Source organism: Aptenodytes patagonicus, chromosome 4, assembly GCF_965638725.1.
Source record: "Aptenodytes patagonicus chromosome 4, bAptPat1.pri.cur, whole genome shotgun sequence".
Lineage (NCBI taxonomy): Eukaryota > Metazoa > Chordata > Aves > Sphenisciformes > Spheniscidae > Aptenodytes > Aptenodytes patagonicus.
This window is the reverse complement of record NC_134952.1, coordinates 59,611,554-59,755,732: the sequence shown is the minus strand read 5'-3', so window position 1 is coordinate 59,755,732 and position 144,179 is coordinate 59,611,554. Positions and strand designations below refer to the sequence as shown.

At 45.3% G+C, this 144,179-nt stretch overlaps 1 protein-coding gene across 4 annotated transcripts; it reads left to right on the top strand.

Annotated features, from left to right (window-relative positions):
- Positions 1-68,270: 68,270 nt before the first annotated feature.
- LEF1 (lymphoid enhancer binding factor 1) lies at positions 68,271-140,112 on the top strand. Of its 4 annotated transcripts, XM_076336876.1 has the most exons (12): positions 68,271-68,488; positions 69,380-69,443; positions 70,938-71,071; positions 110,544-110,676; positions 114,739-114,829; positions 117,081-117,164; positions 119,031-119,153; positions 119,881-120,043; positions 122,618-122,725; positions 126,506-126,554; positions 127,210-127,250; positions 138,991-139,057. In XM_076336876.1, the coding sequence occupies exons 1-11, from the start codon at positions 68,279-68,281 to the stop codon at positions 127,242-127,244; spliced, it is 1,194 nt and encodes a 397-aa protein (XP_076192991.1). In that variant the 5' UTR covers positions 68,271-68,278; the 3' UTR covers positions 127,245-127,250; positions 138,991-139,057. The 4 variants fall into 4 exon arrangements, with proteins under 4 accessions (XP_076192991.1, XP_076192990.1, XP_076192993.1 ...); XM_076336875.1 differs by lacking the exon at positions 127,210-127,250 and having other exon boundaries at positions 138,991-140,112; XM_076336878.1 differs by lacking the exon at positions 117,081-117,164.
- The last annotated feature ends 4,067 nt before the right edge of the window (positions 140,113-144,179 follow it).

Genomic DNA, 144,179 nt, shown 5'->3' with positions numbered 1-144,179 from the left:
ATCAGTACCATTACAAACACACAAGAAAATTTGCCTTTTTATGGCCTGTTTCATAGTCCTCCAGCTCTTCTAGGATTAGAGAGAATCTGGACAGCCTTGAAAAAAATCTGTGTCCTTTCCCAAAAACAAAGGAGGGTTTCTGAAAGAAGACTGCTATTTTTCTCACTGTCCTTGGGTAGCCATAACTAAAAGGACTTATCAGCACTTGAACACAACAATTGGCCATAGTTTACAACCCCTAAAAAGAAAGAACTCGAGCTTGCTGAAAATGGAACTTTCATTCAAAACTCTTTTGTATGTTAAATGATGAAAAGAGGAGAAACATTAAAACGTTTCCTGTCCTTTCACGAAAGTGGGAGCTCCAGGCCGGGACCCAATGCCCCCAGAGGCAGGCTGGTGGGAATCTGGGATGCCAGACTGGCAGGAGTGCCAGCAAGCCTTCCTCCCCATCTGTCAATGAACTCAATGGGTTCCTGAAAAACTGTTTGATTTCACCCAGCCAGCCCCTCCTCACAGCAAAGCGTTAAGCTTGAACATTTGGGCTGAATTTTTGAACGACCCTTCCTTCCCAAGTACCCAGTTCTGCATTCCTTTCATACCCCAGCTTCTCATGGGCCGTGTACAGGACATTATATGGGGCTGGTGAATGCAATTCTGCATGTTACCAGTACCTTTTAATACCACAGAACAGTATAGATGTGGTTCAAGGGGATGCAAGGTAGTTTATCCACAGCCTATTTTGGTGGCAGAAAAAATTAGAAATGTTATTGCACATCTAGTCACTGAAATACATCTCTCCTGGAAAGAATTATCTTTTATTTATCTAGAGACCTCAGTCAGTATCTGGTTCAGGCTGTGCTTAGCACAAGGGGTACATGTTTGTGTGCATGCAGATACAGACTTGTTTATGTGTAAACAGAGCTGCAGCCTCTGCCCTGAAGAGCCTACATTCTTTTAAAGCTTTTAACATCCTTCATCACACCTATCACATAACTCTCCCTCTTAGCATCCTGCTGACCTCTGCTATGGACCTCAGAAAATGCACTGGTGAGCTTGTGGTGTTACCAGAGACACCTTTGAAACCTGCAGACAGGTCTGTCGAGCCACTTTTTTCCAACCATAGCTCACTGTAGCCTATGGTTATTCACCATTTAGGCCCATTCAGCAGCATAACTAAAACACAGAGGCAGTAAATCCCACTGCAATCTTCTCCATATACGACACACTTTATTATAACAGAATAAGGGGTTCAGCTCTGCTGGACCAAATCAAGTTGGCCTGTGTTAAGTATCACATTTTAGATTCAAATCCCTGCTAAACCCTCTGCTTACGCTCCTGGTTAACATTATTTTTATATCTGTCTTCAGCAATGAAAGACAGCAGCAGCTCACACATAGCAGCAACAGCATCAGCAGCTTTTAAAGGCCAACTCCATAGATTAAAGGGTGATACACTGAGCACCGAAATCCCACCACCCCAGTGTCTACTGATTAGGTTGGGAGAAAAGCTGAGTGACAAACATGTTTCCAATCTGCCTAGCCCATGCAGCGAAATGGAGCAATCTGGCCTGAAAAGGGATTTAGACTTTTGTTGTGCACAAGGGGAGAAAAAGCTGATTTAAATCCATCAACAATGCTCTCCCTCTTGGTGATCTCAGAGATAAGGAACAGAGTCTGGACACAGTTCATATCCTACCTCTCACCAGGCCCCACACTTCCACTCAAAGACAAAAGCTGGCAGATGAGGGCAAACGATGCTGCCTTGCTATTGAGCTGCCTGCTCACATGAAAACATGTTGTACAGTGCATGGAGCCTGCCTGGAGCATTTGATCTAGCAATTTTTAAAGAGAGAGTGAATCCCCAGCCCATAGGAAGAGAAATATATGGCCTTTTAGTTCATCAAGACCATTGCTATTAATTAATATGTGTATAGCACTGCATGTGTAAAAAGGATCTTTATAGACAGAAGGGTCTTGCTCCAACCAGTTTACAGCCTAAACCAGACAGGCATTTACACCAGAGAACAACAATAGTCTACAGCCGGTACAAGTGGGGCCAGCAAAGAAGAGACATGCCAAACACTCCCCCCCCCAAACAAACAAACAAACAAGCCAAAGGAAAAGGAAATAAGGTTTCTAAGAGAGAACTATTAGATCCCCTTACAAGGAAAGCAGATCACATGGTTTCCTTTATCCTGGTTATTTAATATATGCCATCCCCGTGCATTTCACTGTGAATGCCATAAGGGGTGAGCCATTACATTCTCTCTTTATCTCTTGTCATAAGGACTGAGAATGAGGTGATAACCCATTTTTCTGAAACCTCTCTCAGATCCTTGGAAAAAAAAAGATTTTGCCTTGTTTTATCCAAAAGAGATGAAAAGGTTAAAAAAAATACAATTCTGGTTGCCTATAAGCAAATCTGCTCTTTGCCCATCTTTAATTGTACTCATTTTTTTAAATAAAAGTAAAATGAAACAGCCATGCAGGGACACATGTGGGGAAAGTCAATCCGTGCAAAAAGCAGAGGTTTGTTTTCCTGTGGCAGAAATGCAGACGATGCCCTACGACAGTGGTGAAGAACACCAACAAAATGGTTGCTGGAAAACAGCAACAGCAGCAGCCGTCACCTCCATTACTCTACGGATGCCCCTCACGATAGGCGTTAGTGCAGAGCTTTCTCATTCACAGTGATTAAAACAGACTTCAGCAAGCCCTTATTGCTACCATCTTTGGAGAGCAGTATTCAGATGCAGATTGCCTTAAATCCCATCAACCCATTCAAGCATTTGTACGCAAGTGTGTCTGCCTCTGCGTGTGTGTATGTGTGCATGTGTTTAGATGCATTTATACACATACACAATTCTCACTATGCACACACCTTCTCTCCACCCTCTCATTCAGAGAGAAAGAGCTAAAATTGTCAAAGACGAGAATGTGTATTTTCCAGGCTACTTTGTTAGATGTTCGTGTGTGCGTCTTATAAATATTTCATACCAAATATTTAACATTATTCCTTCCCCAATCGGATCAGCTTTGAAATGCTCCTCAAAGTAAATTCTCCTCTAACAATGGCTTGACGCAAAAGCCTTTTTTCTCTCTTAAGAAGAGGAGGCTGCACATGGTCTGCTACCATAGCAGCATGAATAGTTCTTATTTAATGGAAAATAAAAGATACTTTACATTAATTCAGTGGGGGAGGGAAAGCTGGGCACATGCGCACCTTGTGCTTCAAACATGGAGGAGCATCATACCTTGACCTCCCCTCTCCTGGTCCCATGATTATTACCCAGCTTGCATTAGAACCGTAATGGGAAGTGACAAGTTTATGTAAATGATCTACACAAGGATTTTGCTCTTGTAAAACAGAGCAGTTACTCTGGGCTTTCTAATTATTTCATGCCTTGTGGTTCTGTGATGGGGCAGAGATGACTATTACTTGAAAAGTATATTGTGATTGACAAGCCACTGTCCCCCTGGAACTCATTAAGGCCTGTGCTTTGCAAGGAGGGGGTAGAAAACCCTACCAGGCACACCACGCACGCACACCCACCCGCACACACACATCCTCGCCCCAGTGCTAGTTGTTCTTTCAGATCATTTGTTGGGATTTTTGCACTGGTAGAGAAAAGCATAATCTGCATGTTATCTCAAACAAGTACCACCTCCCGGCTACAAATTGACCAATTATCCTCCGCTTTCCCATTTTTATTTTAAAAAATGTAAGATTAACAGCAACACACCTGTCAAACATGCAGCAGTCTTTGGATTTTAGCGTACTGGATGGAAAAGTCAGCTGTTTCACAGCGCACTATTCAACAGAACGGGGAGCAGAGAGGGGCTGGGACAGGGGACGAGGGCACCATAAAAGCTGCCATCAGTGCATTGCTGCTGCTATGCAATCTGTGCCAAGTGCCTTCTAGTGTGTACGGAGGGCCATTCTGCTGCCACTGCATGACCTGTTTGCCTTTCTTAACTGATTTTTCTGGCCTTCAAACTTGCAAATAAAATGACAATTTGTTTGGGGAAAGTAGAGCCCCTGTCTTTTGAGACATACGCCGCACTCCAACCACAGAGAGGGGAAAAATCTTATTCAGACAGCTGCATTAATGTTTCCCATTGTAGAAGTGGTTTTGAATTCTACTGCTGGTTTGGGATGCAACACAGTTTAGCATAAAATCAATTCATTGTTAACTCCATTGTGGTTGGATCTTATGGGCATGCAGCATTTCTTACTTTTAGCTACGTTTGATTTGTGATTGAAGTAAATCCTCTGGAGATACTTACAAAAGGCACATGGCCCACTTCAATTTTTCCATTAGAAAACATTGGCACTTTGGTTACTTCAAGCTGCCACAATCTTTGCAAACAATTAAAAAAACAAAACACCAATCAACTTTTTGGTTTCTCAGTTTCAATTTTATCAGGAGTTGGGTGCTTAATTCACAACCTTTCTAGCAACCCACTTGACTATGTCTGCAAGAATTCAGCAGGGGAAATTTATGATTTTACTATTACATTCCATAATAGCATTGCATTGAAATAACAGCAACCCATCATCTCTGTCTAATACTTTTGTTGTGTCTAATTTATCAAGTAGATTTCCCCAAAAAACATCTGGGTCATGGATATCCAAAAAACAAACCAAATCCTCAGGATCCAACTCATCAAGCTTAGGCCAAAAGCTGTATATCATTGATAATCAATCAGCATAGAGATAGAAATACAGGAAGAGAGAAGAATAATACAAACAGCGAAAAAAGGGAGGAAAGACATAGAAGCATCTCTGTGTCAGCTACATTTTGGAGCAGTGGAAAGTGAATACACCAGGGACTAAGGAGGATTTTCAAGCACACTGAGCATTGGCTTAATTTGTCTCCATTGAGGTGGCTCCTACATTATGAGTCTCATAAGCACAGACATAGGCTAGTGCAAGGATTGTCAAACTCCGCCTTTTGAGTATGTGCAGTTTGCAAGCAGCTCAAGTGCACTCTCAGGCTGAGGATGAATCATATGGCCAGGAACGAAGCTCAGCAAACATGTAACTCCTGTGCCAGTCCAAAATTGCAGCTGTAGAAGGAAATGAGTTAGCAGGGAGAGCAGAGGCCAGTATTGCTAAGTTTCTCTGGCATGTGGTTTTATGCCCTCCGTCCCTGCTTTTGCAGTGGGAGGCCACAATCATCTCCTGCTGGTGAACTGCACCCACTGCTTCCCCTTCCTTGGCTCTCCAAGATACAAGTCTGATGGCTCTCAGCCACTTGAGAAATTTGGCATGCGGCTCATTGGGAGAGGAAAGTTGCTTACCCTTGTTCAGTGTGCTCACCTGGTGCATATCTCCATTGAGGCAGACTTCTTGGGAGTGACAGAAGGAGCCTCATTTTGACACCTCATCTGATTTGGAGGCCAGCAGCTAGAAAATAAATACTTTTACATGTAAGCTGAGCAAGTACAAACTGAGGGACTCATTTTGTGTAAAGCAGAACTGTCCACTAATCATTTAGCACCAGCACAGTACTTTTCTACTAAGCAAATTTTATCTTATCTCTGCTCAACCCATTCAAGTTAACACTCCAGCAATAGCTCACTCTCTCCTTGAGTGTCCTTCAGAGGCAGCAGTGGAGAGCTACTGGTTTTTTATTGGAACATTTGTATAGCAGCTGAGAATCTACTGCTTATGCATCTTCAATAGCAGAAAATACACAGGCTGCAGGTAAACCTTCTGCTATGATTCCCATCCGCAATTGGATTACAGGGCAGTTCTTAAATACCTATTCTGAGACCCAAACTGAAAACAGAGGACTCCTTGGAACTGAATCTTTTGGGAGTTTGGACTCTCCTGGCTCCAGGGGATAAGCAGACATGTTTTCAGTTTTATTGAGAACCTTTTGTCACTGCTGTAACCATTAGCCTCTGACCACAGAGATGCAGAAAGAGGAGTGATAAGTACTTATGACAGAAAATATTTTAATAGACAAGAGCACCGCAGTCACTTCTACACAGACTGTCAAAAACTTAACGGGTAGAAAAAGAGCTTAACAGCAATTTGAAGAAAGCAAGCTCAACTAAATTCACCAAGCGACTTAGAAGAACAGGTCATTTACACTGGAAGGGCATTGAAAGGGACTGGCCAAAATCTATCAGTTATGGTCATATTCAGTGTGCCTTTATTCTAACAGCCCAATTGCTCTAATGAGGTTTCATTATCATTTTGAAGAGTACAAGTTGTGATCACATACATAAAGACTGAGCTCTGGGAACTCTTGGTCATGAACACATAGCATCAGCCGCAGCCACTAACTCTGTGGGAAATGGAACAGAGAAGAAACTAACAGTTTATTCAGAAAACATCTTGGAGAGTTTGGTTGTAAAGAGAGATTCAAAGAGACTGAACCATTTGCTTCAGTGCTGGTGGTAATCGGGCCTGTTATGTTACGCAGGAGAACTGCTGTCAGTGAAAGGCATGGCATAAGTGCCTACAGCCTATACTTCACCGAGTCTATACGATTATCTATGGAAAAAGTTAAGATGGCTCAGTTCATGTAAGTACACTAGTACAAATATTTATGTAAACTGTGCCTTTAAAATCACCTCAGTTAAAATTCAAGCTAGCATATTTCTGGCATGTTTATCTAGTCTCAGTGGAAGTGTCTGACCTTTATGTTGCTTTATGTGGCTAACAAACTGCTGTTAATGACTTATTTTAAGCTAAATTCTGCTCATTTTGGAACGGAGCAAGTCATATTGTGGAAGTCACATATGATAACTTCTCAGACTGGTCAAGTCCAAAATCCTGCTTTTTACTAGAAAAAAGTGCACTATTTTACTAAGTACATAGGTATATATGCATGTTTAGATTTATAACTATTTTTATATATTAAACTGTATATGTATAACTATATAGTATACAGGTGTTTAAGGTCTTTAGACCTGCCTACTTCAAGTTATGCAAGTTTGATGATCTTCCACAGGTTGTGGAGCTTGGGGGTTTGACTTCCTTTTTCGATATTTAAGCAAACCAAAGGACTCATCGCACAGGGAAAACCTCATTCTCTCCATTCCACAAAACGGGGTTGAAAGCCTCCCCGAGCCATTTCTACTTGTATTTTTTCTCATGTACGTTTTCTGGTTTCTGAAGTCCAGAAACAAGAATCACAGCACGTACAAAAAAACCTGAAGGGAGCAGAACAAAATTTTATTTCAGCTTGGGAAGGCTGCCCCCTCCAAAAACCACAGAGAACATGGCAGGGCTGTGAGGCTGAGGTGGTCAAAGCCTCTGCCTCTTGGAGGGAAAAGCTAAACTACTTCAGAGAGCTCAAACCATCCACACAGCACCACCAGGGGACACAGCCAGAGGAAGAGTTTTAAACTTGAACTATCCATTTAGTTTAAACACATTATTAACAGCAGAGGCCACAGCTAAATGCATCGATAATCTAAATCCTACCTAGACATAACAAGACAGATTGTCAGCTTCATTTGCTGAAGATTAGACGAGTTCAGTGTGAAATATAACTGCATCCTGAAGATCTCAGTAAAGAACATTCACAAAATACCAGTCTTAGGCACTTGGGAGCAAACAGAGACCATTCCCATTTCATCACAGAATGAAAATCATGCAAAATCTCAAGCCTAGCTACAACTAAATCATTCAGAACTAAAATCTATAGCTGGCCTTCCCATATACATCTCTGCTCTTTACCTTGCCCCCATCCTGCTGTGAAATGTGCAATAATTGCACAGCAGATGACTTTTGTTTTCTAAGAACATGACATGGCCATTATTAATGTGGCCTGGTATTAGTCTGTTTTCCTTTTCATCTTTATCAGACATCTATATCTCTCTCAGAGGTCTTGTTTACATAAAACAGTGCACTTGGATACATGGTGCTTAATGAGTTTCTGTATAACCAGAACAGAGTGAGTAAAGTACACTATTCTTTCTAATTACGAATCATTTGACTGTGTTAAGAGAAAGGCAACTTCAGCAAATGCTGCCAGAAAGCTTCTTTCCAATTTTTTTTATTGCTATAAAGAACAGCCATAAATTATGATTTAGGACAATGTTGCTTTGGCTCCAAGCAGAAGCAGTAGGAAGAGAAAAACCCCCGGCTGTGCTCGTATTTCATGCTTCAGGATCAGCGAGTGGTTCCTTCCTACGTCTACAGGGCTCTGCCGAGGATGGTATAATGAAGTCGGTCAAACTCTGGTCTCAGTGGGTCTGACTACACTGGGGATCCTGAGAGCATTTCCCAGCTTCAGATTCACATTTTCCTTTGGATGCTCATGAGCCTTGGGTGCACACAGCTCTGCTTTCATGACACCTCCTGCTTTCTGTCGAAAGAAAACCCAGGTGACAGGGGCAGCAATAGAGTTGTGGTGTGCCAGTGCTCTGGCCTGCAACCCACCGCAGAGCTCGCCGGCCTCACAGACAGAGGCACCAAGGCAATCCATGACATTTCGATGGCCCTGGGCATTTTACTGCACACTCCAAAAACTGAGGGTTTTGTATGAGAGCGAGATGTGTTCACTCTATCATCCACACACCTACCAGTGTAGGGAGAGATGCAGCATGGCTAGCTGGCTCTATGCCCTCAGCAAACAGCACAGTTTCCACAAAAACCTACATCAGAGTACATGATTTAGGCCCTTTCTCTAAATTTTGCCAATCTAGTTATAAATGACTGAGTTCTTCCCATAAGTAAGGCAAACAATCACAATGTTTGTTACTGCTGATTCCCTCGGGTGAGCACTGCATAGTACAACCACAGGCTGTCTTGTGCAAGCTCCCATGAAGCCTCAGCACAAAAGCATACCAGAGGTTGGAGGGGCAGAAACAAGGACCCATAGCACACACTCTTCAGAACTACTCTGGGCCATCTCACCAGGACACAAAGCATCATGTTTCCCACAAGAGCTGCAGGAAAACAGAGGGCATGAAGTTGCTTCAAGGACACCTTTGTCTCCCTCCACCCTCCTTTCCCTTCCCCTACCCTGGGCTGCATCCCTCAGGAGAGCTTGGCTCTGCGGGATCTCTGATGGAGTCCAGCACTACTAGGGTGGCCAGGGGCATACTTTTTTTGTGTATTTTGCAATACAGTAAAATGAATGTGTCAGATTAGCCAAAATTGGCACCCTCAGCCCAGAAACCCAAATTGGATTTAACAGTGAATAAGAATAGCGATAACATCCAGTAAATAATGGAAAGCCAACTTGCCTGAACCAGAAAATTATTTGAGTATTATGCTGATACTTACTTTGGGGTAATGGAAAACTCCCATTGCAAGTCAGCAATAAACTTTGCTTTTGTCATCAAAATAAAGTAGGAACATTCTCACATTTTTAATTTTTACATGACTGTTAGGTAATATATTCCTTCTTCCAGCAGAATTTCCTGTTAAAATCGAAGCCTTAGCTAGATGCGAGAACAAGGTAGATAAGCTATCATGACTTCCTATTTAACTTGTGGAGCATTATGCCCTTGTTAGGAGGTCAGACTGTTGGGAATATCATAGGTCATGCTGCATGTAAGCACTCTGGGGTAAGAGACGTATGATGTCAGGACAAATAAGGGTCAATAGCAGAGAAAGAGTTAACCCAGTCATCTCTTAGAGAAATAAAATGCTCAGTGCTTTAGGAAATCTCTTTGGATCTGCTTATAGGTGTAATTTGGCCAGGATGTTGTCAATCCCAGGCTGGAGAGACATCTTGCCAGGTCCTGCACTTCGGCCACAACAACCCCATGCAACGCTACAAGCTTGGGGAAGAGTGGCTGGAAAGCTGCCTGTCGGAAAAAGACCTGGGGGTGCTGGTTGACAGCCAGCTGAACGTGAGCCGGGCAGTATGCCCAGGTGGCCAAGAAGGCCAATGGCATCCTGGCCTGTATCAGAAATAGTGTGGCCAGCAGGACTAGGGAAGCGATCGTGCCCCTGTACTCGGCACTGGTGAGGCCGCACATCGAATACTGTGTTCAGTTTTGGGCCCCTCACTACAAGAAGGACATTGAGGTGCTGGAGCGTGTCCAGAGAAGGGCAACGAGGCTGGTGAGGGGTCTGGAGCACAAGTCTTATGAGAAGTGGCTGAGGGAACTGGGGTTTGTTTAACCTGGAGAAGAGGAGGCTGAGGGGAGACCTTATTGCACTCTACAACTACCTGAAAGGAGGTTGTAGGGAGTCGGTCTCTTCTCCCAAGTAACAAGCGATAGGACGAGAGGAAACGGCCTCAAGTTGCGCCAGGGGAGGTTTAGATTGGACGTGAGGAAAAATTTCTTTACTGAAAGAGTGGTGAAACATTGGAACAGGCTGCCCAGGGAAGCGGTTGAGTCCCCATCCCTGGAAGTATTTAAAAGATGTGTAGATGCAGCGCTTAGGGACATGGTTTAGTGGGCATGGTGGTGTTGGGTTGACGGTTGGACTCGATCTTAGAGGTCTCTTCCAACCTTAATGATTCTATGATCCTTTAATGCTAATTATTTTGGTTTATTTCTACATGCATCATCTTTTTCAGATTAAAGAGATCATTTAATTTAAAAAATGATATCCAAGTTATTTTCTTGGCCGAAGACTGATACTTTGCAAGCGTGCAGGACTACGAGGCATGATACATGCTTGATAAAATAGAAACATGTACATAAAAAGAATTCCAGATAGTCACAAAACATTAAAACTGAACTCTGTGTGCATTTAAAAGACTGATCTTGCCTTGTAACTAAGAGTGTCAGCACAGTGCAGATAATTCTTGGTATTCTAACTGAGTGAGGAACAAAGCTGGCAGTTTCCTCAAGAAATACCATTTAGAGGGCTTGGAGCTCTCAAGGACATTAGTCCAAAAGCATGGGAGAACAGAAGGCTGTGATTGCTACAGCAAGTCTGAGCTGATGTAAGGAATATGGTAAAAAGAAGCAAAGCAGCAAAGGGTTCAGGAAAAAAAAAAAGTCTTTCAAAAGTCAGGTGATTTTCAGAAGCCCAAAGTAGAAAAGGAAACAGTAAATAATAGTAAACAATAAAAATGGCCATTTTTTTTTTTTAACCTACAGAAAGACTTATTTTGAGTATGAGCTGACGCTTATGAAGCAGGAGGAGGCAGGGTCCTTTTTTTACTTAGGTTGAATTCAAAAGCAACTAGAAGAGGAAACCCAAGTGTGTTGGGTGCTTCACATGTTCATCTTAGATTCAAATGCTCCTGAGCAGTGCACTGCTCCATTTCAGTGCAGCAAAAAAAAATCCCAGGCTTTCTAGTCAAATAGGATATTTATTTCTGCAGCACACAGTCTGATTATTATGGATCTGCTCCCACAGGCTTCATGCAGCCCCTTCCTTAAGACTATTTCCTGTAGCTCCATAATCCACAACGCTGTTCCACATAATAACAGGCTAATCACTGCCCTACTTTTAAAAATGCAAAAAGTTTTTGACATGCTGCATAATGGTACTTCCCAAACAGCCCATAAACCTGTCCAGCAGATTCCTTCTCCATTTCCTTGCTTGATGTTGTCTCCCTCAGCATCTTTTCTTGTAGAGTTCAATTTAGATTGTACTTTTTGGGCCAGAGGCCATGTAAATCACCTATGGCTCCACATAAATATTGAGCAACAGCAGAATCTGACTTTGGAGCCATAAAATGCTTTCCAGACTTTAAGTCCTAGAAGAAGTCTCAAACTTCTAGGCATTCCTAGATGGATAACTGAAAGGCAGTACTCCACAGGCTGTCAAATAAGTGAGAATAAAAGGTGAGGGAAAAGGGAATTTTTTCAGAGCCTTCCTGAGCATTTTTGCTACATTGCACAATTAAGTCTTCAAGCTATAAATTTAGGTTCCTGATCACATGGGTATATATCACTCTGTTCCCAACTTCTTTTTGAAACTAAAACTTTAAATCCTGGCTCTGTTGAATTCGAAGATAATTTTGTACTGTCAGACTAGGGAGGTTTTGTGTCTAAGTGATGTAGGACTCCCACAAAGGGTTGCCACCATGAACTCTGCCATCAAAACTACTAACGTTCATGCACTGAACTTGGCACCCCTTTCACAGTTGCCTTCCTTTACATCATTAGGCTCTATAGGGGGTCCACATTTATCTGATAAAATTATACATTACAAGAAGTGCTAAAAGTCCAAATTTTACCAGTGTCTTCAAAAAGCTGTGGCAGGGAAAAAGCAGCCTGAAACAAGGAATGTGTAATCTAAGTATACAATAAAAGTGTTGAGATCCTAAGGAGGAAGGAAATACTTACACTCCCGCATCACCATGTGATACCCCAGTGCCCAATCACATGAAATAAGGTACAGGTAAACAGGAAGAGAAAGAGGAGGTCATTCCATCTTGAGTGAAATATTTGACTGGGGAAAAAATACATTCTGGGGCATCCAGGCACCTCTTATCCACAAGGCAAACAAAAACTATGCTCTGGGCATAAAAGCAATAAAAGAAATTACAGAAGTTAGTTTTCAGATAGACTCATGGAGTGTATGCGATAACTTTTCCCTTTGATCTGCTTTATCCAAAAAATTTCCCTGGCATGAAAAAAAGGTGGTATTCAGGGACGTGCCTCACTGGTCCAGGTCAGTATGCAATGGCTGCCTGCAGTTGTGGCATGAACCAAAGCCCACTGATCCTGTTGTATCAGCTTCACTGAGCTTCTGATCAGGATTTTGCTATCTGTGAATGAAATGTAGGATGAGGTTAGGAGTCCTGCCCCTGGCTTTTTTTTTTTTCCCTCTTTAGTCACAGTAATAGAGTCAGCAACCCACACCCCAAGTATGAGTCACAGTACACGTACAACCATTGTTTTAAGCTGTCCTAGGGACTTGAATTGCAATGTCCAGATTTGGCTCTGAAGTTTTTCCACCAAAATCAGAGCTGTTCAGATGTGGAGTTTAATCTGGTTTAGAAGCCTGTGTAAGAGAAGTCAGTCCTGGTACACCACAAAGGCCTTGTGTCTCCTTGGGGAGGAATCCCACCCTTCAGACTGTAATATGTGGGAAATGAAGGGAAGAGAATGGAGACAAGTGAGGCCAAATCCCCCATATTTTGCCTTGGGGGATCGTACATGCGCAAACTGTTCAGTCCTTGCTGTATGCTGCACCACGTCAGGATGGGAGCCCGGTTTCCCATGACTTTACTGGCATGCTGGACAAGCACCAAAGGCTGACGCAGTGAAATGAGAACATGGATCAGGTAATTTACATCCTTCTGCTAGAGCACAAGCAACTTTATTAACAATGTGTCTTCTAGGCTCAGCCCTTTGTCTAGGGCAGTTCTGCTTTACACAGTCTGATCCCACATAAAACACTTTTCATCAAAATGCACATGCTGTATAGACACAAATCAAATAGTCTCTGTGTAACAGGGTTCCCAACTCCTAAATTCCTTGCTGTGAGATGGAAGTTACCTATTCACCCCAAACACATTCAAGTATTCCAACATAAAAAGTGCTGTTATTACTAATGAAATATGCAATAGTACCTCAGTAACGTTATATTCTTGGGCTCTCCAGTTTGAGATAACTGACAAATATAGATGCATATGTTATTTTTCTTCTTAGCATTTTGAAGTTGCCATGGATATCTGGTTCATATAACAATGCCCCTTAAAGACAAACAGTGGCCACAGAATATATCTCAGATACCGGGCACCTAGAAAGGGGTGCATGTGAATGGTGCTCCAAGAGGTGAGCTCTGACATTCAGCCCCACAACTCCTGCAAGTCACTGCAATTTTGATCTGCTCTGAAGAGCTGATACAGTGCCTGGCTGTCTCTTTGTTGTAAGAGTCTGGGAATTTCCTGCAAAGCATGTAATATGCTTGAGGCATCAAGGGTTTTTTACATTTATTTGCCAAAAAAAGGGTGTAGTATTTGGCATTTTTCCATGGTGACTTAATTCAAGGGCTATGAACAAAATGGAAATGGAAAACACCTTTCAGTTACAAAAAGCCACTCACATGCACTCTGAATGTTGATAGTTTAAACCACAATAAGCATTGTAAGAACCAAGATAAAACCCTAAAGAGATTCATAGCAGTTAACTGTAAGCATCATTAAGCTAAGCACAGCAGAGCCGTTTAGTTCAGTGGCCAATGCAATGGGGTCAGAATGAGAAATAGTGGGGTTTGTCCTCATACTGTGGTCCTGGGAGGAATAACATCACTGCATCTTGTCTCAGCTTCCCCATCACAGGCAGATGAAATGTACCTATCCTGTGGTCAAAGATGAGGCAGAATATAATACATAGTACTGCAAACTTATTTTATCTCAGGTCCTGTGTTTAAAGTTTCTTATTGCCTTTTCTGGAGTTACAGGATTTTGTAAAAGTCCTCCTTTGCTTAAAAAAGGTTTCAGTCTTCCTTCATTATAAAGTGCGGTGCCACGAGCCTTGAGTTTTCAGGAAGGCAACAGAGAAGTGGCCATATTATCTATGAACTAATCTGATTTAAGAGCTTGCCTCACTTTGAACATAGAGATTGCAATACCACATACAGGAAAAGTAGTTTTGAGAACCCTAAATGAAACTCTAGAACCAGGTCTTGTAGTTATTTTTTATTTTGTCTGTGATTTCTCCATGCTGAACTTGAGCTATCTGAAAGTACTAAGAGGGGCAGCAACTGAGTGTTTAGCTTTTTTTTTTCCTTTCATCATACTCCGTTAAACAGACTCCACAGATCTGGAGGCATTGTTATTACTAGCAATTTCAAGAAAAGTCTTGGTCCCAACCTCAATTCATGTTTAACAGGCCTAAACATCACTAATCCAAATCTTATGCTACCAGGATAACCTCAAGAATGCCTCCAGTTTGGTACAGAGTCACCTGTCCACAGTCAGGCCAAACATAAGACTCTGTCCTTGAAGCCTTTCAAAAGGTAAAGAAAAAGAGGCTTTGAATTTTATAAACAGAGGAAGTTCATGTCTCTCCTTTAAAAGGGCTACTTTTCCTAGACCACCAGAACAAATTGCTTTTGGTTTTTATAGCATCCTCGAGGCTGAAATTGGGATATTTCACAGAAGGGTCTATGAATACGAACAAGATAAAGCTGAATTGATGGTGTCCATCTGCAGTGATGAGACCATATATCTATTGGTGAAGTAAACCCAAAAGGCAGGGAAATGCTAAACATGATGTATCTTCACAGTCCTGGGATCTGCCTGTCTGTTCTTTCAACTTCAGCCTTGTTCCTATGCTGCTGATCACTTCATGGTCAGAACCACTTATTGGATTTACATAAAATAACATTAATTTAACTAGCCATTTCTATCCAGAAGAGGTTTTGGCTTAGTTTTTTTTTTTTGGGGGGGTGGGGTGGGGTGGGGTTTTTGTGTGTTTTTATTTTTAGAAACTGTGCAGTGTAGGGAATAGGGTGGTCAGGGTGGTCCCATAACACTCCTTCCCCACGGAAACCATGAACCCTCTTGTCTCTTCCCTCATTGTTTCTCAGATTGGGATTTCCTGCAAGGGATGGTGAAACCTGCTAGCTGCTCAAATCAGCTACGTGGTCTGGTGAAGCTTTCACAGACAAATTTTCATGTCTGAAACATCAAGCTATGGTCAATGGTTGTAAGCATCATGAGATAGATACAATGCCAGCAGGGCAGTCAGAAGCAGACAGTAATCAACTTTTTGGAAAGCCGAGATTTATCACATGGTTATTGCCAGAATTTGTTTAAGAGTGATCCTTTAATGCAAATGTTGAGTGCAGATTTCCTTGAGGTAATGTATTTGTAAGATTAGGAGTTCACATGTGGCAATAGCTAGACTGATCATTAGATAGCAAACAAGGGAAAAGTGTCCTCAGACTTTCTGTAGAAAGCAATGCTCTTCCAGTTGCCATTTATGTTTAATTCCAAGTCTTGATATAAGACAAACTATACTACCCCATCATACACACAAGCATTTCAAAGCTTAGATCACTACAGTTTTGTAGCAAAATGCTACAGATTTTTAAATAAACTATTAAATTGCTGTTGTCATTGTCTTGACTTTCATTGTCCTGTATTTCATACAGCCAGCTGATGTTCAAGTGTGTTTTGTGATTTTAATCTTCTCCCTTAGGCTTACCCACAAAACTCTACCACATACTTATTCAGCAAATTAACTAAATTATTTCCTTCCCGAAGAAAAGCTTAGATCTTCATGGGGAAGGCTGATGGGTTTTGGCAGAAAAGTCTGGAATTATGGAGTCACTGACTAACTGCAAATCAGCTACAACCATGGATCAAGGAAGTGTGGATTCAAAGAAGGCCATAGTGAGCCAAATCCTGATTTTGTTTATAATCTGTAACTTCACTGACATCAGCTGAACTATGATCAAACTCCTTCAAATTCTCATGCCCACAGTACACCGAGTTATACATATGCAACACAGAAAGGTTATTTTCACCACAGCCAACTCACTAGGCCAACTTCTTCCCTTTTATATCTATTAAAGGTACAGGTTATAAGCAATATGTATTTTAAATGATACATAACTTGTAATTTATTTTTAAAAAGCATTGTGAAGTTCATTGTGTACAAATCCCAGAACAGGGCAAATTCTCATTCAACATGTCAGTTTTGAGGTACTGTATTTAAGCAATAAGTAATCCTTCCTACAGGTGTGAGGTACAGCATGCGAGTCACAGACAGCCTTGGAAGAGAGACACTTTGATGGTCAGACATGGACATGCCAGTTGGCTGCCTGCCTTCCGGACAGGAAAGCTTTACATCCCTTATTTCCTAGGCACAACCCAACTGCCAGTCCCACTTACACAACCTCAGCAGGATAACCTATTCTTAGTCCTCTAGAAATAACATTGACCCATACTGCCCCCAAGTCAAAGGTGCAGAGCTAAGCTAAGAAGTCCCCTCCCCTTTTCCTCAGGCTGCCAACAGCTCTGGGTAGGCCCTGCAGGACTTGAAGGTGCCCAGCTGGCCAAGTGGGGATCACCCTTCTTTTAGCAGTGGCAGGAGAGCTACCTCACTGCTGTCTATCCATCACACCCAGGCAAGGGAAGAAGAGGGATGGGGGTGCTGGGGATGACAAAGCCCATGCGACCCCACACAGTGCTCATCTCAGTGCTGTTTCAGGGGCTCTTGGCCGCAGGCTTGTGCCTTGACCATAACTTTCAGTGTCTAGCGCTCCCCAAACCTACGCAACTCCTGGGCAGCCTTTTAGGCAGGTGCTGGAGACCGTCCCCTACCACATACCCCAGGAGAGAGCTTGCCTCCCAGGGCAGGCTGTCTGCACCAGTGCTGGGGATGATGATGGAGGATCTCCGTTTCCTTCATTTGTAATGGAGGGATTTGAGTGGGAGCTGAATCCTGTCAAGCTCTTCCTGTCCTGCACACACCCTTGTCAAAGAGCTTTTTGGAGAATACAGGAAGAAGATTAATGCTAACAGCTATCTGCCTGTCATTTGAAAATCTCGAGCAGCACTTGCTGGATTTTCCTCATGAATCTCTAATGCACAATGCTGCAAGGGCACCTGAAAGGAAACTTTGCAGGGAGTACGCACAGCAAGCAACAAGGTAGATGAATGACCCTGTACGGTACAAGTGCAGACCTATAGCCTACACAGCAGATGCGATGAAGTTTTTTGGAGTAGGAAAAAGGCACGTATTTGAAGCCATTTTGCCAAAGTATGTTTACCCAATTCATTCCTTTCAATCATGTGCTATAATTCATTCCGCTATGCATTTTAGAAATAGTCACCCTGGGACTGCATTCACTTAGCAGAGTTAGTAACATAACGCTATACAGGCAGTCCTCCTTATCCAGCACCAGCACTTCGACTTGCAACTGTGTAACAGACATTAAGATTTCTTGGACAAGGCTAACAGCTTCATTGATCAGGCCCTAACGAAGGGTCCAATCTTAATCCCATAGCAACCTTCAATAGGAGCAATTTCTGACCCTCAGGAGTTCTGACTCTTTTACTTAAATAAAATAACCAGAGCATTGGCATAGCCTTTGGAGATGCTGCATGTAATTCTTGGAACAAGGCAGCAGAAGAAAACACAAGGTGTAAAGAAATGATAAGGTGACCAAGAGCTCACCAGCTGATCATGCACATTAGCACTCAGCTTTCAAAGAATGAGGCCACCATCCAAAAGCCCTGTGGATTACTGACATCACCAGAGGGAAGGACGCCCATCTGCAGTGCCTTGGATTTGTTTCCTTTACTTTGGCAAGGGGAGGACTGTAAGGACATTCATGTTGACCTCTTTGAAGAACACCCTAACAACTCAGAAAGACACTTCTTTGGCTCTGGAGTACTACAAACTGTAGTCAGCTGTACTCTTATCCACAACTTTCTTCCTTTCGCCATGCTCCTACCTCACCTTCTGCACGTTCTCCAGCTATCCCAAAGAAGCAGCCTTGCAAAATGTGAAGTGAGGTGTGAAATTTGACTTCATAGTCTCAGACCATGTGCCCTCTACTGATGATTCACATTAGTCAGGCTGCCAAGTACCCTACACCTACTGTCTCCTTGACATGCTTCTGCCCTGGTAGGCAGCTGAGCTCCACACAGCCACTCGCTCACCCCCACACCCCCCAAGTGGGATGGGGGAGAGAATCAGAAGGGTAAGTGTGAAACCATGGGTTGAGATAAAGACAGTTAATAGGTAAAGCAAAAGCTGCACACACAAACAAAGCAAAATAAGGAATTCACTTACTACTTCCCATTGGAAGGCAAGTGTTTAGCCATCTCTAGGAAAGCAGGGCTCCATCATGCGTAAATTATTTGGGAAGATGAACACCATAACTCTGAATGTTCCCCCTTCCTTCTTCTTTCCCCCAGCTTTTATTGCTGAGCATGATGTCACATGGCATGGGAATATCCCTTCTGTCAGTTGGGGTCAGCTATCCCGGTGGTGTTACCTCCCAAATTCTTGTGTACCCCCAACCTGCTCACTGGTGGGGCAGTGCAAGAAGCATAAAATGCCTTTAACACTGTTTAAGCCCTGCTCAGCAGTGACTAAAACATTGGTGTGTTATCAACACTGTTTTGGTCACAGATCCAAAACACAGCACCATACAAGCTTCTACAAAGGAAATTAACTCTATCCCAGCCAGGCCCAATACACATCCTTTTCACAACCACAAAAGTAATACTAGGATTTGTATTATACCAGCAGGAAACTGTTTCCCATCACTTCATTAGGGGATATTTTAGGTTGTTTTTTTTAAACCTACAGAAATGCAGAAATATGGCTTTTTTTTTTTCCTTCTCCCTTTGGTCATGCTCTTTGAAAGCAACAAAAAGGCCTTCAAGATACATGCTGAAGAGTGTTAAGCAGAATGTTTTAAAATAGAGAAGTGACTAGCAACTGAGGTTCAGTGCTGTTCCTATGCAATTAAAAACTTCTATGGCTTTTGTGAATTATGCTTTATTTACTTGCATGAATTTTAACAGAAAAGTGCAAGAATTTTTACAAAATTAGTATTTCTACAAAGCTCAACGCCAGCCAGACTAAGTGTCAGAAAGAAGCACATGGATATATTTCTAAGACACTGCTGAAAGTAGACATTGTATAAAGTATTTCAGTGGGGGGGGAGGGAAGAGTGTCTGAGCCTTAACTGGAAAAATAGACTGTTCCAACTGTGTCTCTTTAAAACCAAATAAAACAGCAGAGAGCGGAGAAACTGGCTGGGCTTGTAGCTGTGAAGGCCAGCATTCCCTGCCAGCCCCAGGCCGGCAGGCTTTTACTCTTTAATGGCTTCATGCCCTCTAATTAAGGTTTCCAAGTACAATCCCTTTGAACAAATGTTTACATTTGTCTTGTTAATTCCCATTACTTAATAATCAGAGGCCCCTGCAGTTACCTCAACACAGGGAAGATGAACCAAAGACATGATCATATCAGGGGTTTTGACATTTAAATACCTGATTTGCACAAACATAATAGAAGTGAACACCTGCAGATGTAAAAAAAGGGTGAGCAAAACTGACAATGCACATTTAAACTCCAAGTAAAAGTCTGGAAACACAACTCATGGGATTATAAACTAAGGTATGACATGATAGTCTCATAACATCTTATTTAGCACTTTTAAAAAATATCTTGCCCTAATTTTTCTTTAAAAGCAATGAATTACCCAGAAAAGAAGGAAAGTTGCCTTTTCCTTATGACAGATCAGACTCAGTCATTTGCCATCCATGCTGCTCTCCTTTGGGCAAGTCATTAAATCTCATTTGGGCTATATTTAGTCAAATAAACGGGGGCAATAGCACTTCCCCATGTCACCAGAGTACTGTAAATGAGCAGGTCCTTTAACAGATGTGAGCCAGTCAAAGCTGGGTTGAGGGAACTACAGAAGCACCTGGACAGCTGAGATAGAGGCAGGAAAGTCAAGCAGATTAGAAAGCCAACCAGGGAAAGACCTTGTTCTGAATGATTTTTCTCTCTTGAGGGCTTTCAAAGCTGTGCCTCTAAGAAAGAGAGCATAGAGCTACAGAAAAACTTATAGGTGCGTGGAAATCTGTAACACTGGTTTGCTGAATTTTTCATTTGTGGGTTCTTATGATGCTGGGAGACATCATAAAAAAAAAATCATTGTTTTGCCTACTTTGAAAAAAGAAAACCAAACCCAAAAACAAAAACAAAAGATAAAAGCAGAGGGGAAAAACAAAAGAAGCTAAAGGGGATGGAAAATGTGTCATGTCATTTCATGCAAGGGTTGAGGGTATGGAAGTTTAGTGGAGACATGAAATGACTTGGTCAGAGGGCTGTATCACAGCAGATGTGGTAACCACCAGTTCAACTGAGGGCTAGCAGACCAAAGTATGCAGTACTACAGCCGGCTGCTATCCTGTCCAGGACAGCTAATGCAAGCATCACACAACCCCACCGGGCAGTCATCAGCAAGGTGACAGACTCTCAGCTTTCCACTCAATCAGGAGAACGAGGGTCCCAGCTCTTCTCCACAGCAGGCATACCTTTACTGCAAGTCTACTAGGCAGGGCCAAGCTACAATATTTTCTTCAAAATCATGGTGCCCACTTATAACTTAACTTGTAATGGGTATTTATATTTTTCCTCCCTCCTATCTTATGTATTACATATCTGCCTGGAGCAACTTTTTGTGGACAGATGTAAAATTTAGATAATGAAGGTTTATTGTAAGAAATGCTGGCACAACTGTTATGAACATGGGACAAACTGGCACCACTATAATTAAGTAGACATTTAAATGGGCAGTTGCTTGTTCAGTAGGATGACCATTCGGGTGCACAACATCTAAGCCGTTTCTCAACACCTCATGCTAACACCTTATCCATCCAGCCAGCTTTCACAAATAAGTAAATGCAGCAATTGCTTTTTGCAGTAACAAAAAGGAAATACTGGAATTCTCATGTTCTCACATGCTTCATGCCAGGAGCCACATGCTCATCTTTACTAGAAGCAGTCCAAAATGGCTGGCTGTCCTTGGCACTTGAATGACAAAATTTAATGAGTCCTTCCTCTAATGGCAACCTGTGTTATAACTGTGGGAAACTACACCTCCACCTATTTTCTGCTCTTTCTCCAAGGGCCCTGCTTATATCTTCAGGGCAGTACTTCTTGATTCTGCTGCTTTCAGCAATGCCTACGCTAGCTCAGCTGTGCCTGCTTTGCCAGCTGTAACATGCTAGCAGTAATACCAAACCACTCCAGATCCAGACACATGGAGATCAAGGTGGACTGTACAGGTCTGCCAGGAAATCCAGCTCTTATGTGCACAGCAGGAGCCACATCTCCACAGCTCCTGGGATACCACGTAGCCAAGCGGCTTGTAGCCCAGTGCTGCCAGCACGGGGAACATGCATTATTCTGATGCACTTGCTGTACTGGGAAGTACTCAATAAAGCCTTTGCTCTCATTTACGAGGTCCAGTTCCCAGTTCTTCCATGAAAGTCAGACTGCAACCAGTCCAGTGATCAGTCAGTCATCTTAAAACAAGATCTGTGAGGGTTTTTAGTGGTAGCTTTTTGAGGAGGGAGGTTTTAAAGTACTGAACCAACTATAAACAGCTGTATGGACTGATTTTCTCATGGTTTGCTGGAAGATCCAAAAGAGACCTTGCTCTGCATAAATCCCCTTATTTTTCTTACTGAAGTGAAAAGCTGAGGCAGGAAAAAAGAAATTTACTGACCTGAAACAACATCTTGCTCGACTTGTAATTTCTTGAGCCTTTTGATACAAAAACTGAAGGACAATGTTTTAAAATGGTTTTAGAAGAAAACAAATCCTTTTACAGTGATTTTTTTTTTTAAACAACCAAGAGACAAAAATAAACTCCTACAATACTAATTGGCATCACTGAATTACCATTTTAACTCACACTGTGCACTTCACCCGGCTCTGCAGGTGAGAGCCGATATGTTTGCTATACATGTATATGCTTGCTTCCTCCAGATGCTAACATGGTAAGCTTGGTTTCCTCAGACACCCATGTTCAGCCTTTTATCAGATAGGTGCTCTAGGGGTTCAAACAGCCAACCGTTCCCTCTGTTAAGACGCCTTTTTCAAATACCACTTCTGCATTTGCTTGCTTGTTTGTTGTTCTTCCTCTTTGTTTTGGCATTGCCCCTTACTACTCAAACTTTGAGAAGTAGCTTATCTTGCATCTTTTTCTCTCACCTATTTCTCTCCATCCCCCTGTATTAAACAATATCATTATGCAGTAAACAGCCCAATAACCCAAGTCAGCATATGGTATTCATAAGTTCTTACTGCGCAGCTCTAAATCTGTCACAGCCTCCATTTAAATATCCTGAACTTTGCAAAGGTCTGAACCATGCAGTAAAGATACAACTTCAACAGCAGTAGAAAAACCATCCCATCAGAGCTGAACAGTCATCCAACAGTCAGAACAGTCAGAGACTTCATATACAGCCAAACTATGAAGGGCATGCAGGAGAAGGGACATCCAACTTTACTGGAAAGCATTGGGCCTACTCTATGCACGTAAATCAAATCATACTGTGCACATGCATTAAGTCTGCTCACATCATGTAGAAGGCAGCCACAAAGCACAACCTGCTCCTGCTGGTAGGTCCGAGCTCTCCAGTCCCCCTGACCAGAACATCTGAGCACAACTGCTGTAAAGCACAAAACAGGACAGCAAGCACCCCCCGTAACACAGCCTGCCCACTGGATCCCATGATCATGGAAGAAATCCTTCCTTTTCTCTTCTTTGCTCATCAGCAATGAAGGAGGAGTATCGACAGTCCCCAACATAAGCATAATGCAAAACATTGTTATTGATCATTAGATGAAGGAATCCTCTCTTTAGTGTGGCCATTGAGTCTGACAACTAATTTAGTTGTATACACACAGAAAGCAGCAGGTATAGCAAACAAGAAAATCAAGAAGGAACAATCCACTCCTATGTTGTGCTTGGTAGTGCTGCACAGGTAACACTGGGAGCTGTATTAGCATATGACCTACATTTTTAAATTAATTTTGTTCTCAAGTTTAGGTGTTCAGGGTTTTTTACTCCTGCAGGCAATTGGTGCTATTGTATGTGTATTAATATATCAGCTCCACCATGTGTTTCCCCTCCCCTACAGTGTTTGCAAGGGAGGTTTTAAGTAGCAGGGGAGGGTCTTCTCATAATCAAGGTCCAAGCATTGCTGACTCTCCCATTCTGCACACTGTAACACTCATGTCAGCAAAGCAGCAGTAGCAACTGATGAGTGTGCACACGGGACCACTCAAAGCTCCAAGGACAAAGAATAATCTGTATTGGAAATGGAGGAGGAGGAAGAAACTAAGTGAGAAGGCAGAGCCAGTTAAGGTTTGCGAGGAAAAAAATAAAAGGCTATAAAAAAAATCAAAAGGAGAAAAGGAAAAACAAGTTCATCTGAACTGGAGGAGGGTTAGAAGAATGAAAGGTTTCTGCAAGTATTTGAGAGGTGAAGCACAAATTTTGAAAGTTGATATGAATAACTAAGACTATTAACATAATAGATGCCTTTTTGAAATTGTCTAACAATAAGCAGAAACTTTGAATGAAGTAGTATTTAATTTCTGTTCATTGATTTTTACAGGCAAGGTTACATATGGAAATGCTACAGGCTGAGATGACATTTATTTTAATGGGTTTGGGGAATTATGGCATGTAGACAATTAGAGAATTTCTGGAGAAACACTTTAAAAGAGCACTTGGGAAGTGGGAAAATATCAGGAGGAAAACACAGATACACTGAGTTTGAAACAAGGAAGAATGAATTATCATAGCAATTGTCACCCAGCAGAGCATTTAAAAACTACTTAGTAATTTCAGACACTGAGAAAAATTACAGGAATTAATACCAGGGACCAGATCTGAGAGACATCAGCATGCCCACTGGATCAGTACTTCATAGGACACTACAGCAGCTGATACAAACTGAAATAGGACACTTCCACAAGAACTAAGTCTTTTAGCTGAAGAAGAAACTCCCCCTTACCTATCTGGGAAACTTTGCTCCATCTACTATGTTTCATGACACCTTGTAGCATTTGCATTACCTATAACCAGCTTTAGAGAGTTCAAGTTCCTCATATTCCTGGAATTATTAAATCAATGTTAAAATCTTCTTGTTTTCCTTTTTATTTGGTAGTGGTTTTGAACAGAAATTGTCTGGTTACTGTGCCTAATTCATTGAGCCCTAACCAATACAAGCAACCTCTAGTTTCTGTCTGAACTAGACCTTCAGCCACTAGCAAGGCATTTTCAGGCACATGAGACAGCTTCGGAGCTGGTGTTTTTAGGTGCTGTTGGCCTGGAGGACGGTGTTCTCACCTGGGACTTGTGTGATACTTGCTTGTATTCCTGGCTGTCCTGCTGAGACAGAAAAGTCTTTTCATTTGTCTCCTCCTTGTGAACTGGACAGATATATGGAGTTCAGTGAATTAGGGACAGTCCCATCTATGAAAACCTAAACAGAATAGGTAATGATGCTGTTTGCAATCTGTTTCTTGCAAAATTAAGTTAAAGAGAAAGATTTTTTTTTTTTTTAATCTTGAATTTGCAAGTTTACAATATGATTTCCCCCCCCCCCCCCCCCCCCCCCCGTGGATGAAATAGACTACATGTTCTATTAGCATGAACACCAAATTTAGTGGCTAGCCTACATCCAAGGTGCACAATTTGTCAAGACATACAGCCTCTGATAGTCACCTTTGGGGGGATCTACATCAGGACACCTTCCTCATCATGTGGCCAGATATGTACTACTCACAATTAGAGGTATTCAGTGGGTCCCACCTAAATCATTCCCTAGCCAGAGACAGGAAGGACTGTTGTGCAATTCATCAGGCAATCTAATACGGATGCACATGCTCCATCATATGGCACCACGTGTTCCTCATGTGAGCGATGCCGTCATTTTGATCAAAGAGCAGGAGCAGGTCCCCTTGCTCATATGCTGGGACAGGAGGGGATTTGCACAGTTCTAAGGTTGGGGATAAGCAGAACCAGGGGACAGCTCGCCAGGGAGCTCTGGCACATCATACCCACCCACAGGCACTGGGATGCTATCTTCAGTCTACACAACATCCTCTGCAAGGTGGGACGCCCTCTTGACTTACATGGTAGAATTGTTTATCTTCTTCATTCCTTTCTTGCCCTTCCTCCCCCCCCCCAATAAAGCTTGAATAATCTCTGTTTTCCACACCTCTCAGAGGAACTGTGGGTATTCTTTAATTTTCTTTTCTCAGTTTGGATAACTCCAAGATAAATTTAACAAGAAACTCCTTCCATAATGCCCTCAGGATAAAAAGAAAAGTGAGGTTTAAAAGTAAATGAAAGATGACAGCTAAATCTTTAAAATCATAGAAACGCTAATCTCTGTTAACTACAGTATCTCCAAATCACGTAAGTTCACTGATCAGAGCACACTATTTGTCCTTCTAGGTAGAGAGAGATGCATTTTGAAAAGCTCCAGTGTGAGCCAGTAGTATTGTACTTAGTGGAAATAATTAAAATGATAACTGTAATCACTACCAAGAAATACTTACAATTTAATTAAAGGCAAGGGTTCTTTGTCAATGTCTAACTAGAGCTCTCTATGGATGAGATTTTCAGAAGCACTTAAATTTCAGAGGGAATAAAGTAATTTTTGTCTTTTTCTTTGCCAAGTCTCCAATTCATGAGAAAGGCTGACAATATACAAGCATATCTAGTTCTCAGAGGGAGTTTTAGGTCATCAAATCCAGTCCCTTGTTCCAGAAATCAGACACATCATATAACCTTTTTTACAGATGCATACCCAAACCAGCGCTGGCTACAGAAGTGTCCTTCAGCAGTACTGGAGGAGATGTCTGCTAGCAGGTGGTGATGCTGGGTCACAGCTGGTCAGCTGCTGTAAGCACCTAGTCCCACAGAAGTGGGAAGGTGAAGCTTGAGAAGGTTGACTCTGAAAACACTCCTTGAAAGGTTTGAAAGAAATGCCTTTCTCTGCTTTTTAAATGTCATGCTCAGCGATGCAATCCAAAACAAGTAACACTCCTGCTCTCACCCATTATCATCAGCAGTGCTTGTCAAAACATGATCAGTATCATTCATATATGGGAAGCCAAATAAGCATTAAACAAATTCAAGCTTTAGGGCTCTCTTTTTTTCAAGATAACATCAGATATTAGCCACCATTTCTTGCCTCATCACATGCTGATCCCCTCAGTAATCAGGATTTTAATTACACAGATCTGTCTCTGGGTATTTTCTTGCATAACTACTAAAAGGCATAAGCATACTGAACTTGTGGCTATAGTAGAGATGTGCGTTATAGACAAAATCCAAATCGGGATAAGGGTTTCAGACAGTCCAAAGTTCGGGTGTGCTGAGATCTATGGTTTTATATCAGGGTGCTTAAAGATATGGTTTTGTGGCTTTCTTTTTACTCTGACCCTGGCAGGAGTTTTGGTAATTAGAGACATATGCATATACCCGCATATGCAGACATTTGCCAGCATTATATGAAAGGAGATGTTTATGCTGGCAGTTTGCAAAGTGCTGGCTCTCACCTTTGAAAGCTTGTTGCAGGGAAACCTGACAAAGGATCTGACCTGTGACCTTCAACTCCTGACAGGATAACTTCAAGCAGTTCAGAAGTCTGGTTACTTGATAAACTCTCCAATTTGATTGCTTAATAACCTCCATCTGGTGAGTCTTCAGCCTGAACCAGGCAACACTTTGGGTTCAGGCCCTCTCACAGGTTTCAGCATTTTCCTATTCACTCCCCCAGTCCCAAACAGAACTAAAAAAAGCCTGACACTATAAAGATAAAAATTACAGTTAAGCTCAGCTCTGTTGCAGGGGGAGCAGAGGCACAGGTTTAATCCTTCTCCAAGCATAAGGATTTTGCAAATCTCTCTACAGGGCCTATGTTCCTATCTCTTCAAGGCAGACTATTTTTTTACAGTGATATGTGGACAGCAGCTACTTAGTTTTTAAGCACGGTAACCAAAATCAGAACTGGACTTTGGGTATTGAAAGATTAAATTCTTTAACTGATATTTTCTCATCCTATGCAAGGATGACAAAACACACCACCCATTTCACATGCTGCCTGCATGAAAGCACCACTGTTCCCACGCTTCAGCACCAGTTAAAATGATGCTGCCAAAAAGAAGCACCTGCTTGCTTCTCTTATTTGTATGCCATAGGTGGTTGCTGAACTGACTCATTTCCTTTCACATTAAGTATCCTGTTAACTTACGTTAATTTTTGCACAGGTTTAAGTCACTATGGAAAAAAATTAAATAATGTTTGCTAAGGCTGGAGCCAAAATGATTTCAGTCCTTGAGACACAGGAGGCTCGCTAGCATCTCCCATGAGCAGCTGACAGCACCCTGTGCTAGGAAAAGCTTGGAACAGAGATGGACTCCAAATGACCCCGTCCAGGAAAACGTGATGGGACACAAGCCTCAAGCCCTTCCCGCCACAGAAAAATTAGTTCACAGTTAACTTCCTTCTTATTAGCCAGCTTTTACTACCACTCAAAGACAATATATGGATTAAATTAAGATCTTTAACAAGATAGTTAAACATTACCAAAACCCTGGAACTGAATTAAGATTAAAAGATAAGTTCAAGGGATGTGGGGAAGAAAAGGCAGACAGTGACGCTTAGTAGAGGTAAATATCCACAGAAGCAACTGAGGAGCAGAGCTGGCCACCTTCTGTTTTTGTGATATAGCTTGGTGAGTTTGGAAGGCAGCATGTTGTGGCATAGGGAAAACAGAAGTTCCCAAGCTACCTTTTCTTTGCTATTTGCAATTTTTACACTTTATTAGCTTCCATTATTTTTCTCTTCCTCTCCTCAAAGTATTGACCAACCTGATCTCCTTCTATGACAACGTGACCCGCCTAGTGGATGAGGGAAAGGCTGTGCATGTGGCCTACCTGGACTTCAGCAAGGCCTTTGACACTGTCTCCCACAGCATTCTCCTAGAGAAGCTGGAGGCTCACAGCTTAGACAGGTGTACTCTGCGCTGGGTCAAAAACTGGCTGGACGGCCGGGCCCAGAGAGTTGTGGTGAATGGAGTTACATCCAGTTGGCGGACGGTCATGAGCGGTGTTCCCCAGGGCTCAGTACTGGGGCCGGTCTTGTTTAATATCTTTATCGATGATCTGGATGAGGGGATCGAGTGCACCCTCAGTAAGTTTGCAGACGACACCAAGTTGGGCGGGAGTGTTGATCTGCTCGAGGGTAGGAAGGCTCTGCAGAGGGACCTGGACAGGCTGGATCGATGGGCCCAGGCCAGCTGTATGAGGTTCAACAAGGCCAAGTGCCGGGTCCTGCACTTTGGCCACAACAACCCCATGCAGCGCTACAGGCTTGGGGAAGAGTGGCTGGAAAGCTGCCCGGTGGAAAAGGACCTGGGGGTGCTGGTTGACAGCTGGCTGAACATGAGCCGGGCAGTGTGCCCAGGCGGCCAAGAAGGCCAATGGCATCCTGGCCTGTATCAGAAATAGTGTGGCCAGCAGGACTAGGGAGGTGATCGTGCCCCTGTACTCAGCACTGGTGAGGCCGCACCTCGAATACTGTGTTCAGTTTTGGGCCCCTCACTACAAGAAGGACGTTGAGGTGCTGGAGCGTGTCCAGAGAAGGGCAACGAGGCTGGTGAGGGGTCTGGAGCACAAGTCTTATGAGGAGCGGCTGAGGGAACTGGGGTTGTTTAGCCTGGAGAAAAGGAGGCTGAGGGGAGACCTCATCGCTCTCTACAACTCCCTGAAAGGAGGTTGTAGCGAGGTGGGTGTCGGTCTCTTCTCCCAAGTAACTAGCGATAGGACGAGAGGAAATGGCCTCAAGTTGTGCCAGGGGAGGTTTAGATTGGATGTGAGGAAAAATTTCTTTACTGAAAGAGTGGTGAAACATTGGAACAGGCTGCCCAGGGAAGCGGTGGAGTCCCCATCCCTGGAGGTATTTAAAAGACGAGTAGATGAGGCACTTAGGGACATGGTTTAGTGGGCATGGTGGTGTTGGGTTGATGGTTGGACTCGATGATCTTAGAGGTCTTTTCCAACCTCAATTATTCTATGATTAGGCCCCATCTCTTTCGGTAGTTTCACAAGAGTTTTTCAGGTCTTAATATCTTTAGGAGGGATGTTACAGATGCCGTAATTCCAAAACTCAGAAAAAATTTTAGAAGAGGTAGGCTTCTTGTCTAGGTACTCCAAGTCTCTCCTCCAAGGAGCCTGTCTCTGCATTCACTACAGGGAGATTAAACTCCTAATCAAAGTACTTCCAATGCCTGAAGCCAGATGATGCAAAGCCTCCCCGCTCCAGCACCACTCCTGTTCCCCTTAGCGCATCCCGTGCACAGCGCTCCATACGCCAACTTGGAAGGTCACAAGGAATACCTTCACTTCACATCCAGAGACATGACTTAGAGCAACACTGAGCACTTGCCAACTTAAATCTCTGAAGGCAAGGCAGAGGGACTGTTGGAGATCATTCAAAGACAAAATTATATAAAAAGTCTTTCACAGTAACGCAGTGCTGATGCAACTGCATCTTTCAAAACCATCTGAATGACACCTCCACTTCCATATTGCTAAAGCCAAGCAGTGAGCAACGCAGAAAACACAACTCCCATCAAAGCCAACTCTTCCGCAGTAGAGCAGAGCTCATACAAAAAGACGACAGCCTTGGGTTGCTTTTAATTTGTATAATATACAGCTTGCCCTAGTTTATACACACTGCAGCTTTAGACAATTAGACATGCTGAAGTATCATTATTCGCCTGACTCACAACTGAGCATCCTCTATCTCCACTCCCCTTCTCTCCCCTGAGTGTGGACTATTATCCTCATTTTTGCAACTCATGGAATAGTTGCCCCACAACTATAATTAGTCCACTGCTTGTTTGTTTTAATAGCTGTATTTTCTAAATCAAAAGTGGCATTCTATTCTCAACAATCTTGATTATTTGCAAATTTTTGCCTAGGATATTTCTTTCAGTCATTTTTCCTCTATTTTCACATCTTTGTGGGGAAAGGAAAGGGCTTAATTGAAGTTAAGATTGCCAAACTTAACTTCTGAGCTTAGGTATATTATAGGATTATGACGTTTTCGTTTTCAAAAGTTACTAATCTTTTGCAGAAAGTGTCAAAAAGCAGGAGAAAAAAGGGGGTTGGGGAAAAAAGTATTTGCAGCTGTTGTTTTATAAAGCAACTCTATTATAAGGTTTACAACTTTTTCCCAAGGCATAGAAACAATGCTTCCCCTGTGACCTTGAGTAAAATTAATATAATGGAAGAATCACCAACAGTAATGTATATACAGCCAGATACTTGTAAAATGTCTAGCTGTTGATAACTTTGCCAGAAAGACAGCACATGTAAAACACACAATATATAGCAAAATATTGTGAAATGCAGTACATATGGAATACTTGAGGATGGGCATTGGAACTTTTTTACATTATTTTAAATGATATGCTACTTTAAGGTAAAGATAGTATCCCATACTCATGCCAACAAATCAGGTCATGTGATCACATATTCCTATTTCTTTACAATATCAGATAGTTTTGGAGAGACTTTTAAAATTACTTGCTGGGACTACTTTTTGTCTAAACCTACACTGCATTAGTTACCATTAATCCTGCTGTGTAGCTCCCAAATGGCAAGAAAAATAGCCACTTATTTTGAAAAATGCCTAAAAATGACACTACTTTAACATCCATCATCTTGCTCCTTTCTAGCCCTAAGGAGTTCTTGTGTAGTCCTTTGGGAGGCTTAGAATACCTATCACTAACAGTAGAAATAGGGTATTTTTAGATCTACATGCTTGTGACATATAGCTTCCTAAATCTAGTTTTCATTTATCCCTATATTTTTTTTTGTACATCAGGCATTTGTAGTATTTAGAGGCAGGTAGGAGAAATAAGAAAATAACTCAGGCTACAATTTCTTAGCTGACTACCTAAGTTCTTTTCTGAAGATTTTCAAGTTCTGGGGACATTATTAATGCCATAGCAAAAGTGAAGCAAGTAAAAATAAACTATAAGTGTAATTTATCACATGAAGTTTACTGTGCCAAACGCTGGAATCCATGGAGCATTAAAACAGAGAAGTAACTTAGCCTACAAATTTAGTATCTTTTCCCATTCATTGAATAATATTAACTAGCAACTCCCTCATGCTGGGGTAAATTATTCTTTGTATGTCTTTTCTGACATGACCTATGTATTAAGGCTCCATCACTTCTGAGGATCAGTATTCCTGAAACTGGACAGACATACATTTCCAAGTTGCCAAAAGTAGAAAGAGTGAAGAGTAGTTCAATACATCCAGTCCAGGCAACTTCAAGTTCTGCTGAGGGTCCTTTCAAAGACTACAGGACTGGATTAAACTGTGGATTTATTTGGAGAGTTCAGAGCTTTCCTGTCTCAAGGGAGACTGAATAGCTCATGCTCTCTGTACGGCTCAAGAAGTAGTATTTTCTCAGGCAAAAGCTAGTGAGTTTGCTGCAGCTGAGCTTAACAGTTCAGAGCCTCCTTATTTCTTTACTCCATCCACCCAGGCAAGACACAGGAGTACTGGGAGTTGAAGCCTGCAGGGATTTCTTCTCCAGTCTGAACAATTGTGTTGCTCTGAAGATCTGATCCATTTTTACTAACACTTGCTCAGTAGAAGAGTCACATTTGAGCAGAGATATGGTCACCAGGGTTATATTTTTCTCCAAATGAAGCCATAAAAAAATTCAAACCATGGTCTAAAATGACCAACCTCAGAAAACTGCAGCACTTAATTAAAAAAACAAAAAGCCGAACAGTCAATCAGATGCATCACCATTGCAAGTACCCAAGAAGTATCAGGGGTTACATGGCAGTCTCTTGTGCCATTCCCAGCTTCTGGGAGCTCAGCACAGTGCTGCCACTTGCAGCTTCTCAAGGGTGGGGAGGCAGACAGCCCCAGTGGGGAGCTCAGCAAGGTCCCGTTGCATCTGTGCTCTTATCACTCCTATGTGGACTTCCTGCAGCAGAAGGGAACAGAACGTTCATCATTAGTCAGCCACCATCTGTAGCTAAAACATCAGATGGCAATGAAATAGGAAAGGGGAATTACTGTTCTCTTCCAACCCTATTTTTTCAACAAGATGGAGGTGGCATTCAAGACATGAGATGAAAGGAAAGATGACCCTGGCAGAGGGGAATTTCAGTCTACAGATTCAGGTGGCCAAACGTAGCCAAACCTCATAGATGGACAGTCTCAGGGATGCTCTAGACCCTACTCTTGAACACTCCTTGAGAACCACATATCAGAAAAGCTACATTTGTCTGCAACAGTGGTCACTGATTGAGGCAAAATATATTTTTCTATTGGTCATATCCCAGAATAAAAATATGCAGGCAAGAAAGAAATATTATGCAGAAGAGAAACTAATAGCCCATCAAATTGAAACACTATTTCAAAGTCCCACATCACTGAGGTTCATGATAAACAAAAACCTGCCCAACGAGTGCAGATTTTTTCCTTAAGGATCTCAGTAGCCAGTTCATGAAACTGTTTAGGTGCCATAGGGGTTTAGTAACAGAGTTTAACCTTGGGACTATTTCACATGGAAACTTGTTTCAAAAGACCCAGACAGGATAACAAACCTAGAGAAAAGAAAATCTGAGCTCGTGTATTTTACCTACAGCCTTTTAGCAGAAGCAGTATGATCTGTGATTGCAACATGACTTGATGACTCATGTGAGCATGCACCAATATTAACAGAAGTCTTCAGCCTCAAAACAAACCAGCAGGAAGATAACCAAGTATCCAGCAGCTTAAGCTCTGTATTCTTCCAACACTACACCAGTGCTCAAGGAATTTAATGTGATTTGGATGGGCACTTTTCAAGTCTCAATCTCTACCTGTTGGATGATAGGCCAGCCTTTCTTTTTTCAGGTTCACAGACCTCTGAATTTTCACGCAGACTCACTCGCAACCAGTGGAGCAGAGCACCCATGATGGCCTGTTTACCTGACACAATAGGCTACTTCACCAAAATGGACTGGCCCCAATTAGTACAAAGCTAATAAAAAAGTAAGTTTGGAAGAATTGTGTCAACTCCAGGCTTACACTGGACTGGGCAACTGAGAGGAGTTCATTAACATAGAGACAAGAGAACCTTCCAAGTACCTAAATCATTCCTTTACACCTTTCCTATCTTTAAGTGTTATTCTTAGACTAGTTTTAAATATCCCAGGCTATGGCTCCAGCGCTTCTGGAATTTAATCCAGCTTATTTAGAGCTATCTCTAGCATGTCTGTCCCACACTGCAGTGTAAACAAACCTGGGGACAATGGGGCTTTTTCATATTCTTAGAAAGGTAGAAGCAAATTAGGATGCTTTTAGGAAAACCGTCCCACAAACACACAGATTAGACTACGGAAAGTCATTGGTATTGCTCTCAGTTGTGCCATTTGGCTCATCATCTGTTTTTTGCATATTTTTCAATGAATACTAGGTGTTTATCAAGTGTAAAAGGAATAATCTTTAGAATTCCAGTATATTAGAAAAGTACATATTAATGAAATAGAGAAATTAACACTGAGCAAAGACCATACGTAACATCTAAAAATATTTCACTGATGAATTGCAATGGAGATTAATAAAGATAGAGCTTTATACAGTATTTAGCTATGGATAAATAATGCAATTAATCATGTGCATGTGAATTTGAAGGAGAAAGAATATTATCCCTTCATGTTCTGTAACACTGGCAGCCTTAGGTTAAATATCATTTCAAAGCATTTCTTGGCTGAATTTAGTATTCCACTCTTTGAGGAAAGTTGTTGGATCCCACTTAAAAGACCAGTAATCCTGCAAAGAGGAAGACCACATTACCACAAGCAACTAAAACCCTCCAACTATCAATTATTAGACAACATTCACCAACAGGCCTGGTGTGCTCTAAAGTAAGTTAACATTATCTTATAGTAATTGCAGGATATGTTGCTGTTTAAATCACACACTAAGCATGAGATCAATTCCCAGCAAGAAAAGTCTCTTGGGTAGAAGCTCCAAAACCCTCACTCATCACAGTAAGACATTTCATGATCTGTCCCTTACATGTTGACATTATGCCTCAAGTTGAACTATGGGAATAACTGATTTTTCAGGTTGGCAACAAAACAGGGAGGACAGGGGAGGGTCCTGACTGCAACCCTTCTGAAATTTTCATTTCTTTTCTCACAACAGTGAAAACAAGCCATTTCACTGGGCACAAAACACGTTTTCAGTATGAAACTTTTCATTTGTGGGCTCTTGGAGGAGAATCAAATGAAGCAAGGGGCCAGATGTACAACACTGCAGAAGGCTGCTGCATGTCCCACTTATTTAAAAGTGAATATAGCACTCAACCAGTCTCAAATCTCTTCTCTGCCCGAGACGGTGTGAATCCTCATCATATACACAGGAGCATGCTGGCTAGAGGCCCTTAATCGTACCCTGGCAATAGAGGAGACAGGAACCCAGGATGGTGGTGCTGGTGGGTATGGCACAGTCCGATATAAATCGGGAACCAATTCACAGAGGCAGAGACCAGAACCTCTCCGCTGTGCCCTAATAGTCTCACAGCAGCGGGGGTGACTGCCTCCGAAATGCTTGGCTTGCAGCTTTCCCCAGATTACAAGTATCATATATAAAATACTTAGATATCAATTGAGAAATCAGATATTTTTTCTCAGCCAGGGGTCAGGACAGTTCCCTCAGAGGTAGGCCCTCTCAGCTCTAGACTTCACTACGCCCTCTTAGCATCAGAAGGGAGGACCAAGGGGTGCCCTTGTTTATCTTCTTGCCTCCTCCTGCCTGCATCTAGCAGGTTGCTGGAAGGCTGCAGCTGTGGGTTCACATTTCCATCAGCAGGAACCCATTGGCTTCTGCAGCCCCATCTCCTGCACCAAACAAGATAACTGAGACCAATGCTTACTGAGAGCAGTCCTCCCCTTACCACCTACCCCCGCTGCTGCCCCCACCACCACCACTACTCCCTCCCTCCATACACCCTGTCTACCCAAAAAGTCCATTATAAGCTGGATAACAAACTTTACCGGTGATATCAAAAGCCTGTAACTTGGGGGAAATACTATCTTTCCTCTACATTTCCTCCAGCCTGCTTTTGTTGCTCCCTTCTCTGAAGAGGCAACTAATTTGAAGGACGACTCAGGTCAGGGTACCTGCAGGTCTGCTCTCAGAGAGGGTGATGCCCACACTTTCACAAGCAAACCAGCTGGAAACTTGCCTGCTTGTGCGGTCATCCCAGCCTCCTGAGGTCTTTTGCTTCTGTTCTTGTGGGAGAGAAGGGATCAGCCCCCACTTCCTACACTTGGGAGATTAAGCCTTAAAGATACTGTTGTGTTGTATTATTGAAAATACCATCTTTCTGACTGCGTCACTCATCACACTAACATGTTCCTGCTTTGGCATTCCAGAAAGCCTTCTGTGACCCTCCCTCGGCACACTCTGCGCCCCAGTGCTCTGCAGCCACCAGATAGCATTGATGTCCCCTAATGAAAACAAGCCCTTCCTTTTCCTGGCTGTGAGGCAGGCGCTGTGACTCAGCAGAAGCTACTGTGTGAATAAACACGGTGGGCCAGATCCGCCTTGACACAAGCAGCCCTTTGGCACCCTTCTGGCAATGCCAGAGAGCCCTGATGTGATCGCAAGTGTGCTTTATGCCCGCTTTAAGGTATTTTTGCGGTGCCAGGGACATGTAAAGTAACCTCAGAATAAATGAAATCAGGCCCAGCAAGGACAGAAATGCTACAATGGCATTTCTGTGGGAACTTTCCCAAAAGTCATCTCCCACTGAAACTCTACTCTAGGCTGATGCTTGTTCTGCTGGTCACATGTGGCTCCCAGATCTTTTCAGCTCATCAGCCTCTGAACATATGTTATGGCGTCTCTGCGTGGTGGAAAAAAAAGGAAAAAAGAAAAAAGGTGGCTCCGCTTCCAACTCCACAAAGGATATGAGCAAGCTGTGTATGCTTCTGCAGTCCATGTCAGTCAGTAAAATTAGATCCTTACAGCCCTCTCCCTTGAAGACATGTAACTAGCTATACATCAGGCTGTACAGGGCTCTGTTAGAGGCACGAGTGCAGCAGGAGAACGGTAAGAAGAATGCTGGCTTGGTTCTGCCGTTGCCAGGGTCTTTCCGATAGCTGGTCATCTCAAAGAGAGAGCAGTGGTAAACAGGCTGCAAGGGCTATGTGGAGATATAATGGGTGCTTCTCAAGTTATTACAGTATATATATAGTATTTTCTTTTTATTAAGACTTTCTGATGAGCTTTTTTAAGTAGAACATAGCAATAAAATATCTGCACATTTGTAATTATTTTAAATTATAGATTCACAGCTTTGTTTTTCTTGCTTGCTTTTGTTTGAATTTTAAGATGAAAGCAAACAGTCCAAGGTTGTCCTGAAGAGAATCTAGGTATGCGAAGCTTTTGTTAATTCTGCCTATAGGGAAAGATAGGCTGCTTCTCTTCAAACCTTCAAAATAATGTTTCATACCATAATCAGTGCAATACAATGAACTGATTGATTGTTTGAGAAGGGCAAGAGGGGCTAATTTTCCACAGAGGTGGACAATACTGTCTATGGTGTCTATGATGGAGATTATACTCACAAGCCTTTTACAGCACTGCTGCCATTCCATGCAAATTCCTTTGCCAACTGTATATTAGAAACATTCACAGCGATCTTTAACCTCTGTCCCTGTGTCCCCAGTAAGAGGGAAGTTGACTGAAAATATAAAGACCAATGAGTACTTCTATGAAATTTTAAACTGAGGACGCCCCAAAGATGTATGTCATTTTGGACATTTGCTGACTTCTTTTCCTTTAAATTAAGTCAAGAGCTTCAGAAAAAAAGAGAAAATAAATTAGGAAAAAGCCTCCCGAAAGGGTTAATTTTTCCCCTACAGCTTCTCTAAGCGGAACGGATATTCTTAGTCTGACTTAAGGATATGGAATAGAAAGGCTGCCAACATCTGTTGTGGTCAGAGACAGATAAAAGACTAATTCAGAGCTGGAAGAACCCATGTACAGCATTCTGTGTTGCATTACCCTTTTCATAAAAGCACGCAAAATAGTATTTGGTAGTATGGAAGATAGACGCTCACCTAAACTTCTTCACTGTAGAGACCTAGGAGTTTCGCATGTATATAGGTACTCTCATCATCACACTGAGAGACAGAGAGAGAGAGCACAACGTGAAACATTTAACTTCTAACTGGGGAATTCCAGGCAGAGAATATTTCAGAAACACTGAGTATATAATCACACAGCTATATAATGGGAATGAATGAAAGAAGAGACAGGTGATTTGTGAGCTTACAGGTATTGGGAGCAATATTGATTTAGCCTGCTGACCATGGAAAAAGTTAGCACAGAACAGATTAAGATGCTAATTAACTTTGGATGTGGATTAGCCCAAACTCTATGAAGGCACTCAGAGCAAGAGTATCCACATAGGGACTTGGAGAAAAGCTAATGTGATTTACATTCACACCCTAATTCAGTTAGGTGTGAATGTAAATGAAAACATACTTCATGTAGACAAGCCTTCAAATTACTGCAATCGGCAACTATTTCCAAGGAAGCCAATTGCATTATGACAGTATATAATAGGCATACAGTCAAAACCACCTCAAAATCTACAGACTGCAAAACTATTACATCCATCTATACTTTTGCTAGGACTGATTTCACTATGGGAAGGGAACTTCAATATCTGAACTGAAGTTTGAGTAACAGCTATTTTACTACAGGAAGGGAACATTTTACAGGCAGGCAGCTTAATTACAAGTAAAACTGAAGCGACACCAAATGTTTAGTGTCTAAATATTCTTTTGGTGCATGCTCTGCTGTCCTTATTCCAAGGAAGCACCTGGTGAAGTCAGCAGAAACTCTGCCCAAGGAAGGGCAGCCAGCCTGCCTCTTTTGTTGTAAAGCAAGAATCGTACCTCACCTTTTGCTTGCATCAGTAGGTAAGATGCAGGCATGGAACTAAAACTCCCCAGCAATGGGACCATGGCATGCACTGCTGCCAGGGATAGAGAACAGAAGTGGTCACAGGAACTGGGGCCAGCTGCCCAGCTTCTAGGAAGGGTAGAGCTGGAGAAGTCCTGCCTTCATTTCTTCTCCTAGGAGGTGGCCCAGTCCTTACACCAATGGATGACCAAGCTTAGCTGTATTTCTCTCTACCTCTCACACCCTGACATGCACCTAAAAGCACATCCCTTATCTTTCTGCAGAGGTACAGAACATGGTTGGCGTATATAGTAACCAGTCAAAACCTCAACAGTTTGGAGAAATTCTCCTTTAGCTACCTCTATCCATTTTAAAATTCACTTTACTCTTCTTGGTCTTAATAGCCTGGAGAGCCTCACCAAACATTTCTCACATGACATAGAATAGTCCAGTTGGAAGGGACCTACAACAATCATCTGGTCCAACTGCCTGACCAATTCAGGGCTGATCAAAAGTTAAAGAATGTTGTTAGGGGGATTGTCCAAATGCCTCTTAAACACTGACAGGCTTGGGGCATCGACCACCTCTCTAGGAAGCCTGTTCCAGCATCTGACCACCCTCTCCGTAAAGAAGTGCTTCCTAACATCAAGTCTGAACCTCCCCTGACACAGCTTTATCAGATCATGAAGCACTGGTTTGCACCTGCACTGGATCAATAATTAGGGATTCTTAACATAAACATTTCTCATAGTTATAATTGTGCATGCCTTTCACAAAACAGGTGTAAACTTAGAAGCTGGCTTTGTAAACTCATCCTCCCATTGCTAAACTTTTCATTAAATCTGATTTTTTTCTACTCAATAGCATGCTTATGTATTAAATATACAAAGAATTATTAAATCATATTTACTGAGGTTTTACCACTGTCAGAGACACATATTTTGCAGCATTAAAAGCCTCCAAATATGTTTTATATTATTTATAAGTATTTATTTTGTCATACTTTTTTTGCAAATATAAATGTTTTGAATAACTGATCTTTACTTTAGGTGCATGGAAATCAATTATTTAAAACATATTTTGAGGTTTAAACAGCTATACCATACCTACCTCTTCTGTAATCTCAGGCTGCATCTATCAAAATCAAGATGCGTGCTGCCACTTACTTAAAGACAACTTGCTACAGCTAAATAAAGTATCCAATACAGCTCTTAGATCCCACTGCACGTCTCCCAGTTGTTAAACAATATGCCCAGGAGGCTAATAGCAGTCTTTGTGCAAAATTTTGCCATCCAAAACCTGCCAGCCTCTGGATCCGTATTTCTATGACTGTGATGGCAGCTCCCTGCAAAGACACAGGGTTTGGGCAAGAAATAGGGGGCTTTAGTACAGCACACAAGTTCTTCATGTTCCACAGTCCAAAATAGACTTATCTGGAGCCAATTTACTGAGCGTAATTTATACCAGACCCTTGTTGGAATGACTTGCACTCTTGCGGCTCTTCAGATGTATATCCAATAGGGAGCTGTCACTCTGTATGAGTTTTAATACAGAGGTCCAAGTACAAAATCCAGTACCCAGAGACACCATGTGGCTTTGTAGCTCTCCTTGAGAGAAGCTGAGCCAACAGCTCAGCAGCTGGGCTACACACATCCATGGAGTCTTCCTACTTGTGACAGGTATAATATGGGTTATTTTCTTCTTTTTAACATTTGACAGTGTTCTTCAATAAATAATGAGCTCAAATAGTTAAGATGAGGTTTTCAGCCTAAGAAGTTTGGGTTTTCAACTTAGCTATTATTTCAGAAGGACAGACCTGGTCCTTAGAGATGCTGAGCATTGGCTACACTTATTGGAAGAAATGCATAAGGAATATACAATTTTCTTATGAATCTGTAAGACCCTGTAAGACCCACAGTGTTTATGAGCATGAAATTTGAAAGGCACTATATAACAGTCTTCTATGTATCTCATGCCCAGTCTATATATTACACACAGAGAACCTGAACCACAGTTCATGAAGCAATAGTAGTCACCAAGGAATATCTGCTGTATGTGAAGGAGCAGTGCTTTGGAAACCATACACTGAAGGTATGCCTCCACTGCACCCTGCAATGCAGCGCAGGTACCCAGCTTTCAGCAAACCAGTTCCCATAGCAGAAGCAGCCCAGGCAGCATAAAGCTCATCAGGTGACCTCTATAAACACTGAAAGAGACTCACGATAAGCAGAATTTAGTTAGTTTTGTTGCAATTACAGGTCCAGAAGTCCTTAACTAAAAATGTAAAGTAAAATTCTTGTTACTATTTCTTCAGAATGGTAGGAGCAGCTGTTGTGCAACCCACTGCCAAGCTTTCTGGATATTAATGTACAGAAACTAGATTATATTCACCTGCAAGTATACCTTAAACCATAACACCACTGTACTATCAAAAGGCAATTTTTATCAGTCTCACACCACCACCATGTCCTCACTAACCCTATTTTTCAACAGGGAGATGAGGTACAGGGAGGCTAAGCCTAATATCACACAGGCAGTCAGTAAGGCAGAGGGTGGTGAACATAAACCTGCCATGTCCTAGATCACCACCCTAATTTCTAGCACATCCTTTTAGCTTGAACAGAAGGAAGGAGGTCCCTTGCACTGCATGGTGAGCAGTTCCTGAACTGCAAAGCAAGACACTGAGCTTGTGGGGCAGCAGAAACTTCACCAAAATTAAAACAAGTAGATTTTCATTAGCTAAATATGCAAATGGCTTATGCCAGCAACATGACAGGTTCTTAGTCATTCATTTTAATAGGCCCGCTCCCCTCCAGGAAAGGACTAGAGATCTTTCCTGGATATTTTTTGCTGAAGTAGCTGAAATTGTTACAGCATCAGGCATAGTATCAGTATTTAAGGCGCTCGTATTGCAAACCCTCAGCCACACGCAGTGGACTCACCAGCTTTGCTATTTTTCAGTGATAAGGAAGTTCTTTTAAATCCTCACAGCAGGCAAGACAGGGCAATGACCCCAACACTAGGGAAATGAGTTACTGGCCACACAGCTGGTGTGGACACCCAGCCCCACCACCTGTGCCCCACAAGCAAAGAAGTGCAACAGCAACACCAGCATAGAGGACCCCAACCTCCTGCACCACCCATCACCTTGCTGGGGCTAGTGTGGTGGACCAAGCACAACCTGCAACTAAAATCAGGAAGCTGAGACAGGGAAGGGTAAGGAACAGTGTTTATGTAGATGCTCACCTTATTAGGTACCGAGGAAAAGAAAAACACAAGCAAACTCCCTGGCTCATGACACACCTCTGCCTCCTCCTGTGCTGGCAGTCTGCCCCACACAAGCTCAGGGTCGCCAGCCACAACCTGCCAAGACTGCCCGCTAGACAGCAGCAGCCACCCCATCACAATGCAAACCATTAGACTCACACTCAAGTACTTATTTACAAGTAAGCAGCACAAGAGCAGGGTTACCACCCCCTTACTTCAACATCTCACTAGCTGAGAGACAACACATGGTTGTCCATGCTGGGTCTTGCTGCTGGTAGAGGGGGACACAGGCCACGAACAATGATGTGCCAAGCTTTAAGCACATGCTGAAATGCTATTCTGAACCCAGAGGGATTTAAGCTTGTGTTTAAGATTAAAATTTGCCTAGTGCATTACTGAAGGAGACAAAAAAAGAGACAAAAAAACTCCACCAGAGAAAGCCTGGAGGATACCAAGGAGAAAGGACAAGACTGGATTCATTATTATTTTATCAGCAGCCCACTCTTTCAAATTAGTTGATACTTCTGACAGCTGTTTGAATGGTAGAACTGTTTCTAGGCTATTAAGTTGGTGTAAGTATTTACTCTGAATAATATTTTGTGATTCAGCTGCCAGATCTCTTTTATCTGTAGCAATTTCCAGTTAGTAGGTGTCATTTGCATGTTGCTTTACATGTATTTAAGATTTTATGGATTAGCCGTGTGCTTCCCAGCTTTGTAACAGCTTTCCAAGCCTCTTGCAAGAGCTGATTCAGCAGTAGGACACCATAGGCTACAATATCATCAAATACATCTTGGGCAACAGATACAATGTGGGGGCTAAAGCCAAAATATGTATCAGAGGTGTGTAAACTATTAGGAATACCAGCTTTAGGAAAATAGCAGTTATTGTTGCTCTCATAAGACCACACATTAAAATATGAGTTAGTAATGGAGAACATGCCTACAGCTTTCTGTGGACTGTCAACATTTTAAACAACTAAAGTAAAGGAATGTCTTTGCATTCTTCAGCCCTCGCATCCAGTGATTTTAAAGCACTTTTTAGTCTGCCTCTAACAATACCTCTGCTTGGCACCAAGAAGTCACAAAAGACAAGAACCCAGTCTCAAAAGGCTTACAGTTAAAAGCAAAAGAAAAATTTATCTCAAAAAAAGCCCTTGTGAGATTAATAAATATTATGCTCCCATTTCATAGATGGATAGACCTCTCTGTGCTATGTTTAATAGACATACACAAGGCCTGCAAAGTAAAACAGCACAGGCTCTAGCCAGGCTGGGGATTAGCACAAGTCAGAAAACATGGAGAGCTTGCCTCAGTTCTTCAACCAAGCATTTCAGGAAAAAAATAATACTTCTAGTCATAACAGACTGATACCAGCTTAGATATCTCTTGCCCCCTCCTCCTTTAAAGCCTCCACTTTCTCCGTGGTGCAACGAGGAGGGCAGCAATCACACACAGCAGTCCCTACCCACAGCACAACAGGGAAGACAGGAGTCTACATGCCTAGCCCCTCAGCCCTTTATAGTTTGTTTTGCCACCTGGTGAGAGGCACAGCTGGGATGAATCTTCCAGAATTGCTCCACCCAAAACACTAGGCTCTGTAATTCATGCCGGCCTCATGGCTGTCAGAGTGGGACCAGGAGCCAATCCATCTCCCAGTGCAGCAGCAATTCTGCCTACTAACCAGAGCAACAGCAAGACCTGCAGAAGGCCCAGAATAAAAGTGTAGCAAGCTCCTTGCAAAGTTCCTGCAGAAATCTTTCCAATCTTCTGCAAAAAAAAGCTACTCCCTCTCCTCCATTAGAAACACCTTCCCAATGATGTGCTGCTCGCAGTCAAAATGATGCTGGTACTTTGTTGACACAGACCTTTCACAAACAAACAAAGACCACAAAAATAGTGAAGAGTTGTCAGATGATGGGGAAGCGCCAACATTTCCCCATGGCAAGAGAAAAAGCTATCATCAGCAGCCTAAAAAGAAAAGGGTTGATTTTTGTTTACGATACTTGAATGTGAGAGCAAACTGGGCCACCCATTTAGAGCTGGATCCTGCTCCCTGACTGTGCAGCTATTTTTAACTTCTGTGTTTTTATAACAAGTCTGGCTACGAACTTTGCTACAGCTCCTCGTACAAAGAGAATTCACAGACTTTCAGCAAGACTGCCGTATTTTAGATTAGATGGCAATTTTATTTGAAAAGTGACAAGGAAAAAAGTGGCTTCTCTTACTTGGCAGATCTGTGCCCTGTGTGTATTTGGTTATAATTTATTCATGCTAGTGATTAAATACATTCCCCTCGTTTTCAGTTGCTCAGCCCCGCAGAGCTGGTGGAGAGAGAGAAGAGCATCCACATCTCAGGGCTTTCCAGAGCACATCTGTGCGAAACTTGAAGGGTTTGTGTTTTTCTTTTTTTTTTTTTTTTTAATTTGGCTGGAATTTCCGTAGGTAGCAAGCGCAGGTAGATCTCCCCTACAGCTGCCCAACCGAGCTACTGTGTGTCCAGATGCTTGTACCATCCAGGACCCACAAGATCTATTCAGCTAGCAGGAGGTAAAACATCATGAGATTCGCCATGAAGTTAAATCAATGAGATTCTCACATAAATCCCTTGCCCCCAATAGCTCGGGCTTCAAACAAAAGTTGTGAGATTTATGATAAAAATCACCAGGCATATAAAAATGCCGCTGACGTTAAGCAAAAGCTTTACAAAAGATGAGTCTGCAAAGGTAAGCAAGGGTGTATTTCGGCCTTAGCACCACCTCTGACCCCCGGGCCCGTGGCCACAACAGCCAGCTTCGCCTCCTCCTGCCAGTAAAGCCCAGTGCAAGCAAACGTGTCACAAAAGTCTAGCTACATGTTGACTAGCTACCACATATATTGCATAATGTGTTGCTTGTAAGAAAAAATGTAAGAGGTGGTAAGTCCAGTCCCAACTTTTAGAAGCGCTCCTGCAAAAAGGCACATAGAGAGGACAGAGGAGGAGCGGTCCTCCCTGTCCAGGGATGTGTGGGACAGCTTGGTTTTGAAGACAAGTACCACTCCTACAACATTTGTTACATGCATTTGTTTGGTGGTATGTACAAGTGGTATTCCTCAAAGTCGGCCACCGGGTAAACAACATGGATGAGACAGATGCAGCTGAAAAATGTATTCCTTCCCGGTGGCTCCCTCCAGAGTCTAGCTTTTAGCTTCCTGAACTTTAGGGGAAAGTTTTATTTGGAGGAGGGTGGGGGTGTTGGTGATTTGTTTTTTTTAATTTCTACATAATTCATATCTTAGTAGATTCCCTAAGATAGAAAACTTTAGGAATCAAGCAGCCAAATATATAAATAAAAGGAGAGAAAAAAGAAAAAAAAATGATGTCACCCTCAAGCAGTTCCATCAAGGGATGACATTTTAAAACACATCATGTCTCACACCCATTTCTTAGTGCAAAATAAATCACTTGAACAGAGTGCAAGCCAATTTTTACTTTAAAAAATGTTGTGTCCTAAGGCTCTCTTCTTGAACTTCAAAAGCATACTTCATAATTACTCTACCTATCAAAGGAAGCTCAGTATTTCACCTCCAACCTCCCTCCGCTTGTGTTATAATTTTTAATTGTTAATAAATTATATTAATTTTAAACTGGTTATTCTCTCTTGAAATTACATCTTTCAAATGAGTATGCAAACTTATTTTAAATTAACATATTTACCTTAAAATTATATTTCAGTAATTTGTTTATGACTTTTCTTCCGTGTTAATTCTTGTATTAGGATTTCAAACTTGGGTTACCCCATTTAATTTTATTTGAATACTATTGTCTCAATTTAAGAGTCAAAACCTATTTCATAGAGCTTGAGACCTCTGGAAAGCAAATATTTTTCTTTTTTTAGCACATTTATATATTTTTGTTTGGAGGCATCATTATGCACTGCACGGACTTTTGCCATTGCAAGCTTAAGACACAGGAGGAAAATTTGGAGGTCTTATTTACAATCTAAAATCTGCTCTCACAGGTGCATGCAGGCACTCTTAGAAAATATACCACATCAGTATTTCGGGCAGGGCTACATTATTTTCTTTGGCTAGCAGGTATTTTACTTAACGCTCAGTCCTTGCAATTACATTCAAGAAAGCCAGACACGGCAGGCTTCAGGTACAGTATTTTCTGTAAAGGCGAGGGTGCTTCTGAACAAGGAAGCAAGGTTCCTGTGCATATTCAGGTCTGATAACGAAGGCATCATTCTTCATAGAGTCTAGCGGTCAGCATTTAAGAGTTCTCACTGATTTTTCAAGGCTAGTCACATGCTTAAATGGATGAATTACTATTGCAAAATGGTAGAAAAATGTCAGTACACCGATGCCGGTATGACATAAATCAGCATGCAGAAATTACCCTCGTGGCAGGACCAGCCAAAATAGGTTGCAGTCTTGTGCCTGAGAGTGATCTGAGCTGGGAAACAGGCAGAGAAGTTCACACCCAAGCAACGCTCAGTTGGCTTCTGAGGCTCTCAGAGTGGATCAAGGCATACTGGAGCACGCCACAAAGGAAAAAGCGCATCCAGTTGGTGAACTCAACTACGTGGCTGAACAAAAAATTCCCCTGTTGAAAGAAAAATCTTCCCAGAGATGCCTTAGGGATTCCTGGGCAGCACACAGGAAAGAAAAACAAAGGGGAGATTGTCCCTGGAGAGTACATTGCGAATGTTACGTTAAGACCAGTGTCTACAGGACACTATTCAGTGCCAGGTGGGTACTCTTTAGTCTGCAGGGTGGGTTTTTTTATAAAAAAAAGACTAGGACCGTCTCACCATCCCAGTAAATTACACAGCCACATACGAAATTATTTTTTTCCAAAGTGTCAGTAGACAACTGCAAATTGCCCATGTTAGAAGAACTCTGGCTATCAAAGGTGTGAGACAAACAGCCTCAGAGATTGCTACTCCCCAAAACTGCCACATGTTGTCATCTTGCCCTCAGTATTCTTTGTGCACAACAGTCTTCCTGTAGGAAAGAAATCTGGAGTTTGCTCTTCCTTCAGCCAAGCTCTCTGCTCACAATCAAATCCACGGAGTCAACAACTTTTTGTGAGTCCTGATGACACCCATCACTGGTAGATCACAGGAGGACTAAATCACAGGAAGATGGAAGAAGTACAAGCACACCAAAGAAGAATAGTTTCAGACCAAATTCACGGTCTTGCATGAATCTCAAGACATGCTCCCAAGTCCCAGCTCATCACGATGAAAATGTAGCTCCTAATTTTTCCCATATGTTTCAAACAAAATGTTATGAATGAAAGATGGATCTTCCTCCCAGTTGTTCCCTTCCAGCGCAACCCACCCAACTCCGGATTAACCCACTTCGTTTTAGTTCCGTCTCCTCTGTGCGGTCAGAAGCAAAGCAGGGAGCTGCACCAACGGAGACACTGGACTTCTCCTCGCCAAAGGATCAGGTGCATGAGGTAGAAGGCAGCACACGCTGGAAAACTCAGATGTCAAAACACGTGTTTTTCTCCAGCAAAACGAGAGGGAGGTGTCATGTGGAGCGAGGCAGCACAGTTCCTCTCTTTTCTGTTGCGAGAGCTTCCAAAAGAGAAGTGTCTTTCAAACAAAAGTGAGGCATGGGTAGCTTTCCAAATTTTCTCATTTATTTCTGATAGTTGTCTTCATTTAAGGAGCAATGTGTTTTCTCTCAAGTCTGGCATAGCCACTGGCTGAAGCAACAGATGTACCACACTGATGATCCTGAAGAAGGAAAACACATCTGTCTGCAGTAGCTCTTTTGGACTCTGAGGACCGAGTGTGTAAGCCTGTGGGAACTTTGCAGACACTTGAAGTCCCAATTTATTCATTGCTGATTTATTTATATACCTTTATGCAAGAGCTTTGGTGATACACAGTAATGTCTATAGAAAAGTTCTAGCATATAGATTACATTTATTTCCCATTTTAAGATATCAAGCAAGAAAAAAAAGAAGAGACTTTAGGTATCTGTGAAGTGGCATGTCGTTAGATACTTGCGTATTGAGGCTGGCATTGGACGTTTTATAGTGTACACAATGGGCACACCTGGGAAAATGCATACACTGCCAGCTAAAATGCCTAATCTCTTCTTTAGCACATTTGTGGTTTAATTACAAAACCTAGTGAACAATTAAAATTCAGGTCAGCACACAGCAGCAATACCAGCCTTTGATGTGGGGTCAGTATTGGTCACAGTCCTGTACTCATTACATAGGTTAATCAACTTAGTGGAGTAAATATGACAGGACTGACCAAAAATCTGTGTAATTACCATCGCTGTGAGGGCACTGGCAAGCAGGGCTGGTTTATTTGTTTGATACGTGAGCATTATTTCTTCTAAATAAAACACAGATTCGGAGCTGTTAGTGTAAAGCAGATTTGTTTCTTCCACGAGCATTCCCTCTCGCTGCTGCTGTCCATCTGCACGCGCGTGTGCACGCAGCAGAGTGTGCACCCCCACGTACACACGTGCAAGCACACCCCCCCATACACAATAGTCTCGTCATTAGATTTGTACAAGTGACTACTTCTGCCCCTGCAGCATCCCACTGACCGCAGCTGATTATGTTCTCTGCTGACTTACAAAGCCATTGCGCAGACCTCATTGCCGTAATTTCATATGAAATAATGCACACATTACTTTTTGTCTCAGAAAGAGAAAGGCATCTGTGTGACAGTGGCAACGAAATGGGCTGGGAATATATGGCAATATCAGTTCGTGACTGCCCCAGCCATCTTCACCCCCTAGTCCAGCTCACAAGACGTACTTTTTGTCAGTGCAAATTTCTGGGCATCTTTCAAACAGTAACTACTTAATAGAAATGGATCGCTACAGCCAGATCAAATATTGCTTTTTCTTGCCCAGACGTAGATTCTCCTTGATGCCAAAATAAAGGAAACCCATCACAAGCCTCAGACAGGTCATACTCCATTCAGCTTGAGGGATGTAGCTAAGGTCAAAATGTCAAAACCCTCTGCACTGGAAAAGAGAGATTCCTGCTGGCTTTTGGGTAGGATGCAGAGTTCTTGCTTCCTGCCCTGAAAGCCAGGAGTTATCAGGCTGTTCAGCCTGGGATTTTTGCAATAGGCACCCAATTCCCCTTGAAAGGAGAGTGACAGCTAGGAGGTTTGAGCTGGGATTTTTGCAACAGTCACCAAACTCCCAGGGAAATTCAGTGAGAGCTGAAGAGTTTTGATCCCTCACATGAAAGTTGATAGCAAATTAATATGCATTTCAATGGTGGTAGGAGTAGGTCCGGGTGCCACGTTCCCATAAGCTCTTTTGAAAATCACAGCCTTAAATGGTAACATTCTGATATTCCAAATATGTGGGGTTAGGTAATTTTTTCTAATTCTTAAAAATGTATTAGTCATAATTTTCTTCCGCCTTTCAGTCCCTATGAGATAAAAGGAGTCCGGCTTTACAAGCAACAAGATTTACCAAAATAGCCCCAGAGAAGTTTTAAACCATTTTCTACAATATTTCCAAATTATTTCCTAGTTTTTCGTTCTGTAAAATGTGTGCCACACAGGGTGTAGGACCGTGGGCACTGCCCCGGCTGAGCATTTGTCTGGGCTGACGCTTGTGCGTTTGCGATGGGTGTCATCTGAACCCTATTGATTACTTTTGTGGCATCCTCCCTAGGAGCAGCCAGCCAGCCATAGGTGACAATTAACCAAGGGAGGAGGCTGCAGAAACACGCCGGCGGGTATACACAGCCATAAAATACATGACAACAGAGTACAACAGGGCATTGAAGTGGCATGCTGCGTTTTCGTTAGGGTGTGTTGAAATATTAAAATAGGACAATAAAGAAGAAAATGTTTTTGTAATAAACCATGGGTCGTCCCTTTGTAAAACAAAAGCTTAATTGCTGTAGAGACAAGGTCTGTGTCTTCTTGTGCTTGTTTTCTGGTGTCTATCTCAACGGCCTCTTTATATACTATTGGAATAACAATAAATAACAGGAGCCTTTAAGTGCTGCTACAGTGTTAATGCTTACTACTAGAAATAGACGTTGATGAACAGATCTTTACTGCTCATTTTCTGTTTGAGTCCTACTCCCTACAACACTCCGCTCTCTCATTCTCCCCACCCACTGCATTTAAACGAACAAACCACGTTTTCTTTATGTCATCTCTATCCATCCCAAGAGCTTTGATCACCAAAGGGAACATGCCAGTGCTGGCAGTGCTCTCATTCTGGGGGAAATGTTGATATTTCAAACTTATTTTTGCTGTGTGTCTGAATGACAGCAAGTATTTTCAATTGTTTTCGTTTTCCAAGGAAAAAAACACTCTAGTCAGGATAGCTTATTTAGCTTACGTTTAACATATTATTTGTAGTTTGGCTTATTTTATTTTTAAAAATGACTTTTAAACTGCTTCCTAAAAAAAACAAAACCACAAACCTTCAAGAAAAAATTGCTTGGAAACAAAACACTGAAGCTGCTTGTTGTGGCAGTAATCAAAAAGGACGTACTAATATCTTGCTTTTATATTTTCAAATAAAATTACCTGAAATGGTCACAAACCCACTAGACGTTCACTTTTTTTAATAAAAATAGCATTTTTGGTGGAAAAACATTCCAAATCATTGTTCATGTACTAGCTGAAGCTACCAGGAACAAGCACAATGTCGTCTTGCTGTTTCTCACCTCCCTATTACCCAGTTTTACTGCCAGCTATTCTGTGGACTTCAGCTTGGGTCACTGTGGAGATGGGGGAACAGAAAGTGTGTTATGACCCTCTTGAACTGAGTTAGTGGGGCGTCAATACTCCATTAGGGACTATATAAACATGTATCTGTAGCAGATTGGGTACTGTCAGTCACCAGAGCGTCCCTATCACTATTCACAGTGGCAGAGCTGGTCCCATGCCCATCATTTTCCTTTATCTCAAGAAACCTCACTTGGCTTCCTTGTTATTCCCAAGTCTGGAAAACACGAGCAGCCCAAAGGCAGTGCAGTGCAGAGCCAGCAGGAGGTGCTCTTATAGCAAGAAAATCCATCCAACAGAATAAATCATAGATATGTGGCACCAAATTTCCCTTCCGCTATAATATAATAAACGTTTGGCATACTCAAAAAAGGGGTTTCGGCATAGCAGAGAAATTTGTTTGAGCTCTCTTACTGCAGAAACCTAGACAGATGCAATATTTCGCTTGTTTTTAAGTTACTGTAATCAAGCAGATCGCAAAAGAGGAAAAAAAAAAAGAAAATATGTTATTAGGTCCTAGTAGACCTGCAATTTCTGAATTTCTTTTACAAATGCCCATAGAGTATTCCATCTTTATCCTCCCAAGTCACTGAGAATAACACATCAAAGAGCATGTTTGCATTTCTATAATAGATAACAGCATTGACATAAGCTTCAGGGTTCATACAAACTATAAACTGAATTACCAATCTCCTATCTCACATATTTATAAACTGTAAGTCGAGCCTGGAGAAAAAATTCCAACTCCAGGTGAAATAACTATTCCAGAGCTTTTAAAGAGTCACTCTGAGCTGCAATCTGAATTCCAGTGGACGTGAATTATCAGTTTGGCTTGTACCAGCCTCTGCTTGCGTAGCAGGAGTCAAAAGGTAACCCAGACTCTCCCGGTCACTGCCGCGGCAAGGTTGGCATCGTCATTTGAACAAGAGATTTTGTAAAAGCCGCGGGTCTCTCAGTCTCCCCAGCCGAGGAAGGAAATGATTTGCTGCTGCCGTGCTCTTGCATTGCCTCCAAAGCCCACGGCCCAGTGGGAGCCAGCTCTCCTGCAATCCTCTGAGACACCAGAGCCTCAACAGAGCAAGCCCTGATAGCCCAGAGCTTCTGCTTATGAACCTGAAAGCATTATAAACCATGACACTTTTCTCCTCGTACCTTAAGGAGGAAGAATATAATTCCCCTTATTTCTATAAACCAGAAAGCTCACACAGAAAGGGCCCATTTTTGGAGAAACTGGGCATCTTCCAAGCTTCTTTGACACCAAAGCATCAATAAAGCCAGGGTACCCTGCCTAAGAGACAAAGGTCAGTGCAACAGATAGAGTGCTTCCACGAGACCACAGGTAACCCAGCAGTAAGTATGCCCTGACAAGGGCCAAACTGGGAAAAGTCAATGAAAGCTGCCTTTCCGCTATTGCCAGGTGCTGGGTTGAGCGTGACTCACCTAAACCATGGGGCTGAGACCATAGTTCTCAGATTAGGACACACGTCGGTGAAATACAATGTCTAGAGACAGCGTGAGTCATTCATGCAGCAGCTCTCTATACAACCACACTGAGTTTTTGTGCACTATATTGTTAGAAAGAAAAACAAAGTGAAAAGGAAAACATTGCTAAAAAGGCTATCGTGCTGTCTCATGCAAATATGTTAAAAGAGAAACCGAAACCCTTAAGCCAATACCACTTCTGGAACTCCAACATTGGTCTGAGCCATCAGCTCCTCGCCGTAACTCCCCAAAGCATCTCTTCTCCTGCTGCTACTGTTCAGCATGCCCAAAAGGAGAAGAAACAATAGGTGTCAGAGGAAATAATGGTGTGGGATTTGAGGCAGGATTTTCTTTTACTGGGTAGTTTGGCAAAGACCAACTGGAGTCTAAGGTGGACACGTTTGTTTCTAGACCTCACACAGAAAGAGTAGACCCAATTTTTTTTACTTGAAATTCTCAGTAGGACACAAGAGCATGTGGTTCTGGAATATGTAACAGTGCATAGGCATTTAAGATATGCACAATTAGGGGACTTTAATTATGATGGTTTTGTTTTGAGAATTCAGACCTCTCCTCTTAAGGTCCTAAGAAACAATCTTGTCAGAAATGGCTCTAATTTTTCATCTTAAAGACTTTACATTGTGGTTCCTCACCACAATACAGATAGGAATAATCCTTTTACTTGCACCATCCCCTATTGCATTATGCAAACACTGGAAATCCACTAAATCCAATGTTATTAACTACCTTGCAACTGAAATCATCAACTACTTTTATTTCAGCGATAGGACGAAAAGCTTTTCTCTAATGTGTTGCTAATTTACTGAGCATTTACTAATTTAAAAACCTTTCCTGACAGACAGGACCAATTCCAAACCAGACCAGGTATAACACACCCAAAGTTTTGCCACTTGGTGACAAAACCAGCCTACAATATGACTTTTTGGAGATTCTCCTAGCCTCATCAGCGTGATCGATTCTTGTTCGCTTACTACCACACCAGTAAGCGCAGAGTTGGCATTAGGATTTGGAGTCAGATCAGCGAAAGGATTCTGGTGACAATAGCAGCATTCACAAACTCTGTCAACACGGCATGGTTTATTTAATTCAGCAAACACTTAGGTTTAGCGGCAGAGAAAGGCAAAGCAATGTAGACAGAAATATTAAGGTAGAAGTGCAGGGAAAAAATTTCTCCTAGCTAGATCATGCCTAGATTCAAAGGAAAATTGAGGGGGAGCAAAGGAGTGGGATTTTTTTTGTTCTTGGGTTGTTTTTTTCTGAAACAGAGTCCTGTTCTTGTGCTGCAAGTGGCAGAAACATGAAGTGAGGATCATTAAGTGATGAAGGCTCTGTGGCTGACAGATTAGAGGACAAATTCAGCTCAGTCTCTTTAACTTTGCTCCTCTGCAAATTGAAACACTCTCTTATTTTTCTTATTGGAGACATTATCTAAGAGGTTCGATACATGGGAGAAAAGTTCATCTTTCTGAGAAACAGAGACAAAGCACTGAAAAGATGCTCAAAAAGGCACTAAAAGGTACTTGACTCTTCAATAGGTTAGTATTTAAAAAATTGGACTGTGTAAGTGAAAGATGAAAAACTGTTCCAGTAGAATACGCAACAACACTTTAAAATGGCAGTTTACAAACAAGAGGCCCTTTGTTCAGTGACGCCATTTCATTTGGGGTTTGGAAGCTTTTTTGTTCCTTTCTGGCTCCAAATTGCCTTAAAAAGAACTAAAAATAAATCTTGCTCCAAAATCTTGCTAAAAAAATATTTTTAGGTTAAAACACACAAGAAAGCACATGAACATGATGGGATGGTATGTTTGACTGACTCTCAGGTCAATCGATTTCCGAATTCGCTTGCAATAGAGAAGTGGGTCAGATCGTCCTGTATGTCAGGGAAATGGCCACCACCACCCCAAAACTAAGGTTGCTCAGTAACACGCAGGTGCAATTATTGAGTCTCCCTGATACCACCACGTGATATCTTACTGTCAGATGTCTTTCTTTCTCCAAATGGCTTGCAGCTTTTCTACTTGCGCTACTCCATAACCATTACAGCTGGCAGAGGTGCTTGAGCCAGATGCTATGAAGTTTGAAGGAATCATAGAATCATAGAATCATTTAGGTTAGAAAGCACCTTTAGGATCATTGAGTCCGACCGTTAACCTAGCACTGCCAAGTCCACCACTAACCATATCCCTGAGCGCCACATCTACACGTCTTTTAAATACTTCCAGGGATGGGGACTCCACCACTTCCCTGGGCAGCCTCTTCCAATGCTTGACAACCCTTTTGGTGAAGAAATTTTTCCTAATATCCAATCTAAACCTCCCTTGGCACAACTTGAGGCCATTTCCTCTTGTCCTATCGCTTGTTACTTAGGGGAAGAGACCGACACCCACCTCGCTAATAGAATCAGAGAATCATTTAGGTTGGAAAGGACCTTTAAGATCATCACGGCAACATACATCTAAAACCAGCTTGATAAACCCAACAAAACTCAGAATTAAGGATGCCCTCAAAAGAAATACAGACACCCTGCAGTCTGGAAGGCATGGGAAAGCTTGTGGCCAGCAAACACCCATCCGCACCCAGCTGAGGCTCCTCAATGCCTGCTGTCTCAGATGAGCTCAGCTGGATGCTGAGTGACAGGTTCAGATATATTTGGGTTAACTTCTGCCTTGAGGTCTTGCTGCAGGAGGTGGGTGCTGCTGCTGGCATTACCTGACCTACAGCACATGGAGCTCCGCAGCATGACTCTGACCGCTCCCTGTTTCTGATTTCCACTTAGAGATGACCACCTATTTCCTCTATCGTACCTTTTACTTTTAAATTACTGGTACATACTTTCAGTTTTCATCCCACTGCAATACAATAATCTGGAAATATCTGCATACATGTTGCATTTCCTAAAAATCACCTAATTTGTTACACATAAACGCCACACAAGAAACGTGCACAAAATCCAACAGCATGAAACCAATTATCCGAAGCTTTGCATCAACCACCTAAAATAAACAACACATCACCTTTTTTTGGTGACAATTCATCAGCAGATTTCCATAAGGTCCCAGTCAGCGATACTGGGCCTTTCATCACTAATAATTGTGGAGAGGAGGGAAAGCGAGGATGCCCAGCCCGGGTACAACTGGTTGGGGTGAGGACTGCTGCAGTACAGAGCTCAACACTCTCAATGGGTCTTTCTTGGGTATGTTACCCAAAAAGAGATGGCACAGCAAGGAAGAAGGGCTCCAGGGTACAGCATTTGCTGTGAGGCTCCTTCAGCTTTACGGAGAGCTCTCCCCACCTTTCCCAGGACAGCATCAGCAAAGGCTCTTCACGCACTGCAAAGAATATATATCTAGGCTGCAGTCAGCAGGGGTGGGTTTCTGAGGAAGGAGCTGGGCTCACGGAGTTGAGCGAGCAGTTTTGTGCTCTTCTGATAGTTTAATTTGGTTCAAGCATTTAAAGCCTTACAAACTTGGAGAGCTGTCCTTATAGGTTTTGTGTAAATGAAATAAATCAGTATTCCTGAAAAATTCCTGCCAATAAAGCCTTCCCGTTACACCGGTGTTTCTGAATGGGCAGACCTACTCACCATTACTAAACAGATGGTGGACTCTTCACAGAAACCCTCCCAGGTTAAGTAAGTATGGTTAATGGTATAGCCCAGCCGCTCAGAGCAATAGGTTGTTTTCATATACAGTAACCTGCACAGAAGAAAACCTTTCATTGGAAAGGAAAAGTGTAGCCAACAAACTAGCCCGGCTAGGCATACGTGCATTGCCCCACAGCTACGTGAACTAAACTCAGACAGGGCAAGGAGGTAACAACAAATAAAATGCCCTGGTTTGGCAGCCTCCCGCCTTTCCAGGGAGAGGGCTAAAATCTTCCTCTCAGGAAAATCCCTCACAGCTTCCCAGCTTGGCCATCTAGTTGAAATAAAGACATTTTCAATCTTCAAAACCAAAGTGGTACCACACACTGTGTTGTGCTGTATGGCCGAAATGAGTGCTGTTGCTCTGAGAGGCTCCCACCGGGCTGCCACCACCCTCCACACGAGCTAATCGAAGAGCGTAAGCAGCACTTACAAATTAAAATAACACCTATATTTAGTATTTGTGGCTATCACGGACCTGCAGTGTTACAATTGCCAAGAAAAAGGTGTGCCAAGTGCCCTTCGCCTGAGCAAAGGAAGGGGGAGAGCAAGGTTTCCCCTGCAGCAAGGCAGGGAGCTGTGCTGCCGGCTCAGTGAAATGAGGGCTAGCCTGGACACTTCTGGGTCTGCTGGTCTGGGCTACTGCCTTGGCCACAGAGATGTTCATGCCAAGTTGCTCAGCCTGGTTATATATGCTATGTGTATACAAACACATATATGCACATGCACATATAGATGTATATTCAGACTCTAATTGGGATTGGAGTCCCGTTGTGTTCCTCACAGTACAAATACAGAGGATAGCATGGGCCTGCTCCAAGAGGCAAGTCTCTGAAACCACAAGTAGGGATTAATTTTAAGCAACTGCTGCCAAGACCACTGAAAGTATGTGCCTGAAAACTCTTTCATTGTCCCTTGTGCTGGAGGCTGACAGATTAGGAATGAGCAACCAGCCTCCTTCACACGATTTCTTACAGGACCCTAAGCCCAGCAGCACCACAGCGGCTCTGGCAATCGGCTCCTCAACTTCTTCCATGAAGAGTTCGTGTTTTCTCCCCTTTACTGAGGAACAATTGACATTAAATACTTCTAGGTCTTGGTCAATGCTGTTTTCTTTTTCTTTGTTGGCCTCATGTCTGAGTCTCATAAAACTGAGACCAAGAGACAGTAAGTTACCTTGGGGCAATTTTCAGACCATCCGTTTGTTGCACATAATTTCACAGGCAAAAGAGCCTGCACCCCCAATAGATCCAGCATGGAGGGAAAGACTCCCTGGAGAGCAATTGCGAAGGCTATGTCACGTCTTGTGGTCAGACCTAGGGCTGCTGTAAGCCTCTAACAAGCTATGCTTTCAGAGCTGAACACCTAGCAAGCTCTTCCAGCCTTGGGATGGCCAGAGAGCCATTTTCAAGGACTTTTCCCCCATCTTTCATCCATCTTCTTCCATACTGCTTGGTTTAGCCACCAGTTGCGCCTGAGCATTCCCACCTGCAGGAAAGCCGTTGCCTCCTCGCCTCTCCCCTGCCCAGCTGGTAGCACAGCTCCCCCATTGCCTGCCCCCCAGCCAGGCTCCTCTCCTGCACCTCTGCCAAGCACACCGCTGTGCCGTGCAGTCTCTGTCCTCAACCAGCCTGGCCCATCTTCCCTCAAAACCACTTCCAACAATCCTATCGGGGCATGAGCATTTTCTTCCTGAGCCTGATGGTAGCTCACGCCTCTCTATGGGATCCTCCAGCCACACAGTGATCTTGAAGGAAGTTGAGCACCTGGGTCAATCTCCAGCGGTGCTTTTTGCACATCACCCAAGCGATGGCCAACATTTAGGCTCCTGGCAGAACAAAAGGGGCAGAGAAGTTAAATGTTAACTATTGCATGCTTACTAAATTATATTATATTAATCTCTCCATTATCATAGGGATGGATTTCAGAATCAGTGTGAAAACTGTTGCTGCTGCCGTTTCCTCCTCTACCACATAGCAAATGAGTATTTGCACTTTTGACGGGAGTAAGGCACAAAGGATCCCTTGCTTGCATGACAGATGATAGCCACAGCAGGCAGGGGCCCTTAGCCTGGGACTGAGGGTGCCCAGCGGGGGCTCTTGCATTTACACAGAGCCCTGCTGAACCGACATGCAGACGTTGGCCCAAACACGATGGTTACAGGCGTTGTTCCACACCGAGTTATATTTAATGCAGGGGCCTAAATTACACAGCAGGTGAGGAGAACTCCCTTTGAAAAGGCTTACGAGGTGCCACCTGTTTCCCAGGTCAGAGTCAGGACTTTTGAAGGCACATATGTTTTACAAGATCCAGATCAACTGAACAAAGTAATATTAACAGGACCCCCCTGGGCATTGGGCATTGGGCACGAGGCAGCTGCCCTGGTGCCTGGCTTGAAATTAGCAGCAGCTCCCAGGGGATGTTGCAGGCTTCCCCAGCTGCGGAGAGAGTTCATAGGCAGGATGTGCAGCACTAACAAGGGACACAAAAGTGTGACTGAGGGGACAGGGAGCTTCTGAGAGGTGAAAAGGAGCCGAAGGATAATTCATTTCCCCAGATGAGGATAATTCAAATAAGTTCAAAGATAGGAGCTTTCTCCAAAGCAGCAGCTCCCCTGGGGCAGAAACCTGCTAATTCAGAGAGCATCCTGTGCACAGCAAAGGCTGCACAGGCACCTCCATAAACTGGGGGAGGGGAGCAGGTGGGGAGACCTTCCTGCCCAAATCAGACCTTCGTTCAGACCCACAACATCAAATCCACCAGCACAGGTTGGGGTGCAGATGAAATAAAACCAGCTCATTGCAACCCTGCGCAAGAGCTTGCATAAAGCAATGGACCTGTACACCCCCAAAAGCTGCTCTGCACCCTTCCTCTGGATCTGCCTCTGGAGTCTGCCTCAGCTGTTTTTCAGAACACCATAGTAGTTCCTAAAGCACCACCATATTAATATCTACATACAAAACCTCCTGATGCGTTGGGTTTAGTGAACCACAAACTACCTTAAAAATGCAACATAAAATTAAAGAATTCACTGTTCATAGCTCCAAGTAGGGAACCGAGTAATTAATATATAGCTTAATCTACGGCTTCTGCTATCCTTATACAGCTCTAGCGCTTTGGCCTGCAGCCCCTTTGCTTTAATTGCTCTTGCTAAAGATAGCACTCTTCTAATGCAAAATAATCTGGTGAATCCTACGCCCGTATCAGGGCTAAATGTAGGGTGCGTAAGAGGAAAAGAAGAGAGCTCAGCATAACATGGTGTTTGCTTGCATTCAAGGGAAAACAGAAAGGTTTACTGAAAGTCAAAATAATATATCACAAATGAAATTAAATCCCATTAAAAGATAATTTTCTAGTTATCTAATATTATTTTTGTTATGGTGAATGTTTCATGGATGATCTTTTGTTACCATATAATGTCGAGCCACAGCCTGTCTGCATGCCGATGATACCCTCTTTAAAGAAATATAAATACCATGCAATACTTCTGATCTTTCTCGTATACAGATTTTTTTTTATGAAACACTATTTAGATGCTTCATGGCCAGCAAACAAAAATAAACGTTATAAAAAGTAGTCTTGGCTGTGAGAGAGGTCTGAAAGACTGAATTCCTCGAAAGGCAGACAAATAAACCAGGGAAAGTTTTATTTCATTATCAACATAGTAGAGGCATACATACATCAGCTGGTATTAATCTTGGTTATAGCTTGAGGCCAGTGACTGACAGCATGCTGCAAATTCAAATTCTGAAGACAAAAAAGGTGATCCTCTTGATTGATATATTAAATCTCATTTTAAGTTAGATCAGATTGCAGACATCTGACTTTTCCGTCACAGCACACATTTGGGTTGGTTTCTGCAGTTTTCGGTTTCCCACTCCGCACTCCTCTGCTGCGTTACCTTCATGTGTCCGGAAGGACCGCCTGCAATTGGAGGTTCAGGGACTTTTTAAGCTAGAGGTTGTATCCGGCCGGTCATGTTTCATAGCCAAAATGAATTTGCCTAATCCTTTTCTGAATCCACTCATCATTTCGGCCTCCATAACATCTTACGGGAAGGAGCTTCATAATTTAATTACACATTGTGTAAAAAGGTACTGAAACTAGTAAAAGTTATTAAAGTCTTTTAGGCAAGAAAAGTATTATGAGCTGGAGTCCCTTGTTTTGTTGAAAAGCTTTGCTGGGTGGGCAAGGATGGTCCATTCTGCTGCTGGAGGTTTACCCAGATATGCAAGTGTTGCAGCTACTCCTTCCTTCTGGCCAGCACAAAGCAGGAGAGGAGGTAAGGCAGAAATGGGAGAGAAAGCACAGCTTTCTGTGGAGATATGCAAGCCAGAAGACGGCTGATCAATCATGGCGTAATGGCCCGACCTGGCAGATGAGCAACAACAGCCATGATCTGGACCCTGTCTGGCTTCAACCCTCCACAAGTCACCTGGCCGGTCTCAACAGGTCCCTCTCTTTCATTACCCTTCTCCAGCAGGGCAGAAACCATCCTCCTCATTAGGCAGGGCTTATTCCCAGGAGGGTTGAGCACCCACAGCTCTGGCTGAACTCAGCAGGAACCGCAAGTGGTCCGAGAGACTCAGGCCAGCACCACATGGGGAATTTTGTGATGCTAAGCACAACCATTCACTTACTGTTGCTTCAAGTTTTCTCCTCTACCCCATGCTGTCCTTAATGTCATGCCCCTCTTTTTCAGCTCAGGGTCTCATCTGTAGGTCCCTGCTCCAGCACAATTATGAGTCGAAGTCTGCAGAATTTGACCCAAACCTCCTTGTGTGTGGTGTTCGCCCTCCTTTGACAACCCAGCCACGCCTGCAGGACTTTTGATCACATCCCTTTACTTCCCTCAGCCTTAGAGAGCCTTTCTGAACTTCTGAATTACAAGCCGAAACGCCCATTTTCCCAGGATGTGGACACAGTAGCCCACGAGACCCACGCAAAGGAGAACGGAGCTAAAGATGAAGCGGCCAGCTGCAACTCAGACTGATCTTGCTCTTCGTCGAAAGGTGAGCCCTAACTGCTGTCCCCATACGCCGTGCCTCTCTGCCTTCCAGCCACCATGAAGACGCGTGTTTTTGGATCCTGACCAGCCCCGAAACCATGAAGCTGTGATGCTGAGATGACAAGGCTCTGAACAATACTCCAGACTCCTGCAAACTCCTAATTGTCTTCTGGCACTTCCCTAGCAAACACCACTGCCTTTGACTGGCGTTCAGCTGTTACTGTTTAATACCTCTGTCGGGCAAATTAATGGCAGTTACTTCCCTGGGAAGCAAGAGATGGTACTTTAAAATAAGACCCACCTCCAAATAACTTCCTCAGCAAGAAGGAAAATTCACCACCTCGTTACTTGCTTCAAACGCTTCCCCTGGGGGAGTGCTGCGCATTTCTCCAAGCGCAGCGAGATCCCTGGTACAGCCTGGCTGCTGTTCCCCCTCCCCGTCCAGCTGCGTATGGGCGACGGACTTGGTCAGACAGAGGTCAGAGAATTAAAAAAAAGTAAATAGGAGTCATGCACTGGGAGCACACATTCACCACATTGCTGAACTGTCTTACTAACCTGGGAGAAGCCTCCCACACTCCCATGCTGTTAGTGCACAGCTGCGGCTGGAAAGTTGCCCGCGGACCCTCCCTCCCCTCCCACCTCTTTCAAAGGACCTTGTCTGGAGCTACCAGGCTTCTGCCAGCAATATTTGTCAGGGCACAGAGGACTACTGTCACTTAAAAACAAGCTAGGGATTACAAGATGCTTTGATTTCGTTGGGAGCACAGAAAGGGAACGGTCGCCATTTCAAAAGCTAGGAGGAAACGCTGGTGCAGTCAGCTCTGCATGTTCATTATATATTTGGCAGAATATATCAATTGGTTTATGCTGAATTCCAAAACAGGCCTAGCTATAGCCATGCCAAGGGCTTTTGTAGAAGGTTGAATTCTCCACAAAGCACCTCACATACTTCTGGAGATACAGATACTAATTTTGCACTGTACAAGCAAGTACCAATAGAAATAAACATTTTCAGCGTAAGGCTTCCAATGACGCGTGCACAAAACCCCTGGCAAAGGCCCCTTGGTGCCTTTCCCTGGTGCATCCAAGACGTTGCAGTGTGAGACACGCACTGGCACTTCTGAGTGCAAAGCTAGAGGAACAGAAGCAGGACTCGGTCGGAGGGGCCTTTGAAAACCTGCCCACGGCCACTGCCCCTGGGTGCGGCATCCTGGCTCCAGGGATGGAGAAAATCTCATCCATTCTGGGCCATGTATAACATTTATTTATTCAGGAGCAGAACTTCTCCCTCCAAGAAAGTAGGAGGAAAGTAGGAAATGATGATGTAAACGGGCAAAACTGCTACGCTGCAATTAAAACACACTTCTTCAGCCAGAATCTCTCATAAATGTAGCGTCCAACAAAACTACTAAAGTTTGGATTTTCAAAGGCCCCCTCGGGGATGTAGTACTCTACTCCCTTTGAACATCTCTTCGATCCTTTCAAAAATCCCAGCCTAAAAATCCCTGCTGGGGGGCAGCACGTTGCTGTGCTCTTTTCAGGTCTTACCTTTAATACAACATTAACCTCACATTTTGCATTCTCCGGTGCATGGCTTTCTGGGTTTGGTTCTGACTCTGAGTGCTGCCTCCCTGTTTATCCACACGCTGCGGATTATCTGATCTGATAAGTCATCAGAAATAATCCTGCAATGGCACTGCTCAATGTGAGGGTTAGTTCGCAACCTACTTCGTGTCACCATTTATTTGAATAAACCATGCCACTTCCCCTGTATTTTATCTTGCGCCTAAAGAACGAAGAAGAAAGCAGCCCCTGAACTGCTAACTATTTTAATCTCAAAATAAGATAACTTAACATATTCGTGAGATCTGAGCCACCAATGCCTTCCTCTAAACAAAAGCTCTTACAATAAAAATGCACTGGTGAGATTTGCCCACTCAAATCTCATAAAGCCCATGTTGTCGCAAGGGCTAAGAAAACCTAGCTCTTTAAATAGAGTAATTCTGGGCTAAGAACATTAATGGCATCCCAGAACTGGAAAGCTGGATGTGTAAATTAAAAAGCAAAAAGCACATATACACTTTTAATATCCTAATACCTATTACATGTGATCTCTTTCAAAGTAGCTTTAAATGAGAAGTGCAGTTACTCTTTGATATAGCTGCTAGAAACATAGCCAGGATGCCCTTTGTTATAATTTTAAAAAATGAGTCCGCATTTCATAAAGACTCATAATAACTGAGTTTTCAAAACCAGCACACATTATTCCCTTTTTGTTTTTTCCTCCATTCAAAGCACAAATCTGCGGCAAATACGGAACTGTTCCCTTCACTCGGCAGCATCCTCTTGACTTTGCCCAACCACAGACTGTCAGAAAGAAGCCCTTTTAGCCACCATGAGGGAAATGATGATGCGGGCGGTGAGAAAGCCTTCCCACACCACTTCTGCCTAAGCCCCCCCAAGGCTGCCAGGGACAGGCATCACTGCTTCATCATCCGGGACCCCACAGCCCCAGCAGCATCTGGAGACCACAGCAGGCGACCCACAGCGATGAGCAGCTGGATGTGGGTCATGGGGCTGTAGGCCACAGTGTCTGCAACCCAAACCTGGGCCCAAATCCAAGGCCATACCAGCTATCTGGACCCTGTGTTAGTCAAAGCACTGAAAAGGGACTGCACTGCCAAAGGGACCGTCTGCCTGGTACAACACAAGAGTGAGGGCGCTTTGGTTTTTGCCCAAAAACCACCCAGATCTGTTATTTACAGCTTTTCCTACGGCATTCGTCAGAGGACCAGCGAGCCTCTTACATACAACATCGCATTTATTCTCACAGGGTGAAAAAGAGGCTTAGAAGTATTATCCTTGTTTTAGAGGCAAGGAACAGGTCGTATTTCTAAATGCATTCAGGCACCCTGAGGCAGCCCGGGGCTGGCTCCCTGGCTGTGCCGCGCAGCAGCGGCGCGTGCGGGAGACTGCAGCGTTAACACTGCAGAGCCCAGGGCTAATTGTCACATCCCTGCTCGGGCCCTGCTCACCCCACGTCCTGACGGAGCGGGATTTATTTGCTTCAGAAGGAATTTGGGAATTCAGCCTATATATTCAACTTGCACGTAAATCACGGATGTTATCTAATTTGGGTGGCAAATGCAGACCCAGGGAACACGCATAATTCCATCACATTGCCTTGAAAAGGCACTGTAAAAGCTTGATTTGGGAGATTCTGAAATCCGACATCCTTTTTTGTGCTTTGCAGTCCTGAGGGAGCAGTGGGAGTCCAGAGGTGGGTGGCCGTCCCCGCGAGCTCGGGGCGGGCAGGGTGTGCAGGGCGGTGGTGGGGCCCCCCGGGGCTCCCCTCCCACACCCCAGCTCTGCCACCCATGCACCCCACAGCTTATACAAAAGTCGTGCTGCACCTCAGCAGCGGGGTGCACGGCTGTCCCATCGGGGATCCGCAGGGCACAGCGTGGGTTGCCGCGAAGGGCACCCGCCCCCCAGCGCACCCACCCCTCGGGGGGCCACCCTCGACATTTCCCCCCCGGGGGAGAAAAACCCGCGGAGGGTTTGCCTAGAAAGACTCCCTCCAAACTGGCACTGGCCTCTCGGGGAGGGGGGGGAGAGGGGGGCTTTTTGCCGCTGTTTGCTCGTTTGTCGACCAATATAAAGGAATTTCTCCTCCGGGGCCGCGCAGCCCCGGCCCGGCCGGGCGCAGGGACGCGCCGTCGGGCGGCACTTCCAGGCGGAGCCCGCTTGGCTCCACAGCCCGGTGGTTTTAAACAAAAGGGTTGGGGTTTTGGTTGGTTTTTTTTCCCTTCTTCTTCTTCTCAGAAAATAACTGCAACCCCCTTTGCAAGAATGTATTTTATTTTTATTTTTTTTCCCTCCCGGAGAAAACCAGCTCCTTCCCGCCGGTCCCTCCCCGCCATGTGCGCAGCGCTCCCCCCTCTCCCCCGTGCCTCCGGGCTGGCATGCGTCCAGGCCGGAGGATTTTTTTTTTTCTTTTTGTATTTTTTTTTATTTTATTTTATTTCCACTGCACATTTCGGCTCCAGCTCCCCAAACTCTTTGATCTCCCCCGCTGTCTCCTTACCCGGAAGAAAACCCTTGCCCGCTCAGCTGGGAGCTCGGCGCACACGTGGGCGCCCTGGCGCGCCTCCATGCTCCTGCCAAATTTAGTCACACAAAGGGCCCGGGGGGGGGCCGGGGAGGGATGAAAGGGGCCGCCGGCGGGACATCAAAGGCGCCGCCACCCCGCCCCGCTCCCGCCCTCCCCTATATAGGGGGCGCCGGCGGCGGACGGCGCTTCGCACGCGAGGGTGTCCCGTCCCCCCCCCCCCCCTCCCCGCCCCGCTTATTGCCCCCGGGGGGGTCGTCCTTGGGACCCCGGTTCCCCCCTCTCCCCGGTCAGCCCCCCTGAAACTCTGCGGGGGTCGTCCCGCTGCCCCGACCGCTGGTGCTCGGCCCGCCCCGGGGCCGACGGCGGGTTTCCCCTCCCTGTTCGCCGCCCCCCGGGGACGGGCGAGCCGGGTTGGCCGTCGGGGAGTGCTCGAAGTGCGGTCCCCCTCGACGCTGAAATGCAAAAAAAGACAGAAAAGAAAAAAAAAAAAAAGAAAAACCCCTCTAAAACGCCAAAACCCGCTCAAACGACCAAAAAAAGCTAAAGTGCAAAAACGTCCAAAATGGAAAAAAAAAAAAAAAAAAGCGAAAATACAAAACCGCGCTAAAATGAAAAGAAAAAAAAACCACCTAAAACGCAAAAATTAAACCCTGTTAAAGTACTAAACGGAGCGGCAGCCGGTGCGGAGCCGGGTGCCGGCAGGCAGCGGGCACGGCGGCGGGCGCGCTCCCGGCGGCGCGGGGAGGGCGGCGGTGTCCTGCCGGGCGCGGGCGGGGGCACGGCGGGGCGCCCCCCCTACCCCGGGCCTTGCCCCCCCTCGGCCGTGCCCAACCCCCCCCAGCCCCACGAACTGCGAGTAAAGAGACAGCTTTGTGTTGTCTCCAGTCAAATCTGGCGTTGGAGTTGAGGTTTCCTGCGTTTATCCTCTTGTCATAAATCATTACGGTCTCCACCTCCCCCCCCCCGCCCCGCCGCCCCCACCCCGGCCCTTTTCTGCCTTCAAAATCCTTCCACCGAAAAACTGATCCGGGAAAAACTCCAGCCCACATGAAGGGGGAGACCCCGGGACGGCGGAGGGGCGGGGGGAGGCTGCTTTTCCAGAGGGACCCGGTAATGAAACAGACGGGCGGCCGCGCTGCTGGCTCCTCCGGCGGGGACCCCTGCCTGCTCCCGGGCCGGGCCGCCCCGTCGCGGGGAGCGGGCTGCAACGCTCGGGCGCTGGCCGTAGGGGTTTCTTTCCGAAAGGGACCGGCCCGGGGCACCTTCCCCCGGCCCGGGTGCCCGGTGCCCGCCGAGCGCCGGGAAAGGGAAGAGGGGCGGGAGGGATGCGGCGGCTTCTCCGCGCACAAACCAGCCCCGAGTCGCCGTTTTCCAAACACCCGCTTCCCAATCGCCTCTCTCCAGCCGCCTTCGGGAGAGAGGGGGTTTCCCTGCATCCGGGGAGCGTTCCACAATTAAGCCTTTTCCCAGGGTTTACATTTCTAATTTCTTTCTTTCTCGATTATTGATTTTACGCACTTGTTCGACTTGACAAGTCCATCCCCCGTTTCCCACTACCTGCTCCCTTTCTCGGGGTTTGGCGGGTCTCATGTCTCAGCTGGATTTTAATTACTCGTTCGTGGGCAACGATGCAGAAACACGAGCGGCGGCGTGGGCAGCCGGGCTCAGCCCGGCCGTGTCCCAGCCAGCAGTGCCGCCGCGCCGGCCGCTCCTCACGCCGCGCCGAGACCGGCATCTGCTGAAAACGGATTGAGCATCCACATGTCCCCGTTTCTCCGTCTCCCGGCGCTTGAAGGTTTAGCAACCTCGCGGGGCACGTGCAAAGCACAAACCGCACTTTTCCGATGCCAAAATCAGGGGAAGTTGTTTCCTGCAAAATGTGCGCGCATCGCCTTCGCAAAATAAAAGAAGTTGCGGATCCTGACGTTTCCCAAACCCAGCGCCTGCTTTTGTTTGGATGATTTTTTTAAAAATGTACTTGTACCCTGCACACCGGGGCGATGCCGTGTCACCCGGGAGCTAACGGGGCAGCCCGCTGCTAAAGGAATGGGACGGGGCGAGGGGTGAGTCTCTGTCACTGCTCTGGCTCCATTTAGCGGTCCGAAACCGGGGCCAGCTCACCCCGGCCGGTTTTCTCCCTGTCGCTCGGGGGCTACTACGCATTCCTGCCGGGCACTTGCCGGATTTAATGGCGGTGTGTTAATTCTGCCCTTCGTCCGAAGCGGGCGCGGGCAGCGGCCGGGCAAATCCTCGCACGCTCCCCCGCTCCCCTTCCCCGAGCAGCGCCATGTGGCCGTAGCTGCCCCCCCCCCCCCCCCCCCCAAGGGAAAGTCTCAACAAAGCAGCCCTAAAAACGCAGGTCTGTCTGCCTGGGGATGCGGCGAGTGCCTGCGCCCCCCTCGGCGGGCTCCTGGCTGGGGAGGGAGAGGAGCGGCAGTGCCGCGGCGCACCCCCCCCGGTGCGACACGCGCGCGCGCACACACACACGCAGACACGTGCATGTGGACACACGACACGGACAGACAGACGGACACACGCACACAGACGGAGGCTGCTCGGCGCAGCCTGAGCAAAGTTTGCCCGGGGGCAGCCCCGCACCCGCTCCCCCCCGAGCCGCCGGCCCCGGCCCCGGCCCCCTCCCCGCCCCCGCCCCGGCCGCGGCGTCAGTCACGGCGGCGGCTCCTTTCATCTCCGCCGCCCCCGCCCCGCCCCGCCCCGACGGCGGAGGGAGGGCGGGCGCGATGCTGAAGTTGCGCCGCCGCCGCCCCGCGCCCCACCGCCGCCCCCCGTGGGGCGCCGCGCCCGCCGGCTGCGGCAGGCGGCCCCGCGCCGGGCGCTGAGCGCGGAGGCGGCTGGGGGCGCGGAGGCGCCGCGGCGGCAACTTTTTTCCTTGCCCGCGGGCGCGGAGGGAAGCGGGGGGGGGGGGCGGGGGGCGCCTCCCCGCCCGCTCCATCCCTCCCTCCCTCCCTCCCGGGGCTGTTTCTTCCTCGCCCCCCCGCGGTGCCGCCGAGCCGAGCCCAGCCGTGCCCGCAGCCGCGGGCGAAGCGGCGGACAAAGGCCCGGTGGGTGCACGCCGCGGGCAGCGCCGTCCCCGTCCCCCGGGCGCCCCCTCCCCCTGCCTGCCCCCCCCCCAGCTATTTTGACTCGGGCCCGCCCGGGTGGCGGCAACTTCACTCGGAGGAGAAACTCGGGCGGGCTCCGCTCCCCTCCGCGTCCCCTCACCCCCAGGGTGAGCCCGGGCTTCGGGGGGGTGGATGGGGAGGGACGGGGCTCCTGGGGGGCGGTCCCTGGGGGCGGGCGGGACACAAGCGGGTGTATTTCGACTTACTCCGGCCGTGCGGCGCGGCGGGGCGAGGCTCCCCGCGGGGCCGGTGCCGTGCGGGAGCGGGGGTATCTCGGCCCCGAGGGGGCGGGCGGGCGGGGGTCTCCAGCTGCCGAGAGCAACTCCGAGGACTTGACGGGATTTTTCCTTCTCTCCTCCTCCTCCTCCTCTCTCCTCCTCCCTCCTCCTCCTCCTCCTCCTCCCCCCGCTGCTCCTCCTGCTCCCGCTCCCCTTCCCGCGGCGGGCCGGCGGCCGCAGCAGACGCCGCGCTGCCGTGAGGATGCCGCAGCTGCCGGGGGCCGGGGGCGGCGGGGGGGACCCGGAGCTCTGCGCCACCGACGAGATGATCCCCTTCAAGGACGAGGGGGACCCCCAGAAGGAGAAGATCTTCGCCGAGATCAGCCACCCCGAGGAGGAGGGCGACCTGGCCGACATCAAGTCCTCCCTCGTCAACGAGTCCGAGATCGCCCCCGGCGCCAACGGGCACGAGGTGCGCGGCCGCGGGGGCTCCGCGGGGCAGCGCGGAGCGGAGCGGGCGCGGGATGCCGGCGGGCTCCGGACGCCGCCGCCGCCGGGAGGGAGGGAGGGAGGGAGGGAGCTTCGGCGGGGCACCGGGGAAACCCCTAGTTTCCGAATTTCCCCTAAAAAAAAAATCGTCCCACCCCAAATTCCGTTTCCAGAGGGGCGGCGGGCAGAGCCGGGCGGGCTCCGCGCCTGGGGATGGGCTGGGGGGGGGCGGCCCCCTCCGTGCTTCGGCCCGGGACGAGAAAGTTCCCGCGAGTCCCCCGACGATGCGGTGGTGTTAGACCTCAAGCAGCCATGAAATTTCCTCGGTAAAATCAGCGGAGTCGGAGCATTAGCCGTAAACTCTTTAAGGGATTTGCATAAAACTGTTTGGGAAGAAATTCCCGACGCTAAAATAGCTTCAGGGCGAGCGGGGAACCTGCTTTTTTTTTTTCTTTTTTCTTTTCTTTCCTTTTTTTGGTTGTTTTTTCTTTTTTTTCCTAAAGATCTGGTAATGAGGGCAACCTGATTTTCATTATTATTTTTGGTATCTTTTTACCAAGAGTGTTTTGACCGCTGAAGCTCCAAATATTTTCCAGAAATAAGCCCCTTTCATCAAATGTAGGACACTTCTGCCAGAAATGCTTCACAAAGCCTCATATTTATTAACATTGTCATAAAACGATCATTTACACAAACGTTTCTGGTACAGTTGCCTTCCAAGCGACTGAAGAGGGAAAAGAAAGATGCTTATCTCTTGCCCTAACTTTTTTCTTTCTACAAGAAGCTGTAGCACTGTGATCAATAAATGAGCATCCATACAATGACTTTCCTTCTTTTTCTTCTTCTTTTCTGGTGGTGGATTCCCTGCGGTCAGGTTTCCAGGCAGACTCAAGCGCAGGATTCCTACCATGATAAAGGCAGAGAGCACGCTGAGGAAGGTGAGAAGCGCGCGGTCCTGTCTTGCAATATTGTCCCTCTTAGTCCCCCTGTGAGCCTCCGCACGGTCCTCAAACTGGAGCTTGCTTTCTTTTGGGAAACATAAATTTAGTACCTTTTGGGGAAGGGGGATGCCAGGGTGCTTTCAAAGCGCATTTAAAAAGGAGATGAATGTGCAGCACGTTTATCTTGAGTGACCAAATGGTATTTCAGTTGTTTAGAAACTGATAAGTAGGCCAAATGGATCTTCGCTGAAGAAATAACTATTTTTAGGATATCAGCTTAAACACATCTATCTCTTCACTCATACAGTGCAGCCGAGTTGTATGTGTTCAGAAACTCTGTGCTTTTTCCCCCATAGCCAAAGTCTGTCGCTTAAATCTCCTCTTCCAAATCTGAGCATGAACAGACCTCTTGCTTTTTTTAATGTACCAGCTGGTTAATTTTGATTGAGGAGGACAGAGGAAATAGCAGAGTTCGTTGAATATCACTTAGGAAGCTGGACACGTGTACAAAGAATGTGTGCTGTGAAGGATGGGAGATAATGTTTAAAATGAAATGCTTATCATCACGAACTAAACCAGATCATAAATTCCATATAAAGACAGACACAGCTCAGTCCTGGTGCTTTCCGGGACACTGTGGCGATCTTTCTCCAAATTGGTCATTAAACAGCCTAAAAGCAATAATGTCCATGCTCGTAGCATTTTGGCAGTGAGGGGGAGGAGGTCATCTCTGTATAGTTTTCTTATCAGCCTTGCATCCTCTTAAAACCTCACCTTCGAGTAGTATCATTGTCAACGGTCATATAGGTGGGAGACCCGTTCACCCCCCTTTTCAGGACCCGGACCCAAATTCTTTATTTTCCTACAAAATAGCCTCCCTCACTTGGCTTCCTTCTTGACTGTAGTGCCATGTGTGTTCAACAGCCCCCCCTCCAAATCGTTAGGGTCTCCTTCCAAGCCAGCCCCTGCCCTCTAATTGTTCCTGGTGAGCGTGGCCAGAATGAATTGTTTGCTGCGCACAGTGGCTCAGCGAGAGAAGGAAATGATGTTGGGCAGTTATCACTGCCCTGTTCCTCCCTTTCCTAACAATGATGTTGGAAACCCATGCTGGCAATACTTCTGAATCCACAAATCCTAGAGGGATGTATAAAATGGGGGAAAACTGCTACTTGAGAAATGTGATGTCATTGCTGATGTTTCTGCCTTCATTTGAACAGGGACTAGCAAAATAAATTGGTTACTCTGAGGCTATTCTGTATTTTAAGCATAAACTCCTCACTGAGAGTACTTGCTCCTTTAAGAATTAACTCTTCTTAAAAAAATGTTATTACAAATTGCTGCGGACCACTTTCTGTCAGAAGTAATTTTCATGAGTAAGGAAACGTTTGCATGCAGAACATTTTTATGAATGCACAGTACCTGTTTAAGTGCTCTAACTTACAAGAAATGCGTATGTGGGGAATAATGTAATCATTGTTTCCTCTTCCATAGGAAAGCATCCAGACAGTGGCTTATACAGCAAGGGACCATCATACTCTGGTTATTCTGGGTATATCATGATGCCAAATATGAATAACGACCCATACATGCCTAATGGATCTCTGTCGCCACCCATCCCCAGAACAGTGAGTTATCTCTTCCGAAGACCGGTTTTGGCGAGCTGGGTTTCCTCCTGTTCGGTCTGCAGTGCGTGCTCACGCCGGGGCTTTTTGGGTAGCTTCAGTTACGGTGAAGGTTGCGCTTCTGCTGTTCGGAGCCTCTGTCCAGTGGAGTTTGAGAGCTCTTAGAGGTGTTGGTCGCGATTGCGGTGGAAAAGCCGAGATTAACGTCTGTGGTGTCTGACGTCCTTTGAACAGGGCAGGGAGCTTTGGGAGGGGGGGGAGCCCTGGTTTACGACTGCAGGATAATGTATGGCGGAATGATGTAAATGCCGTCTTTGTAGTGACTGGGACAGATGTGAATTTTCTGGGTTTAACTCTTCGTTTGTTGAGGAAAATCGAGGGCTGGAAGCAGAGCTGCTAAAGTTGCTTGTCTGTAAGATGAAAAGATCTGATTCTTTTTTTTTTTGCCTTCATATATGGCATTGCTCTTTGCTGATTGATATTTATTTCTGCCATCAGTTGCTCTGCGTGAAGGCTTTATGTGTCTGGCAGTATTGCTTTGAAACATACTCTGTATCTTCAGACACAAGTTGTGAAATGGTCATTTAGGAATTAATATCAACTGTGATGCAATAGTTACAGGTTTCCTTTACGTTGTGGCGGGCACTGATTCTTCCAGGTTGGTCTCTCAGTTTCCATTGGTGTAGATGCACATTTGATGGATTTCAATATACTTTTAATTTTGGATAGTCAATTCCCATTTATTTTTATAAACCTCTTGGTATATGTATAGAGCAATTGGGAGACAATGTTAAAATGAGCTGTGGAAATTATATTAGTAGAACCGGAGTGGAGCAGGAAACAAATTTTCTTGTAGGCATCCTGCTGAAAAAATGCCACTGCAGTTGTGTGTCCTGTGATATGAGAAGTTGGATGCTGTTATTTCCCTGTGATAAAGCAGTTTTCCGTCTTACTGGCTCTTAGATTTTTACTTGGCGGTCTCTGTCAAACAACTGGCATTATTTTGCTCTCCGACGTTCTTGATTTTTCTCCAGGGTTGTGGCTTTTGACTTGAAAAACAAAAAAGAGGGGGCCTAATCCGTACTGGTAATTTGACAGTAGCAAAGCATGTTAAATTAGTGGATGTCCGGATTCGGAATGACAGAGCGGTTTGACACTGGGGAAACATACGGATCTGCCCTTTTTGTATGTCGCCGTTTGTGTTTGAAAGACGCAAAAACTCATGCAATATATTGCTTTCTATAGCTCTGTTTTTAAAAAGGACCTTGTTTGTGTGTAAATTACAGTTCAGAGGCCTGCAGCCATTTAGGGTGAAGCATGATGACCACGGTCTGTTGATATTTGTTGTTGTAAATGCAGCTCTACAGAAAACTTCAGTTTGGATGTGTGGTGGGGAAAAGGATGCAGCTTCTCGAGAAGGCACCGACACTCAAACCTGCCCCTTTGAGGACTGGGAAACTTCAGACCTTTTTTTACCCCCTCTTTTCCCACGTTACCTTCCTAAGAAAGTCCCTAGTGCTGGTGCAAGGCTTTGAACAACAAAATCGGGTTTAATTATTCACTGAGGATTTTCTACGTGTATGCGTGCTGTGGGGCTGACGCTCTTTACTGATCTGGCATCAGTGCCCCCAGAATATCAGCTTCTTGCGGAGGCTGTCTGCTCAGGTACTTGAGGAACCATCTTACATGGGTACGTTGGAGGGGAGGAGGGGGGAAACACATCTGCTTTCTGATTGTAAAGCTGCAGGCTGAACATCTGAGGGGCTAATTTAGTTCACTGTTGCTCTTGCATGTTAGAGCAGCACCACTTTTTCAATAAAATAGTGCTGTTGCAGGGCTGCAGTGTTGACATAAGCCTGGAGTTCTTTCAGTTTAACCACAAGGCTACACGCTTGAGTTATTAAATAATTTTTTTGTTTAATTGAACTATAATCTTTGTTGGTCTCCTAGCTGACAGCTGGGTTTTAATGTGCGCGAGATCAAAACGCTGCATCCAGGAGATGACACACTTGCTCGCTTCATGGCTAACCACAGCTCCAGCGCCGCGCACTGCTGCCTGTTCACCTTTGCGGGGTCCCAACCGCCTCCCCGCAGGTTTGCTCTTGCTCCCCTTTTTGGGGGGATGTGCTGGGGCAGGGGGGCAAGGAGCAGCCGAGATCAGCAAGCTCTGGAGGTGGAGGTCTCCCCTGGGGTGTTAGTCCCCAGCCATTTGAGCGTGGAGCAGCCCTGCAGTGTGTACCTGCGCCCTGCCATTTGCATGACAAAGCCGCTTCTTGTTGATGCATCTGTTGCCTGGAGGTGTTAGGCAGGATTAAAAAGCCGCCCTGGGGCACTGAATCTTTTTTCCGCTGGGCACAAACCCTTGGAAGGACTCGTCTGCCTGCAAACTGCCCAGGGGATGCACCCCTGGGGAAAGGCGGCCAGACCCAGGATGGGGACCATCTCTGACGGAGGTGGCCTCGGCTCGCTACGCCAGCACAGAGAGAGCAAAGCTTTCTTGGAATGGGAAAAAAGTTACTTTCACCAACGTATGTAGGAAAAAAAATGCCTTTTTTAAAAAAAAGGCAAACGCTTTACATTCTTGCTCTGTAAAATTAAAAGTACAAATCTGTAGTCAGACACAATGTGTCTAATAAGCCTTAAAAGAGGAAAACTGTAGTGTAATTTCAGTGCAGCTTTTGGAGGGGAGAGGGTGTATAAGGAGGATTTCAAATTTTCCTAAATGTTCTATTGTTAGAGTGGTCTCATCTTCTCTTGTCTTCCTCTTTTTTTAATTTTTTTGGTTTTTTATTTTTTAATTTTTTTATTTTACTGGCAACTGATTTGCCTTTTACAAGTTGGATTTGTAGGAGCAGGAGAGTGTTAATTGCAAGTTCAGGTACAACCCTTGTGCCGCAGTACGTATTGTTATCAGATAGTTGGGTAAGTGAAAAAGCAAAGCAGTTGGTTTGGGTGGCTGCAGGAGATGTGGCACATGATGGTACTAAAACCGCAGTAACACCTGGTGAATGTGCATCCTGTGTGCTCGAGATATCTTTTAGTGGTTTCTCAGCATCATGGGGGTACTGAAGATGGGAGATGGAGACAGCTGCTTGTTTTCTAACATGTGTGGGTTTTTTCTTACTTTTTCGTTAAGAGGACTAGTTTTGGGGGTAGCAAACCTTTCTCGTCTGTGCGATGGGAACGTGGGGACAAAGGAGGTGACTGAAGAAGAATCATTTCTCTGTGTCTTAAATTCATCCAGAAAATAATTTTGTCTTTTTTCCTCCCTCTTTCCCAATGAATTAAACTTTCTGTGGGAAGATAGAGGATTTCTGCAACCTCCCTTTTGTCTGTTCTTATCTGTTCTTGGGGTCTGGGTTTATTTCTTGGTGGCTAAACTGTCTCTTTGTAGCAGCTGGAGGTGTTAAATAGGTTGGAGGATACAATCTATAAACACCTTCCAGAGACTTGCAAAACACAGCGTAGCCATTTGAAAATGATGAGGAATTCTGCTAAGAGAGTTTGAACACAAGGAGCAGCATTTATACACAGGACTCCCCTACCCTGCCCAATTTTTAGATATTCCTTGTGTGCTTCTGCATGGCAAGGGCTGTGGAGATAGCTCCTGTCTTGAAGAGCTAACATCCCAGGAAAAAATTGTGCGGATAATATGGACAGGAGGAAGGATGAGGGTAGAAATAGCAAGAATGAGTGGCTACAAAGCCTCAGTAAGAGGGGTTTATTTGCCTAGCTGCATCTTGCTGTCCCTGTGAAAGCAGGCTCGTTCACTTGCCTGTGGGGAATTTTTGGGACCCCGAGGGGAATGTATGGGAGTGTTAAAGCTAGCATATCCAGCTGCAGAAGGACATGAACCTGATTTTTCATAATATTGTCTTTTCCTGAGAGTCAGCTTCTGCTGAATGTGCAATTGTAGGCACTCGCTGGGAGCCGTGGTCAGCTGAAAACTCCCTGGCCCAATATGAAATGGGCTTTGTAGCACAGATGTTTGGGCTCAGCTCCTGCTCCTGTATCACCCGTCAGAAAGCTTTGCGCTAATTCCTGAGTTGGCGTCGGCACAGGACGCTCTGAGGGCTGTAGGCAGCTGTGGTCCTGTCACATGTCTCTTTCTTCCCCTTGCAACCCCAGACCCATGCCTGAGGAAATGGGTTGCACGGGCAGCCGAGGGGCTCGACAAGCCAGAGCTGCTCACCCAGCACTGAGGCTCTGCCGCTTCACCCTGCGTGGCGCACATCGCAATGAAGTTGAATGATGCCGATTAGCTCCTTAAGTAACTTCGAAATCAGGTGCGGAGGAGCACAAATCTTCCTGAGTCTGTGGAAGCAGAACTTGCCGGGGTTTATTCGGGTTTGCACGGGGAGGAATTTTGGCACTATTTGCTGAGGGGCTCAGTGAGTCGCACCAAATGCCAGCACCAGGGAGAAGAGGAATCTGCTCAGCGCTAATGGAGGGACCTCACTGCTGCAAACACGTCTGTCAGCTGCTCTGACTCAAGCGTCACAGCTGATCAGTCTCAGATACGAGCCAGGTCTCTTTGAAACACAAATCCAAGCCATGAATGGTCGTGGGCTGAGTTTGGGTGGTGCTTTCTTTCTTCCCCTTAGTGAAATGAATTCTCTGTTTGGAAAAGGGGGCAGAAGAAGTTACTGCAGTGCCTCTAGGTTGGCTTTTGCCCGAAGCTTGATCTGGTTGCTCGTGATAAGATGGCATGATCCAGGCTGAGTCTTATGTATGTATGCCCATCATGAGCGTGGTCTTTGGGCACATGCTGGTGAAGAAAACAGCCTTTCTGCTTTTGCTGCCTTCTCCTTGTCAGGGTGATGCAATTAGTAAATCTATCTAATTGTGAATGGGCAAGGGGGAAAGAAAATGTTCTCCTGACGTCTCAGTCCAGAGGCGTAATCAAAACGGAGGTGTAATCAAAAACCCCACCCATTACAAATCATCAAAGTTGGAGCTTTTGTATATCAAGATGTGTGTATGCTTATGTCCTAAATCTCCTTTTTCCTATATATCTAGGAGCTAATTCAATATAAACTGTAAAAGGTGGAGCTGCCACTTTCATTTTAAGGTGGTTTAAAAGCAAAATGTCATTCTTGTTGTTTTGATGCTGTGCCACCTCTTCTCCAACTTAATCCCAGTCCAGAAAAAATGTTAATAAGAATAGCTTGTTACGGGCTGTGAGTGCCAGGGAGGATATGGCTCAAGAAGAAAGCCTGAAGCTCCACAGGTTCAGGCATCAGAAGAGGAAAAGACTTTTTCCAGATACTTGCAGCGCCGTGTGGCTGCAGGCATCGAAAAGCCTGGGTACTGCAGGTCTGGCTCCTCCCAAGTGCTTAACTTCTGTTCATAGTTAGGGAAAACTCCTGATAACGGGAAGGAAATAACCCACACAAAAGCATTTCACTGCTGCTGTAATATTTCTGAAGTCCCATTAGAGGCATATGCTTTTTTTGCTAGTAGTAAAACACTGTTTGTGTCTCAGAAGAAGACACACGTGCAAGAGTCTGCTTTAATACAGACACTGAACATTTTGCAGCCCGAGGTCTGTGCGTCGTGTGGCCCGCTGTGATCTCCTGTGTGGCTCTCGCACGGACGGACACCGATCCAGCGTGTGGCCGGTCCGAGGGAAACGCTGCCATGAGCCGGGCGCTCTGTAGGTCCTCGACCTGGTGGAGGCAGGTTGTCCTCGGCGTGTGTCCTCCCCACTGCTGCAGGGGAGCCATGTGCCATGATGCTCCAGCTGTGCGTAAATGACTCCCATTTACCCCAAACTGCCCACGTCCTGGCCAGCAGGCAGTTATTGCTAAGCTGCTTTTGGCCCTAAGGCATGTTTGGCGTGAAGAGTGTTCTCATCTGGCCGTCGGGTTTGGTCCCTTCTTGCAGGACGCGGCGGGGAAGGCGGCGCAGCTGCTTGGCGTGCTGCTCCTGCCCGGGCAGTTGGGGATTAGTGTCCCTGTCACTCCGGCCCTTCGTAAGCATTAGATTCACTTAAGAAAATTGCATTCAGAATAAGTTAATCTAGCAACCCAATGGCTTCTATTTTGAGACTTGGATCTTGTGGATATGTTTGTTTAGTTTGGGTTTCCCACTTCAAAGGAATCTGTCCTCTCAGCAAGAAAGTGATTGAGCACTTAAATAAAAATGTATTCATTGAATCTTTGGGATTGAGCTAAAAGTGCGGCAGGGAGTTAACATGTGCGCCAACTGTGCTAATCAGCCAGGGATTGCCTGTTCTCCTAAAGGGGAAGAAAAGTGGTCTGAACTGCCTGAGGGGAAGTGGCATGCCTTCCCCTGGCTTCTGGCGGTGGTGTTGCTCACTGATGCTTCAGGTTGAGATGAAGGACCTAGAATATGTTCGCCTGTGATCTTCAAAGATACCAAATCCCTCGTATAGAAGGACATTTTCGTGGAGCTGAAAAGTCGACTTGACGTTTGTTTATTTGCTTTAAGTGGCTGTGGGTATAGGTGAAATTGAGGCATAAAATCAATAGGATGAGCTTAGTCAGCACAAATTACAAGTGTAAAGTTACGAGGCTTTGATTGAATATTTATAAAATGGGCAGTTTAACTTAAAAAGTAAGCATACTGTTGTCACCAGCTGTAACACATAAACCAGAGAATCGCTTTGGTTAGGAGTTAGTAGGCAAGCCAGAAAGCGGCTAATTCCTAAAAGCATCTGTCTATCCAAGCGCGTTCAGTGCTCTAGTCCTGTACTTCAAACAGCACTGCACAAGTCAGCAGGCAGGTCTGCTTCACCCAGGCTGGTGCACGGGGGAGAAGTCCCTTGGGAGCCTGTGATTTCATGCATGTGTTTGCCACAAAGCACCTTCTGAAAATGCTGGCGCTTCAAATGAGCAGGGGTGCGCGTGTGTGCGCTCGTGGTACAAGGGAGCTCTAGTAATGCTGCTTCGGTGAAGAACAGAAGAAATCTGTTTGCTAGACCTTTTTTTTTTTTTCCCTTGCTTTCTGAGCAGGGAAGCTTTAAAGTAGATTGAAGCAGGCTGCTGCTGCATGTCCAGTGCAGTGCCAGGCACTGCACATACTCGATGGCCCTGCTCTAAGAAGCCTTCAACCGTGACTCGCGGGAGCTGCAACAAACCCCGCGGTGTCAGCATGGGGAGTGAGATTTCACAGAATTGAAAGGCGTGATGCTGAAATCCCATTGATACTGATGGCAGCTCAGCTTCCCCCTTAGCTGACTTGAACGGAGGTCTGGATGGGGATGCAGGCATTATCCAAAGAAAACCAGTCTGGAAATGGTCTGATTCGTCATATACGTCCAAAAAACAGGGAAAGGGGACATGGGGCTTTTGTTGGGCAGTTTTGTTGGCTTAGAGTTGGAGAGTGATGAGCTCTAAAAAGCTATCCCTGTAGGCCCTGTATTTCTGGGTTGGGGTCCTAGTGACACCGGCAGCTCAGAGCCAACGCTCTGTCTCAGTAACTGGTCACTTAGCTATGCTATAAGGCTCTATTTCTTCAATTTTCTGCCTCTTTCTGTATTTCAAAACTGCCTCAGAGATTTATCTTTGTGACCGTCTGTTGTCTCTCCACAGTTTTGGCATATCTTCTTGCCTTGATCTTTCTTCATCCCTCCCAAATCTTGCATTGGCAAGCTTTGTCTAGCATAAAAAAAGTACAATATGGAGGTGACGATTAAAGGTGTCAACACTTGTCAAATGCAGACCGCGCTTGGGGAGAAGGCCTTTTCCCTGCCGATGTGCTAAAATGGAGATAAACTGTGTCCAGCGATGCAAATGTGTTTACTTTGTTAAAATGCCACAATCCAGCGATTTGTTTAGGGTCTCTAGTTTCTGAAGTTTGACTGGTGCTGTATCAGGTTTAGGAAGCTGCAGTTACAAGTGGTAATTGTGTTTTTGGTTACGCTCTATCCCCCCACCCCCCAGTCCTGTACTGCCTTCATTGCAGTTTCGTGTAACTCCCGTGCACCCCCACGTTGAGCAAGGTTCCCGCCACCGACCCGTGTTACGTCCCGTGCAGCCATGCTGCAAAATGGCACCGCAGTGCGTCTTCCCGCCACGCGGCTTTCCGAATTAATTTTTGCAAAGTGGCTTCCTTCTCACATCCGTGCCCTCTCCTCAATTTAGGGTTTGTGGCAGCTTGTTTCATCGTGTGGCACTCCTTGCAGCTTGATCGGTGGCATTTCTGTTTCTTAAACCGAAGAAACACTTGTTACAGAAAAGTTGAGGTGAAGCAGGAGAATAGCTGGGCTTGACACAGTGCTGGGAGCCCTCTGAATCGGGGGAGGCTCTGATTTCTCCCCTCAACGTCTGCATGTGGATTAGCCCCTGCAAAGAGTAAAAATGGTTCACGTACAGGTCCTCCTCTCTCAAATATAAATGCACGCGCAGGTTCAGCCTCTTGAGCAGCTTTTGGGAGCGGGGCGGGAGCGAGCAGGTGGGTGACGGTCAGGTGTAGGAGCCTGGGGCGGTGGGGCAGGCTGCAGTGTGCCTGGGTCCCCTCCAGGCTGCTGGGGATTGACACCGAAAGGAAAAGCTGGCGCTGGGAGAGCTTTTGAGGATATTGAGGAAATAAGCCATATATCGAACATGCTAAAATACATTTTGAAAAACATAAGCAATTAAAATAATTTACCCTGAAGAATGCTCCTAACTTTTTTTTTTGCTGCCCTCCAACACTAGCATGCTGGGTTGTACTTGTGTCTGTTCTTTACTGCCCGATTTTATCCTGCACACAACTGAAATTCAGCTTAAAAAATAAGTTGGAACTGAGCATGATGGGTTTGAAAAATTTGTTACTTAAACCCCTTCTCTCTCACACATTATTTCATGTCTTAAATACCCCTGGTACAGGGAGAAATGATTTAAAGGAAAAAAAAGAAATAATTTTTAAACAGCTTAGCTCTTAAGCATGTGAATTTTTATGGTTTTCTTGTGATTTTTTTCCCTCTCTCAGTTATTTTGAGGATATTTCCAAGATAATAGTGTGGAGATTCTGTTTTAGTTGTAAAAGTTCAGAAGGAAAACTCAGAATAGGAGAACCGCAAAAAAATGCTAATTTATTAGGCAACTCCCCAGACAGTTTGACAGCACTATTGCAAACACATTTTTTTTAAACTGGCAACTACTGAGCTTCTTATCGGAATGACCTGTAAAAGATGACTTCATACTTTGTAATAAGGAAATACTAAGAGACTCTAGGAGAGCTGGTCAAAATGCTGTTTTACTCGAAACTTTTAATTCAAGGGCTGTCCCAAAACAACTTGTACAGAAAGCTTTCCCTCTTTCTTTGAAACTTTATGTTCTTTCTTTTTTTTTTTTCAGATGTGTGTGTAAATGAGAATATTACAGGCTAATGGGGTAGAACAACAAATATTCAGTCAGCAAATGTGGTTTAATCAAAGCTGGTTCAGAAACCCCTGTGTTTGGGGCACAGGCAGACTTTTTAGGAGAAGGAGATTTCAGAGGGGGGTTTGTGAGCTTGTCTTCCGGCTCTGGCTCCAGGACTGCAAGTAGATACATCCAGTTAGTTAAACAGTTGTGCTCACTGCACCAAAAATGCCCTCCTCCATTAAATGAATCTTTCTGGCCAACGTCTACTGGACAAAGCATTTTTTCAGGTTCAGTCAGCAGACGAGCCTGCGGGTGGGTCTTGCATTTCTCTTCCTGAGGCGGCGTTTCACAGCGCAGGAGCCCATAGCTTACAAGTCAGGTGTGGGCTTTTCAGGCATTATCTGCACCTCTTCTCTCCTCTGCTGGGCTCGGTGTGTTCTCCCAGGCGGGGATGGCTGGTTAAGACAGTGGCTGAGATTTGAGCCAAGGGGGTTAAGCCAGGACTGGGAGAGATGCCTGTAGTAACGCAAGTGCTGCTGGTAGGTTATAGCTGTTTCAGGGGTGGAGCAAAAGTTTGTGCCTGTGCAATTAAGCATGAAATAGGTAAATTCTGTGTATAATTACCCAACGTAGAGTCTAGTGTGAGGACGTGACCCGTGGAAATCGCAGCGCATCAGTGGCTGCCAGCAAATTCCCGGGAGGTATCCCTGGCGCCCACACCGGCACAGGGGGGTGGGGCGGGTCACGTCCCCTGCCTCCCCCCACCCTGCTCCCAAAAGTAGAGCCACAGCCTGGGAGGAGACTTCTGCAAACGGGGAACCAAAAAAGCAAAATTTGTTCAGAGACTTAGAGGAAGGTGATGGCAGAGGCGGGAACAAAATCCATGTTTCCCAAGTTCGCTTCAGAAACCCGCCTGAAAGACAGCTTGCTTATAAAGATACGTTTCTTGGGTTGTTTTGTTTTTTTCTCATAAAAACAAACCAGAAGTCTGAGAAAGTAAAAACTGGGATGTGCGTGGAGGGGGGAATAAGAGGATTAAAACCAGTGCAGATAAGAAGAAAGTTGGTGGCAGCACTGGCTGTGGCTGTATTTCATATCCAGTCTTTCAATTAAGGACCAAACAATCCTACTGAAGTTTCTAAGTAAAAGCAAGGAGGGGCTTAAAAAAAAAAGCTTAAAAACTTTTTGTCCAAAAGCAGACTTTGTTTTTTCCCATTTTCCCTCCCTGCCATCACAGCAGCACCTGTATCTTCCATCTCTTTTTCTTGTTTGCTGTCCCCCTGCAGAGGGGGCAGGCTGCTTGCCCTCAGCTTCATTATTTGCACACCCGCGCTTTTGTCTCTGTCCCTCTCAGAAATTCAGCCCAAACACAGTTAGATAATCAGCACGGTGTGCTCCCTCTCCCAGGAAGCTGCCATCGATTCGTGGCTCTTGCACATGATGGGCTGGGGACAGCTGACCAGGATTTCTCAGCTGTCTCCCCTGGGCACCGCCGCAGTGGGGCTTTTGTCATTTAACATGAGGCTGGGAGGACCTTGCTCTGCTGCTTCTTAAAGCAGCTATTTGGGATGGCATCTCGGCAGCGATGGTATCCGTCTTCCTCTTCCAGCCGTGGTGGGCACCTGCCGTGGCCTCAGCGATATCCGTGCCCTGCGCCTCAGCAGCCTCCGGTGGGAGGAGTGGTTTGCAGAGGAGATGCTGGCTGGTTTGAAGCTGGAGCCTTTAAACTTCTGGGCATCCTGAAATACCTGCTGCTTTAATGTGCACCCAGGCTGTGCTCGCTGGAGCACAGCTCTCGCCTTCCTATCTGTGTTTCTTGAGCGGTGTGCCCCGGTGGCATCGCCTTCCCAGGGTTACCTAGGTTGTCGGTGTCATTTTCTTTTTCCTTCACAGCTCTGCAGCTGCAGCTTATACCACACCCCAGCACCACAGCCAAACCTAAAACTCAGTTTGTTGCAGTCATGCAGGTCGTCATTTTGCAGGGATCAGGATTTAAGGAACTGGTGAAGTTTGTTGTCAAGTCCCCCAGCCCTCCCTGACGCGGTCACTGAAAGAGCCTGTGTGAGGAGAAGCTGTGCCTCTGCTTGGGCACGGAGAGCTGCCTGTGCGGGTTACACGGTGGGCTGCGAAGGATGAAAAGCTGGCCAACAGCCTTCGCGTGCCTCTTTTGGGCTAAATGGTGTCTCTTAAATTTCAGTGAATAGTGCAAAAAAGTAGCAAGCTTTCAAGCAAAAGTATCAAGTAGCAAGTGAATCCTCTGCAAATGAACAAAAAAGTCCCTGGAAGGGAAAATAAGCAGTAATTACGGTAAAACATACTTTTTCATCACAGTAATGGTTTGATGCTGAAAGAGGGTTGCAGCATCGTATAAAAGTGACTTCTCTGCTGCTGTTTCTTCATAGCGGTGAGTGTTTTGGAGACCTTTGCAATGCTACGCACATTGCTTGCTCGGTTTCTGGAGGCTGGCATTCGTTTCCAGATACTTGGGGATAGGCAGAAGTTGAATTAGCTGCCCTGCCAACATGGCAGCAGATGCCTCTATTTACAGTGACTGCTCCATCTCTCTGTATCTTGCCGCTCTTCCCTCAGTGTTGCTTTATGAGCATCCTTCCGGTTATCAGGGTGGACACCAGCGCCACAAAGAATTAGTCGTGATTTAAGAAAGCAGGCTGTGCAGAGGAAGCAGTAAATTTGCTGGGGAGGGCAGGAGAATAGAGGGCAGGGGGGAAAACCCCAAAACCTTGGATTAACACAGAAAAGACTTCTGTCTTAATACTACTAAAAAAATATAAGCTTTCACATCTTGGTAAAGAGCTTGCTACATTTGGCTCTAGTTTCAGCCTCAGTATGGCTAGTGTGTATTAAGAAACAGTCAAAGTAAAACCGAGACAGTTTCCCAGCCTTGAAATGACAGGGACGTAAGCTCTGTGTCTGCAGGGAGGGAGGGCAGATCCCTTTGCTGTTGTCTTTGAGTCGGGGTTTTAATGACTACAGGGGAAAAAAGGAGTGTTAGAACAGCAGAAGAAAAACGATACAGCTAAGAGGAAATTATTTTTATTGCTAATACATGGGTTCTCATAATGTTTAATTCTTTACAGCTTATAATGTTTAATTCTTTACAGCTTATGCTTTATTTGCACATTCTTCCTTCCTCACCACTCTGCACGTTGTAGTGGCAGCTACCATATTTCAAAATTACTGCTATTAAAAGCTCCTATTCAGTGGTTTTAGACTGAATAAAAATATTTGTCAAAGTAGCAGTGGTGCTCAGACTGGTCAGCGTACGGACACAGAGTGGTTCAGCTGCTGCGCCCTCCCAGGCTCTCACCTTTTACATCCTCCTTACCCCCCTCTTTTCCATTGATCGGTTTTAAAAGTTTCCTGGAAATATTTTTTCAGGACAGTGTAGATGTACATTTAATCAAAGTTCGGGACAGTCTTTCTCAATAGAGATTTACTTTTGTATTCACCAGCGAAGCCAGATGAGGAGAGGGGAGGAGCATGGGAGCGTTTGATGCCCCTGAAAACAATTTTGTGGCAAGAGTAGTTTTGAGGCAGCCTAAGAGTTGTTTGTATGACTGGAGGAGAGAGAATCTTAGAGGAAGCTTTCCGGTATTTTACACTTTTAGATAATTTTTTATCTATTTAGATAACTAATGGGGATTTAGTGTTCGTTTGCCATGTGCCGTGTGTCTGGTTTAGGGTAAGTGAACTGTTGTCAGTTTACTACAAGGAGCTGCAGAGGGGAGGCGACAGCCTGGGCATCTGCATTATTTTGCCTTGCATCAGGTGCTAAAAGTCACTAAACGTACCGTGAGTCACAATATTTTTTCCCAATTTGACTCGCTTGCCCAATCGTATTTTTACTTCAGCCCTTAGGCTTGAAAAAGCATGTGCATAATCAGTTCATTTTGTGTGGTCTAGGCTATAAAAATGCCCCCTCTGTTCTTTCCATATGAAAAACGTGTTTTTAATTTCGGGGAACTTATATAATTTTCTGTGCTTTCTTTTGTATCTCAGATTAAAAACAAATGCTCCCTTCCCCTAACTTTGCATGTTCCAATTATGGAGTTGTGAAAATAAGTCATCCTTCAGCTTTTGTTACTTTAAAACAGCTATCGGTGATGTCAGAGTCAATACTAAAAGCATTAAGAATGCTGGCAGAATGTAATGCAGCTGCAATCCAACATGATGTTGGAAATGGGGTTGAGAGCATAAAGGCTTTCCATATTCCCAGGGCGCACAACTGCTCGCGGCCTTGGCTTTGATCTCTTCAAAGGCTGCTGCCTCCTCCTAGATGGAGAGACTTGGCTGCCACTCGCTCGCATTGAAAAAAGGCAGAGGTCTCTATTCAGGCAGAAATCAATCACTGTGCAGAAACAATTATGTGTAATTCAACCATCATGAAAACAGGGTGAGATTATGGGTTTGTTACCTGAGTGACTGCGTGGAGATGGGGAGCAGCGGACGCGGGAGTCCTGCTGACATGCCACATCTTGATGACAATTATAGACACATGAATGATGTGGCGGGCGGGGGCGGCGAGATGACAAATGCTGGTCACGCTGTCCAGCAGAGCAGAAAATGAGGTTACAATTGGGAGATAATGTTTGCATATGTAACCATATTTCAGCAAGCTGGGCAACTTCAGGGAATAGCGGAGACGGGAGATTGTAAACAAAGTCGGTGTGTGCTGTGGCTATCAGCTTTCTACGATACAGAAATGCGTGTGTGCGGTGAGAAACCTGGGTGCTGCGTCCTGAAGAACTGCTTGTTTAAAACAGCCTAGCAGCATTTTTTTGGGAGGAGGGAAGAATTGCCCGGGAAAAGGAGAAATCTCCTGAGTTCGGCCCTCAGAAGGCAGAGGAAGCAAACAAAAATCCTTCTCCGTCCTTCCGTATCTTGGGGCAGGGTGGTATTAACATGGCAATGAGGGATCGCTGTTTACGAGCGGCATTGACAAGCACGTCTCGCGTCTCCTGCCTTCCCCTCCCAGCAGGGATTTAGGCTAGCCTCGTGGTAGCGCATCTCTGAGCGAGAGCCTTTTTAGATTTGCATGGTAACATTTTGGCTGCAGTAGGCTGTCGGTAGTGTGACGTGATGCTCAAAATATCTTCTGATGTATAATGGCCTCCTTTAATTAGGAACTTTTTTTTTTCCCTTCCCCTGAGTGGTGAGCAATAGCTGACTGTCTTTAAAAAGAGAACTGGCATCTGTAGTATCTGCCATGAGAATATTTTTTTAAAGTATTATTGCCTATAAAGTCTTAAAATAGTTTTCCTCCCAAAAAGGCAAAATAAAACACAGATGACTGATTATAAAATGGTATCCCTGCTCAGTTTGGTACACAGGACGAGCTTTACCTTTTATACTGCTAAGGCTTAGACATCAGAGGCGCAAGAAGCTGCTTTGAGTTACAGATCTTCAAACAATAAGTCAAAACAAAAAATCAATCCCTCCAGTCCCTGGGTACAGTTAGCTAAAGATAAAAGAGAAAAATAAAGTTATGCTAAAGCAGATAGAGGAAAGGAACAGATATGCCAAGGAAACACAGAGGACAAGTGCAGAGTTGAAGTGGGCCTAGTGTGAGCCAACATCAATGAATTTTTATCTTATCAAAAAGTTTTAGGGTTGCCAATTCTTTTCAAACTGGATCCACTCTGCTCCGGGGCTGCCTGAAGCATCTTCAATAAAAGTTGCTTCTCCCCACCCTCCGCACACCTCCCTCCCACTCCTAAATGCAATCACACACAGGGATTAGGCTGCACCTCACTCAAGGTATGAACTTCACTCCAGACTTCAACAGTAAATTAAGTACTCTGATAATCCCTTGTTATTACAAGTATGAACCAAGATTTCTTTTTAAGTATTTGGTGAAAGATGCATAATCTCAAAAAAGGTAAAACCGCTACCTTCTGGTGATATTTTCCCCCCTCCCTCTGCCTCCCAATAAATTTAAATTGCAAAGGAATTTTTAAATTGACTAAAAAAAAAATTAATGGCATTTTTTAACCCTTTTTGATAGCTGATTCATGAAATTTTTAATGCCAGTTAACTGTCTTGATTGAATCAAGCACATGGCTTAAGCCTTAACCTGCAAAGAAGAGCATCATGCCTCAAAGTTGCAATACACAAGCTAAACCCCTCTGTGTGCCTCTTCAGGATCAACATCTCGGGGTGCAGTCAAACCAAAAAAACCTTCTTTGGAAAGAGGTCTGTTGGCTTTGAGGTTCTTCCATTTCTGTTGCATCTTTAAAGGTGTTTATAATAGGGGCCAGCACGCATGTTTGAGTCCCGTTGGGAGGAGCTCAAGGCGGCTGTCGGCACCCCTGGCTCAGGAGGGCTGGTGCTGGTACCTGCGCACGGGCACATGAGAGGCAGACAGGAGTGGGTAGTACTTCACCTAATAGCTACTCCAACAGCAGAAAACACATTTATCCAACCAAAAGTGATTAATAGACATGGATCGTACACGCACTAATGTTCAAGGATTTGGGAAGGTCTAGCTGATGCACAACTTCGGCTCAGTAGCTGATATCTCAGGGCCTGTTTCCCTGCCCATCTGCCTGTGCCCTGCACATCTGCAGTGCGGTGTTAATATCCATTTCATAGATGGGACAACAGAGCAGAAGAGGAAGAATAAAGGATTCAGGATATACAGATGCAAGTAAGCTGAGGCAAGGATATTGATGTTAGGTCTTGCTCTTCACTGAGAATTTGAGGAGGCAATTTCAGACTGGTAACCTGGGGCTGGCTCTTCTCACTTCAGGCTGCTGAACTGCTGCCTTTGCTGCTTTGAGAAAAACATAAATCACGCTTTTCTATGTAAACAATTACATGAGCCGCTACAGCTACAGTGTTTATGGGATTACGAACTGAACGGGAAAAGGGTTAGTGAGTATAGATGTTATTATGAGATATGGTATGGAAGATGTGGCCCGCAATGTGGAAAAATGGTATCTCCAGTCTCTCATTTCGATAAGGTAGAAGTTACTGTAGGTAACTCAGAAGAAATGTTCAGCCAGTTACTGCCTTTAAAAAAGCACAAAAATCTGCAGCTTGATAATTATTCCCATTCATCTCTGGGTAGATTGCATCTTAAAGATAATTTTTTTTAATTGCTTTAATAGTTCTCCTTACGGTTGTCTTCTTTGAAGTGAAGAGCAGCATGGCACGATACCTCTCATCAGGACCGGCTGCACCAGGGGCTGAGCTGAAGCTGGAGGCTGCCCAGCTACAGCTGGGTGGTGCAGAGCCGCTTTCATCCTTCACCAGTTTTGGTTTCCTCCAGTCCCAGCTGTAGGTGAAGTCTTGTCAGCAGTAATTGCCAGTCTCTCAAAAGAAACATTTTATGTTTTGTGGAGGCAAAAACGGGTCCAGGGCTTGATACTCAAAATGCTGGGTATGGGACGTGCTGCTTACCGACTGGTGTGGTTTTGCAAAAGTCAATGGGAAGAAGACCAGTAGTCCTTGGGACAGCTGATGCAGAGCAAAGATTACTGCAAAATAATAAATCCTGCCCAGAGAAGGGGGGGCATACGAGGCATGTGGTGCGTTGTGATCTTTGCTGTGTCCTTCCTGAAGGATGCTAAGCACAAGCTCCAAAATGTGTTGGTTTGGATCTGGGTGAACTAGGAGACTTACAGGGCTTAAACAACCGCATCTGAAATGGAAAGTGCCTTGACTGAACTTACAGAGTATTTTGCTTTTTTGTGTTTGCTTGCAGTGTGTGTTGAATGGAAACAAAGGATGGAGCAGAGGTGAATGGGAGCTGCAGCACCCTGTCTGTCCTCTCTGCCCCTCCTGTCCTAGGAAAGCAAGCCTGCACCTAGTCTCTTTGGGAAGCATCAGCCATCTCCCTTTCCTGTTTCAAATATGATGATTAAAGTATTGGAGATAAATGTGTTGACTGGGCCTCGTTTGTCTCAGCGTGGGGCTTTTCTTTCTTTGTCTTTTTTGATCTGGCCTGGCTGAGCATCCCAGCAATAGCAGCTAATTGATTTAGCCTGTGTCAACTCACTGCGGTACAGAGACTCGGTTATTTCAGCTCCCTCAGTACAGCATGCAGGGAATAAAACCAGTAGCCAAACGGTGCATCAGGCTGGGATGGAGCTGGGGCTAAACGCAGAGCAAGGGCACGGTGCAGAGGTGCATGGCGAGGAGCTGGTGCTCTGTCCTGTGGCCTCCAGGGAGCCCCCGGAGCTTGCGGGATGGCAGGGCGGGCACAATTTCTCAAAGCTGGCCTACTTAGCCTCTCAAGTAAACACCAATTTGTGGTCTCTTAGTAGGGAGGGAGCAGTCCAATAACGCTGGGATAACTTTCTTGCCAGCAACGCTTGTCGTTCAAGGTAGCATTTAACTTCGTCTAATTGGGACGCTCAGGTTTCGACAGTTGGCTTGCAAAAACGGCAGACAACCTGAAGGTACCAAATGATTTGTTAGATGCCCATGATACATAGCCTGTGTCTCTCCAGGAAAAAACACTGGCTGGGTCCTCCTGCAGGTGGCACAGGCTCTGGGGGCTGCTCGTTGGCATGAGCAGGTACTTCTGGCGGAGAGGGGGGCAGAGCCCTCCCATGATGGGAGTGGGAGCATTGGCGGCATGCGGGGAAAAGCACAGAAACATGAAGTCGGTTGCGGTCCTGGGAGCGAGGACTGACACCCTGACCTCCTGGCAGGCACGTTTCTGCCCTGGGGTCGCTCTGGCAGCAAGGAGCACTCTGCAGACGCGCTGGCTCGAAGGTCTGCCCTGTTCAACTTCTGTCCCAGTGGAGCCGAGCCTTAAGTAACAGGCAGATGTTTGCAGAGCATATATTATGGAAATCAGACCAGTCATAACTTGACTGCTCTAAAATAATGCGCGTCTCTTTAGAAGAGTGGCGGCTTAGGTTTTTTTGGCTGGAGGCAGATACAAATTTGTGTGTGCAAGGCAGTGGCCTGTGTGGGGCAGCCGGGGGCCAAGCCGTGCCATTCCCACCCCTCAGGGCACTGAGGCCATCCTGGGGTGGCCCTGGCCCTGGCGGCACATCCCCTGCTCCAGTGGGAGGGTTTTGCTCGTTCCCAATCCTCCTGGCTCCCCCCACCAGCCCCCTATCCTGAGAGAGCGGTGGGCATCGTGGCAATGAGGAGGTTGCCAGTGCGGCCATGCAGCTGCTGATTTGCACGTCTGCCTTCCCGCAAGCTCCTTCCCACGCCCCAGCTCCTGCCTCCGGTGCCCCAAATCGGTGGGTCCAGCTTGGTGGGGTGGCTCAGCAGCACGTGGTGGGTTGGAAACCTGCCGCTGCCTTGCAGGGTTTTGCTTTTCCTTGACCTGTCAGGTAGTCATGGGGAGCACTGCTTCATCATTAGCGCTTGCACAGGGTCACCCGCAAGAGTAATTCAATTCTAAAAATAAGCCTTAGTCTCTTTATTGGAAACTTACTTTATTTTTTACATTTCCTGCGTTTCTAACCCTCCGTCCGTTCACGTCACCCTCTCTTCCAGAGGAGGTGTTGGTGCGACGGGAGGAAGGCTGTCTCCTGCTCTCCTGTGGCAGCCTCATCAGCTGGACCTGGAGAAGTATTGAATTAGCTTTATTATGCTGCTGATTTGAAGTCATTACTGGTGTAAGCCGATGCAGTTCCATTATTGTTGATGGGATTGGGGCTCTTCATGTCACAGGTGAATTGGACTCAATTAACCGAAGCCGTGGTCTTAATTAGAAGCTTGGCTTTCCGTGGCTCCTCCTGGGTGCCGGAGGTGGGACACCCCCCGCCTTGCCTCGCTGCCCCGCGGGGCTCTGTGAGTCAATGGGGGAAGGTGCCATTTCGTCCTGTACAGCATCCACGGGGACTGCACGGCATCCTCTCCTCCTTGTGCTGTGCATCCCCTCGGCTTTGCTCTTGGGGAGAGGAAACCCAGCACGAGCCGTGGAAAGTGCAAAACCACCCCTTTGGGCTTGCTGGTGCAGAGCCCGGTGCCTGTGTCGTGTTGGCTCCAGATCTGCCCCTGTAGTCTAAGTGGTCTAGCCAGTAGACGGGTGTTTTGCTGTTTACTTGGGAGATGGTTAGTCAAGGGTTTTGACACGTGCTTGGCTTGACAAGCTAAGCAGATCTTGTGTTTTCACTAGCTGACAAATTTTCAGTGGCCCTTATTAAATATTACTTCCTACAGCTGTGCCTGGCTCTCCTGAGTGCCTGGATGAAGCAACATGGCCGTAAGTGCTTTATGAAGAACACGATGCCCATTATCCCACTTACACAGGTAGAAAAATCTGGGCACAGGGAAGGAAGCATCCACTCGTGGGACAGGCCAGCGGCACAGCTCCCAGGGAGGGCCAGGCTCCTGCCCCCCGCTCGGCTGCTCTGGAGCAGGGACCACTACCCAGCAGGCTTGCAAATGGTCTGCGGCAGCCTGCTTTTGCCTTTCCATAAGAAAATGCAGCTCTCCCAAGGCACTCTCGTGCTGGGTGCCGGTATGTGGGACCATCCCAAGGGCATGCCCGTCTGCCTCGCCCCTGCTGCTGGAGGGGACAACGGCCCTTCCGAAAGCGTGTACCCTCCCGCTAAATATAGCATCGGTGCGGGCTCTATTTTTAGCATGCATTTTAAGTGTGCTTTTCAGCGGGAGCCCTGCAGGATTTCGGCAGCAGACCACACAGCTGGGCTTCCCGGGTGTTTGTGTCCTTTCCTGGCAAGGAAGGATGTGCCAGGGATGGAGAGCTCACGTGGCAGTCACCGGTGGCCCCGCACACTGCGTGCTCGCCTGGCCGGCTGCTGCAAAACAGGCGGCATAGCAGCTGATTGCTGCCTCCTGCTAATTAGGAGCTTCTTCCTCTGCCTGGCCACTGGGGTTTTTGTCCTTTCTCTCCCCTCCAAAAGCTGGTAGGAGCGTAGCTGCTTGAAGACCTCTACCCCCTGCTCAGATGTGGCCGCAGTTGGCCAGCGTGCTCCAGAGTTAAGAGGGATAAGCCGTAAGTGTGGGCGAAGGTTGGTTTAACCTGCAACCTCAAGTAAATCCCTTTCAGACCACTTCCCCCATTCAAGTTAGTATTTGGTACCGTTGCTGTTGCACCCCATTGTGCATATAGCTGTGGACTGGCACTCCCTCTAGACGGCGAGGAGGAGGTGAGAAAATGAAGACTGGGGCAGCAGGGGAAGGCTCAGTGCACCGTGATTTAGGCTTGTTGCATGGGACCGAACTGTTTTGAGCTGTTGTTGTAGATGCTCACCCACCTAGTTGTACCACAGGCAGCAGCTTTCCTTGGGCCAAGCTGGAGTTTGCACCCGGCAGCAGCCTGGGGGGCACCATCCTTCCCTGCTCCACAGCTGTTTGGGAAGGGCTGCTCTTTCTGGTAGGCATCAGGAAGGACTCTGCAGTTCCCTAACGAGTGTCTGGGTACAAGATAATGACAGGAGACCCATGCTTAGCTCCTCTGAGTTTGTGACCTGCAAAATATACTTGTAGCTGCACATGCTGGCAGTACAGTCCTGCATGTGGCCCGTGCCCAGGGGAGGCAGGGGAGAGAAAGGTGCTGCTATTTTTGTTCCAGCGGTGGTTTATGATGGTTGTTTCACTGTCTAGATAGCTTACGGTGGGTGGCATTCACATCAGACGCTACCCCGCACCCGAAAAACAGAAAACAAACAAAAGCTGAGATAAGCGGTACTTTAAGGAAGATCAAAAACTCGCCTGTGTGTTTCTTCTTCTTGGGGGAACCTACGGTCCTACTGACAGATCAAATGCAGGTTTCTGTGTGTATACACAGTGCTCTCAGTGGGCCCTGTTGTTCCCCTCTAAAAGTAGCAAATGAGCAGTATTACTGAGAGGATGTGACAGGTTTGGTATGAATCACCCCATCAACACACAAAAAAAGTATTCTCTGAAGGGGTTATTTTTGTCCCAATGTAGATGGTCAAATGTTGCCTCACAGTGTTGCTGGGACAGTATAGTATACGGTGGGAGACAGTAAAATGGCTGCTTTTCAGGTGGTAATCGCACAAAACACACATCTTGTTACTTTATCTCCCTAACAAACTTGCAGCGGCGTGCATCATTAGTTTCTAAGCCTGCTTTATTCTCATTTCAGCTTGGCTTTACTGGAGCAGCCCTGGCTTGTGCTCAACGTACGACGTACCTATCTGTGTATTTCCAGCCCTGTTACCTCAGATGGGTCGAAACCTGACGGCTGAATAAAAAGCGTAACGTTGTTGAGCTGCATTTTCTTGCTGGAGGTTTATGTGCATCTTCATTTCACTTGCATAACTCGCATACATAGGGGCTACTCTCTGCTGCTATTGCTATGCAAGAAGTCAGCCTCTAAACTTAGCTCTGATCTGAGCCACCTTCCCCCGAAGATGCATAGCACTTCTCACCGTCATTGCTGACAGGCGGGTTTTATTCAATTCACATCAAAGATCTTCTTTCAGTGCTCTTCGGTGCCCGTGTTTCTTTGGGTTTTACCTTCCGCGCCCCTCACATGGTGGCCCTTCTGCCACAGCGGTGCAAGCAGCGGGGCCGCTGGGTGCCTGGCACGCGTGGCTGTGGGAGCTGCCACTGGTGTTTCGGAGGGCACAGACCTGACTCTCCTCCGATCTAAGCAAAATCCTGTGCCAGCTGGGTAATGGGGAGAGATTAATGACTGCCTTGGAAGCCAGTTTTCCAGCATACTGGCCGGAGGGCAAGCATCATGATAGTTGTAGCAGCTGGTTTGGAGAGGAGGGAAATGAAGGGAAGATAAAATTGCACGCCCAGGATGCCAGGGTAGCCTGTGTCCATGCTTTGATGTCTTCTCCCTCCACACCCTCCTGTGGGTTAAAAATGAAACTAGACTGCATTTATAATGGGTGTGTGAATATCTGTATTTAGCTCCAGCAAGCAAGCTCCCGGACTGGATCCTTGTGTGTGGAGAGATACAGTTTAGTCAAATGCAGGAATGGGTATTTTCTGTGCCCTCATTGTGGGGACAGACGGACACACACGTAGTCTCATCAATTCAGGCATCGCAGGCTAACACATTCTGACACACATGTGCATGCTGGGTTATGAAAGGGGATGAAGGGAGATTAAACGTCCTTTTATTCCTCCTTAATGGTCCTGAAGGGTGTAGGTCAGAGTGTGGGTTCTCCGTGCCCCCCATTGCCATCGCTTTGGGGTTAGGGCTGTGGCGAGATGGCCCTGTTCGGGTCTGCGGTGAGGACACAGGCACCGCACAATAAGGAAATGTAGCTGCGGACCAGCCTTGAAATCTCTAAAATCAATCTGCGCAACCAGAGAAGCGGAGGTGAGCATCCTCCCTGCGATGCCCATCGGAGGAGGCAGGAGCTGTCTTTGCACCCTCGGGAAGGCCAGGGTGAAAGACACTGTTCCTCCAAAGTGGCAGGCAGGGTGCGTGCATGAAGGCAGGTAGCCTGGAGGAATTCAGTCTCCCTCCTGTTACTGTGCACTTCTGCATCCACTTCTGCACGGCGTGCTTTAATCAGCAGCCCTCCCCCCTTGGCCCCCAGGCCTCGAAATTCCACAAAACCCAATTAACAGAGATGAGAGAGCTCTAGCATGTATACATATGAAATTTCAGAAGGCTGAAAAAGAGACTCTTAATACCATAAAGCCTGCCCTAAAGTAAAATTTGCATCTGAAATCTACATAGTTAACCCCCGTGAGGAAGACAGCATAGCTGAGCACAACTTCCCCCCCCCCCCCCCCCCCCAAGAGGGGTAGCTTATCCAGGTCTGCTCGGTTTGGCATCAACCTGCTTGCAGCTGAGGAGTGCTGCAGAGTGAGCCCCGCACCTCGTGTACAACCTGCAGAGAGCACCGAGGAATCGTAGCTCCAACTTTAGAGACCATACTGCAGTGGCCCGAACAAAGCAAAACAACCCCAGCCTGAGAACAGCATGCAGACTTCTCTAGGTTGGCAACCAAAAGCACGCTGGGTGGATGTGATGCTTGCGTAGACTCATTAAAGGAAGTATTCAAGACTGATCTAATTATCACTTACAGATTCAGCACATTCAACCCAGGGTTCCAGGTGTTTCACACTTTACTAACACAGTACTACACTGGCGTGTTTAAATTGCCCATCATGAACTGTCCTGAGAAAGACACCCCCCCTTTAAAATAATTACAAACAAACAAAAAACCCTTAGCAAATCCAGTCCTTTCTGCACGGGTTCAGCGTTCAGAGGGGAACTGGGGATAAAGCTTTATTCCCTTTCTATGCCTTTATCTATCTCTTTTGCTATCTTGTTTGTGTAAGATACAAAATTTCTCCTCCTATTATCCTACTTACAGCTTAATCGCCTACTAATTGGAGACTGTACTTCTGTTGCTCTGCTCTATTTTGAGTCTTCTGTAAGAGCAATACACAAGTACCCTCTTCAATTAAGAGAAATTAAACAAGAGCTGAAAACTCTCACCTGAATGCTTTACGTGATTCCCCTAGTTGACAAGGGTGGGTTTGGCTTTAAAGTGGCTGGTATCTGGGGAGGGTGGTGGTGGGGACTGGGCAGTGTGCTGGGAACACAGGTAAGTATTTCCCTGCAAAAACACAAGGCCTCAAAGCTGCTTTTTTTATTACCTCCGGATTCTGCAAAGGGCTGGTTATCTCACGCTGCGAGCCAGCATGATCAAAGCACCAGGAAAGGTCAGGCATTCCTCCAGGAGTGACACTCAGCTGCCGGCAGCACTCCTCCAGCCCACGGCTCCCACAGCCCAGGCTGCAGCACCGCACTGAAATCCTTTATCTCGTTAACGAGTGAACCTACAGATTAGCCAGCCTGGCCTTAGCTTGATGTCGAGAGCATGTAACACCTGGCCTGGGTTTTCTGAAGAGGAAAGGTGGGGGTTTTTTTAAAAAAAAATTTGTGGGGGAGGCAACATATCCTTCCTCTGACTTACTGCAAGAGAGCTCGCTGCTGAGAAAAGTTGTGCTCCATCTCTGTGCTACACCGAAGGAGCTGCTTTCCTAACGTTCTCAGCTCCTAGTTTTGCTCAAGTGATACAAACAGTGAGTTCCAAAATACTGGGCACATAAGAAATTACCCACAGTACCTTCCTGCGAGAGGATATTGTTTTCTCACTGTTTTGATAGACTGGCATTTAATTACTCATTTTGAGCTGGTTATCCCCCACAAGCAGCTTATGCGTGGACAGGGAGGTTTGGGGAGGGCGAGCGGAAGAAGAGATGTTTGAGATGAGCAAATCCTGTCTCCGCTTCCGCACATTAGATGCCATATTTTTGCATCTGTGCTAGTTTGGTGGCGTGAGGGACTGCACCCCTCGAGTTGGGGTGACATGGTTTCACCCTGTGGCTCATGGTCCCGTCCCTGGCTGTGGCTGGGTGCTGACTGTCCTGAGCCCAGTTGGTTGGGGTGGTGTTTTTGCCAGCTTTGTCTTCAGGCACAGGCGCTGAAACTACATGAAAGGCAGGGGGGACTTCTGCCTGCATTTCACAGTGTGATAGCGTCTTGGCTGTGATCCAGCACCTGTGAGATGGCGGAAGCATGTTAACAGCCTGAAATTTGGGGTAATTTTTATTTTTAAATGAGGTTAAGGTATCCTTATCCTAGGTATAGGATAGGAGTAAGAGAGATCTATACATGCTTTCTCTCCAGCAGCATGCAATATTACACAGCAAGGGGCACTCACTGCCATGAAAGGGGAAAATTAATTTTTTTTTTTTTAGAACAGCGTGCTTGATTCCTTGTTTAAAGGTCTGAAATAGATGCCCCTGAATCTATCTCCCAGCTTGTTTCTTGAATAAAGGGGCAGTAAAAATTTACTTCATCCGCAAATAAATGTGGCAAACTCTGCAACTGGCTGTGGACAAGCGGCCTCTTGAGCCAACTGAAAATGTGTCTGTGTGTAGCATCCACCAGGCCTGCAGCCGGAGCACCCGTCTCTGCCGCCCAACCTCCAGATGATCCTCAGATCCCAGAGCGTCAAGCTAAAAAGCGTGCTCCCTCTGCAGGGGAGAGTGGAGGGTCTGGTCCTGACCTCTGAAATACCGTGCTGGGAATGGGGAGGGAGCCTGCCAGTTCTGCTGGGAGCAGGGGAAAGAGAGAAGGAGGGGGGAAAAAAAATAATTTAAAAATTAAAATTTTCTCCAATATGTGGTTGCAGACCTCAACCACGTTCTTGGCTGGTGGCGGCAGCTGGAGGAGTTGCTGGGTGGGAATGTCGCTGGCTGAGTTTGCCCAGCCCACCCCAGGTGCTGCAGCGGTTTCAGGGTTTTCTGCCCCGTGGCACCGCGCGTGGAACGGGCAGGTCTCGTGTAGATACCTCGTGTGTCCACCCCAAAAAAGAAAGGGGTTAGCGTTGCGTTTGGGCATCTCTGGCACTCTTGACCATTCGCCCTGTCGGCAGTGGAGGGGGGAGAGGGGCTGAATGCTTCCCCAGGCTCTCCTGGCATGAGGTAATTTTTTGCCTGATAAATTGTTTAGCGGTGTTTTGCAGAGTCTAACGTGGCTGTGTTTCTCCCAAGCGCAGCCTTTATTGCAATGAAAAGTACTGAGGAGGGATGTGGTTATGATAAGAAATTGTCCACCTCTTCCCCCGCCACGCTTCGGGGGGGAGTTAATTGCACAGAGGAGCGCTAATTGCATGAAAAATCAAACTGTTGGTAATGACAGGGCAATGGTAAACTTCGGAAGTGCCTCTTTAATGAAATCAAGCATAACTCTCCTATAATGTTTGTTGAGTTTGGTAGGATTGAAATATAATTGCGGGGCGACCCGTTGCTACTAGCGGGGCTCTGTGTGCAGCCATAAGCCCATCTGGAAGGGTGATTTACTGGAGGCTTGGGCAATCTGGCAATTTAGGCTCTTTTTTACGATGTTTAGACTTCTACCCATGTTATAAAATGCAGCCCAGGGTTTTTATGAGGATGTAGGTGCCTGCTGCACAAAACTTAGGTTGTGGGCTGGGTGTCATTTTTTCCTTTTAAGAGTGATTTTTAAATTTTAAAGGGCAGCTCTTGAATTTAAAAAAAAAAAAATCAAGTCTAGCAGCAGGCAGAAATATCCTATGCAGGATTTAAAAGGCATCACGTGTGTTGTGCATACCAGCAACCTTTTTTTAAGCCCTGTGGCCAACTTGGGGAAGGAGCTTAGTAGTAACAGACCAAATCGAGTGAGGTGGGAAGGGGGAGCAGGTGAGCCCCACATTTCTCCCTGTCTCCCCCCATCTCATGGGCTGCCCAAGCTGGGGCCACCTCAGCCACTGGAGAGCCTTCAGGTCAGTGCCCAAGATGGCCATGTGCCTGCATGGGCAAGGCCTGATAACTGAGGGAAGTGCCTGGTTTTGGGGAGCCCGAGGGTGCTGTGCAGTGCAGTAGAATGAGCTGAGCGGGTCCAGGGCGGTCCAGGCAGCTTCCCGGGGGCGAGCACAGGGTGGTGGGGCAGAGGCGAGGATGGGTGGTGAACGGGGCTGGAGCAAAGCCGGAGGAGAGCCAATGCCACAGACACTGAGAAAGATGCATTTTGGGTCCCGAGGACTCCCTGGGTCACGATCAGCGTTCCTCCAGGGCTCCTTCATTGGCTGCTCTCTGCAGCTGGAGGCAAGGCTTGCCATGAGGTTGCCGTATATGCTTTTTGGGGAGGGGAAAAATATCTTTCCTAAGTTGCTCTGGGAGATAGCAGGCACAAAGATGGGGTGCTCCGTCTTTTGTGGGTACCCCTTTTCCATTCCTTTTTCCAGTTCTCCTGCAAACAGGCTGGCAGCTTGCACAGGCCCATTATAATTACAGTACTCCCCTGACCTGAGTCATCTCCCACCGGCAGCCCATGGCTGGGAGGCATCGGTCCCTTTTTTGTATCTTCTGAGATGCCGATTAGCAAATGGGACTAAAAATATTGAGCATTTAGATTATGTGTCAGTAGCTCAGTGTCCAGCAGTGTTTTGCAGTAGGTTTTTTGGTCCTGTTTATGCCAAGAGTCCAAATGAAACAGTCAGCATCAATGGTTTGGGCCAAAAAAAGTGTTTGCAGCCCTGCTCCTTTGAGCCCGTGTCTTGTTCAAGTCATTCTTTGTTCATCCTTAGCTGGTGCTGTGATTTTTATATTTTTAGCTACGCCTAAATGTAATTTTAGGGCGTGTTTTTGTGTCTCATTGATGTGATGAACCCTCGTGGGACTGATCTATAAAATTAAGTTAGTAGCTTTTCAACACTTTTGTTTGTACTGAAATCATCTTGTACAATGTGGTACAGAAGTAATTCCTGTTGTGACCTTCTACTGATGGTTCAAATAACCTGTCTAAGAGACATCCTGTTTCTGGAGGGCCCTATTGCTTTAATTCCTGTTAAAATTGGTTTTGCCTTCTGTGGAACAGTGCTGCAGAAATTAAGTACTTGCAAATGCGTTTTACCTCCAGATAAACGTTGCAGTTTGCATTTTCAATCCTAGTGAAGCTTTAGCAGACTGCTACTTTTGGCCTAATCATTTGTACGTTTTTAGGGATTTTTTTTTTTTTTTTTTTTTTTTTAGTTTAAAAATGAATATTTTAATTTAAGCCTTTGGACCATCTTGCCCACATCCAATGATGGATGTCTAATGAGATGACTTTTTACCTCCACTAAATGGTTATATTGTTTGCACTGATGTATGCTAAGACTTGATGCATTAAATCTTTGGTCATTAGCAGATGCCATTAGCAGAAAAGTCCAAATCACTTAGAGCTGGGACTTAAGACTCTTCATTAAAACCTGAATTTGCATGTTATTGGATAAATCTGTTAATACGGTTTAGCTGGACTCAGGAAAGTTTCATGAAAACTTTTTCCAGGGTCAGAGGTGCCTGGGAGCCTCAAATTTGGAGAAACTGGCCCCTCTGGTGCTTCCTTCATACCCCATCATACGCCGAGCAACCCCTGCATCGATCCCACCCGGCCCTGCCTGCCCCCACCGTCCTTAACGCCATGCACGCAGCCCCGGCTTTCGGCACTGGGCTTCAAGCTGGACATGGGTCTGCTCCAGTTCTGCCAGGAAATCCCCCTGAAGCGGCTAAAATCCCAACGCTGGGGGCTCCTCCTGGCAAAGTGCAGGCAGCCCTTCCCGCCACTTCGGGGCGGGAGGGGGTTGACCTCGGTGGCTGTTTCCCCATGGGAGCCTTTCAGCAGCAATGCTGTGGTGGGGAGCGGGGCCTGCCAGGAGCAAGGACCAGCCGAGGAGTCATCAATGTAGTCAAATTCATCACTCCTCCTTCTTCACACCTGTTTCTATCTTTATTTTTTTCCCCCTGTTTTTTAGAAGGCAGATGGGGCAGGAGCACTTCCAAAAACATCAGTCATGTTGGGTAGCATCGCCAGCACAGCTTCATCTCTGTTTTGCTAGAACTAAGCAGTTGCTGCCTGGTCAACCTCTAAGTTGCAAATTCAGGCATGGTGAACAGAGGTTTTGGACACGTAAAGGTGTGTCAGGTGCTTGCACAGGCATCTGAGCCCTTGTCCTTAACCTTCTATGAGACAGAGCTCAGATGTCTTCCCGATGCATGTCATGCTCTCGCATTTTCTTAATCAAGAACATTTCTATTCAGTGCATCTTAAAAATTGCTGCTCAAAGAGAAGTTGACCCATTCCGCAATCTTTGGGGCCTCTGGTGGTCTTTGTTATGGCATGTGGTGTTGAATAGGCTGTAACATAGACTTAATGTGAATACATTTAGTGGAGATCTTATTTCAAGCACTTTTGATCCATTGCCTGTGCGATGCCAAAAGGCATCTTCCTGTCACCAGGGTGCAGGACGGGGTTTTTTCTCGGTTTCCCACAGGAGCCTCGGTTTGTATCCTGTGGGACGTGAGGAGACCGATGAGGAAAAGTCGTCCCATCCTGTGACGCACGTTGTCTGCCAGAACAGGAACGCCAGGCTTCAGAGGCTGCCGTCGGACTGCCTGCTTTCACACAAAACTTGTATGTTTATGTAGTAGGTGGCGTTTCACTTGCCTGAGCGGTTTCCATGCTTGATTTAAGTGGTTGCTTGAGGGTGCAGAGGAGTCCCCGGTTTGAATATTGGACCGAAGCGCATCCCTTTGCCTGGGAGAGGCACATTAGCTCGCAGGTCTGAGTACCCTGGAGAAGATGCCAAAGCTGTTGTAAGCGGGGATGCTGATAACCTCGAGGCAAGCAAAACAAGCTTGTGTCTTTGTCTTAACTCAGCAGACAACTCTGGTGACAGAAACCAGAGCAGCGTTGTCCCCAGGGAAGAGCTGAAGACGGCACAAGAGGTGACACCAGGATGGGCTCCAGCATCTTTCCTCCCCACCCCAAACCCCTGTGGCTCCCTGGCACGTAATGGCCCTGCTGATCCCCCCCAGCAAGTGGCCGGGCTGCGGGCACCGGCTCTTCTGATGTCGCGCTTCCTCTGCTGGTTTAGGGCAGCGGTCCTTATCATCAAAGCAATTAATAAGCCAGACCCCTGTGACTCAGAGGCTCGAGCTTGGGCTTGTTAAAACATTGCAGTGCCTCTGTTCCCCTTGGCCAATAGAGAACAGAAAGGGCTCTGGGCAGGTCAGGAAATGATGGGGGAAAATGCCTTTTCAGCTGACAGGACCGGCTTTTGTGTGACAAGGATGCACGAGGCAGGAGCAGGGATGCTGCCTGGGGTAAAGACTGGGGAGCTGCGGCCCGTGGGACATGTTGCCATGCAGAGAGTTAAGTATTTCCAGCGCTGGCGATCCCATTTACCAGGTTTTGGGACTGCTTAGAGACCCCTGGGGTCGAGTGTGATTTGATGCTGCAGGTTGCCGCTTGTTGGGTGCGGGCTTCTTGGTGCACGTATTTACAACAGGAAAAAGATGAACTGTTAGGATGGGCAGAGTTAAAAGGACCATCATGGGGGAACCGGAGCTTAAAACGAGCATTGGCTGGCAAATTGTGGAACATTTACTGGCAATTAATGGCCGTCGGAGAGAACCTAGTGCTGAGTTTGCAGAATGAAATAAAATGCTGCAAAATATTTTAACAGGGAAACCCTTCCCTGCGAGCATGTGGCTTTGCTGGCCCTATCAGTCATTAATACATTTTTATAAAACTTATGGGCTGTGCAACACTAAGTATAATCTGTGTATATGTGAACGTGCAGTATGTAACTAGAAATGGGCTTGTCCTCCCCTGATCGGACCCTTGCAAGACCTGCCTGGCTCCCCGTGTGGTTCACCAGCACTCCAGGTCTCCCGACAGCCTTCCTGAGCAGGCGAGAACAAGCAAATTAAGAAGTCACGGGAGAGAAGAAAACGGAGATAGCAGGGGATTTCTAATCAAGCTATTTTAATACTGGGTGTGCTTTAATCACTTACTTAATGGCAGTGCTTAATGAACACTTGAAATAAAGCATGTTTCTGTCAGAGATTCAACACCCATGTTTTTAAAGCTGTCTTGAGGGAACTCAAATGTTTATTACAACTTTTCAGAAAAAACCCGTCACAGTTGTGCTATATTAATTTCCAAGATTGAAGGGGGGGGGAAGTTGGAAAAAGACAAGAATGTAGACAAGCCGTTAGCGCGGTGGTTTCTCACTAACGTCGCAATTAACCTGAATCCAGTTACTGATTGTAATCCATCTAGATAGATGCTTATCCCAGGCTTTATCAAATCGCATTTACTCTTTTCTTTGCAATGCTCCCCTGGCTGTTGTACTGAAGTTTTTATTGTGTGCCGACCCTTTGGGCTTCAGGCAGAGCGGTTTGCTCCGACTCCTCTTGCCTCTCCTCGTATGCTGCCTGCGTTTCCAGCCATGACACCCCCTTTGCTTTAGGTGCTGATCTTTGTGCCCACAGACCATGGCACACCACCGTCAGCCGTGAAGCTGCCTTTCCCATGCATTGCAGCCACAGCCAGTTGCTGCTGGGTCTCCCAAAAAGGCAGGCAGTCTGGGCAGCTGGAAAAGGGGCACAAACTTTTCCTGCTCCTGAATAACCATGGGAAGCTCTAGCAAGGATCCTGGGTGCCTCCTTCGCCTGCTGATGTGCTGGCAGCTTCTTTTCTTCATCTCCCGGGGGTCTCCTGGGCTGCTGCGGCTCTGTGGTCGGCTGCTGCGGCTCTGTGGTCGCCTGATGCAACGTGTCCTGGGGAGGGCGGGAAGCCTTCAATGACTGACCTAAAGTAACTTTCTTGTTCTCACCTTCCCTGGCTCCCAGCACTAAATACAACTTAATTACCCGGTAAAGTGCTGAAGTACAGGATGTGAGGAAGAGGGGGACCAGGAGGGTTTTTCTCTGACCCCGGTTAGCCATCAGTTTACCCCCTGAAACATCCGATTTTGATTCTAGTTTTGTTCTGACTAAGTGTTAGCAGTTGTAAAGCCGTAAAGCTTCACATCGAAGTGGATGCAGTGTTTCACTTTGCCTCCTTACCGTGGCAAGTCCCTGGGGTGTCACCCCCACTGTTTGTAAGCACAAAAGGTCAGTGAGGTAAATGGCCTCCCATTGCCAAGTTGTGAAGCAGGGTAAAAAGGCGACGCCTTTTTTATTTGGCTTTCATAAATCACAATATTCCTAAGCCCCTGTTTCCTGTGGGCATGCTTTCCCCTCCCTGCTCCTTTTAGCTTCAGGTGAGGCTAAAAGTAGGGTTACAAATCCACCACCACCCTCCCCCCCTTATCTGCTATGTAATTTTCCCAATTGCAGTGTATAACAATTGGAGGAGGGTTTGAAAATTAAGCATAAAATGATCTCTGCTGTCAAGAGCCTAGAAGGAGGTTGGCTTTGGACGTAATCTAAATAAATGGTTTGGGGACAGGGAGAGTAACCTGAGCTCTCTAGATATCAGGCTTGCTGCATCCCTGCAAAGTTGTCTATGGAAAGAGATTGTACGACAGCTCCCAGGGAGGTGGCAAATTGTAATTGCAATTATTGCTGGTGTTGATTAGCTTGTTTCATCTATTGGTAACTAGTTCTGGCCAAAACGTCTTACTGTTACCTCCTCTCCTTCCATCTCTGGTCCCCCTGTGCTAAAGTTTGTCCGTGATGACAGGTCTGTGATGAACCAGGACATGGGCCTGGTTTTGATATTGCTCCAAAAGTACGTTCTTCTTGGTCTTGCATTTTTATTGCAACAGCTGGTTGGCAAAGGCATAAATGCAGAGTTAGTTTAGCCATTAAAATGCTATTGCTATTTTGAGAGGACAACTGAAACTGCCGTCTTCTGGGTTTGCTAAAACCTTCTGCCTAACGATGATTTCAGGGCTCTAAAAACTAGAAGTTAAATAGGCTAAAAAATGGATAGATTTTTTGTGTCTCTTCAGGTCAAGGTATCCTCAAATCCTCCAAGAAGTTATTGGTCCTTTTATTTTGCTGTACTGCTGTAGTAATAGTGGAAGGGTTTGGAGTTGGGTTTTTTTGGAGGAGCTGTCTTTTGTTGTATTTTCCCCCTTGAATTTAACATTTGCTGTCAAACTTGAAGTCATGTTTTTTCAAAATGACCCTTTCTTTCAGGAACAAAAGCGAATACATGCATTTCTCCTTAAGTTTTTATTTGGTTTTTTTGTTTGGTTTTTTTATTGGCTTATTTATTCTGAATTGAGAAGACCATCTGCTAGGGCCTGTACCCAACGCACAACTTGTTGACAGGAGAGGAAAACTAGACAGGCTGAGGCCTTTTTTGGCTTTTTAGAAGCAGCTTCATGTTTAAAGAAAAGAGGAAAAACACAACAAAAAACCAACCCAGCACCTCCTTGGGTGTTGGCCCAGGGATGCTTGGGTCTTGTGTGCACAGGCTCACTTGCTCGCAGGTTCCCTGCGAACCTCCCTGCCCGTCTGTGACCTCCTTTGTAGATGTGTGTCCTTCGCAGGGTCATTAATTTAATATCTTTCTCTGTGCAGCAGCTGGAACAAATGGTCCCCCCAGCTCCAGCGGGAGCTCCCAGCAGCCCGCCTCGCCCGGCGCTGACCTACAGGCATTTTTGCCGTGGCTGTCTTGGCCTTTTTATAGTTTTTGCACACTTGTTGCCTATAGGGTACCTTACAGGTGCAGGCCTTTGCTGAAGCATTAGCTAGCTGTTTGGGGAGGGCTTGGGTTTTGTTTTTTTTCTGGCAGTCTTGCTTTTCAAAATTCAGGAAAAACTTCCTGGATTCAGACTGAATCCGAGATGCAGCATTTCACCATCGACGCACTGGAGATTAATTTGAACTGTCTCAAAGTATGCTCCTTGGATGAGAGGACAGTGCTTGTTTAAAATGGTGAGTAATACTGCCACATTTGTGTGCTGGTAGAGGAGCTCCTCCGCCGGCGCTGGGTGCTGCATGTGGCACAGGAGCCGCTTCCCGCGGGGAGGCAGCAGCTGTGCCAATGCCGCAGCGGGAGGGTTTCTTCCTCCCATCCTTGCCCTGCTCAAAATGCCCGAGTATGGTTCAAGCCTGATGCTTGCAGACTGATTGCTGCTTGCAAGAGAAACATTTGCTCTTGTACTGACTTGGGCGGTTGTTCTTGTGTTACTTTCACGCAGCAATAGTTGTAAACCGGTGTTTGGGTGCATGGCGAAGTTCCTGCCAGGGTAATGCCTACTGCTGGGTCAGGGTCCTTGTCCCTGTGAACTCTTACTCTTTGCCCACTAACGTTTCATTGGGGATTTTGTTTTTTTTTTTTCAGGTCAGTCATAAAACTGAATAGCAGCTTCATCCATGCACTAACTGGTCAAATAATTCAGCTCCTGCTGTTTCCAATAGATGTATTTTCTCCCAGCCCTGCCTGTTTGCCCTGTTGGTGTCCCTTCAGGGGACCATCCCCTGCCTGCACTGCCTCGCCTCAGCCTGAGCACATACTCGGGAGAAATAAAAGATACCATCTGTGAAGGCCAAGCTGATGAGCAAACATCCAAGCAGCAGAAGTGCCCCAGGGAGGGCCGGGGAGAATTCCGTTGGGTGCAAGGCCAGTTCCCAAAGGATGCTGCCACAGGCTCTGCTGCGAGCCTGTGCTGTGGGACCGGAGCCCTGACGGGCCAGTGGTTTAGTCACTCAGGAGCGAGTGTCCCTTTGAGCTGGGTCCTGTAGGGCACAGCTGGGTGTCCCCAGGCCAACAGGCGTGGGTGATCCCTTCGCCGTTAACCTTTAATGTTCATAACAGGTTATGACGAATCCAGCACGGATTCATGAGAGGCAGGTCCTGCTTGACCAACCTGATCTCCTTCTATGACCAGGTGACCCGCCTAGTGGATGAGGGAAAGGCTGTGGATTTGGTCTACCTGGACTTCAGTAAGGCCTTTGACACCGTCTCCCACAGCATTCTCCTAGAGAAGCTGGCGGCTCACGGCTTGGACAGGTGGACTCTGCGCTGGGTCAAAAACTGGCTGGACGGCCGGGCCCAGAGAGTTGTGGTGAATGGAGTTACATCCAGTTGGCGGCCGGTCACGAGCGGTGTTCCCCAGGGCTCAGTTTTGGGGCCGGTCTTGTTCAGTATCTTTATCAATGATCTGGATGAGGGGATCGAGTGCACCCTCAGTAAGTTTGCAGACGACACCAAGTTGGGCGGGAGTGTTGATCTGCTCGAGGGTAGGAAGGCTCTGCAGAGGGACCTGGACAGGCTGGATCGATGGGCCCAGACCAATTGTATGAGGTTCAACAAGGCCAAGTGCCGGGTCCTGCACTTCGGCCACAACAACCCCAAGCAGCGCTAAAAGCTTGGGGAAGAGTGGCTGGAAAGCTGCTTGGCAGAGAGAGACTCTGGGGGTGTTGGTCGACAGCCGGCTGAACATGAGCCGGGCAGTGTGCCCAGGTGGCCAAGAAGGCCAATGGCATCCTGGCCTGTATCAGAAATAGTGTGGCCAGCAGGAGGAGGGAAGTGATGGTGCCCCTGTACTCGGCCCTGGTGAGGCCGCACCTCGAATACTGTGTTCAGTTTTGGGCCCCTCACTACAAGAAGCACATTGACGTGCTGGAGCATGTCCAGAGAAGGGCAACGAAGCTGGTGAAGGGTCTGGAGAACAAGTCTTATGAGGAGCGGCTGAGGGAACTGGGACTGTTTAGCCTGGAGAAGAGGAGGCTGAGGGGAGACCTCATCGCTCTCTACAACTACCTGAAAGGAGGTTGTAGGGAGGTGGGTGTTGGTCTCTTCTCCCAAGTAACTAGCGATAGGACGAGAGGAAATGGCCTCAAGTTGCACCAGGAGAGGTTTAGATTGGACATGAGGAAAAATTTCTTTACTGGAAGAGTGGTTAAACATTGGAACAGGCTGCCCAGGGAAGTGGTTGAGTCCCCATCCCTGGAGGTATTTAAAAGACGTGTAGATGTGGCGCCTAGGGACATGGTTTAGTGGGCATGGTTGTGTTGGGTTGACGGTTGGACTCGATGATCTTAGAGGTCTCTTCCAACCTTAATGATTCTATGATTCTATGATTCTATGACACCCATGTGATAAGGTGCCTTAAAGCCTTACACCTTTGTAAGCCACAAGTCCTCATTTTTAGCTATTTCATTACTTTTTCCAAATTGCAGATCTTGAGCTAGGCTGTACGTTCGATATCCTTTACTTTCCAGGGTGTGTGAAGAAGCTTAGGCCCAGAGTTTAATGAAGGTGATGAAACTGATGTGGTGTAGAAGTACACCACGTACGCTGCATCAGAGCTGTGTTAGGAACCATTTCAATGAACGTCCAACTTCTTCAGATTGTCTTGGAAATGAGAATTGCATTCTCATCTGCTTTATTGTGTTTCTAGAGGCTGCTTAGGTACCAGCTTGCATCAAAATATTACATTTTGGTGGGTGGATGAAGTATAATTTCTCTACTGAAATATTGAAGAACCTCATGTAGGACAATGGGTAATTATGTAATTGTCTCATCAAAGGCATGTGTGATCGGGTTTTGCAGGAGAAGATTTTTAAGGTTGTATTGAGGAGAAAAGGTCCTCAACCTTAATATACCGTGCCTATGTTAGATGTAAACATCACCAGTGTGCCGGGGAGAGCCGTGGTGATTGCTAGCTTGGTTGAGCAAAGCATGGGGGACTGAGCTCCCCCTGCATGGAGATCATGTTGACCCAGATCGGCAGTCCCTGGGTTCAGGTCTCTGTCAATCACTCAAGTGTTTCTGCAGCTGTATGCACTGTCTTCAGAGAATTTGGGGAGATGAATGTAGTAGGGATGGCATGTTTGTGGGAGGAGGAGGAAGCCTACGGGCAAAGACACTGGGTTGCAGTAGGAGGAGTCTAATCAGCACTGTCTTGTACCTCAGCGTGAGGTAGGATTTTGTCCATGTTACTCAGCCCTGAAAAGCCTTTGGGGCAGCAATGCCCACTGCGAGCAGTAGGTGGTGGAAGGGGCTTCAGCATCGTCCCCAGTCCAGATGTCCCCAAGAGTGAAGGGTGCAGGCCAGCATCTGTGGGACTGGCTGGGGCGCATGGGGCCAATCTGCTCCTCCCCTCGCCCCAGCCCGGGGGTGGAAGGGTTGAGAGGGTGGTGAGAGGGGCATCCAGATCTGCATATGAGATCTTGGTCTCCTGCCCTGAAGCCTCTAGGAGGAGGGCCCAGATAACACATCTGGGTTGACTTGTAGGGCAGGTGTCATAGCAGAACCGATTTAGTCCATAGGGCTCTTGGAAAATAGGTCATCAGGCCGTTCTCATCCTGGTTTCATTTTACATGTGTCGCCCTGTGTTTTCTCCCCCTGTCAATCACTGTGGTCATCTTGGTGGGACCACAGGGAATGGGGAGGCTCAGCCTGTGCCCACCGAGCCCCTGTCTGGTGGCTCGTCTGGGTGCCCAGCAGGATTTAGGTGGCCAGAGCTCCCTAGGTCCTCCCAAAGCGGTGTGGGGCAGGCAGGCTGGAGAGCTTTTTATTATTGTTATTATTTATTATTACTATTTTTTTTTTTTGGTTTCTGGCTCTGCAAGACCCCCAAATGTTCTTAATGGCGATACGGCCCGTTTATATGTTAATTTTAAGCCCGCTAACAAGCGGTTTGCTTTTCTCCTGACTTCTCACAGTTCCTTCGCCCGTTGAAAGCTGCTGCCGTGGGCTTAGGGGATAAGGTGCCGAGAATTAGAAAATAAAATAAAATCTGCAGGATGCTGGAGAGCGAGGGGGTATGGAGATTGGCTTGCTCAAAGTACAAACGGGTGATTTCTGAAAGCAAGTAACCCTGATACCAGGGGCGTGCATGACAATTACATCCAGTATAATACAAAATGTTAATTACTAAATTTTGAGAAATTAATGCTGATTAGCAGCTGCGTGTATGTGACCTAAATACATCTATTGCTTGATCTTTATTCATAATATACAGTTTATTGTTGATAAAGTAATTGCTGAATGGTGGGCTGTCCCACAAGTCTCGTAGCTAAAGACGGAGGCCTGATTCGTCAAGCATCTGAAATTTGTTGGCATCTGTTTTTTGTTGAATTTATACAGACAGGGAAGATGAATAGCAGTCTGAGCTATCCCCTTTACAACTCAACTCATATATATTATTGAGAATTCATACTGCTTTTATTATTTGGTCACAAAAATGGACCTAATGCTTGTTGGTTTTAAAACACCTACTGGCGCTGCTTTCTCTCTCCATCTTGCAAAATATAAGACAAGGCCGAAGCTTAAATTAAAATCCTCAGGTTCTTATCTCTTTCCCACAGGAAAGCAAATCTGTGTTGAAAACCGTAAAATTAAGAGGAGAGCAAGGATAGCATAATTTAGCAAAAATTCATGGCACCAGATTCTGAGCTATATGACTGGAGGGATAGGTCAGACATTAAGAAGATACTGCCTGCTAATGCAAGTTCCTTAAGGTGGTGCTCTGGAAACAAGGCAAGCAGAAAATGCTGCACTGGTTCCCTTTTGCTCCCTTTCCCCTACTCCTACCGGCCTTAACAATAAATTGAGTTGTCCATTTAATAACCCTTCTGCTTCTAGAAGTCCAGAGAAATCCTGGGTTTGTACTTGGAGTATTGTCCTAACATCTATTTGTGCTGGGATTTCCATAGTGAGCTCAAAGAAAACTAATTTTGTTGGGCTTTTAAATTATTTTTTCCTTTTCTTAACTCCTAGTATTTGACAGGCTGTCATTGCTGAGTTTTATCAGCGTTTCTTTCTGAAGGACTATTACTTTTTTCTGCCTTTTTTTAAAATTAATTTTAATAAAAACCTGTTTGGGGCATAATTATTTTTGCTAAGGGGCAGGGTACAGAGTGGCAGGGTACAAATGAATAGTGCCTGTTACATGCTGGCATCATTGCTACATCTCATCCCACCATGGGAAGAGCAACTTGTGTTTCAGGCAGCAATAGTATGGCAGCATTTTGTCGGGACAGACGAGTCCCGTTGTCTTGCAGCCTTGATCCAAGAGCGTGATTTTGGGCAGCGTCCTTCTGTCATGCCGAGTGCCTCCTCCCCTGCGCCTCTGTGGGAAGGGCCGATGGGAAGCACGCGTCTTGGCCTGCATGGACGGCACCCGTTTCGGGACCCTCTTGGGATTTGTAGCACTTCTGATTTCTCCTTGGTGTGACACGGCGAGAGGCCTCCCAGCCATCCCTGGGTGGTCAGCAGGTCTCCTCCCTAACTGACCCCTCTGAGAGGCCACTGCCAACCACTTATATATGAAATTAGGCTTTTAAGCGTGGCTGTTCAGTTACCTGCTACCCAGACCAGGAGACTTCAAGTGGAGTTTGTGAAATTGCCACGGGAAAAGCCCACTGTACCCTCTGGCAAGGCTGGGGGCTTGTCCCCGCTGCGCCATGCCGCGGTTGCGCAGGAGAGCGATGGAGAGGAGGAGTGAAGTCGATGATGCTTGTGTTGCTCTTAAGGCCGGAGATGTGGCAAACCTGCACTTTAAACGTAGGGGGTTTTTTGATGCTGATCCCGTAACCGAACGGTTTCTTCAGTGCTGCTGCTGGCTCTGCCGTCCTTCCGTCGCAGCCGTCGGTGTGCGGTGCCTGCCTGGCGTGGTGCTCCTCCTGCCCTGCGGCCCGCTGGCCGCCACTTCCCCAGCCCCATCTCCGTGTCTCCCAAACGCCTTTCCTCCTGCTCCCGGCCCTACCCATTTCCCTGCATTTCCTCAACGCCCGCACCCCTCCTCAGGCGCCGGTGGTTCGAGGATGCTGATTCTGGCAGCAAACCTGGTTGCCGTCCGCCAGCCCCAATGTTGTGTCCCCCTCCCTTCAGTAATGCAAATACGTAACAATTGCACTTTGGAAGTGCCTTTTTTTTTTAATGCAGAAGCCCCACCTCGCTAATACTATTTAATTTAATTTTTTTTCTTCTCTTGCAGTCAAACAAGGTGCCAGTGGTACAGCCTTCTCATGCGGTTCACCCCCTCACCCCTCTTATCACCTACAGCGATGAGCACTTTTCCCCGGGGTCGCACCCGTCTCACATCCCCTCCGACGTCAGCTCCAAACAAGGTGAGCCCATCCCGTCCTGACAGGTATGCAGAGCAGTCCCCGTGCCCCCCGTGCTGCTGATACAGCTTTATTCTTAATATTTTAGAGGGAGGGTTCCAGGCGTGCGTGCCTGCTTTCAGAGACGGTAATTCTGCCATGATGCTGATATTTAACTTGGCTGTTTAAATCTTCGTGCTCGTTCTAATGTGATAATTCGGGCTTGCTTTACTCATCAAAATCTTTTAAAATCTCAGTAAGCAGCAGCCAGTCCTCACCACCCCCTGTTGTGCCTGAGGCTTGCAGCGTGCAGACGCAGAAACGGCAATCATCCCTCACCTTCCCGAAAACTGGGGAAGAGTACTTCAGTAGTGGTGTTATTGAAACCTTTTCTTTCTCCCTTTTACTCAAAGTTGTATTTTATGTCCTTGTATTCTGGCTGTCTGAATTCTTCCATACGTCAGCTGGCATAACTGAAGTGTAGCCCATAAAATGCAGTTTTGAGCCTGCGCAGGTTAAGGCTTTGCAAACATGACATTTTTTAACCTTCTGATGCCCACTGCCTTCTGCAGAAAGCATCGGTTTAGATGCCAGAGTCGCGGGTGTCAGTTTTCTCTGCGCCCCTAGGACTGCTTAAAACAAACAAAAAAGCCCCCCAGATCCTCATCTGGGAGCGTCAGACCAGCCCCGCTCTGGGTCAGTCTGTGGGCCCCCAGGAAAGCACTGACAACCTCTGAGGTGCCGAGCCCAGCCTGCACCGAGCTCCCACCCAGCGCCCCGGCGAACCCTCCCCAGGAAACCCCTGGGTGTGTTTGCTTGCATTGGGATGCAGGAGCTGGGGGGGATGTGATGGTTGTTGGGGGGGTGCAATAGGAGGACTGACCCCGGACAGCGCAGGTCTGAGCCAGGGTTTGGGTAAGCAGCCTGAGGAGGAGAAGCCTGCACGGGAGAACTGGTGGCAAGGAGGGAAGGAGAGGGAGCAGAGGGTTTACAAAGGCGTTCGCTGTAGTCGGGATGTCAGTGCATGGGTGTGAAGTTTGTCAGTGCAAGGGCTGGGCCTGGAGGGTGCCTGTCCTTGCCTCTTTCTGCACACACGTGTCCCACCATGTGGCGTGACACCTAGTTGACAAGTTCATGAAGCTCTGCTTTACCTGGGCACATGTCCACGTGCACAGTTGTCCCATTTATCTGGAGAGGTGTCGCGCCACCATCGTTCAGGGAGAGAGACTTTTTTTAGTTCTGACTTTCCCTGAATGCCTAGTTTTTATTTTGGCCTTGCTCCGCAGATAATGAGATGGGCTACATCCAGAAAATACCATGGCCTTGTGGCTCTGTGTGGTTTTTGCTGTTTGTTGGTTAGTTGGTTGGTTTGGGGTTTTTTTAGGGAGTGGGAATACAAGAAGCACTCTGCCTGGAAAGCCTGGCCTGTAAATACATGTATAATACCTTTTTCAGAGTTGGAAGAAGCAAATGGAGACCTCTTGTCCTCATTTGTCTTCCTCCTTTGCATCAGTGCCCAGGAGAAGGATATTCGCGTTCATTCCTTGAAATCCCATGGGTGCCATATGTGTTAGAGTACAGGATTTCAACCTCTTGCCCAAGCTGGCGGTGATGGCTGGGACACACCCCGCTGCTGCAGTTCGTGAGCTCAAGAGGTTTTCACTTACTGCGCAATGAGTTTGCCCTTCTGCACCCCAATTCTTTGCCTTTACCCCTGGTTTATTCTTGTACTCCTCTCCTGCAGACCCAAACTGAACATCTAGTTTGTTGTTTCTGCTGCCCGTCCTCCCTTCTGCCTTGTCTCGCCCTCTTCCCTGTCCAGCCCTTGTGCATCCCACCGCTCACGTCCCTGTCCCCAGGCACAAGCCCAGAGAGGGGCTCTGCTGGGGGGCGGACGGGGGCGTCTCTGTTGCAGAGCTCGTGCCCCTCTGGTGTTCCTGAATGGGCTCTCAATCCCTTTGCACAATGTCTGGTGGAGATGGGGACAGATAACTCAGGCTGGAGACTTCTGGTTTTGGCTGTGACGGCGTCCTTGATGTGTGTGGTCTTTCCATGCTCCCCGTTTCGGCGCCGCTGGCGTGTGGGAGCAGCCCCAGTGAAGTGGCCCATGCAGTTGCTGTAAAGGGATTTTTTTCCCTCAGGTCCTCTGCCAAACGCCTCCGACCATTGTTTCTGTCCTCGCCTCCCACCGTGGCGCTGCCCCAGTGCCCCAGCCGAGACACCGGGGTGCCCTCCTCCCACCGAAATCCCCCAGCAGGGAGGCAACGGGGGGCCCACAGCAGCTTGCCCGCAGTACTGCCTCTCGCACCCCAGGCACGTTGAGATGGACACACAGCCACCGCCTTGCCAAAGGCGGTCACTTCTTTCTTCCATTTTATTTTATTTTATTTTATTTTATTTTATTTTATTTTATTTTATTTTATTTTAATTTTTTTTATTTTTTTCTTCACCCTCCCGTGAGCAAAAGCTTGCTTCAGAGAGCGCTGGCCGTGAGGTAGCTGCATATGTTCTTGCTGGGTGTTAGGTAGCTGACAGCCCCCCGTAAGGGGCCACAAGTTTTGGACTAGCGAATAACCACTGTGCGTTAGTGCAGAAAGAGCAGCGTCGTCTCCGTGGGTCAGGATTTTGGGGAAGGAGCGGCCCAGCTCCTTGTGCAGAACTTGGTCTGGCAGGGGCAAGGTCGTGTCGTCACTCCCAGGAGCATCAGCTGTCACCAGAGATGAGAGAGATGAGAGGCTGGGCTTGTTTTTCACCTTTTTTTTTTTAAAACTGCTCTGAAAGAGCATTCCCTCTCACAGAAAAACCCTGGGATAAATGAAGTGTATATAAAGTGTTCCCTCTCCTGTCAGCCACCAGCTGGTTTACACCTTTGAAAAGACAACTGGCCAAAAATACAATCCTCAGGCTGTGGTCCCAAGTCTGAGAATTTAGCTTTTTTGAGACGGTAACACCACCAGTATTGTTTTCCATCATTTTCTGTGCACAATCCCGAAAGATATTCTTCAAATCTTATAATTAAATTCAGAAGATTTAAATACAAACTGGGGGGGGGGGGCGGAAATCAGTAGCATCAATCTATAAACCAAGTCTCAAGGTAGCACACACTCAGTCTTGGACCTTTGGAGTGTCACCACATAAATATTTAATGCCCTTTTAAAGCAGCTGATTTAACATATGAAGTAGACTTAACAATTCCTTCTGCTTCAGCCCCCTCTTCCCCAAACACATTTAAATAAACCGATGTCTTTGTGGCCTCTGCAACCGTAATTCCATGTCTCCTGGGGGCACGAGGTTTAGGTGAAGAATGGAGACCGTGGACCCTTTTGGGATGAGGATTAGCTTTAATCTTGAGGTGATTCTTGCAGTTGTAGGACTCTGTGTTCTGGGGAATGTGAGCTGATGGATCATTTCTGATGGGACTCTTATTTTTCCATGAAATACTACCAATGCAAAACAGATTGACCTTGGAGCCCAGAGGAGTCAACTTGATGAAGAGCTTAGTTGGAGCTGGAGTGACAATTGGAAGCCAAATGAATCATATCAAGTGTGACCATTACAGGCCTGAAAATGATTCTTAATTAACCACTGATCCTCTGTGGTAGCAAGTTTCCAAAATCTGTGAATCCATAAGGGAACCCGCGAAAACGTACAAGTAGCAATTTACCTAATCTAATAGTTCTGCTGTGCTGCCATTTTGACAACGCTTTATTTTCCTCTTGTTTCATGCTGTGTTAGAAGAGGTCCTCAGGATCCAATCGGGTTTGGTGAAACCATTGAGAGGACAGTATTGCCTAACGCGCTTTACAGGAGACCTAAACTTGCACAGGCCCTTACCCATACATTTATTCCCTCCTTCCACTTTGTTTTTTCCACTATTTCCCTTTGAATTGCAATATCGTGTGCAAGTTATTTATTATTTTAAAGGTGGCAGGGGTAGCCTTTTACTTTTAAGACTAACCAAGGAGGTGATTATTTCTTATCCAGAGCACCAATTCCATTGTAGTGTTGGCCGTGTTAGCTGTGAACTGTAGCTCACGTGTAGTATTTTGAGGGGAAAGTCATTCATTCTTCTGTGCTCTTTAACAGGCATGTCCAGGCATCCTCCAGCTCCTGATCTCCCTACCTTCTATCCCTTGTCTCCAGGGGGGGTTGGACAGATAACACCACCTCTTGGCTGGTAAGATCTTTTAGCTTCTTTTCAGACAAAGGTGCATGTTCACACCATTCGCTGTTGTTGAATCGATCGCAGCATTTACAAAATAAGAATGTCGCTGCAGTAAGAAATTACTACGTTATTTTAGTTGAAAAGATCAAAAAATGTCAATCTTTGAAATGAATTGAATCTGGTTTTTGAACACGTACAGAAATTTAAGTGTGTAGATTTCACTTTGAAGTCTATATATTTCTTATGGCTCAGATTTGTGGCTCTTGGCATTTGGAAAGATAGCAGAAAACAGTTCTCAGGGAATTAAATGTAAATTTTTAATAAACAAACTTGCAATTACTGAGGGAAGGGGAGGTAAGAAGGAACTTTGAAGTGTGTGTGTGTGGGAAATCTTGAAACTGCACCAAAATGGCGAACAAACTTTTGTAGTCTGCTGCTTTTTACAGTTTCTGTATGGAGAGAAGCCTCTGTCATGGGGAGATTTTGCTGCTCTTGCTAATACTAGCCCTCTCAGGATCTTTCTCTGCCATTCAGGGTGTCATTTTCCTTTTGGAGGAAATGCGTGGTATTTTCAGAGTAATCAATTTCGCAGGATGCTTCATGTCTGCTTGGGGGTAGATAGGTACTTGCCCTCAGATCTGTCAGAGCAAGGAATAAGGAAACTCAGCAACAATTTCAGTGCTTTAGAATCTGTATCTTGACTAATCTGTGCCCATGCAACGAGTGATGCAGATTTATTTTTTTTTTTAGTGTGTTTATGGGAGGGAAACATGATCCGGATGACAATGGGCATAGAAAGTAGAGAGCAGAAGATGGTGAAATGCTGTATTGCTGGCAAATCTTTCAGGAAGTGCCACATGCCTTTTTGGAATAAATTATTGTCAGATACCAAACTAAAATATGAAGTATCTGACTCTCCTATTTTTTTTCTCATTTCCGCCCCCCGCCCCTCCCCGTTCGTTGCTGCTCGGCTGACTCCCTGCCTCCACCACCACCAGGCAGTTCCTGGCATTCGTTTTCCAGATGTGGTCAATCATTTCCTTTGAATGGTTTCTCGATGCAGAGGGTGGGGGGAGGGAAGAGGGAAAAGAGAAAGAAGAGGAGAGACAAGATCCAATCTTATAAGGCTTGGGGATGTGTTCAGCAGCGCTCACTGACAGCAGGACGTACCCAGCCATCCCTTATGCTATATGGCTTCCAGCTGCCTTCTGCGCAGTAGCGCTACTGAGACTCCCTCCACCTTTTTTTTTTCCCCTTCCCTTTGAGTACTGCTCATTTCTAGTAACGTGCTCCAAGTGTGAAACCTGTATCCTGAACCTTACAAAGGCCAATATCCCTTTTTTTCCCCTCTGAAAGCTAATCTGCCAGTCAATAAGTAACTGTTTGAATAGGATTGATGTGTGTGGTGGTCTTTCTGAGCTGGTTCAGGTATTTGGGCTGAACTGCTATTTGTTTGCATTACCATAGCATGCTACTTCAGGGTGTTAACTGTAGTCACAACCTGAACCGTTGCTAACTGAAAGTAAACAAAATGTAGTGACGATGATAAAAACTAGAGCGTTCAAATGACAGGCTGGTGACAAAATATTCCGTATATGTGGGAGTATAAAGGAGGTAAGAATTTCACACAAGCTTCTTTTACTGGAGTGCAAAGTTTGAACTTTAAGTAGTTAAGATGGACTTGTGTTGCTGTGGGCTTTTAGGTGGTTGTGGGGTTTTTTTATCAAATAATCTTCTACTTTCTTAGAAAAGCTGGCCACTTCTACCTCACTGTAGAAGATGCAAATGGAGAGAGTCCTAAGTTTTCAAAGACTTAGAAAACCTTTTGAACAGTTTTATTAGCTTGACAATTCAGTCTGGTGTTCTTGTACTGATCTACATTAGAACTATTTGGAATAAAATGCCTCTTTCCTAAGAGCTAGTTAACCAAATCTGATTCCAGTGCTTTTAAAACTACGTGAGAGAGGGATAGAGATAGAGTGTGTGTGCGCGCGTGCACGTGTGCTTTGGGGGAGGAAGGCTGGTTGTTTTGCTTTCTTCCCCAGTGGAAAGCCAGATTGAGAATCTTTCAGTAGCAAGGGAGAAAGTCCAAAGTGTTCAAGTATTTGTTAGCTTTGAATACAGCAGAACTCTTGAAAGTGTTACCTATTACTATTTTTTGTGACTAGTACTGACTGAGTTCCCATCAAGTGCTTGTAAGTCTAGAGTAACTACTGAATACCGTATCGTATGATTGATGGGTTCCTTTCTTCTGTGACCTCAGGCAAGGTCAGCCTGTATATCCCATCTCGAGTGGATTCAGGCAGCCCTATCCATCCTCACTCTCAGTCGACCCTTCCATGTCCAGGTAGGTGTAGGAGGTGAATGACTGACTGGGGAGTAACTGCTGGCGTTAGAGGGCAAGTTGCTCTTCTGCTTGCGTCTTGGTCTGCCTTTGCTTGCTTTTCAGTCAGCTAAAACTTTATGCGTACATTTTTATTTAACATATTTGTGTATATACAGTTTGCCTGGATCCCACACTGGTCTCATTCAGCATTTTCTTGGCAGTCTCTGAAGTATTGCAATTAGGAGCACCGGTGAATTGTCAACAATTAATTGAGCTGTTTCATCTGAAATGAGTCGTTTCTAGTTCATTTCTAGATGCAACATATAGTGTGCATCCTTGGGTTTTCCTCATGCAAGTATGCAACCAGCTGGATTGTCACTCTAGTCTGCGTTCTCTAGTTCTAATTTCAAAGTTGTTGGTAATTAATCTTGAATCATTTAGGTATCACTCCATGTGGAAACTTGCTCGCAAATAGGTATTTCATAGCCCAAAGCCACTAATGGCAAGGGATGCCAGCACAGTGTGTTTGTACTGGTGTGTGAATCAGGCACTGTGTCTTTATGTCTTAAGTGCAAGCAAGCAATGCTAACTGGCCATGACACACTCCAGACCTCCTCTCCTCTGCTTTTGCACTCTAAAGACAGCTTCTGCATCCCGTGCTTGGTGTACACAAGGTTGCAATATACCATTCTTGGGGTTTTTTTGTGTGACCTGTAGAAGACACATCCTCTTGCATGGGGACTTAAGACAGGCCACTTGATAAGTGGTGGGTCCTCTTGCTTCTATTTGTGTGGGCTCCTTTGGATTATCACTGTCCCTTCACTTCTTTACGGGGGAATGATAAGCATGTGGCTGTCAGGGTGATTGGGAAGAAAACCCATTCTTTCTCCATAATCAAATGACCTGATTTGGTTACAGGGCTTTGTGTTTGCTTTATTTTAATGGCATGAAGGAAAAGGGCAAGGTGACAAGGGAATGGAGAAAGGAGAGGCTGGATGTGATTCCTTAACCAGTGCTCATTCAGCAAACCTTTGGAGCATGAGCTTGCTTTTGATGTTAATGGTACTTTCCACCAGTTCAAAATAAAGCATGCAGGTTTTCTGCTGTGCCTGAGCTTGCAATGCTCAGCACCTTCAAGATCCGTCTCAGCTATCCTTGAGGATGACCTGGGTTAGTAGGGTGGGATGATTGAGTTAGTGGCACTTTGGTTTTCTTTATTTTCCTTCTTGTCCAAACGAAAGGAAGGTTTATTTAGGACAAAAGTCTCTCTCTTTCCCCTCCCCCCCTTCTTCCAGGATGCAGGATTTTTTTAGTTTATTTTTCTTTTAAGCATTTGAGGGAAGGATAGTGAGTTTAGGTGAAGTGATGTTAAAATCTTCTAGCTTAAGTACCTTGAAAAGTAAGAGATTCCTTAGAAAGACATCAGGGACTTCCTGAAAAGACTCTTCTTCTTTTATTTTATTTGTTTCTGCATGGCAGTTCCCTCCTTTGCATTGGCTGGTGGTGGATATTTTAAGACTGTTTATATCTTGGTGTGGAAATACAGTTTTTGGTTAAGAAATGTGTATTTTTATTGCTAGTCAGTGCAACAGTACAACCATTAAATGTTTCTTGTGTGCATTTTAAAACTGTTTGCCTGAAAGGTAATAAAATAACTTATTTACAACCAAATTGTTGACTGATTTGTTTGTTTGTTTGTTTGTTTTTCTTGAATAAGTGGGCTACAATGCACAAATCTTAGCCAAATATTTTCCATGCACTCTTAAAGAATTGTCTTCCATTGCAAGCTCCGTAGCGTTTGCATTCTTGGGGCATCCCACTGCTGTCATACATGTTTGATGCCTGTCTTCAGTAGGGTTACAGACCTTCCTTTGTTTTCTCTTTTAGGTTTTCACATCACATGATTCCTGGTCCTCCAGGCCCTCACACAACTGGAATCCCTCACCCAGCTATTGTAACACCTCAAGTAAAACAAGAACATCCGCACAACGACAGTGAGCTAATGCATGTGTGAGTCTGCCTTTCTGCACTAGCCCTTAATCTATAAATGTTTGAGAACTAACTCTATCTGAAGAAGAGTCAAGGAGGTTAAAAAAAAAAAAAGTGCCTTTCCTGTCCTCTCTGAATTTTAACTCTTCTCCTATAACTAAAATGGGAGCTGTGGGCTACTGTTTGGGAAGAGTGATGAGACATGAAGCCATTTCTCATTCCAGTCCAGCACATTCTAGCTATCAGCAACAGTCATCTTGATTCAGACATAATCATAGACCTGTCTACCTGTGGATGTTGCTTGAGTGTGAACTCACAAAATTCTGCTGGAAGAGGTCTTAACTGCAAAATCTACTAGTAAAAAGCAGCCCTTTTGCTTCGTACTTGAAGGCAAAAGGCCTAAGAAAGAAGTGGATGAGGAGCTATCCTCCTGCCTGTAGCAGTGGTCTTCTAGGGTACTATGGATAGCCATTCAAAAAGAGAATTGAGACAAGTGATGCATTTGGAGCGGATTCACAGATCAAATGTTATTTGCCAAAGGATGTCAACCCGCCATCCTCCCTGAATATTAAGTCAGTTCTCTGAAAAGATATGGAAGTGGATGGGACATGACCAATGAAATTCTCATTCTTACTACTTAAATGCTAGCGTAACCACAGGTTGGTAATTTTCCATTGGGTTTTTTTTAGGCTGAAGGTAAATGGATGCTTTTTTTCCTTTCCTTTCCCTTTCCCCCACCACGTTTTAGGAAGCCTCAGCATGAACAGAGGAAAGAACAAGAGCCAAAAAGACCTCATATTAAGAAACCTCTGAATGCTTTCATGTTGTACATGAAAGAAATGAGAGCGAACGTTGTAGCAGAGTGTACTCTGAAAGAAAGCGCAGCTATCAACCAGATTCTTGGCAGAAGGGTAGGTACAGGAGGGGGGGTGTGTACTCACGTGTGCTGCTAATTTGTGTGTGTTTCCCTTTAGTTGGGTGTGATGGTTCACTTTCTGCTTGAGGTGCTAACTAATGTGCAACTATCAAATTAGCTATAAAAGATAAAACATGCAACTACAAATAAAAGCAGTATCTTGATTTTCTTTTTTTCAGCATTAGCAACATCATCAAATTGGTGTCTGTTCCACTCATGTCATGGTGTCCGCACCTCAGGCATGAAATATCCTCATTCACACATGGCAGGAGCATTCAAATCACCTTCTGGGTCCTCCCTTAGGCTGGCGTCCATCAGAGCAGGAGGGGATCATTCAAAGATGAACACTGGACGCCAGTGGAGATGGAACACAAAAGTGAATATAGCGTGGTCCAATTGTAAAGTCATGTAGGTTGGGAGGGACCTGTGGAGGTCGTTTAGTCCAACACCTGCCCAAAGCAGGTCCAGTTACATCAGGTTGCTCAGGGACTTGTCCAGTCAAGTTTTGAATGTCTCTAAAGTCAACAGCCGAGTACTGATGATCCTGGTATATGTCCCAGAGCCTTGCTGAGAGCCATTTGCTTCTGTGGCATTGTAGGCATGTTTTGTTCTTTCCATGCTCCAAAAAATAATATGCAGGCCAACCCACAATTACAAACTTCATGTTCACTGTCAGTGTTGTTCTTCCAAGGGAAAGCAGCAGAGGTAAATGCCCATTTTGCCCTTTGACTGTCCCGGAAATGAGAAAAGGGATGACTTTTGTATCAGTCTGCGTTTGAGTAGGGATTATTCAAATCCCCTTGCTCAGTGAACCCCTCTTCTTGGCCACTGACTAAGGCAGTATTGAGAGGCACCGCAACTCTTAAAAACCTGTGCTTTTTAAGTGGGAAGTCAGTATATGACCTTAATAACTGCTACTTCTCTGTTAAAATCTGAAGACTGCCCCCCCCCCCCCAACAGAGCAGAAATCTATTGGTACTTGTCCCGGTTCCTGCAGCTTTCTGCCTTCACTCTGATGTTCTTGTTACCTCCTCTTAAAGGCCATCTCAGTGCTTGCCTTTTCCATTCTTTCATGCAAGTCTCTAGGATCATGTTTTCATTCTCACTCCCTCAGTAATTGATCTTAGTTGCTTAGTATGTCAGCCTTGTTTTCTTGGCCTGAATGAGGGCAGTGGCTTATTTATCTCCATTTTGGTACTGAATCAAGCCTCAGTGCTCCATTGCCTGCTTTTTCCACAGCTTGGACTCCTCCTTTCAAGTTACTGTTCTCTGTGAAAGTACCTCAAATTCCACTTTTACTGTGCTACAAACAACGCATGAGTTATCCAATATAATTGCTTGGAGATTAATTATTATCAAATGTTTTGTGTTCAGTCATCCTGGTCACTGTTTACTATACTCAGTGCCACTACGGAACAGGAACCACCTCTGTTCTCAAGAGCTGCCGCTTTGCATGCTGCTGGGCTCTCTGATGCCACGGCATAATGTTCACTACCTTCCAGTTTTGGAATGCACGTGTGGAGTTTGAGAGTTGCAAATAGGCCGAACTGCTGTGCGCTCAGTAACACATTGAACTGGCCAAGTCAAGACAGACAAGCGCTTTAGTTCAAATCTTCTGACGTGTAACAAAACGACATATTAAATCATACAGATGTGATCTGATCTGAAATCCTAGTTCTGTAAATTATTCTTGTGTGAGTGTCTTAATGATTTCATGTCTGTCTTTTTTTTTTTTTTTAAATGCTGCAGCAGTGGAACCTGATTCTAAATAAAAGGCCTCTACTCTTTTTTTGTTCAGGTCTATGATAAGTGTTTCAACAAGAACAAAATGATTAGATACTGATGTAGCTGGTGCGTTTTCAAATGTGCAGGTTGTGAGGGGTTTTTTGTTTGTTTTTTTTAAAGTACATAAGAGCAGGAAGTTTATCCCTATTTGGCTACAGAGGTCAACTCATGTAATTTGAAGACTACAGTTCTGTGGTTTCTGTATCTTAGAAACTTTTTGCAGTTGCCATTTTCTTTTTTTCTATTACAACAAGAAGAAATCAGAAAGCAGGTACCTTGAAGCTAAATACTTAGAGGTTGATCTTGGAACAGGAGCCTGCTGGTGCCCAGAAAGCCCTCTGTGTTGGCATTGAAAAACCCATGTGTAGCTGCTGTTTAAAAACAAGACAGCAAACCCTTCTGTGGTGGGGAGCTCACTGCCCTTTAAAAGCAGCACAAAACCTTTCTGTTTTGTCGGGAGCTAAAGGGTGCTTTTTGGTTGTTTGGGGTTTTGGGGTTTTTTTTTAAGTAGTGATGGGAGAGCATGGTTCTGTGAGCAGGTTATTTCATGAGCCCTGTTTCCATAAATGATTTTTGTCTTGCTCAAGGCACTTGGCAGTTGCAGAGCTGACAAATGTCTGAAAGTTGGTTAATAAACACGGGTGCTTGTAATTGCTAATGAATTTCATTTTTGCAGAATGAAGGGGAAGGACTGAATCAAAGTCACAAAAACACTTGCTCATGTCATCCTTTGCCTAGGTATGCGTTATTTCCTAGTCTAATGCTATGTTTATTTTGTTTGCAGTGGCATGCTCTCTCCCGTGAAGAACAAGCGAAATATTATGAACTAGCTCGTAAAGAAAGGCAGCTACACATGCAGCTTTATCCAGGCTGGTCTGCAAGAGACAACTATGTAAGTCGCTTACTTGAAGGCTCTTTTCTTTTTTCTTTCTTCTTTTTCTCTTTAACTTGTGGAAAATTCTGGATGGAGGCATGGTGAACAAACATGTAACATAAGCCTTATATTTGTTTGCACTTCAAGCATCCAGAAAACTCGAGATTTTGTTGTTGTTGAGATGCTTCTTATGAAGGTCACAGTTTTTGAGGGGAAAAAATTAGCATGGGAAGTTTTTTTTTCTAAGGCAATCATCAGTACTGTCTGAAAGCTTATGTTCTACTGTACAGCTGTGAATTTTCTGTAATTTTCTATTTGATCGTTTGCTATCCAGAAGTCTGCTCTAAACCTGAGCAAAAAAGGGGTGTCCCTCTTTCAAGAGAACCGAAAGCCCAGGGATCTTAATGCAAACTGAACTTTAGTTGAAAGTAATTCAGAATGATCCATCTCTGAAATAAAGCCTGCAAAATTTCTGTAAGTAAACTTCATGACAGATTCTGCTTTTATACAGTTTGGTAAAGCTAAGAAGTTTTCTTACAATTACTCTTTATTTTATAATTAAATACCAAACAAGTGCTAATAGCAGGTTGCACAGCTTGCACTGCACAATTATACTATTGTGCTTACAATGAGCTGTCAGTGTAGTCATATGTTATGTTATGAAACTCGCAAGCTGCAATCCTGAGACTGGTCCTAGCCTGAGATCTGGGCTCCTTTCCATCCCCCCATCAGCTGTGACATTATTTACTGTGATAGGAAGTGTACATGCTATATCTGTCTCAGTTTTCCATCTGTATTAGGTGGACAGTAGTATTTCTCTACCTCAGTGACGTCTTGTGGACATTAAAGAGTATGAGGCACCTAAATACAGTGTTAACAGAAACTGTAGAAGTACCCAACATTTCCAATCCAGCACAGCTACTGTTCAGCTTAAACAAAATTTTCATTGTAAGCTAGAGTCTCTTAGGGAGATCTTTGGCAGGGAAGGCATTGACACAGAAACTATGTGATCGTCTCCAAAGCAAATGCCTTGGTCTTGCTGACATCCATGCCCAGTTTTGTAAGCACAGACACTCCTGTAAGCTCTAGCAGCTTGTTTCTGCTTGTTTTATACAGTCATCTTTCCTAGCAGATGAGCTGTCATGACCTTATGCAGGTAGGGTTTATTTCCAATAAAAGACCATGTCAACAGAGCTGTCTTGAAATATACCTGGGAACAAATAGGGCCTTAGTGATATACTCCCTGAAAACAAGGGGATTTCAATTGTCTTGAACTTATTTGCTGGAAAATCAAACCACTTTGGAGCCTTGTTAGTTCACGTTTACTGAAAGTTAGCCTTCAAGATTGTCCTGTGATGCTTGGTCATGTTGACTTTGAGAACCTGATGTGTTTTGCCACAGCCTACTGCCATACAGCACAAGCAGTGGACCTGCGGTTTCTTAAATGCCGTGATAGACATTCGGAGTGTGTAAGGTGGCACATATGAATTCTCTCTTTGATGTGCTTCCAACCTACATCCTGTGTGGAAGTATAGCTCTGACATACTCCAGTCCTATATGTTACAATGGAGAACTCTGCTAGCTTCCTCTTGCAGTCCTTCTCTCTGCCTCTCCAGGAATGCACACGTTTGTTGCAGCAGTGGTGAGAAGGTGATCATAGTAGATCACAGTTTATCACTGAAACCTTTTCAGGTATAGGTCATCTTTTTTCTCTTTTTTTTTTTTAACTTGAGCAGTCAAAAAATGAAATTGTATTCATTTAGCACAGATATTACTGCAGTATTTGAGAGTTGGAGGCGACTTAGGGGTGACTCTTCTGTTTCATGTGGCTGAATTTCACAACAGTACAATTAAAAAATATGTACTACTTGGTTTTAATTCATGTATTTTGGTTTGCCTGGTTATTCAGGATTTCAGAAATGTCAAGAAAATGTTAATAATTGCTATTCAATTGTTGACAATATCTGTGTGCTTTTTATTATGTTTTTACTACTGACATCCAAAGTAGTCCTGCAAAGTTGTGTGATAGTCACAAGAAGCACAGTGTTTTCATAATGTGATGGTGTCTGTGTGTGCTGGAGTTGTCAGAAACTACCTCATTTGGGAATGCTGACAACTAGTTTTCAGCCCAACCTTTTCCTTCTGTTCCTCCACTTCTTGTATCTCATAGACAGATCTCAGATCAGCTTTCAGTATGTTTCAGCACTTGAAGTCAGCCTGCTGTAGAGAATAAAACATAATTTTCCTCACATGATTTTTCCATGTTAACATCTGCACTAATGCACTTTCCTCTGTAAAGAAGTATTGCCTTGGTGCCTAAGTGATAAAGCATATCGCTGTGAGTTTCCCAGAGCCCTTGAAATCTGCTTTCCAACTTCTAGTCTTAGCCCCATCTTTGGGAGCTCACTCAGAAGGCATTGCCCAGCCTTGTTGCCAGCCTCAGGATAAATAAGGACAGGAGTTTGAGTCAGGCAGGCCCAGACTTTCAGAGCAGACTGGAGACTACTTAAATTCACCTGCCATAGCTTCACCGTAGCCTGTATTTGGAGCCCTTGCTTGTTGTCCATCAGTGAGCACTGCAGTGGTTTGAGGTGGTTTCTCACATCAACTGCGGTCCATCCCGTCGCCTTGCAGAGCTAGCTAATGGAAAGATGTGTCCCTCCACCTCAGCCCTTCCAGTTTGTGGCCACTGTGCGTGGCACGGTCTATGCCGGGACATGCATTGGCGGCTGCCAGCCGTGCTGAGTGGGGTAACCTCTGGCTGGGGGGCAGAAGGATGGACAGTGGGCTGCAGTCCCGCTTACGGCAACTGCACCAAGGTTTGCCAGAGCTCATCTGTTAGAGCCTGTCCTGGCAGCTTGAAGGCTTCTTTAAAATATAAATGGATATGACTTTTTTTTTTCTAAACAAAAAAGAAAAGCTTTGACTGACAATACAGGACAATAAAGAGAAGTCATATGGAGGAATATCGAAGTGGTAATTAGGGCAATGCAAGATGACTGAGGTTTAAAATTGTGGGTCTAAACTGACCTTTTGTTTCCTGAAAGACTGTGTGATCCGGGAGCTCTGGCCTTTTCCGCAGATGGGGGTGCGGGAGAAGGCTGAGTGTGTGGGTTGGCACGATGACCCTGCGCCGGCATGCTGGTGCCAGTGTGGTGTCCAAGACAGACAGCTGCCAGACGTCCATTTCTGTCCTGCACCTCAGTCACATTAAGGGTGCTCCGCTGTACAGCAGTCTGCTATTTGCCTATTGCACAGCGCGTTCTCCGGGCATAGCCATAGGAGGCTTGGCTTTTGTTAAGGTATGAGCGTTATCAGAACAGTTTTAGTCGGCTGGTTTGCACCCTGGGGAGAAGTCATGGTCGTCCTAGGTACTTTCAACACCCTGTCTGCTGTTGCCATGTATGACAGTGTAAGTATCTGAATGTGTGAAGAGTTCTTGTAAGAGCCGTAAATTATGATATCAACATATGTGTCATCAGATTATTAAGCATGAGAAGTCTTTTAGATGCTTGTGGCTGCCAGCGTCAGTTGAAAAACTGCCAGAAATTGTAATTCCACGTGGATATAAAAATGTGTATTGCTCATGTGTGTATTTCTCCATAGATGCTGAGAGCAAACCTTGTTACCATTGAAACAGTTCGAAGTGGGTTAGAAAAGGTTTTAGCTACCCCAAAAACAATTGTTTTTTTTCCTTTCTCACTGTCCAAATGGCTTTCGTTTCTATGCTGTGAGGTGGGGAAGCGACAAAAAAAGTTCTGTGCGTGTAATGGTATGGTAAAATTTCCTGTTTTTCAGGGGAAGAAAAAGAAGAGGAAGAGAGAAAAGTTGCAGGAATCAGCATCAGGTAGGCCATGACCGACTCTTACTTACCATTCACCTCAGGTATATTTTAGAAACCAGGGCTTGCACTATTTAATTTTTACGTGCTTTTCTCTAACACTTGCTTCTAATGGATGTTTTAAGATACTTCACTGTGAATGCAAGCTTGTGAAAATGCACACAATACACGTCTCCTTTCCCTTATGTCTATCCGTGCAGCAGTCCTGACGGCATCGACATCTTTGGCTGAACTTATGCATTACTGCAGTCGCTGTCCTGCTTTACCTTTGCTTTTCTCCTCAATCAGTGTTGTATCATCCTTAGTCTTAACTATGTCTCAAATACTGTGTGGGATTATTGGACGCTGGAAACTTTACACTGACCTTTTTGTAGCCACTGTATTTTTTATCGCTGTATTTTACATTTCTGTGTACACTAACAGCTGCCTAGTAGGTTGGCTAAAAGCATCAGTGAGGTCTCCTCTTTGCTCGTAAAATGTATACAAAGAAACACCCTGTTTTCCCCAACAAAAATGGCTGGTATAAGAACCATAAAAAAACCAAACAACAAAACCAAAAACACACAAAAAAAATCCATGTAATATTGTAGCAAACAAACTTATTTGGAATGTGCAAAAACTCTGTAACAGAAATTTGTTAAAGGAAAACAATCTTCTACAGGTACAGGCCCCAGAATGACAGCTGCCTACATCTGAAGCATGGTAAGAACATCTCTAAAGCTTTCCTGATGATAAAACTGAATTGTAAAATAAGCTTTCTTATAAATTTTATGCAATAATATGAATTTAGCAAAAATTGCAGACGTATCATATCCCAAAGCTAATGTTACTTTGACTACTAATGGTTTTTATACCGGCTATCTATTAGGTGTTCGCCATTTCACTTCTTAACCTTAATATTTTCATATTGACTGTACCTCACTGACTCGCTGCAAGTCTGCCTGTGAAGCACAGGGATGGGTTTATTAAGCAGTGCAAACCCTCCCAGCCAGCAGACTGTCACAGTTCATAAGAGCAGGTTAGACGCTGGCTTCAGAGTACATTTTATGTGCTGACACCTACAAGATGCTGGCTGGCTGGGTACACTTTTTAAAAATTTATTCACCTGTATACTAACAAAACATCTGCTAAGAAAATGGGACCGTATTGCAGTTATATCAAGAATTTCTCCCTCAGCTGTACAGTGGTATTTCATGTGTGGTGCGGGTTGGTTTTTTTGTTGTTGTTGTATTTCCAGTGTGTGTCTTCTCTCTTCATATCATATCATCTGCACTGAAGGTGGAATGACTAGTGACTACACATATCCAATAACACCATCTAGTCTGCTTCTGAGTGCACACAGTACCACAGTGAGATCCTCATTTCTCAGTGTTTGTGTTGGAAGGCTGGTCCTTCTCTTTCTCTCAGTGTGATACGTTTTCTAGTAGGAATGGCATTCATTTGACATAATAGTTGCTTCTACACTGTCTAATTAACCCAGACTGCTCTTGGGACATCCCTGAGAATTCCAGGAACCATGCAAAAAAATAACACTTTCTAAACTCACCTATGCATTATAACAGAAATGGGCTCTTTGTCCCCTCTCCCTCTGCCTTGTTTGGCCACGTGATGCCCTTGGCACTCAGAGTGGTCAGCAAGGCGGCCTCCTGTTGGCCCTCTGCGCTCTGCTTGGACTTTCAGCCAGAGAAAGCCAAGTTAAGTTTGCTCTGTGCAGTGTGTCAGTCGTCGGTCAGTCAGCGTGATTCAAGCCTCTTCTGTAGTTAACGCCGTTATGCTGGTTAGTCTAAACTCGGTTGGGTTTAAGACTTTGGGGTTTTTTTTTTAAAGCTGAAGTAAAGTGAAAAGGCAAAATGTGTACTCTTTTTTTCTTCCTGCTAAGCAAAAGTTTTTCAGGCAAGCAGTCTTGCCCTTTGGAATATGCCTGAGTCATGCTGATTTTAGATGTGGATTGCAGCATTTGGGTTCTGTAGCCTACACAACAAATGTAGCTGTAAAGTATCATTAGTTACAGTAACTGCCATAAGTATTATACCTATTAAAAAAAAAAAAAAAGCAAGTGCTTTAACCTTGAGTTTTATAATTGATGTTTCAGCTAAGTTGCCTAGGTCCATGATTGTTGTGAGTATTTTTCCCTTTGATGTTAACACAGTACCAGTAAGCAACACACACATAATTTCATCTGAATTGATGCAGAGCACTCGATTAGGATCAGAATACAACTAACGTTCAAGTGACAGTGAAAAACCGGGGGATATTTGGTTTCTTGGATGCCTTACAATCTAAGGATGACTGCCTTGCCTACACTGAACTACTTCTGTTGGAGTTCCTCTGTTTGCATTTTCCATAGTAGAGGATGAGTTGAAATAGAAGAGGATGAATGTTCTGAGTGTGTGGCTTTTCTCTCTTTCCCTTTTACCTCTACACCCCTTCCTTCCTTTCTTCCTTCCTCCCTTCCTTCCCCTTAAGCTCTGTAACGGTGTGGAAACTGTTGGTAATACCTGTCTCTCTGTCCTCGTGCAATTCATAACACCGAGAACAGTAGGTATTTTCTTCCACTGAAGGGGGAGTGTGCTGTTGACTCCATATATGCGCATGTAGGCAGCCTGACGAAATGTTGCGTGCCAAGTGAATGCTCTCCACTGGAGACGTACAGATGTGCTCTAGCTGGAAGTAAATGCGCAGAATGATTTAGGGAACCTGAATCAGCCAGACTTCAAAGTAAACTTCTGAAGGTTAAGACTCTTGCCCTTTGCAAGCCTAATCCAAAGAATGTTTTGCCCACAAGCGTAATATCTTACCAGGCCCACAGCAGAGCTGTTGTAGTCTTTACTGGATGGAGATAATAAGTTTGGGAATGCCTTTCAGTGAGTGCCGCAAAGAGCTCTTCAAGACAGGAAAACACTAGCTTTCTTACTCGTATGGATGGTGCAAGGAAGAGGGGGAAGTAGGGTGGGAGGTCTGGGAAGGAGACAAGCGTTCTGTTATCTGAGAAGAATCAGAAATGAGTAGGTGGCAAGACCAAAGAAAGAATCTCGAGATCAGCACAAAGGAGATCAGCCAGGGCTGTAATTACGGTGATGTAAGCGAGAAGGATGAAATGGTGGGAGGGTTGTGTGGTGGGATGTTCAGAGCAAAGTAACGGAAGAGACATGCAAACAGAAATGATTTAAGATACTGTGAAAGTTTTGGGTGTGGGGTTTTTTTTTTGTCCATGAACATTGCAGCACATAGCTGATTTTTAAGGTGGACCTCTAACCTGCTTTTTGGCTTGGACATCACTTGAGCGGTGAAGTCAAGGTGGTAGTGTTAAGTTGCTCCTCTTCCTGGGGCTGTACACAGCAGCAGGCTTCTTATGGCTCCACTGCTTAGGATTTAGCCGAGTTCTGTGATCTCCAGCCTGCTGAATGGCCAATTTGTAAACCACTTTAACATTAGAGTGCTTTAGGAATACTGTGACCTGGTGCTCCGGTCTTTGCGAAATTATCCTGGGGTACTCCAAAGCATGTCACTGTTCTTTAAGAGTCGTGGAACTATCCCCAAGCAGGATTTTGTTTTCAGTTGACATGGCCCAACAAAATGTTTGAAATAACTTTTATTTGTTGAAAAAATAACTTGTATTTATTCTCTCCTTTTGAAATCAACTGAGAGTGGCATAAGACCTGATAATGCTAAAAATGAGTTTGGGTGAGGCCAGGAGAGAAGGGGAAGTTAGGAAAGCTAAGATTAAGGACAACGGAGAGATCATCTGTTGCGCGCCTTTCCGTAAGGTGGGTGTTTTCTTGTTACTTTAAGCACAGCCTTCTAGAAGACTTGTAAATGGGAGCAATTCTGTGTCGGAAGTGGAGATTCCCGATTTCCTATCCGATTTGACATTTGGAAGGAAAAAAGCTGATTTTTAGCATCTCATGAGTATTTTTAAATCAGCAAGGAAATAGAAGGGTACTAACAAAAATGCCTCCTGATTGTTCCGCAGCGTGGAAATAGTTAACTTCTTATGACTTGCTATGTACGGTAATTATAAAAGGCACATCGTTTGACATATGGCAGGATGCAATCGGGAAGTCCTCACAAGCTACATAATTTAACATCGTGTTTTGGCATATCTTCAAGGGCTAAAAAGAGTGATAGAGAAGCTTAATAGACATTTGAAAACCTGTGAGAAGTGTGTTTGTGGCTTGCAAAACTCCATGACAATTAGCATTTAGATTAGCAAAGCTTTCAAAAATGAGAAAACTTGACTAATACTGATTTACAATCAAATCAGAAGAACTTAAAAGGATCAGATTAAGACTGTTTAACTTTAAACAATGAATTATCTATAACGTTTCAAACTTCCTACATGGAAATTAGAGCCAAATTTCGGAGCAGAAGTGACTTTTGGATAGTGTTGTAACAAACAATTTATGACAGGATTATCTTTTCCTTATTACTTAGAAATAAAATGGAGTGAGGCTGTGAAAGCAGGCTACAAAGTGGACCGATCTACAGCCAGAATACTGTGGAAAAGAACCGTCTGATGACTGTGGCCACGGTTGACCATGGGTTTCTGGCCAGCATCCCAGAAAGGAGATGCAAAGAGGATGTGGTACCTTGCTTTCTGAGGCACATGTTTTCTAACCTGGCTTGTCCAGTGCTCTTGAAATTGCTTCTGGAGTAGTTGAAGATGAAACAAATGCTCCACCCCTTTCCATACCCCTTGACTGCTCAGAAGCTTTAAACAGAGCCAGGAGGACTTGCGCAGAAGTTAGTGTGTGTGAGAATTTGTGTGGTGATGGTGGTGCGGAGACATGTCCTCATTCGCTCTAAAAATTGTTTCCTGTGTGACCCATGTTTCCCTATTCCCTGTTTTGCCTATGAATGGCGGCCTTCAGCATAGGCAAGAGGGACAGAATGAACAGAAGAGAATTTGCTGGATTGAAACATTTATATTATTGAATACTTTGGGTAACTTCAGCCTTTTTCAGATAGGCATAGAAATTTCCAAAGACAAGGCATATAGCCCTCAGACAGATCCCCTCCTGCAACTTAATTCTGACCCGATGTCATCGATCTTGCCGGGGTGAAAGATAGGAAACTTCCTCCTCTCTTTCAGGCTCTCTGACATCGAGAAAAACGTCAGAAGAGCAAACCTGAAGAAAAGCCGCCTCCCGTTTAGGTGGCACTGACACCTGCTGGGAGAGACGCAGCAGAGCAGACCGAGTTCCCCAATTTCCTTTACCAGCCTGGCGGAGGAGCCTTGTGAAGTGCAGGAGGGACGGAAGGAAGGGTATAAAAGCGATTTTGGGTGCAATCAGAGGCTGTGGGAGGGATAAGGGTAAGTCAGGGTAGAGGCCAAGCACAGGTTTTCTGAATAAAAAAACGGCAGAACACTTTCAACTAGACAATCAGGATAGATACGGGATTAGAGAAACAAGAAAATTTTGCAATCAAAGGGTGTAGCACGGTCAGCTATGAAGCTGACCTTCAGCACTTCTTGTTTTAAACTGACACTGACAAAGGGCAAAAGTAGATAATTCAGCAGGTGAATGTCTCGAACCTATTTTGTCAGAGATGCTCAAGTTGCAGATGCTGCTGTGAAGTTAGAGACGCCTAATGAAGTTTGAACTCAGCCACATTTACAAGCAATTAAAAAAAACCCTTACGGTTTCAATTCTGAGGTGTTAGCAGTAGGCGGCTTGGGCTAGAATGAAGGAACAGTGGGACGACTATTGTTCTAACTCTTCCTGTGGGATAGGGTGGGGACAGGGAGTTGACGGCTGGCGCACCATTCTTCTCTGGATGAAAACGGTGTATTTTAGTGGATTTAGTAAACTCGCCACCAGATTGAGAATTCTAAGGTCATGAGAAAAGCTCTGTAGAAACAAACTGTTTCATAAAGAAAACATAAGATTTTGAAATGTGGTTTCATTCCCAATTGGAAGAAAAACTCAGCATTTTAGCATTCAGCTCAGGTCTGTATTGCATTTTCATTTTTTAGTGTATTTACATGAAAATTTTCAAAATGAGAAATTGATACTGTATTCCTGAACAGCTAGAAAGCAAGTTGTTATGACATTGTCAAACTCTTTCCCATTTGTTTCTGGAGACCAAGCTTGGGTGAAATCTGTCCTCTAATTTCAACAGACTTGTATTCAAATGCAATTCTGTCAAAGCTTAGCAAAGTCTAGCACTGAGTTTTGTTTCTGTCTGCCTCTGACTTTGAGAGATTATGATTAGATTGAAGAGGTCTTCTGATATACATGAATGCAAAACCAGCCATCCTGAAGACAAAAACAACAAAACAAACCCAAAAAGCCTAAATTTGATGTTGCAAAAGCCACTGCTAATAGAGCCTTCTCATACCAGTCAGTTCCCTAATCCTCTACTTTAAGACTTTTTATGCAAGTAATCTTTTAAATCTGATCCTTTACCTGCTTGTTAAGACTGTACCATATAAACAATTTTGAAAGCGTGCAGATTGGAAAGCTGTACAAGGAAGGAGGCTCACAGCAGGGCCAGCTGAAGCACCGCTGTCTAGCCAGTTAAACGTGAGACTGGCAGCCAGTTAGACAGTATGGGTTTTAGTCCGACCTTTCAGGACACCAGCTTTCTGCTGTTAGTTCCAGCGGTAGGAGCAAATGTTGGAAGCATTTGTGCAGTGAAGGTGTCATTGGCACTGGGGTGTAGCGTGTGAGCAGGGCTAGATGCAACTGAGGGAAATGGCACCAGCAACCATCTCTCTGAATTAGTGTGCTTGCCACAGGCAGCAGTAGAAGCAGGATCGGGGGGTAAGAGAACTTACTAAGGAGGCTTAACTGGAGAGACATAATTCCTGAAGTTGTTTCCTCCTTGCAAAAGAAAGATACGTGTTTCCTCATTAATACTAAGTTGCATCAGAACTAAGAACTAAACTTGGGAGTTTTGAGAGCCCTCTATCCTTCATCTCAGCAATACCTGAAATTGCATGAACTGAAACATTATTACCAAAATAACCAGATACAATTAGTTTTATGGTGTGTGCGTTTGCCTTGACACTAGGTGACACTATGTTTTGATGAATAGTTGGGTTTCTTCCCATATGTGTGTCTTTGGAGATACACAACAGGATGCTTGTGCACTTTGGACCAGTAGAGATTTTCTGCTGAGATGACTTAATTGCATCAAAGTGAAGTTGATGCATTTGAATTCTGTAATGGTTTCTGTGTACTGCTGTCTTAGACTGGTAGTGTTGCTCCGTGGATGCTTGTGTGTAGAAGAGTTGATGAAGCTCAAGAAAATATCCAGGTTACATCTGACTTACCTTTGGTTGCATGAAAGCAACTATTTAAATTATTATTAAGATTTAAATGTTGAGATTGTCTTTCAAAGTACAGCGTAAATTCTAACCTATGTTTAATTGTGGCAGAAAAGATGACCTACAAAGGAAACTTGACCTATGTATTTCTTTCTTTTGAAAGAATTTTCACTTACTACTTTACCAGTACCTCATGTCTTTTCTGTTACAGCAGGTGAAAACTGAAGTAGTAATTTCAGTGCCCCTAGAACTGATGCATCTTTCTTTACAGCTCTCAGTCTATAAAATAAATAATTTTAAAAAGACTTCTGAATATTTATTATATGCCATAAAGATACAAAAAGGGGACAAGTCTATTTCTTCCTCCCTTGCAGATCACTTTTAGTATACTATTCCTCTTTAAGAAGCTGCTAGACGGCTGTCTAGAGGTAATCTAGTTTTTATTATAAACATGGAACCTCTCTCCCCTCCCATCCCCAATGGGAAAAACATGTCCTGGGTCTTCCAGTAGGATCATTTTAAAGATTGTAGCTCAGTGATAGAGCTTCTAGTTTCATGCTGCCTACAGTGGGGGCCTTTGATAAGAGCCACACCTGCTTTGGCATCACTGACTTCAGCTGCACAAAACAGGAACCCTAAAATACCTGGGCGTTTCCTATGCTGACACTAACCTGCTCTGGAAGAGGTCTCTGACTCATGGGAGGGGTATTCCTGCTGTTCACTTAACGCACCTAGCTTAGGCCAAACTAAGAGGACAGAAGTTAGGACTCCGGATTCCACCTGTAGTCACTGGAGAGGTATTTTCAGCAGTAGTTACTTCAGGGCATCTAAAACACTAGTGGGTAATTTGTTACTGGAGTCTCCATTCACTGTTACCAGCAATGGACTGAGACTAACAGTAGTGGGGGGGGGGGGAACCAACAAGAAAAACTCAGTACTGACATAGCTTCAACATGGCAGTATCTGTTACAGTTTTAGGGTACAATTTTATGTAATTTCTTTGGCAACAAAGGCAGCTTAAAAGGTTTCCTCTGCTGCCTGCTGGTATCCAGCTCTTGCAGAGAGGGCTTTTTCCTGTCTCCCGTAGGTCTCTCCATCCATGTGCTGTAACAGCTTGTGGGACCCTGCAGCAAATCAGATTACTAACATGACTGGGGTTTTGTTGGGAGGTGTTGTTTTGTTGGGTTTTTTTTGTTTAGAAACAACAAAGGTTGTGGAGTGTTTGTTTTTGTTTGCCCAGAACATTTCAAGGATCTGGTTTAGGCTAACCCCACAAACCATGGCACAGCTGGGCAGGAAGAGGAGCAGACTGCAGCGCCGGCATCTATCTGCTTGCGCCTGAAACTCTCTCCAGCTCTGCTGCTAAAGAAAATACAAAAGGACTTCACAAACAGCGTGAACCTTTCTGATAAATAATGACCTGGTTTTGCATACCCAAGTTTCTGGAGTATTGGATAAACCCTGGCAGTAAGTTGAACACGTTCGTTTTGGACTTCAAAAGAAAATGACAGTTTCAGCTGCCGGGTCCCTGAGTTTGCCATGTTGTTTGAAGTACTGGATTAAAAGCCAGGTTTGGAGACTGACTTTTTTTTTCTTTTTTTCTTTTTAAAATACATATAACTGCCATTGTATGTAGTCTTGTCTTTTCTTACAACTGTATGAAAACAACCTATGGTGGGGAAAGGTGTAGGAAAAAGCACCTGGTTTAAAACTTTCACTTTCTCTTGCTTTCTGTGAAGGGTTAGCCATCTCTTTTACTCTGTACTTACTCCTGTACTGACCCAGACACGCTTGATTTTTCTTCCATAACCTCTTCCGATTAGCATGACCTGGATGAAGCTGCAGAATCCTCTCCCTTGTTCTAGAAAAATGGAGATGTGTTAAAGACTAGAGGACCACGAGGCCCTTGCAGACCCATCCTTCAATCCATCTCATTCCCAAGCATGGGGAGGACTTCTGATCCCCCTCTGATGCTCTTGCCCTCAGCTGTTGAGCCCAGGCTTGTTAAAAGGCTTTAGTTTTACTGTAGTGATTCCTGAAGTACAGTTTTATCACTTCAGTAGTAAGGCTTTTCTTTTTACCCTGAATTATTGTTGAATTTTATTTCTGTTCCCTTCTTGAGGTGCTTGGGGTTTTTTTTTTTTCCCCCTTTCCTCCTGCAGTCAGATGTACACTGCAAATGGCACAGACAGTGCCTCCTATTGTGGCTCAGGCTCAAGACTTCACATATGTAAAATGTGACTTGCAGCACTTTCTTTGAAGCCTAACCACAGCCAGGGAGCTGTAATTGCAGTCTTTGATTGCGCCGACTTCACTTGTGGATTGGGCTTTGCTAGGGCATGCCTCACTTGGCGAGACTTCAGCTACAGCCCCCCAGTGAAGCCTTAGATGTGGGAAGTCTTCAGTCTCCTTAGCACATGCCTGTGGTTTCTTGAAAAGAATCCTGATTTGACCTGTTTTGTATCTGTAAGGCAACACCATCATCATTCGTATTTTTTAGGTATTATTTGGTTTATCAGCAGTAGAAGCAATTTCCAGCATGTAGCCTTAATGTGCAGCTGGGGAAAGGCTGGGTTCTAGATACTGTTTTCAGGATAGCTACTGTGTAATTTGCTGTACTGCAGTATTCGCTTAGAAATAAAAATATTTGGGGCTTCACTGTGCCCGTCCCCTTGCAGAATTACAGTAGTATCTGCAGCCTCTCTATTGGAGCAGGGGATAATTAGGCTCTGAGAGGGGCTACGGAAAGGAGGCAGACGCTGCGAAAGCTGCCTTTGGCTTGAGAAAGAAGCAATGGCCGCTGTTTGAAAAAGCTGAGGGCCAGAGCAAGGCCGTGGTCGTTATTTTAACCTCCTGACTTCAAAGACAGCTTGCTGGTAAGGGAAGGGGGGAGGAGGCAGGGAACCATCTCAACAGAAGAGCATTTCATTTCCTTCAGTGAAGTAGACATTCCTGGCTGCTAATGGGGAGTAGCTCTGAATCACAGCGCTTGTATCAGACTGCTGTGAACTACTGGCCTGGCGCCTCAAGGCCATTCCTCAACAGGAAGCTGAATGTTTTCATGTAAGACTGAGAGGAAAACCTTCCCAGGAAGAGCAACCTGGACCAAACCTTTGAAAATCCGGGATGAAAAGGCACAAAATAAATATAAAGCTGCAGGGTGCTCTCCCCAGTGTTCCTCTGCTGTTTGCTTGGCCTCTCTTTCGTGCTCCTTGGAAAGGTAGAGCCCTTCGCAGCTCTTTGATCCGCATGTGTTACAGGGCACTGTGCTACTTTATAAAAAAAAAAAAAAAAAAAAAAAAAAAAGGCAGCAGGAAGCTCAGAAGGCTTTTTTTAGTTGGGTCTTGGGCTGGTTTTATGAGGAAATAGGAACTGAATTAGTCAATACAGACCACCTCTGTTGAAACCACTGGTTTGCCAGTGGACTTTCAGCTGTGCTGTTTAAGAGGCTACACTGGCTTTAAATGTCCTTTTGTGGCTACCAGCAGCAGGTGAAAATTATTCATTATGTATCAGGGATGGTGGTATTTGGGTGAGGGGAGAGTGTCCTTCAAATTAAAGCCATACGGGACAGTTTGATATAAATTTGTGCTTGTTCTTTCTACCTTACTTAGTCTGCAGCTGAACTTCTTCAGTGTCCTCAACTTTCCTTTCTACTAAAACAATGGTCATGTGGGTGGCCTCTGATGAGGAGCCAACTTGTTTAGTAAGATTTTGGGGCCTCAGCTTGAGCTCACTAAAGTCAGTTTTGGAGGCTTTCTACCCTGGAGTACATTAGCCTGTGTAACTCCTTATTCAGGAGCTGTACTAAACCAGTACAGGCAAAACGCTTTGCATTGTAATGGCTTACACGGAAGCTGCAGCAGATGGGAGGTGGGTGCCCAGTTACAAATGGCCCTGGTTTAAATACTGCTGCTGTAATATTTGCTGATTAATTCTGCTTGTGGCTCTTACAGGCTCAAGCAGTCTATCTATTATGATTAGTCTAACGTAAGTTTGACTTGTGGTTTAAACCATTTCTTCATAAACTTGTTCTGTCTTGTCTTGCGTGATTCAAGGTGCTGGCAGCGTATCTTCTTTGCGTGACTAAGCATTTTGTGTTTCTTCTGGTGAAAATTCACTCGCCTTCTCCACTGAACTGCATTCCTGTGCTAATTCTGGTCATTCTCAGAAGGTCTGCTCATTGAACCCTCTACTTGTTTGGCAGCTGAGTAGTACCGGGAGGCCTAGCATTTAATGTAGATTTTTTGAGATACCAATAATCCTGAGACCATTACTGGAGAGCATGTGTCCATCTGTGGAAAAACGCCTGACTCATTAGACAGTCTTTGGGTGGAGTCCCTGTTATAACCCAGTTGTCTGGGTCAGAAGGGCAGGGGTGATGGTTGAGTTAGCAATTGCGTAAGTCAGCTGATGTAACCCAGAGACCTAATGATGAAGAACTGTTCCTCTGTGGATGAGCAATACCTGTAAGGCTTGCACTGTTGGCCTTTTCACATGCTATAAGAACATAAATTCTTCCAAGATCGTAGTGAACTTTACCGCTAGGTAAGAGGCCCATGGGTCTTATGCAACTGGAAGATGTACCCTACCCCACTGAAGAGCAGAACGAATCGTCCCCAGTCGTGTGGATGCATGGTAGGGTCAGTGTTCACACAAGCCTCACCTACCACGTTCCTCTACCCAGCTGCTTACAGAAGACAGCATTTCTTTGTTTCTGCAGGGAGTAGAGCTCGAGGCTCTGAAGTAACAGTTTAATTGACCTCAACTACTGTAGTACTAGAGCCTGAGGATGTCTAGTTTTGTAAGAGATATTTGGGTCAAATATTGTCGATAAATTAAATCCACTACAAAAGGGAATTACTTCTGTAATATGTTGAATGTCTAAATAGCTTAAACCCCCACCTTTCTAGTTGGTGTGGACTTCTATTTACAATCCAAAGTACTCTTCATAAATATTCTTGCAAACTTCAAGCAAGAGCAAATAGCAATACTCTGCACTTAACTTTGACATTGCAAAGGACACATTCCACTAATGCAGTTGTGTCACAGAGTTACAGTGACCCATCACCAGCTTCTCTGAAGGATTAAAAAAAAAAAAAAAAAAAAAAGAAAAAGGCTTCATACAGTCTTTATCATTCTCTCTCTCTCTCTGTCCCCTCCCTGTAGGTGGGAAAAGAAATGCTTTCTCAACTTGCAAAGCAAAGGCGGCGACACCAGGACCCCTTCTGGAGATGGAAGCTTGTTAAACCCTAGGTGTGTCCTTCATCCACACAGACCACCCCCAAGGAGTCTGTCTAGGATGTCATTCACCCTGATGTCACTGCTAGAGACACTGAATCATAAAGACAATCACTGCCAAAATCCTCACTATCACAAGGTCCAGCCCCGATATAAATAGAGCAAATGAGCTCCTGGGTCAGCAGAGCAGCTTTTGTCTTTACTCCACCTCTGCCTTGCACTCTTAAGCCCCCGTCTCATCTGTGTCCGTATCGAGTCAGCAAACAAAGTAGCGTGGCTGTCTCTGCCTGCTTCAGCCAACAGACTAACATAGACCACAGCTGCCCCATACAGCACATCGAGGAATGGAATTTGCCTGGACCAGGATGACACACTCAACCTTCTTTTTATTTAATGGTGCGACAGGATCAATTTTGGTTTTAGCTTTTTTAAGAAACTTGAATGCTTTTATATTTTAACTTTTAGTTTGTAATTTCTTTGGTGTATATTTTACTAGGTATGAGCTTTTAAACAAGCGTCAGAAATCTGAAATACTTTTTAAATAAAAGGGGGTTTTCTTTTTTTTTTGTTTTCTGCCAGAGGAAAAACCTGTATGGAAAAAAGGTGGCTTTTTTGTTAAACTATTTGTAACAAATAGTGGCCTCTCAGTCTATATAATACAGTGTCCTATAGAACTAAATAAATGTAACAACAGTCAGCTGGTCAGTAGACACGTCAGTCTTGCATCATCTACTCTGTAAACATAAGCAATACATCCAACAAATCTGACTGCAGTGAGTTCTCCTTCTCACCCATTCCCCTTCTCCTTGTAAAAAGCCCAGCACTTGAATTATTACTTCAATTGTTCTGTATTTGTATCTGTTTTTGTTAGCCTGTTAGTGGGATTTTATGCCAGTTGTTGAAATGAGCATTGATGTACCCATTTTTTAAAATAGTAAGGCACAGCCTTTGCCAAAAATACTGTCAACCGATTTTTTTTTTTTGTCATTCCAGTTTGAGTTAATGTGCTGAGCATTTGTTTTTTAATAAAAGCTTTGTAATAAAACTAAAGTCAATTGTCTGGCTTAAAAAAAAATTAGAATGACTCATGCTTGATGGAGTAGAATCCCTCAAAGGTAGAAGCAAGCCCAGGAAGGCACAGTCACTTCTAAGGCTGCAGACTTTCAGCTCAGTCTTCCCTTGTAGGAAATGCAATGTGTCTGTTCGGCTGTTTGCTCACCTGAAGTAAAGTCATTTTGGAAGATTACTTTCCTTTTCTTCCTAAAGAGAGCAGAAGTCTCTTGTCTTGTTTTCATACCAGGAGTAAGGAGTGGGCAGGCTCGGTGCTCCCTTATGCTTCTCAGTTAGATTTGGCCCAAGTGGAAGTACCAGGGTCTGTGATCCCTCCCTCTGTCTTCAGTTTCCTACTAAAATCTTAGCGAACGCAGCAGTGGTTTTAAGCTGATGATTAGAAATATGGATTCCCTTCTTTCTGGATGCAGTCCGTGCCCACACAAGGGGTAGGAGACTAGTTAAATTTCTTATAGCTGTATAAATTATCCCGCAGTCAGGGACTGGAGCTGGCTGCAGAATCAGCTGCGGAGGGCCTGGTTTCATGGTGTCAGATCCAGAGAGCCAGCACGGCCTGCCTACTGCCAATGGTGCCCCCATGAGACGTTCCTGCAACAGCAAGCAGCTCCTCTGCATGCTTCAAAACTGAATACACAGGCATTTTGAGTCTTTCAAGCCCCAAACACTACCAGCAACTTCTCTGACACCTTTCCCCTTTTGTTTAGGGACTGGTATTCCACAGCTTTGGAAAACAGACACAGCTGCCTGACTTCTACTAAAAGACTTCAAAAGGAAAAAAACCACTGTAGCCATAGATAAACTATTCCAATGGTTTGTAAGCACCACTGCAAAAGAAATATTATGAACCGTACATTGCATCAGCATACCTTGTATTCTAGCTCCTGAATCTTGTTTGGTGTGAGACTGGACTGAGTCAAGCTTGAGCTACAAGAAATTACATAGGTGAGTTACTGCCTAAGGAAGCTTTGCGATTCGATTGTTTAGAAACTGACCCTTCAACTCTGTTGCATAAGAAATTTCGTAATTAAAAATGTTATAAAACAGCTTCCTCTTAAACCAGCATGCACTGCACACAAACCCAATTGTAAGAATGTAACCAGCATATTAGTCCTTGCAGTGTTTATTTCTAGCAACTAGTGATTACATTAAAAAAAGCAAAACAATTGACCAGGCAAGGGAACGCTCTCAGATGGCGGAAGAAAAGACCTCTGAGAGAATAGCAACTGTATACTGGAGTTTTGCAAGACTTGGCTACGTTTCCATTCCAGTCAATTATCCCAGCCTTTGCTGGAAACCTGTCTGGTTTTTGGTTTAGGGTTTGGTTTTGGGTTTTTTGTTTTTGTTTTTAAAGGAAAAAAAGCAAGTACTTTAGTGCAGTAATTGTTCTAAATCAAGGATTACTGCAGCGAGTTCTCTAAATTACATGTTCCAAAGATAACAGTTCTTTTTAAAACTTTTTAAAATGCAACTACTTTATTTAGGTTTATTTAGGTTTTTTAATGGCTATTTAAAAAGCCACTCACCCATTTTGCAAAAAAAATTGTTCCCAATAGAGGTGTTAGCCTTATGTAGCACGTTGTCCCAAATACACTACGTAGTGAACAGTTGCCTGTCTTAAGGACGAAAGGTCTTTCAGTTTTAATAGTGAAGGAGAAAAAGAATTCAGGAGCTAAAAATAACATCTCTGCTGTTAACATACAGTGAGCAAGGACCATGTGTTGGGCTCATTCATAGATCAAAGACCTTTCACATATAGCAACTATGGGAAAGGTTAACTAATATGCAAGGCTTAGGATGCTCCCATGAGAGCACCTGAAACAGAGTAACCCCGCTATCCTGGAATACCCTCTGTGACTTGGGTCAGTGTCCGCCCCTGCCCCCCACTGCTGATCAGCATTTGTTCCTGTGGCACTGAAAGAGCAAACTGACCTGGGCCCTCACTGTACTGCACCAGCTTGTCAGTGGAGACAGATGAGCTAGTAAAAGTGGCCTAGCGATGATGGTGTTACCCTGGCAGTAAGACTAGGTTTAAATCCTTGTCATACCGAATAAATTATTCCAAGTGAGACTGAAAAACGACACCTAAATTCCTGATGTGCAATTAAGGCAGAAGTCAGTATCTAACCATGTCTCTTGGGTGCCTGAGGAGATGATTACCCTGTATTTCCCACAGAAAATGTCTTTAAGGATTTAAATGCTCCTACCTAATGGCTGAGTTAATTATCCAGATGCTTCTGTACAAGCATTCATAAACCCACTCTCTCCCTCCATACTTCATTCCATGCATGCGCCAAAACCAGTTCTGCACAGATCACGGTACAGGTACTCCCATACATAAACACAGGAGATAACCTAGTAGCTAGGAAACACACGTCCTTCGCCCTCCCCCTCCCCGAAAAGACAGCAAAGGGCAAAGACACAGAACAGGGCAGTTGAGCCAGGGTTATTTACAGCTAATCAGGCCTACATCACAGGATGCTCTGGCTCCTCAGGCTTCTGGATCACCTGGACCAGAGCCACTTCCCCTCCGTTACATAAAAGAACAATGCCCCAGGCCAACTTTGGCTTCTCACACAGCAAGTGATGACAGATTCACTAGTTGTGCTTATAGGCACTCGCCAGCTCTAGAGAATTATCTTCTGTTGTAGTTTCCGCTTTGGATTAGCTAACAGAAAAGGCGGTAAGTAAGTTGTACAAGTGATAGCTCGATGGTTAGGTCAATTTGCAGCAAATGTGGGACCTTAAGGACCCAATCTGTGCTGCAGGCTGTAGGACAGCAGAATCCAGAGCATCAGTCATCTGCACCCCTTTGAAACCACAACAGTGCACAAGGCTTTGAAGCAACCGTTCCGTTTCCTGGTGGCCTCCTGCTCTGATCTACATGGCGGCTAATTAGGCTAAAGCAAGACAGGCAGAAAATGAAGGACACTGCAGAGACTAAGAAATGCCCAGTAACCTCTCCAGTAACGTAACTGCAGTTTGTTCCCTTGCATTCACAAGGGGACTAACATGCCAGGCAGGCTCCCCTCCAGCATAAGGACCCAATACAAAGTAGAACATTACGGGGGAAAGAAGCGACTCCACAAATAGCCAGAAGCCTGTCAGCTATGAACACATTTCTCCTAAGTTGGGTCAGTGACAAAACTACTGGGCTAAGAAGGAAGTTAGCCAAAAGGAGAGCAGCTGTAACAGGAAAATGGCCTGCTGTAAACACAGACATTCTGAGATGAAGCCAAAAACCTAGAAAGTGTGCCTGAACACATTCATTTTTCCACATGACAGGCCAGGAAGAGAACCTCTGGATTCATGTATGAATTTACCCTGTGAGTCTCCTCACGGATACAAAGATCAGCTTTAGAAAGCAAGCAAGCAAACAAGCACCTGCAGCCCCAGGAAAAGGGACACATCTGCCAGAAATACGGGAAATGAACCTAACCACCAGCTTTCAGCCAGGTCAAAGCAAGGACTAAAATTCTGCTCCCCATCCAGGTAAATACTCCTACCTTCAGGCCATGGGCTTTAGATGACATCTTCTATGGCTGGCGCACTCCTCCTGCAACAACCATAACTTCACTAAGCCACAGAAGCAGCGTCTGCTTGGCTGAGAGAATAGTCACTGCTTCACTGGTCTGGGATACTAAGGTTTTCTTCCTGTGAATGATTTTCTACAAAACACATTTTGATAAACTCACCCATCCCACCTCTCAGAAACCTGACACATATAAATAAGTGACAGGTTTGTTCATTGCTCTCAGCTATGGAAAACCAACACGAACCAGCAGAGCTAGGAGAAAAATTTCCATCTGCCTCATACCAGAAGAGCAACTCACCCAAGAACTGGTCTGTCCTGTTCACTGTGCTGAGAAAAGGTAACTAAATAACATACTCCACAACTTAATGATGGTCAAGACACTTATTTGGAGAGGCAACTCTCTGAATTTGGACTAATTTCCTACAGCTAAGAAAACCGGCTAAAAAATCCTGCAGGATATTGACTAGACTGAGGTAGGGCCATCTCTGTGTCTTCTTTTAGGAGAGAACAAGCC

Excerpts from the sequence above, each read along its gene's own strand:
- LEF1 (XM_076336875.1), top strand. The coding sequence starts at position 68,279 with ATGCCGCAGCTGCCGGGGGCCGGGGGCGGCGGGGGGGACCCGGAGCTC. Across the intron at positions 68,489-69,379 it reads CCGGCGCCAACGGGCACGAG|GTTTCCAGGCAGACTCAAGC; the intron begins GTGCGCGGCCGC and ends CCCTGCGGTCAG. Across the intron at positions 110,677-114,738 it reads CGACGTCAGCTCCAAACAAG|GCATGTCCAGGCATCCTCCA; the intron begins GTGAGCCCATCC and ends GCTCTTTAACAG.